The following is a 128,416-nucleotide window of genomic DNA, read 5'->3' as shown; positions in this document are numbered from 1 at the left end:
TGAATTCTAATGATGCGGGGCCAAAGAATCCTAGACAGAGGAGTAAGAGACTTCGTGGATGGTGGTGTGTGTAAGGCTTCACAGAGGGCGTGATACTTTGAAATTTGGCTCAGCAGAGTGATGGGGAAATTGGTATATTGGGTGGCAGGGTGATTTCACCAGCTCAGTCCTTACATTACTGAGTTCCTATTATTTGTTAGACCCAGTTGGGCCCTGGAAGGATCAGGGTGAGGGAAACCCTGTTCTTCCATTATTAGCTTATTTTATGTTAGTTTCATAAGGGCAAGGCCTATGGTTTAACCTCATTGTGGCCACCCCCTACCCCCAACACAAATATACCTTTCCTAGAATATAAATATTTGAAGGACTTGAGTGAGTGAAGAATTCATGAGATTGGGAAGTGGGGACAATATAATCACTTTCAGCATACTGTTGAATGTTCTAGCTTAGTAGGCAACCTACCAGTAATTGTTGAAGGAACATTCAAATGAATGATCAATGATGTCCCAGTTATATTTTACTGCATAACAACCATCCCCAAAGCTTAGTGACTTAAAATAATAAAGACATACATTCGTCATTAATTGTGTAGTCCAGGCTCGGCTGTGTTGGAAGGTCCTTATGCTCCTTGTGTTGTCTCCTGGGGCTGAAATGTTTGAGGTGACTTTTCCACCCTCATGGCTGGCACCTGAGCTGAGGCCTGGTACAGCATCTCTCCCCATGTAGCCTGTCCAGGGTGGCTGGGACCTCTTTATCTGATAGCGTGTGTCTCCAAAGCAGTGTCCAAAAGAACAAGTCCCAATTGACAAGTGCTTTTCATGCCTCTGCTTGTACCACAAGTCAGAACCAGCCACATGTTCAAGTCCAGAGTCCATGTGGAGGGGCCCAACCAAGATGTGAAAACATGCAGGCATGGTTCAGCGGGGCTTCCAGAGTAATAGTCTGCCACACGTGGAGCCAAGACAATCTTAGTCCATCATAGCTCTGCTGCTGACATGCACAGAGATCCACAGCACAAGGAGATGAGGCTGATTTCAGAGTGTATAGAGCATTTTGGAGCAAGCTGAAGATTTACACTTTATCCTGGAAGGCAGAAGCAGCCACAGGCTGTTTTGAGAAAGGAGTGACAACATCAGAATCGAAAGGGGAGACATGAGGTCAGGAAGCCCGGGAGAATTCTGGTCTAAGTGAGAGGAGTTTTGAGCTGGAGCAGGTAACATGGAGTAGAGGGAGGTGGTGGGTAAGAAGAGAAACAGAAGAAAAAGATTCCCAGGGAGACAGATTAAGACTCAGTGACACCTGGATTAGGGGAGTTAAGGGAAGTATGCAGTTACCTTGGTAACCAGAATTCAAGTCTTCCCAGACTCACCATTTACTCCTTCCTAAAAAAAATCCTTGGTTCCTGTAAACCCACATGCTTCAACATCTCAACCTTTTGGTTGTAACATGAACTTCTGCCTGCAAAGTTTTCCCTCCCTACTCTTAAAAGAAGTAATCTCGTACAGAGAGTGGAGTAAGTGAGAAATGGTGTGGTACATGTGGGCATGGAGAAGGTTGTAGGGTCCAGAACCCAAAGAGCCTCTAAATATCTGGGTGATGTGCTGAAACTTGGCCATGAGGGACAGGGCCCAGTAAGACTTGGGAAGATCATTCTGGGGTCAGACAAGGTCAGGAGACCAATGAGGTAGCTTGGGCTGTGGCCAAAAGTGGCCAAGGAAAGAGGACAGAGAGATTGAAGTGGTGGACTTAATACTACTTCTCCTTTTCAGTCCCACAAGAATGACCGGAAGGAAGGCCCTGCCCTTCCTCTCCTCACATCTAATCAAAGCATCTGAAGCCTCAGCACATGCCCTGTCCTTCCCCTCCTCTCTCAAGGAAGTCCTCGCTCCAAGCACTCCCTTTAGTCCCTGTGCAGCTGTGTTTCTAGATAGAGGAACAGACCCAGAGTGTTCTGGGTGTGTAATACGGGCTCTTACAGACCAGTTCAAACCCCTACAAATCCAGAAGAAAAAATATTTTGGTAGCTTCAGATCTTCCTAGGGACCAGCCAACCAGGAAGCTGCCCGAAACAGCTAGGTGAGGGAAAGCAGGGCATGGTGGGCTTAGTAGCACTACAGGAAATACAGGTCCCGATCTCTTACCCTTAATGAAAAATGTAGGAATCCCTGGTGGGTTTTTTTTTTTTTTTAACCTCACCCGAGGATATTTTTCCATTTTTTGTACAGATAGAGTGGGAGGGAGAGAGAGGAAGAGAGAGAGAGTGAGAGAAACATCGACGTGAAGGGACACATCGAGTGGCTGCACCCGCACGACCAACCAGGGCCGGGGACAAACTGCAACCGAAGTACGTGCCCTTAGCAGGAACCGAACCCGGGTCTCTCCAGACCGCAGGCCGACGCTCTAACCGCTGAGCCAAACCGGCCAGGGCCCTGGTGGGCTTTTTAATGAGTCACTGGCAACAACACCTGATCTGACCTGAGCTGCTATAGTGACAATACCTGATGTAGATTGCTGTTGAGAGTTTCGCCCTCTTTTTTTTTTAATCCTCACCCAAGGACATTTCTTCATTTTTTGTTCAGATAGAATGGGAGGGAAGAAAGGAGGGGAGGGAGGGAGGGAGGGATGGAGAGAGAGAGAGAGAGAGAGAGAGAGAGAGAAACATCAACGTGAAAGGGACACATTGAGTGGCTGCCACCCGCACGACCCAACCAGGGCTGGGGACAAACTGAGAGAGAGAGAGAGAGAGAGAGAGAGAGAGAGAGAGAGAGAGAGAAACATCAACGTGAAAGGGACACATTGAGTGGCTGCCACCCGCACGACCCAACCAGGGCTGGGGACAAACTGCAACCCAGGTACATGCCCTTAGCGGGAACTGAACCTGGGTCTCTGGACCACAGGCCGATGTGCTAACCACTGAGAAAAACTGGCCAGGGTGAGAGTTTTGCCCTCTTATGTGGAATATAAATCACAGCAGAAATAGTTACGTGCTAAGAATACATTGATTTAGTTATAAAAAAGCTATGCACAGCAAAAATTCCAGGCCCAGATGACTTCACTGAATTCTGCCAAAACATTTAAGGAATACTAATTCTTCACAAACTCTTCCAAGTAAAAGTGGGGGGGGGGCGTGTATACTTCCCAACTGATTCCGAGGTCAGCATTACCCTGATACTAAGACCAGACAAAAACAAATGAAAGCAGTCTGTAGACCATTATCTCATGAACACATCATGACCAAGTGGAATTTATCCCGAGCATTCAAGGTTAGTTTAACATCAGAAAAAGCAAATGTAATACACTATATCCATAGAATAAAAAACAAAACCCACGTGACCATCTCAACTGGTGCAGAAAAAGCATTTGAAAAAATCTAACACCCTTTGGTGATAAATACACTCAACAAAGAGCACCAGAGGGAACTTTTTTAACCTGATAAAAGGCATCTGCAAAAATTCCCTGCAGGTAACACCATACCTAATGATGAAAGACTGGGGACTTTCCAGTTAAGATCAGGAACAAGACAAAGATGTTTACTCCTGACATTTCTATTCAACATCCTACTGGAGTTAGGCCGGTGTGGCTCTGGTTGAGCTGCGATCCATGCACCAACATTGTACTGGAAGTTCCTGCCAGACTAATTAGACAAAAAGAAAAGGCATGCAGACTGGAAGAAAAAACAAACTATTTGCAGATGACATGATCTTGTATATAGGAAATCCACTGAAAAGAAATTGAGCTAGTGCCCTGGCCGGTTTGGCTCAGCAGTTAGAGCATCCGCTTGCAGTCCAGAGAGACCCGGGTTCGGTTCCCGCTAAAGGCACGTACCTCTGTTGCAGTTTGTCCCCGGCCCTGGTTGGTCATGCAGGTGGCAGCCACTCGATGTGTCCCTTTCACGTCGATGTTTCTCTCTTTCCCTCTCTCTCCCTCCCGCTCTATCTGAACAAAGAATGGAAAAATGTCCTCCGGTCAGGATAAAAAAAAAAGAAATTGAACTATTAAGTTCAGCAAGATTGCAGGATACAAGGTCAATATACAACAATCATTTGTATTGCAGAGAGAAACTGTTGGTGAGGATGTGGAGATACTGGAATCCTCACAATGCTGATGTGATGGGAATGTAAAACAATGTACTCCATTTGGAAACAATTCTGGCAGTCCCACTGAGTTACCATTTTGCACAGCAGTTCCACTCCTAGGTATATACCCAAGAGATTTGAAAACATGGGGACACAGAACTTGTGCAAATATTCGTAACAACATTGTTCATAATAACCAAATATCCATCAACCGATGAATCAAAATATAGAATGTAGTGTATGCATATAATGAATATTAACTATAAAAATGAGTGAAGCTCTGGCCAGTTTGGCTCAGCGGTTAGAGCATTGGCCCACAGACAAGAGTCCCCAGTTCGGTTCCCGCTAAGGGCATGTATATTGGTTGCAGTTCGTCCCCGGCCCTAGTTGGGGTTGTGTGGGTGGCAGCCAGTCGATGTGTCTCTTTCATATCGATGTTTCTCTCTCTCTTCCTCCCTTTCTCCCTCTTGCTCTATTGAAGATAAATGCAAAAAAAAAGTCCTCGAGTGAGGATTTAAAAAAAAATGAGTTGGGTGGCAGCCAGTCGATGTGTCTCTTTCATATCGATGTTTCTCTCTCTCTTCCTCCCTTTCTCCCTCTTGCTTTATCTGAAGATAAATGCAAAAAAAAAGTCCTCGAGTGCGGATTAAAAAAAAAAATGAGTGAAGTATTGTTACATGCTATAACATGGATGAACTTGGAAGACATTATGTTTGAGAAGCCAGACACAAAAGGCTACGTATTATAGGACTCCATTTATGTGAAATGTCCAGAACAGGCAAATCTGTAGAGATGGTGTAGATTAGAGGCTGGGGCAGGATGGGGCAATGGTAAGTGACTGCTTAATGGATATTGGTTTCCTTTTGGGATGATGATATATCCTGGAATTGGTGGAGATGTTTGCACAACTTTTAAATATACTAAAAGCCACTGAATTCTATGCTACAAACTTTATTGTGTGTGAATTATGTCTCAGTGAAAAACCACCACCACCAAGCACCATCGCTCCAAACCACCTAGAAAAGCTGATGAATATTTATTTATCCTCCCCTAAACTCTCAGACTTTAAAACCCTCAAGATGGCCCGGCTGGTGTGGCTCAGTGGTTGAGCGTCAACGCATGCTCCAGGAGGTTGCCGGTTCAATTCCCAGTCAGGGTACATGCCCAGGTTGTGGGCTGAATCCCCAGTGCGGGGCATGCAGGAGGTGGCCAGTTCATGTTTTTTCTCACTGATGTTTCCATCTCTCTCTCCCTATCCCTTCCTCTCTCAAATCAATAAAAACAAATTTATAAACCCTCAAGATGAAGGATGCATCGTGCGCTCTCCCTCCCCCTTTTCCTTTTCCCTCTTCTTCCCCCACTAGCACACATCTCTTTTTTTTTCATAAGTTTTTTTTCCTTAATTGATTTTAGAGAAAGAGGAAGTGAGAGGGAGATAGAGATAGAAACATCGATGAGAGAGAACATCAATTGGCCGCCTCCTGCATGTTCCCCACTGTTTATTGGGCCCACAACCTGGGCAGGTGTCCCGACCTGGAATCAAACTGGGGACCTCTTGATGCATGCAGTGGTCGATGCTCAACCACTGAGGCACACCAGCCAGACACTGGCACACATTTCTTAAACTCTAAGAGACCCCATGAGACTTCCAACCAGGGGAGCAATTGGTAGTGGCAGCTCCTCCTGGGTTTACCCCTGAACCTGTCTCCAAGGCCCCATTTTCTCTGGCTTTCCAGTGAGCAGACAGCAGCCCTGCCTAGACTCATTTCTTTCCTATAACATTTCTAAAGAGCGAAAGCAGCCCTGCCTAGTCTTTCTCTTGTTGCTGCTTCTATCATAAGCCCACCCATGTTTCCTCTATCCACAGCTTTAATAAACATACTCTCAAAATTACCTGGAATTGCATTGTAAAATCTTTCCTGCATGAAATCAACTACCCACACTCTACGGCCTGCCAGAGGCAGACCTGCTCTGGGCTGTTTTCTGTTTGGTGACGTTATTAAATATCTGGAAATAAATTCCAAAGAGAAATTTAAAAAGTATAGTGTAGCTGGGCCAGTATGGCTCAGTGGTGGAGCCTCAATCCATGCACGAAGAGGTTGCCAGTTCGATTCCCGGTCAGGCACATGCCTAGGTTGTGGGCCCAGTCCCTGGTGTGGGGCATGCAGGAGGCGGCCAGTCAATGTTCTCTCTCATCAATGTTTCTATCACTCTCTCTCAAATCAATAAAGAAAAACCTCAAAAGTTATTGCGTTGCTTTATAAACAAAATGGTGACCCTAAATTATTACGTCTTAGGCTAATTTGATTTTCACATGAAAGTTTGCACCCCTGCACAACTGCACACTTGCTTAATGAAACTCTTCTTACTTATTTTATTATTTTTTATGAAACTTTTAAAATGGAACTTATTGGGGTGACATTAGTTAATAAAATTATATAGGTTTCAAGTGTAAAATTCTCTAATACAGTGGTTCTCAACCTTCCTAATGCCACAACCCTTTAATACAGTTCCTCATGTTGTATGTGGGCGTATCTGCATGTGGGCGGACGAGCCTGGAGAAGGATAGAGGAGCAGTGTCTTGGTTCCTAAGACCATCAGAAATATGCGTTTTCCGATGGTCTTAGGCGACCCCTGTGAAAGGGTCATTTATCACCCCAAGTCAAGTCTGTCCTTTTATCACCATTAATCCCCTCTTTACCCTCTCCTACCTACCTCCACCCTACTTTTCCTCTGGAAATCATACTGTTGTCAATAGGGTGTTTTTTGTTTCTTGGTTGGTTGTTTTTGGTTGATCCCTTCACCTTTTTCATCCAGCCCTTTCAACCCCTCCCCTCTGACAGCTGTCAGACTGTTCTTTGTATCTGTGAGTCTGTTTCTATTTTGTTGGTTAGTTTATTTTATTTATTAGATTCTACATCTACATATAAGTGAAATCATATGGCATTTGTCTTTCTCTCATTGACCTATTTCACTTAGCATAACATTCTGCAGGTCCCTCCATGCTGTCACAAAGGGTAAGACAGTATTCCATTGTGTAAATGTACCACAGCATTTTCTTTAAATGTCTTTATTGATGTTTTTTAGAGAGAGGAAAATACAGAAATATTGATGTGAGAAAGAAATATCAATCAGCTGCTTCCTGCAAGCTCCCTACTGGAGATCGAGCCCTCAACCCGGGTTGTGCCCAGACCTGGAATCAAACATGGACCTCTCAGTCCATGGGAGGAGGCTCAGTCCACTGAACCACACCTGCTGGGCTGTACCAGAGCTTTTTTATCCAGTCATCCTCTCATGCTCAGTTGGGCTTCTACCACATCTTGACTATTGTAAATAATGCTGCAATGGCCCAGGCCGGTTTGGCTCAGTGGTTGGATCATCCGCCTGCGGACCAGAAAGTTCTGGGTTCGTTCCCGCTAGGGGCATATACCAAAAAATAATAATAAAAAAATAATGCTGCAATGAATTGAATTCTAACTGCAGGTGAGGCATTGTCCTGGGTTGAACCTTCTCCCATTTTAGCGAAAACAGTCTTCACCAGTTAAAACGGAGACATCTAGCTTTCAATTTAGGGGGCGCACACAACTCTAAGCATTTACTTCAAACTGTCGGAAACATCAATTTAAAATAGGCGGGAAGGCGCCTTGCTCCACGGGACGCAAGGGAAATACAACAGGTTCCATAACTGTGAAAATAGACACGCGGTGAGAAGCAGCAGCCTGGCCCCGCCCACGAGTCGCCGCCACACCTCCCATCCTGCTTCCCATAGGCTGACGCCCTCGGACTGACGCCACGCCCACTGCTGGAGGCACGCGGCCTGCTACGCCTCTACTCCCGCCTTCCAGGCAGCGCGCCTGCGCAGTTTCTTACAGACCCGGAAGCGGCTTTGGCTGTGGAAGGGCTACACAGGCCCCCGAATTTCAGTCTTTATGTTTTAGACTTGTCCACATTCCCACACACGTGAAGCCTAAGGGTCACTATCGGCGTGGAAATCTCCGCACCTGCTCCTCCAGCGGTGAGGCCGGAGTCCCCACCAGAAGTGTCTACGCCCTTCGCCGTGACCGCGTGGCTCCCTGCGCGCTTCGCGGCCCGTGGAGGGTCCGGGGTGGTTGGTGTCCGGGGAAACACTGAGGTCTGTCCCGCCCATGGTCTGTCCGCCTTCGGGCCTTTGGAAGCCGCCTGCTGGGTGGTTTTCCTGCTTAGAGCCCTTCCCAGGGCAGGGCTCCCTCCCCGCTCCGGCACTGCCCCGGGGATGGAGTCCTAACATGCGCGCCCCTCCCCCGCGTCTGCACTCTTGTCCGGGAGAGTCTGGACCGCCCCCCGCGTGGGCATTTGCAGGGTCTCCCCCCACCCCTCTCCCACCGTCTAATTTCAGTCAGAGACCCGAATATTCTGACAGCGCGGGCGCCCTGGGGGGACTGAGCCGGGAGACGCGGCCCCCGGAGAGGACCCGCCGCGGGGAGCGCGCTGTGGCGGCGGCGGCTGCGGAGGGGCGGGAGCCGGACGGACAGACGGCACGTGGGGGACGGTCCTGAGGCCGAGAGCGGACGGGGTGGGAGAGGCCTCGGGGAGGAGCGGGGGACAGTGAGACTCTCCGGGAGAGGGCACCCTGAGGGGAGCCCAGGGCTGTCGGGAGCGGCCTGGGGAGCCGAAGTGGGGGCGACAGGACGGGCCCCGAGGACGGAGAGCGTGGTCCTGAGGGGAAGAGTTGGGGAGCGAGTGCAGGGGCGGAAAGGGGTTCAGGGGTGACGGGCCGAGGGAGACACAGCGCTGAGAGGCAGCCCGCTGTGGGGACGGGCAGGACGGGCACAGGGCACGGGCCGGGCAGGGGTCTCAGAAAGAGGCGGGGAGCCCCTGACGGCGGGGAGGTTTCCAGAGTGTGCGGGGCAGGCGCTGGGACAGGAATAGAGAAAAGGGGAGAAGGAGCCGGGGACGGGGAGGGAAACAGGAAAGGACAGCAGTGCAGAGAGGGGAACAGGGAGGCAGACAGATCTGCAGACAGAAACACACAGGAGCTGGGAGCCCGGGACTGGATCTGGGTGACTGCTGAGCTGCTGGGGTCTGGGTGAGGAAGTTGGAACATATCTGCTCATGGCTTTATAATCTGTTTAGTTTAACATTTGCTGAATTGTTTCAGTTTAACAGAGTTGAATTCGAATTACAAATCTTCTGTTCATAAGGTTTGTGCATAATTATTTGCATTACCAGAAAGCTTCTGTTTACCGCCCCTATTCTTTCAGAGGGGAAAGACTTGTTTGTCAGCCATGTGTCCCTTTTCATTTCCTGGGACAGTAAAAGAGAGGTGACCTGCAACAAGAAATGACTGAGTTTGTCACCACATGATGCTTTTTCAAGGAATATCAAAAGTGTTGAGTCATCTTTTTTTTTTGCTCCATTGGGTTCACTTTTTCCTATCACATTTAATTATTAAAAAATATATATAATGAGATAAATCTTAGTCTGTTAAATATCTGCTTTTTTCTAAATAGTCGTTAACTTTTAAAATAAGATTTGGTGCCCTGGCTGGTTTGGCTCAGCGGTTAGAACGTTGGCCTGTGGTCCAGAGAGACCCGGGTTGGGTTCCGCTAAGGGCATGTGCCTTGGTTGTGGTTTGTCTTAGGCCTTGGTTGGGTTGGGTGGGTGGCAGCCAATCAAGGTATCCCTTTCACGTTGATGTTTCTCTCTCTCCCTCCCGCTCTATCTGAATAAAAAAATAAAATAAGATTTGGTGCTATCTGATATATGAGGTGCTCCTAACTTGTTAAAACTTTGACCTTGAAAGTCACTACATAAAAAAAATCCCCAATCATTTTCCATGTTAAACATGGCTAGTTTAGATTCTGAGCCCTGCATCCTTTTAACTGTTTATTATATATCAAAATATCCACTGGTATTTAGTCAGTAACATTAGGCTATTTCCATGTGCACTTGGTAAGGATGTCAATGATCTTAAGTCAGAACCTAGTTCTGTGAGTTGGTCTAATGTTCAGCAGCTTCTTTATATAATTTCTTTCTTTCTTTTTTTTTTTAATCCTCACCCGAGGACTTTTTTCCATTTTTTGTACAGATAGAGTGGGAGGGAGAGAGAGGAAGAGAGAGAGAGAGAAACATCGATGTGAAAGGGACACATCGAGTGGCTGCCACCCACACGACCAACCAGGGCCGGGGACAAACTGCAACCGAGGTACATGCCCTTACGGGAACCGAACCCAGGTCTCTCCAGACTGCAGGCCAATGCTCTTAACCGCTGAGCCAAACTGGCCAGGGCTTTATATGATTTCTTGAATTAGTGACTTTGAGCCACAGAGGAGGTGTTACCCTCTTGTCCATTTTCTGTAAAAAAAAAAAAAAAAAAATGTATATATATGCGCGCACACATATATATTTTTTTAATTAAAAGTTTGTTTTTTTTTCAATTGATTTTAGAGAAAGAGGAAGGGAGGCTGCCTCCTGCATGCCCCCCACTGGGGATTGGACCCACAACCTGGGCGTGTGTCCTGACCAGGAATCGAACCAGTGACTGAATGGGTCGACGCTTAACCATTGAACAGCAGCAACCGGGCTATATTATTAAAGTTTATTACTTTTTTTTTTTCTTACCCGAGGTCATTTTTCTATTTTTTGTTCAGATAGAGTGGGAGGGAGGGAGAGGAAGAGAAAGAGAGAGAAAGAGAGAGAAAGATCGACATGAAAGGGACACATTGAGTGGCTGCTACCCGCACAACCAACCAGGGCCGGGGACAAACTGCACCCGAGGTATGCGCAGCCAGCGGGAACCGAATCCGGGTCTCTCTGGCCAACGCTCTAACCGGCCGGGGCAATTTTATTACTTTTATAATTAATTACTTTTTTTTGTTAATTCTCACCAGAGGGTTTTTGTCCATCGATTTTTTAGAGAAAGGGGGAGGGAGGGAGAGAAAAAGAGAAACATCAATGTGAGAGACATACATCGATTGGTTGTGCAGATTGGTTGCCTCCTGCATGACCCTGACTGGGCTGGGGATCAAACCCCAGGTAAGTGCCCTTGACCAGGAATCACACCTGCAACCCTTCAGTCTGCAGGCTGATGCTCTAACCACTGAGCGAACCAGCCAGGGTTTAAATATATTTTTAAAAATATTTTTATTGATTTTAAGAGAGAGAAACATCTGTGTGAGATGTTTCAAAGGCTTCTGTTCCTTCCTAGCACAAATGGTTAATCTCTGCCCATTTCTCTCATTGGTTCATCCTCAGTGGATACAGACCTGGCCACACCCATTCCAGGACAACTTCTGCCCCTAGGAATCTGCCCTGGTATTCTACCCTCCTGGAAGTTCCCACCACAAGCCCTCACAGTACCCAGAGGTCTGAGGTGTGCTGGGTTTGATGTCTGTCACTCAGTGCTACTGAACACAGCTCTGGGGCAGCAGCATAGCCACCAGGAGGGAACTCATTAAAGATGCCAGATCAGCCCTGGCTGGTTTGGCTCAGTGGTTAGAGCGTCAGCCTACGGTCCAGAGAGACCCGGGTTTGGTTCCCGCTAAGGACACGTACCTCGGTTGCAGTTTGTCCCCGGCCCTGGGTGGTCGTGCGGGTGGCAGCCACTAGATGTGTCCCTTTCACGTTAATGTTTCTCTCTCTCTCTCTCTCCCTCCCACTCTACCTGAACAAAAAATGTAAAAATGTCCTCAGGTAAGGATTAAAAAAAAAAAAAAAGATACCAGATCATGGGTCCCACTGCACACCTGCAGATCCATAAGTTAGAGTGGGGTCCTGACCCCAAGGATCTACATGCTTATTAAATCTAAATTGTTCCCCTCCGGGTTCCTATTACGTCCTGGGAGGACATCCACTGTGCCCTCCCCATTACAGTTGGACAGCTGCTCTTGGTGGGACATTATTGTTTACTGAGGTGTTGCAAGTGACTGTAAGGTGAACCCTAGGATTACCTGGAGGGCTTCAGGATGTATTTATGAGAGAGGGGAACAGGCTTTGTTCAGGGAGGGGTAACTGGGTGCTCTGTTAGATTTGGGCATTCAGGAAAACAGTGCATGTTGTCATTTCTGTAGGAGTTTTTGGGCATCTTTGGAAGGACAGACATATGAAGAGAGGAAAAGCAACAATCTCTCAGCTTGGTGTACATGGAGGAGCTCATTGTTCCTGACTCTCCTGTGACAAGGGACAGCAGAAGGTGGTCTTTTCAGTATTTCCAGGTCCTTCTGACCGTGAGTGTGGTGTGAACTGATTAAGGGGCTGTGTGGACACATTTAAAGGCATATTCTATAACTCCTCAACATAGTACCTGAGAAAATAACTTCAGGCAGGAACACGACCAGGAAAAAAATGGCTGCTTCTCAGGTAAGTGTTCTGTGGTCACAGGCGAAGTCTGCCTTTTTCTTCTCTAACAAATGTGGATTTAAAACCTGCAACCATTCATTCTCTGCATTGCTGCCTAGAAAGTTGTTTCAGCTGCTTATTATTATTATTTTTTTATCCTCACCCAAGGACATTTTTTCATTTTTGTTCAGATAGAGTGGGAGGGAAAGAGAAGACGAGAGAGAGAGAGAAACATTGACGTGAAAGGGACATATCAAGTGGCTGACACCCGCATGACCCAACCAGGGCCGGGGACAAACTGCAACCAAGGAACGTGCCCTTAGCGGGAATCGAACTCGGGTCTCTCTGGACCGCAGGCCGATGCTCTAACCGCTGAACCAAACCGGCCAGGGCATTCTTTTCTTTTTAATATTGTCAAAGTCAGCTCTTTTTTATTTTTTCTTTATTGATTTTCTCTTTTTTTTTTTTGGTATGTGCCCCTAGCGGAAACCGAACCCAGGACTCTGGTCCACAGGCCGACGCTCCAACCACTGAGCCAAACCTGCCAGGGCTTTTTCTTTATTGATTTTAGAGAGAGGAAGGGAGAGGAAAAGAGAAACATCGATGAGAGAGAACACTGATTGGCTGCCTCCTGCATGCCCCTCACTGGGGATCAGGCCCACAACCTGGGCATGTGCCCTGATAGGGAATCGAACTGGTGACATCTTGGTGCATGGGTTGACTCTCAACCAGTGAGCCACACTGGCTGGACTACTTTTTTCTTTATTAGTTTTATTCATTTTAGAGAGAGACAGAAATGTCGATTTGTTGTTCCACTTATTTATGCATTTGGTTGAGTCTTGTATGTGCCTTGACTGAAAGTTGAACCCAAAACCTTGGTGTATTGGGTCAACGCTCTAACCAACTGAGCTACCTGGCCATGGCTGAAGGCCCTAGTTTTTGTTTTTTGTTTTTAGGGAGAGAGAGATAGAAACATCAATGTGAAAAAGAAACATCAATCAGCTGCCTCCTGCACGCCCCCTACCAGGAATCGAGCCCCTAACCCGGAATGTGCCCTGACCTAGAATCAAACTGGACCTCTCAGTCCATGGGACAATGCTCACACTAGCAACTGAGTTACACTAGCAGAGGATGGAGACATTTTTAAGGTGAAAAACATGAGTCATGAAGAGAGACAGATATTATAGGATACCTCCTAGGTAAGTAATCTCATAGAAAAGAAAAAAAGAGTGGTAGTTGCCAGAAGTTTGGTTTTGAGGGAAAAGAAGAAAAGAGGGCGTGGTCATTTAATGGACACAGACATTTCCACAGATGCAAGTTTCCAGAGATCAGATGCAACAAAGTGAGCAGCTCACCATAACTGGTACTCAAAAATTTTTTAATCAATGAAAGACTAAGAAACAATAGCTCTAATTTATTCTGTTATTGTGTGTGTGTCCTCCATATTGTGTTTATAAAACACGGACTATCATGCACAAAAACATTGGTGAGATTAACAGAATCACAAAATAATCTTGATGTCAGTGATGTGAAAATTGTATTACCTATCGTTGTCATTGTGCACATAGTTCCCACATGTGTATCTGTCTGCCTGTAGAAATGTTAACAGCATTTGAGCTATTCTTTCTCTTGCTTAAGATGTTTCCATTATTCTCAGTTTCAAAAACTACCATCAACGTTCCTAACAGTTCTTTATGTGTATTGATCTGTGCTGAACTTAAAAATGGCAATAACTGTCCTAGCCGGTTTTGCTCAGTGGTTAGAGCGTCAGTCCGCGGACCAGCGAGACCCGAATTCGGTTCCCGCTAAGGGCACGTACCTGGGTTACAGTTCGGCCCGTCCACTCTGGGGCTGTGCGGGTGGCAACCAATCAATGTGTCTCTCTCACTTCGATATTTTTCTCTCTTCCCTTCACTTCCTTCTACTCTAAAAAATAAAAATAAAAATCAATGGAAAAATATCTTCAGGTGACAATTAACAACAACAAAAACAAATTCTAGAGTTGAAGTAAAATTCAAGATCTATACTTAACTGGAAGTTTTACAAAATATTCTCAAAAGAGAGGAAGAAAAATCTTCCCAGATTACTTGTGTGTATTATAAATTAATAAATACAAAACTCTTAGAATTATATCTAGTATATACTAAATTTTCAAAAAGGATTTTGTTTGTTATGTTTTCCTGTTTTATGAGAACTGTAAATTCCATAAAACTCTTTCAATTTATAGTTATGTATGAATTTTCTCCTGTGTTTTCTGTCTCTGCTATTTGGAAGGATGGCATGTGGACTCGAAACATTGGCATCACAAGTAAAAGCTGAGCTTGTTACACATGTGGAAACACAGGCGCCAGCTCCGAACTCCTGCATCAGAACCTGTATTTTTAGAAGAGTGCAGTTCTTTGTTGTCCATGTTAAAATTGAAGAAGTACTTGCATCTCCAACTCACCATGACTTCTCCAGCTGAGAAATAGACTAGTGGATGTGTGGGCATGTGTCAGCCTTATTTCTCAGTGTTAGAAAATACTTTGGAGTCTTGGCTGGTGTGGCTTGGTTGGGCGTCATCGTGTACCAAAAGGTTGCCGGTTTGATTCCCTGTCAGGACACATACCCCAGTTGCAGGCTCTATCCTCAGTAGAGGGAATGAAGGAGGCAGCCATAGGTTGCTAGGTCCACATGGATGTTTCTCTCTTTCCCACCCTCTTCCTTCCTCTCTACAAAATCAAATTATTCTTTGGAAAATAAGAAAAAATAAAACACATCAGAGAATATTACTGGTTCATATGATCTTAATGGATAATTCAGGATAATCTTTTAGGTCATAACCACTTCTAACACTATTTCCATGTTGGGTGACATTATGAACTCTGCTTGCTGTCCCTTGGTCAATGTGTCTGTCCTTTCAGGGACCATTGACCTTCAGGGATGTGGCTGTAGACTTCTCTCAGGAGGAGTGGGAATGCCTGGATCCAGCTCAGCGGACATTGTACCAGGATGTGATGTTGGAGAACTACAGGAACCTGGTCTCCCTGGGTGAGGATGACTTCCTTCCAGAGCTCCTCCTCCAGCTGCAGAGTTTTATTTCCTTTATTTAACATCGGCTTCTGCTTTGTAAGGTAGACTTTCAGGTCCCTGCTCTCAAAGAACAAATTGGGGCTTTGTTGGTATAGAAAAGAAAGGCTTTGTGATGTATGTGAAATAGGAACCCTGGGTCTGAAAACTTGACATGTTATCTAGAATAATTACGGTGCTGTCAAAAAACAGTATTTTGGAAAATAATTTTGTAGAATATTATATTCTACCACGTGTTTTCACCTGAACACTAACTGGATTGGAAATGGGAGGATATCAAACCTCATGTTCTTTTTTTCTGATAAACAGGTCTTGCTGTGTCTAAGTCAGTCCTGGTCCCCTTTATGGAGCAATTGAAGGAGCCCTGGGATGTGAATGGCAAAAGGACAATATCCATCCTCTCAGGTAGGTGTGAATGGGAAAGCAGGTGACACAGGTGAGGTTCAGGGGTCATGGAAGGAGCCAGACGTTCAGTGTGGTCGGGAAGCTGTGCTTCAGTGGATGCATTTTGAGAGCCCAGGTCTATGTCTGCTGCTGTTGTAGAGGGACAGCTCATCTCCAACAGGTCTCATGCACCTGCACCTGTCAGGACTCTGCTTCTGCTCCAGTGACTGCCCTCATCACATTGTCAGTGGGGCCACAGTCCTCTCCTTTTACTGTGAGGGCTCCTCTTTCTGGGAATCTCTGTGCATGTTGCTGAGAAATTGTATGTTAAGCCTTTTTTTTTTGTTTATAATACTCGCCCAAGGTTATTTTTCTATTTATATTCAATTAGAGTAGAAGGGAGGGAGGGAGGGAGGAAGGGAGGGAGGGAAGGAGGAAGGGAGGAAGGGGAGAGAGAGAGAGAGAGAAACATCGATGTGAGAGGGATACATCAGTTGGTTGCCTCCCCCATGACCCCACCTGGGGCCAAGGATGAACTGCCACTGAGGTACGTGCCCTTGGCTGGAATTGAACCCAAGACTCATTGGTCTGCGAGCCGATACTCTACCGCTGAGCCAAACCGGCCAGGGCAAGCCTTTATTTTTTAAGTTTTGTTTTTCTCTCATATAAGGAGTTTATGAATGAAGTGGTTGTAATCCTAGAATTTGGTGCAGAAGTTCCAGGAACCCTGGGGACACGTGTTATGTTTTCAGGCTTATAGTTTTTTTGAGGATTATTTTTTGTTGACTTTTAGAGAGGGAGGAAGGGAGGAGGGGAAAGACAGAGAGAGATCACTATCAATTGGTTGCCTCCTGCACATGCCCTGACTGGAGCCAGGGATCGATCCTCCAACCCAGGTACATGCCCTTGACCGGGAATCTAACCCAAAACGCTTTGTTCTGAGGGATGACACTCTCACCACTGAACCAAACGGTTCAGGGCAGGTTTTTAATTTCTAATCCTATGGAGACTTCAGGTAAGACCCTACCTACAAAGTTCAGGCTCAGTGATTTCATCACAGGACAGTGCACCTCCTCGAAATGAAAAAATCGAATTCTCTGTGTCACTTCAAGATGTCCTTTTGCTTTGTATGAACGAACATAAGCAGTTTCTATGGGCGTGAGGGGGTGGGTGGAGGTGGAAGAGAGCATCAAGAGGATAAATGGAAAAGTTAAATTAAAAAAAAATAAATTTCAAATCTGTATTCTCCAATGCATCTGTGGTATAATAGTTTTAATATACATGTTAACTTCACAGAGTTCTTCAGTATGTTACCACCATAGGTAGTTACCTTCAAACATCGCCCATCTGCAGGAAAATCTCCATTGTTACCTGATTTCCCTCACCATTTTTATTTATTTATTTTTTATTTTATGTTTTTAAAATATATGTTCACACAGTCATTGTGGCTCAGTGGTTGAGCATTGATCCGTGTACCAAGAGGTCACTGGTTCAATTCTCGGTCAGGGCACATGCCCAGGTTGTGGGCCCGATCCCCAATTGGGGGCATGCAGGAGGCGGCCAGTTGATATTCTCTTTCATCTGTGTGTGTCTCTCCCTCTCCTTTCCTCTTGCTCTAAAATCAATAAAGAAAAAAAAAATTTAAAAAAAAGACAACAGCCTTGGTCGGTTTGGCTCAGTGGTTAGAGTGTCAGCCTGAGGACTGGAGAGTCCCAGGTTTGGTTCCCGCTAAGGGCACGTACCTTGGTTGCGGTTTGTCCCGGCCCCGGTTGGGTGGCAACCACTCAATATGTCTCTCTCACGTCGATGTTTCTTTCTCTCTCTATTCCCACTCTCTCCGCCTCACTCTATCTGAAGATAAATGCAAAAAAAAAAAAGACAACAAAAATACCTCCATCTTGGTTTTTTTAGTGGCTGCACCAATTTATTTTTTTATTTTTATGTTTTTTATTGATTTTTTTTAGGGATAGAGGAAGGGGGAGAGAGAGAAACATAAATGTCACAGAGACAGATACATTGGTCTGTTGCCTCCTGCACGCCCCCTAGTGGGGATCAAGCCCCACAACCCAGGCATGTGCCCTGACCCAGAATCAAATGGGGACCTCTCAGTCCATAGGACCATGCTCAATCCACCAAGACACGCTGGCCAGGCTGCACCCAATTATGTTTAATCTCTGCCAGTGAGGGTTCTGATTTCTCCACATCATTGCTAATACTTGTTTGTTAATTTATTGATGATTACCATCCTGATAGGTGTGTGGTAGTATTTCATTGTGGTCTCAATTTGTATATCTCTGATGAATGATGTTTGAAAATCATTTCATATGTCTATTGGTCATATGTATGTACTGTTTGAAGAAATGTCTTTTCAGGTCCTCTGCACATTTTTCAGTTGGATTGTTTGTTTTTGGTGTTAACTTGTATGTGAGTTCCTTATATATATTCAATATTTAGCTTTTGAGAATGTATCATTGTTGGATATCCTCCACTATTTTGTAGTTGCTTTTTAGTTAGTCTGTTTGTTTTTGATGATTTCCTTTGCTATGCAAGAACTTATTTTATTGTAGTCTTATTTATTTTTTCAATGGTTTGTTATGCCTAGGGACACAAAGAGAAAACAATATTTCTAAGAATGATGGTAGAGTTATTGACTATCCTTCTAGTTTTTTCATGGTTTCAGATCATATATTTTAGTTTTTAATACATTTTGAATTTTGAGTATTTTTTTCAGGTAGTTAATATATTTCCATTTATTTAGTACCAACTTATGTAGATTTGCTTTTTTTTTAAAATTGGACCTTGATTTTTTAAAAATATGCATTTATTGATTTTGTAGGGAGAGAAAAATAGAAATATTGATGTGAGCATGAAACATCAATTAGCTGCCTCCTACTGAGGATGGAGCCTGAAATTTGGGCATGTGCCCTGACCAGGAATCAAACTAGGACCTCTCTGTTCATGGAGCGATTCTCAGTGCACTGAGCCACACCATCTGAACCCTGTGTTTTTTGTTTCTCTTTATGTTTTGTTATCTTTTATTGAGGTTCAGGAATTGTAAACAGCCAAGCTTTATGAACATGCTTTCTGTAGGAAATAAATAATAATCCCCTGTGGTAGAAATGCTAATTTCTGTCAAAACTGTTTTGTGGCCCTGGCTGAGTGGCTCCATTGGTTGGAGCATCGTCCTACAAAGCAAAAAGTTTCAGGTTCCATTTCCAGTTAGAGCACATATGAAGGCTGCAGGTTCAACCTGTGGTCAGGGCAGGTATGGGAGACAACTGATGGATGTTTCTCACATTGATGTCTCTCCCTTCCTCTCTCTCTCTCCAGTGCATTCGCCATGTTCTGCCATTCTTTTAGCACTCTGTCGTGCACAACAGAAACAAGTTTTTCAAGATGCTGCAAAACAGCAATATCATTAAACACACAGTACCTTCATGTCTGTCTCTCTAGAGAAGAAACTGGTAATCAGGAATGTTCTTACATTGCTATTATGTTCCAGGGGGTTTGAGCAGCTATTGTTAGCAAATATTACCACTTTTTCATGTGTCTTTGATGTAACTTTTAGTCGCTGTACTTTTCTTGGACTTGCTTTGAACTCTTAACTTGCTTTGGGAGTACTCAAAAATGTAATTTGGTCAATAATTCCCAGTAAGTTCAAAGTGTCGTAACTGTGACAATGTATTTTGTGTCTTTCAGCCATGTCATTTGAAGACAACTGGGCCTTGTTGCAAAAGCCAGGAATAGAAGATTTATTCTCTCAAAGAGTACTGGTAAGATGTAGATGTTGTGGCTTTGATAATGTACACATAGTGAAAGCCTTGGAATTTGATAAAAGTGTGACAATAGGAAAAGATGTTAATGTGGACAGAACTAATCTGTGACAATTATAATTAAATTACTGTTAACATAAAGAGATGAGAGATGTTGAACGTTTGGGAAAACTCTCACTGTAAGTCAGTTCCATTTGCAGGTCAGAGTGCTTCTAAATATGAAGACCGCCCTGGCCGGTTTGGCTCAGCGGTTAGAGCGTCGGCCTGCGGTCCGGAGAGACCCGGGTTCGGTTCCCGCTAAGGGCGCGTACTTCGGTTGCAGTTAGTCCCCGGCCCTGGTTGGTCGTGCGGGTGGCAGCCACTCGATGTGTCCCTTTCACGTCAATGTTTCTCTCTCTCTCTCTCCCCACTTCCACTCTATCTGTACAAAAATTGGAAAAATGTCCTCGGATGAGGATAAAAAAATAAATAAATAAATAAATAAATAAATAAGTATGAAGACCAAAACCACTTTTTTAATGTTATAAATTTTTGGAAAGAAATCTAGGAACTCATATGATCTATAGTGTGAATAATCATTTGCATTGTTTAAAATGTAGGGTGGTATTAAACATTCCATCAATCATGTCTAAAATTTAGAAATTTAGAATGCACATATAAAATTTAAATATGATCAAATTGACAATCTCTTTAACAAGGAGTCATTATTCTTCCACTGTGAAATAATGTTTTTGTATTTCAATATGTATAATTTTTATAAATGTGGAAGAGTTTTTTTTTTCCTACGACCATCATGGTTTAATAGGTATCAAAGAATAGTTATTTGAGAATAAGTGTACCTGTTTAATTAAATTATAGTTGTTACTAAAAGTCTTTCTATTTTCAATGATTATCAGAGTACATATGATGGAGACAGAAGTTACCAATGGAATGAACATAAGAAATTTAAGCAAGAGTCAAATCCTAATAATCATCAGAGAATACAGCTTCGAGAGAACCATTATAAACATGGAAAAGTCTTTGGTGAAATGTCAAATCTAAATATACATCAGGTCATTTATATTGTGGAGAAGACAAACAAACGAAGTAAATGTGTCACATCTTTTAAGCAACCTTCAAATTACACTGAAGAAGAGAATATTCGTCTCGAGGTAGAAGCTTACAAATGTAATCAGGGTGGGAGTATCTTCAGTCAAAAATTCAATCTAAATAAATATAAGAAAAGACATACTTGTGAAAGACCTTACAAATGTAAAGAATGTGGTAAAACATTTCATCGGTCTTCATGTCTTGCTATACATCAAATAATTCATACTGGCGAGAAGCCTTACAAATGTAGAGAATGTGGCAGAGTCTTTAGCCAGTCCTCAAATCTTACTGAACATCAACGAATTCATACTGGAGAGAAGCCCTATAAATGTAGAGACTGTGGCAAAGCCTTTAGCCAGCGCTCAGGACTTACTCAACATCAGAGAATTTATACTAGAGAAAATCTTTACAAATGTGGGCAATGTTGTAAAGCCTTTAATCGCTCCTCAAAACTTATGCATCATCAGATCACTCACAGTGGAGAGAAACCTTACAGATGTAAGGAGTGTGGGAAAGCCTTTCCTTGGCATTCATACCTTACTAAACATCAAATAACTCATTCTGGAGAGAAGCCTTACAAGTGTGGAGAATGTGGGAAAGCCTTCAAAACGCTTTCATATCTTACTGATCATGAGAAAAGAATTCATGCTGGGGAGAAACGTTACACATGTAGAGAATGTGGTAGAGCCTTTATATATCGCTCAACACTTACTCACCATCAGAAAATTCATACTGGAGAGAAGCCTTATAAATGTAGTACATGTGCCAAAGCCTTCACTCAGCAGTGGTGTCTTACTCGACATGAGAGAGTTCATACTGGAGAGAAACCATACAAATGTAGAGAATGTGGCAAAGCTTTTAGTGCTTCCTCAGCCCTTACTGAACATCAGAGAATTCATACAGGAGAGAAGCCTTATAAATGTAGAAAATGTTCCAAAGCCTTTAAACAGCAGTGGTGTTTTACCCGACATAAGAGAATTCATACTGGGGAGAAACCTTACAAATGCAGACAGTGTGGCAAAGCCTTTAGCGCGTCCTCAAACCTAACTGACCATCAGAGAATCCATACTGGAGAGAAGCCTTATAAATGTAGACAATGTGACAAAGCTTTTACCCAGCGTTCAAAATTTACTGTGCATCAGAGAGTTCATACTGGAGAGAATCTTTACAGTTGTAAGGAGTATGGTAAAGCCTTTGCGTGAGAGGGAATCTTGCTAAACATCAGATAATTTGTTCTCAAGAGAAGCCTTACAGATATGGAGAATGTTGCAAAGCCTTTATTGTTGGCATCTTACTCATCACAAGAGAATTCATACTGCAGAGAAGCTTATGAATATAGTGTACGTACCTAAGCCTTTAGTCATGTGGCGACATCTTAAGCAACATGAAAGAATTCATACTGAAGCGAAACCATTAATATGTAGAGAAAGTGGCATAGCCTTTAACCTGTGCTCTGAACTTGCTCAACACTGGGGAAGTCATGCTGGAGTGTAATGATAAAACTGTAAATAATTTGGCAAAACATTTGACCATTGTTTAAGCCTCATTGAGCATCAGAATTAAGCCTTATAAATGTATCCATGGCCCTGGCTGGTTTGGCTTAGCTGTTAGAGCGTTGGCCCGAGGACCAAAGAGTCTCAGGTTCAATTCTGGTCAAGGGCACATACCTCAGTTGCAATTCGGTCATGCAGGAGTCACCCAATTGATGTGCCTTTTTTGCATCAATCTCTCTTTCCCCCTTCCCACTCTGTTTGAAGATAAATGGAAAAATACTTCAGGTGAGGATTAAAAAATAACCATGTTCCAAAGTCTTTATCCTCATTTATGTCTTACTCAACATCTGGTAATTAATACTGGATAGAAGACTAACAAATATAAAAAAGGGCAAAGCTTTCCTGAGCACGCAAACCTTAGTTGATATCAGAATTCATATGAAAGAAAACAATACAAATGTAAAGAATGTAGAAAAACTTTATTCAGCATTCATAGCTTATTCAACACATGAGAATTTATACTAGAAGGACAACCTTAAAGGAGAAGTAGGTGGGACACTACCGCTGGACCAGTGTCCTCACTGAATATCGGGGTTTGCACACTGAAGAGGGATTCTACTTTCATAATAAGGGATGAAAGACTTTTGTCCAAATTAATACACTTTACAAAACCAAAACAATTTATGTCTTAAACTGACTTTATAGATATAAAAATATGCAAAAGTATGTCATTGAATAATTACATTGTGTTCTATTTTATTTTATTTTATTTTATTTTTTTTTGTATCCTCACCCGAGGACATTTTTCCATTTTTTGTTCAGATAGAGCGGGAGGGAGAGAGAGGAAGAGAGAGAGAGAGAAACATCGATGTGAAGGGACACATCGAGTGGCTGCCACCCGCACGACCAACCAGGGCTGGGGACAAACTGCAACTGAGGTACGTGCCCTTAGCGGGAACCGAACCCGGGTCTCTCTGGACCGCAGGCCGACGCTCCAACCGCTGAGCCAAACTGGCCAGGGCCAGTGTGTTCTATTTTATATTGATAAACTATTTGAGATATTTTGAGAAGGAAATTATAAATTTGATTCCACTCTCATATAAGTTGATGCTCGAATGTTATTCCTAGTGTGTGTATGAAGTCGTGAGGTTGAATGTTGCTTTTTTAAAAGATCTGTGAGCTCTTCTATATTAGGTGGGTTTCACTCATGCACTTTTCCATGGAAAATGGAGTATATTTTAATGTACAGTGTATGAAGAAAATCTAAATGGAGATGCTGTTTGTGGTTGACTTAAAACATTATTGTATGTTACCATGAAGAGCATCTGTTGTTGCATTAGTGTAAGATAGTAGAATATTACGAATTTTAAGTATTTTTACCAGTTACTATTTAAGGAACATGAGAGAAGTTTATTAAAATCCTGATGTATCTTCATAGTAGTTATAGACAGATGTGGTGAACATTAGTTGATGAATTTAAATAAAAAGTGATCAGGCCCTGGCTGGTTTGGCTCAGTGGTTAGATTGTCAGCCTGTGGACCAAAGAGTCCCAGGTTTGATTCTAACCAAGGGCACATACCTCAGTTGCAGTTCGTTCCTGACCCCTCTGGGCTGTGTGGGTGGCGACCAGTTGATGTGTCTCTCTTACATTGATGTTTCTCCCTCCCTTTCTTCCACTCGATCTGAAGATAAATGTAAAAATATCCTCGGGTAAGGATTAAAGAAAAGTGATCAGGGCCCTGGCTGGTTTGCTCAGTGGCTAGAGCCCTGGCCTGTGGGCTGAAGGGTCTTGGGTTTGATTCCTGGTCAAGGGGACATACCTGGGTTGCAGGTTCCCTCCCTGACCACAGTTGGGTGGGGGAAGCAACCAATCGATGTGTCTCTATCTCGCTCCCTCAGTCCCACAGTCTGAAAATCAATGGAAAAATAACCTTGGGTGAGGATTAACAACAAAGAAAAGTGGTCTGGGATATGTGAGAAAGTATAGGCACTCTTTTCTAAAAGAGTATTAAATTATTGTACACCCATGTTGACTAAATAATTAACCTCCATTCTGAACAACTAAAAAAAGCACAGCTCTCAGATCATGATGTCAGAAGAACAGGAACCAATTTTGAAAGTTTGTCATGTGAATTTTCACAAGTAGTCACAGAGTCCTATTTTATTTAGACTTTGTGAACGTAATAGTATGTTCATTAATAAGCTGAATGAATTTGGATGTGTTCACATCCAACCTTATTTAAGGTGGTAGGTAACAATACACTGGTAATGCAGTGCAATTACTTCATCAGCAATCCATATGCCCAGTGGCCTATAAAGGATGTGAACAGATTTCTCCATAATTTTTATATTTTTCTTATTGTTGTCCCTACTGGGACATTATGATAGTTACAGTAAATGTGACACTAGTATTTTTGACAGTCCAACTTAAGTACATCATGGTATTGCTGCCATGACATTTATTTTCTGTAGATAGAAGCCTTGAAGTGACACTGCCTGCTCCCTCAATGTTGCACTAGGCAACAGGTCACAGAGTTGGAGGTGAGTGTAAATTTCTGACATGACTCTCCAGCAGCCCCTGTGAGCAAGTATCTCCCGTTCGCCATGTATGACCCTAAGATAAGATCTCTGCATATCTTTCCAAAACTGCTCTTTTTGGTTTATTTTGAAAAATCCAAACTTACCACAATAACTCCAGAGAACTCTACATCGAGACCCTAACAAAGGATCAGCCCTGGGTTCTCCTCTCTCCCTGCATCCTACCTTGGCCTCCATGTGTAGCCCTTCCAGTCCGGCTGTGTACTTGCTTGAGGGCCTGTGAGTTAGAAACTTGTCTGTTTCAATTTCCCTTTTGGCCTTTTGTGTAACTGTGGCTCACCATCCAATACCAGGTGCTCTGCTTAACAAATGCTAATTTAACAAAGCCCAAACTAGGATAATTAGGAAGTTCTTTTTAACTTTGGACCTAGGTATTTTTTGACATATTCTTTTCCTGAGCTTACATAAACAAGGTTCCATGGTTTGATACACAGAAGTGAAATATGTAGCCCAGCTAGTGTGGCTTAGTGGATTGAGTGTTGTCCCATGGACAGAGGTCCTGGTTCAACTCCCAGTCAGGGTACAGGCCTGGGTTGCGGAATCGGTCCCCAGTACGGAGTATGCAGAAGGCAGTCAATAGATGTTCCTCAAGTTGATGTTTTGACCTCTCTTCCTCTCTGTATAAAAAATCAATAAAACCATTTTTTAAAAGCCCTGTCCTGTTTCTCAGTGGTTAGAGCATCAGCCCGCAGACCAGAGTCCCAGGTTGGTTCCCGCTAAGGGCAAGTACCTCCGTTGCGGTTCATCCTTGGCCCCAGTTGGGGTCGTGTGGGTGGCAACCAGTTGATGTGTCTCTCTTACATCTGTTTCTCTCTCTCCCTTCACCCCTCTCTCCCTCCTGCTCTATCTGAAAACAAAACAAAAAAAATGTACAGCCCAGTGTGGCTCAGTGGTTGAGCATTCACTCATACACCAAGAGGTCGTTGGTTCAGTTCCCGGTCAGGGCACATGTCCAGGTTGTGAACCTGATCCCTGGTGAGGGGGAGTGGTGTGCAGGAGGTGGCCAATCAATGTTCTCTCTCATCAATGTTTATATCTTTCTCCCTCTCTCTTCTTCTCTCTCAAAAAATTAAAAAAAATAAAAAATTTTCTTGCCTGGCCAGTGTGGCCAAATTGTTGAGTGTCGACCCATGCACCATGCCGGTTCGATTCCTGGTCAGGGCACATGCCCAGTTGGGGGCATGCAGGAGGTGGCCAATTCATGTTCTCTCTCATTGATGTTTCTCTCTCTCCCTCTCCCTTCTTGTCTCTCTAAAATAAAGACCAAAAAAAAAAATTTTTTTTTAAATGTACATATAGTAACCCAAAGATGTGGGAATAAGGATATTGAGGAAGAAAAGGTGTGTGTGTGTGTGTGTGTGTGCACATTTTCAGAAGCATAGGGACATAATGGATCAAAATAGGTAACTTAAACATTTAGAATATGAATGATTTTCTGTACATTGCATTTCTGTACATTTACTTTTTTCAAAACTCATGGTTCTCTGTTTAAGAAACTCATGTTGCAGTTGTCGTCTTTAATTTCTTGTGTTTAATATAAAACCTACCATAGTGTTTCCTTGTTTTATAGGTCATGAAATACTGCTTTTATATGCTTTTTTTTCTTTTTAACTATTTTTCTTTATTGATTTCTAGAGAGAGAGGAAGTGAGAGGGAGAGAGAGATAGAAACATTGATGAGAGAGAACATTGACCTGCCGCCTCCTGCATGCCCCCCACTGGGGATCTGGCCCACAACCCGGGCATGTGCCCAGGATTGAATCAGTGACCTCCTGGTGCATAAGCAGGGTGGATGCTCAGCCACTGAGCCACACCGCTGGCCTGCTTATATATTCTGGTCAGTGATTTTAAAAATGTTTCTCACAGAATTTAGTGGTATAGAGAAGACACCTGGATAGTAGAAGTAGTTTCACAGAGAGCATGTGAAGATTAATTTTGTTTTAATATATTTCATTTTGTCTTCAAGTAGACAATAACCCTGTTATATCAGTGTTTTAAAATTATTCTTTTTATTTTTTAATTTTTTCTTTTTATCCTCACCCGAGCACATTTTTCGACATTTGGTTCAGATAGAGTGGGAGGGAGAGAGAGAGAAACATCCACGTGAAAGGGACACATCCAATGGTCACCACCCACACGACCAACCATGGCCGGGGACAAACTACAACCCAGGTAGGAGGTATGTGCCCTTAGCGGGAACTTAACCTGGGACTGTGGTCCGCAGGCCAACGCTCTAATCGCCCCGCCCAGCGCAGGCAGCTCGCCCCGCCCAGCGCAGGCAGCTCGCCCCGCCCAGCGCAGGCAGCTCGCCCCGCCCAGCGCAGGCAGCCTGCCCCGCCCATTGTTAGAAGCGCTTGGCCCCTAAAGCACCTCAGCACAGGTTTCAGCCAGCGCGCAGGCGCAGTTTCTCCCAGACCCGGGAAGGGCTCTGGATCGTGCAAGGTTGGGCTGCTCTTCCTGGTTTCCGTGTTCCTCATCCCGATCTTCTTCGTCCTGATTCCTCACACAAGTGAGGCCTGAGGGGCAGTACGGGCGTGGAAGTCCCCGCACCAGCGCCTCCTGCAGCGGTGAGTCCCGTGTGTCCGTGAGATTCCCTGAGCGCTTCGCGGCCGGGCGGAGAGTTAGTTCCCTTTTGTTTTCCTTCGGTCCCTTGGAAGCCGCCTTCCCAGGGCAGGGCTCCCTCCCCGCTCCGGCACTGCCCCGGGGGATGGAGTCCTAACCTGCGCGCCCCTCCCCCGCGTCTCACTCTTGTCCGGGAGAGTCTGGACCGCCCCCCGCGTGGGCATTTGCAGGGTCTCCCCCCACCCCTCTCCCACCGTCTAATTTCAGTCAGAGACCCGAATACTCTGACAGCGCGGGCGCCCTGGGGGGACTGAGCCGGGAGCCGCGGCCCCCGGAGAGGACCCGCCGCGGGGAGCGCGCTGTGGCGGCGGCGGCTGCGGAGGGGCGGGAGCCGGACGGACAGACGGCACGTGGGGGACGGTCCTGAGGCCGAGAGCGGACGGGGTGGGAGAGGCCTCGGGGAGGAGCGGGGGACAGGGAGACTCTCCGGGAGAGGGCACCCCGAGGGGAGCACAGGGCTGTCGGGAGCGGCCTGGGGAGCCGAAGTGGGGGCGACAGGACGGGCCCCGAGGACGGAGAGCGTGGTCCTGAGGGGAAGAGTTGGGGAGCGAGTGCAGGGGCGGAAAGGGGTTCAGGGGTGACGGGCCGAGGGAGACACAGCGCTGAGAGGCAGCCCGCTGTGGGGACGGGCAGGACGGGCACAGGGCACGGGCCGGGCAGGGGTCTCAGAAAGAGGCGGGGAGCCCCTGACGGCGGGGAGGTTTCCAGAGTGTGCGGGGCAGGTGCAGGGACAGGAATAGAGAAAAGGGGAGAAGGAGCCGGGGACGGGGAGGGGAACAGGAAAGGACAGCAGTGCAGAGAGGGGAACAGGGAGGCAGGCAGATCTGCAGACAGAAACACACAGGAGCTGGGAGCCCGGGACTGGATCTGGGTGACTGCTGAGCTGCTGGGGTGTGTGGGTGCTGAAATTGGGATATATTGCCTGGAGACTTTATGTATTTAGTTCAACATTATCGGAAGTATTTAGTAAAAAGGTTGGGATGAGAATTACAAATCTTTAGCTTATAAGGCTTGTAAAATTCATAATGGTTTGCTTCCAATGAAAACACTATTCAGACAGAGGGCAGAGATCTGTCTGTTGGTCCTGGGTCCTTTTCATTTCCTGGGATGGCGGGAAGGAGGTGACTTGGGCAAGTAATGACTGAATCTGTCAGTACATGATGCTATTTCAAGGAATATCAGAATCCTTAGGTCATTTTTTCCCTCCCCTTTGGATTCACTTTTTTTTTCTTAACCTTTTTTTTTTTTTTAATTCTCATCCGAGGACATTTGTTTATATTTTGTTCAGATAGAGTGGGAGAGAAAGAGAGAGAGAAACATGGACGTGAAAGGGACACATCGAGTGGTTGCCACTCACAGGACCCAACCAGGGCCGGGGACAAACTGCAGCCGAGGTATGTGCCCTTAGCAGGAACCGAACCCGGGTCTCTCCAGACCGCAGGCCGACGCTCTAACTGCTGAGCCAAACCGGCCAGGGCTAACCTCTGAGTTTTAATTCAGTTTTAAAAAACACCCTGATATATGTTTGTTAAATATTTTGTTTTTTAAAATAGTCACTAACTCCTTAAATAAGCATTTTTGATTGCCCATAACCACCTCTTATCTTCTTTCTAAATATAAGTTAGTCTCAACCTTTTTTCAACTTTTTTTTTTTTTAATCCTCACTCGAGGACATTTTTCCATTTTTTGTTCAGGTAAGTGGGAGGGAGAGAGAGGAACAGAGAGAGAGAGAAACATCGATGTGAAAGGAACACATCGAGTGGCTGCCACTTGCACAACCGACCAGGGCCGGGGACAAACTGCAACCGAGGTACGCTCCCTTAGCGGGAACCGAACCCGGGTCTCTCAGGACCGCAGGCCGACGCTCTAACCGCTGAACCAAACCGGCCAGGGCTTTTTTCAACTTTAAACCTAGAAATCATTACGTAGAAAAACAACCATTGCCCAGGCCGGTTTGGCTCATCAGTTAGAGATTCTGCTTGTGGGCCTAAGGGACAAGGGTTCGATTCCCAGTCAAGGCCAAGTACCTGGGTTATAGGTTGGATCACCGGCCTCTGATGGGGTCCTGCTGGAGGCAGCCAATCCATGTGTCTCTCTCACATCCTTGTTTCTCTCTCTCTCCTTTCCTTCCTTCCAGTCTATCTAAAAATTGATGGAAAAATATCCTCGGTTGAGGAATAACAACAACAAAACAACCAAAATTTTTGTTCATTTTAAATATGTTGTATCCAACCCTGGCCGGTTTGGGTCAGCAATTGGAGGGTCGACCTGCAGACCAGAGAGTCTCAGGTTAGGTTCCCACTAAGGACACATACCAAAAGAAAAACGAGAGAGAGAGAGAGAAGTAAATATGTTGTGTCCAGTTTTGATCCTGAGTCATGTAATGTATCCTTTCTACTGTTTATCATTTGTCAAACGCCCATTGGTAACTAGTTGATAACATGAGGACATTTCCCTGTGCCTTTCATAAAGATGTCAGTGATCTTAGCAGTCAGAACTTAGTTGTGTGAGTTGGTCTAATGTTCAGCAGCTTTTTCCTTCTCTTTATGTGATTTGTTGTATTAGTGACTGTGAGCCACAGCGGAGCTGTTCTCCTCAAGTCTCTTTTGTCCATTCTCTGAAAATAGTGAAGGGTAGACAGGATTGACCTGAATCGTCCTTCCTACTGAGCCCATCTGTTGAGACTGAAGTCATTTGATTAGTATATTTCAATAGCTAAATTTTAATAAAGGATTTAGCATTAACATGTATTCTCTGTTATTTCCTGGGAAACGAGGAAGGAAATGTACCTGGGAACCCTGGACTTCTCTTAGTTCCTGCTTGAACCCCTCACACTGTCCAGAGGTCTCAGGTGTGCTGGGTCTGATGTCTGTCACCCAGTGCTACTGAACACAGCTGTCAGGGAGCAGCGCAAGCTCCAGGAGGGAACTAGTTAAAGATGGTATATCATGGCTCATGCTGCACACCTGCAGATCCATCACTTAGATTTTAAGGGGTCTGCATGCTTCTTAAAGTTCTGTTCCCTTCTGGGTTCCTCTCAGGTGGCCTGAGAAACTTTAAGAAATGACATCAGCCCTAGCCACTTTGGTTCAGCGGTTAGAGCATCTGCCCAGGGACCAAAGTGTCCCTGGTCCCTGGTCCCTGGTTCGATTCCTGGTGAAGGGCATGTACCTGGATTGCAAGTTCGATACCTCTTCCTGGTTGGGGTCGTGGGGGAGGCGACCATCTATGTGGGTGTCTCTCTCTCTCTAAAAGAAAAAAAAGTAATGCCATCAGGTGCGTTTTCCCCCATAGAGTTGTTCCACTGCTCTTGGTGGGGCCTCATTGTTTACTGAGGTGCTGTAAGGTGAGCCCCGAGATTAGCAGGAGGGCTGCTGGATACCTTTGTAAGAATGTGCATCAGGCTTTGTTCAGGAAGGGTAACAGGGTGCTCTATTGGGTTTGCGGGCTCAGGACAGCCGTGCATGTTCTCACTGCTGTAGGAGTTTATGGACGTCTCTGGAAGGAGAGACACATGAAGACAGAAAAACAGCTTGCTCTCTGTGTCGGAGCTCATTGTTCCTGACTCCCCAGTGACAAAGGACAGCAGAGGGTGGCCTTTTCAGCAGTTCCAGGTCCTTCTGGCTGTGAGTGTGGTGGGAGCTGATTAAGGGCCTGTGCGGACACATTTGAAGGCACATTTTGTGACTCCAACTTAACTTCACCTGAGAAAACAACCCTGAGCAGGACCAGGACCAGGACAAAATGGCTGCTTCTCAGGTAAAAGACGTGTCGTGGGTCAGAGGCGGTGTCTGCTTCTCCTTTCACATGGGTGGATTTAGAACCTGCAACTTTTATTTCTCTACTTCTGATATTCTTGCCTAGTGAGGTTGTTTTCCTTGACTTATTTCATTTATTTTTTCCTTATGATGGTTAAGGTCAGGTTGTATACTCCTCTCCTTTGTCCCAGAGCCTGTTCTGCATTCACTTTCTGCAGCCTCCCCCAGGTCAGGAAGCATACCTGCCTTTATTTCATGATTTTCCACTCTTGAAAACATCCCTTTCCTGACAGACCAAGCAGGGAAGGCTCCCATGTCTGACATCCCTATTGGGATGAGGTCAGAGGCTCGCGTGTCAGTGAAGAAGGGAGACCTAGATTTTAGGTAACGTGTCTGCAGCATCAGGGTTAAGAAAATGCACTTTTTACCGCTCAGAATAGTTCAGAAAGTTCTGAAAAGAAGAGTGACGAGAAGAGACTTGCTCACTCAGTCGGTACAGAAGAACTTCCTGTTTGAATGTGCTATTAGTGTGCAGCCCTGGCCAGCGTGGTTCAGTGGTTAGAGGGTCAGCGGGTACACTGGAGATTGGAGGATCGATTCCCGTTCAAGGGCAAGTACCATGGTTACAGATTCGATCTCCAACCCCAGTCAGGCATGTGTATGAGGTAACCAACCGATGTGTCTCTATCACATTGATGTTTCTCTCCCCCTATCTCCTCTTCCTCTCTCCCTCTCTCTCTGTCCCTCCCTTCTACTGTTTCTAAAAATCTATGGAAAAAAATATCCCTGGGTGAGGATTAAAGAAAAAATTAGAAAAGTGTAATTGGGTATTGTCTGCATTACACTTGAAGAAATACTTACACTTCCAACTCACCGTGACATTTACAGTTGAGAAGTATACACAACTGACCTTCACAGATACAAATACAGCGCTCAAAATCCATATGCATGTGTTGGTGCCTTAATTTTAAATTTTATTTTCCTGAAAAGTAACGTGTCTGCAGTGGATTTGTGGACATGTGTCATCTCCGTTTCTCAATGTTAGAAAATACACTAGACACTATTACTGGTTCAAAATGATCTTATTAGATAGTTTCGAATACTCTCCTAGGTCAAAACCAGTTCTCCTAACACTGTTTCCGTGTTGGGTGACATGAACTCCGCTTGCTGTTTCTTGGTGAATGTGTCTTTCCTTTCAGGGCCCGCTGACCTTCAGGGATGTGGCCGTAGACTTCTCTCAGGAGGAGTGGGATTGCCTGGACCCAGCTCAGCGGACATTGTACCTGGATGTGATGTTGGAGAACTACAGGAACCTGGTCTCCCTGGGTGAGGATGACTTCCTTCCAGAGCTCCTCCTCCAGCCGCAGGGTTTTGCTTCCTTTATTACTTTAACATTCTTTGGGGGCTTCTGCTTTCTATGGTAGCCTGTCAGAGTCTTGGTCTCAAGGAACTAATTTGAGGTTTTCTTTGTTGAAAAGAAAAGCTTTGTGATGTATGTGAATTAGGAACTCATTGTCTGAAAACTTTACATGTTGTGCAGAAAAATTAAGGTGCTATCAGGAAACAGTGTTTTAGAAAAGTGTTTTCTAGAGTATTCCAATATTCTACCATGTCTTCTCCACTGAGCACAAACTCACCTGGAAATAGGAGAATCCTTTGAAAACTCACATTACTTTTTCCAATAGGTAGGTCTTGCTGTCTGTAAGCCAGTCCTGGTCATCTTTTCTGAGCAAATGAAGGAGCACGGGGGCCATGGCCGGGTTACTCAGTCAGAGTGTCATCCCGATAAGCCAGAGTTTTGGGTTTGCTACAAAGTTCTCACTCGGTGATTTCATGACAGCACAGTGCACCTCCCTGAAATGAGAAAATCTTATTTTCTCTTTCACTTCAAAACTTCTTTTTGCTTCATATAAACTAACGAAGGACATGTCTGGTCTGTATTCCCCAGTTTCTCCGTGTTACAATAGTTTAATGTATGTTTCCCTCATAGAGTTTTCAATCCTTTACCGCCATAGGAGACCTCAGAGCATCGGCCTTCTGCAGGAAAGTCTCCAGTGTTGTCCGATTTCGTCATCACTCTCATCTCCTAATTCTGTCTTGTTCAGGCCAAAGCTGCCTGGGCTGTGGACTGTGTCTTTACACTTTCTGATCAGATCTTTTCCACATGTGTGGTTGCATATTCACTAGTGCTGATACAACATGCTGCAATGTGCTCTGCTTTGGTAAGAAGTAAGTTACAGAATAATCAGGCACTTCATATCTAGGAACGTGTTTAGTTCCTCAATTTAAGTTTACTACAGGCGAAAGCAATGATGAGGTTTTCATTTGCTTTCCTCAGCATGTCTCTTAATTATGGTATATTTAACAGAATTGTTTAATTTTTAATTTGTATTCTTTTTTTTTTTGCATTTATCTTTTGATAGAGCGGTAGGGAGAAAGGAGGGAAGAGGGAGAGAGAGAAACATCCATGTGAGAGAGACACATGGACTGGTTGCCACCCACACAACCCCAACGGGAGTGAGGAAAACTGCAACCGACTTACATGTCCTTAGCAGGAACTGAACCTGGGACTCTCTTGTCCACAGGCTGGCGCTCTGATCGCTGAGTGAAACTGGCCAGGGCTAATTTGTTTCCTTTTTAAATCCTCACACGGGGATATTTTTTTCATCTGTCTTCTGATAGAAAGAGAGAGAAACATTGATGTGAGAGAGTTATGTCGAGTGGTTTCCTCCAGCACGACCCCAACCAGGGCTGGTTACTGAACCACAACTGAGGTACGTGCCCTTGACCAGAATTGAACCTGCAACACATTGGTCCCCAGGCCGACACTCTACCACTGAGCCAAACCGGCCAAGGTTATTGGTTGATTTTTTTTTTTTAATCCTCACCTGAGGACATTTTCCCATTTTTTGTTCAGATAGAGTGAGAGGGAGAGAGAGGAAGAGAGAGAAACATCAATGTGAAAGGGACACATCGAGTGGTTGCCCAACCAGGGCTGGGAACAAACTGCAACCAAGGTACGTGCAACTTAACGGGAACCAAACCCAGGTCTCTCTGGACCGCAAGCCTAAGCTCTAACTGCTGAGCCAAACCAGCCAGGAATGGCTGATTCTTATATGTGTCTTAAATGAAGAGGAACCCACAACTTTGGTATATTGGAATGATGCTCAAAGCAACTAAGACCCAGTTAGGGCTGAAATGTTCATTTTAAAAAGCAGTCATTCTCTGTACAATTTACAAGTTTCTTTTTTTTTTTAATAAATTACATGCATTTTTTGTGTCTGTGTCTTGTTTTCCTTAGGGTGGGTTACCCCCTACACATTTTGTATAATAACAGCAGAAATATATTAATATTGAAAATATTTCTCACATCATTTAAATGCTTTTTTTATTGTTGTTGTTGTTTTTTTTTAAACATAGAAGGAGGGGAATAGAGAGAGAAACATTGATTTTTGTTTTTCACTTATTTATGCATTTGTTCTTTGAATTTTTTGTGTGCCCTGACCAAGGACTGAACCACAAACTATCCCTTTGTGGTTGACGCTGTAACCAACTGAACTACCTGCCCAGGGCTGCCAACTGCTTCTTTATGAAAATCCCTTTTCATAGGTATTTTTAAATGATTTGAATTCACTTCCTGTGACATTTTCCTACCATATTATGTATGTCGTCATGCAAAATGTTTGCTGTTCATAGAAGCACACTTGCAGTTAGAATTCATGGTGATATAGAAGGATTCTTTTCCAATAGTACATGTATATAGTAGTCAGAATTTTGGGGAGACCTATTCTAATCTAGGTCTGAGGTGTCTGTTTTTCATTCTATACTATTCTGTGTTAGTCTCAGGTGTACAGAAGAGTAGTTGGACAGTCGTCTACTTTACACAGTGTTTCCCCAGTATTTCCAGTACCCAGCCAGCACTGTACATAGTCGTTACTACATCATTTACTATATTTCCTTTGCTGTACTTCACATCCAGTGACTGTCTGTGACTACCACCTGTACTCGTCAGTTCCTTCCCTGTTGTCACCCAGTCCTTCAACAGGCATCAGGTCTTACAACTATAAGACTCTTCTGTGTATCTATGAGTTTGTTTATTGTTTTTTTATCCTCACCTGAGGACATTTTCCCATTTTTTATTAGAGTGGGAGGGAGGAAGAGAGAGAGAGATAGAAAGAAAGAGAAACATTGACACGAAAGGTACACATTGAGTGGCCCCCTCCCACACAACCCAACCATCGCCGGGGACAAAATGCAACCGAGATACGTGCCGTTAGTGAGAACTGAACCCAGGTCTCTGAACTGTAGGCCAACACTCTAATCACTGAGCCAAATTGGCCAGGGAATTATATGTCCTTTTTTGATTGACTTATTTCACTCTAGGTAGCATAATACACTCTAGGTAGATCTGTGCTGTAAACAAATGATAAGATTTTTTTTATTTTTTTATTTTTTTTATTTTTTATCCTCACCCGAGGACATTTTTCCATTTTTTGTACAGATAGAGTGGGAGGGAGAGAGAGGAAGGGAGAGAGAGAGAGAAACATTGACGTGAAGGGACACATCGAGTGGCTGCCACCCGCACGACCAACCAGGGCCGGGGACAAAATGCAACCGAAGTACGTGCCCTTAGCGGGAACCGAACCCGGGTCTCCGGACCGCAGGCCGACGCTCTAACCGCTGAGCCAAATCGACCAGGGCCGATTTTGATTAGTATAATAGTTTTTTGTTTGTTTTTTTTTATCCTCACCCGAGGACATTTTTCCATTTTTTGTACAGATAGAGTGGGAGGGAAAGAAGGGAAGAGAGAGTGAGAGAGAAATATCGACATGAAAGGGTCACATTGAGTGGCTGCCACCCGCATGACCAACCAGGGCCGGGGACAAACTGCAACCGAGGTATGCGCCCTTAGCGGGAACCGAACCTGGGTCTCTCTGGACCGCAGGCTGATGCTCTAACCACTGAGCCAAACCGGCCAGGGCAGTATAATAATTTTTATTGATAATTTTAGAGAGAAAGGAAGGAAGAGAGAGATAGAAATATTGATGTGAGAGAGAAACATTGATCAGCCTCCTCCTGCACGCCACCCAAGTGGGAATCGAACCTGAAACCACGGGGCCCCTGCCCTAATCAGGAATTGAATGGGACCTCTCAGTTCTTGGGTTGACACTCAATCCACTAAGCCATACTGGCTGGGGAGACTTCAGGGTTTTTTATAGCCATTTGTTATTCAAAATTGTTATTTCTTTTTCAAAAATATTTTTTATTGCCCTGGTGGGTTTTGCTCAGTGGTTAGAGCGTTGGCCCCTGGACCAGAGAGTCCCAGGTTTGGTTCCTGCTAAGGGCACGTACCTCAGTTACAGTTTGTCCCTGGCCCCAGTTGGGGTTGTGTGAGTGGCAACCACTCGATGTGTCTCTCTCACGTTGATGTTTCTCTCTCTCTCTCTTCCTTCCTCTCTCCCTCCTACTCTATCTGAAGATAAATGCAAAAATGCCCTCTGTCAAGGACAAAAGACAAAAAATTTTACTGATTTTAGAGAGAGAGAGAGAGATTGAGAGAGGGAGATATAAACATCCAGGAGGGATAAATATGAACATCGATCAGATCGAACCCCCAACCTGGGCATGTGCCCTGACGGGAATTGAATTGGTGACCTCTTGGTCTATTGGTCAATACTCGACTATTGAGTGTAAAACCAGCTGGGCCTTTAAAAAAAAAAATGTTTACTGATATTTAGTGCAAGGGGAAGGGAGAGAGAGAGAAACAGAGATAGAGAGCACAACATCATTTGGTGCCTTCTTCAGGTTGCTGCTGGTGAATGTGGCCCTGACAAAGAATCAAACTGGCACCCTTCTGATAGATAGGATGACGCTCAACCAGCTGAGCACCACTAGCCAAGGCTTTTTTTTCTTTTTAAAGAAGACTAACCTTTAACATTTCTTGTACTGATTTGGTGATGAACTTCTTTAGCTCTTTTTTGTATGGGAACCTGTTTACCTGTCCTTTTATTTTATCCTTATCTTTTTAGTATTACTTTTAATTTTTAATGATTTTTGAGAGAGCAAGGAAGAGAGAAGGAGAAAGAGAGAAACAAATTAGAGAGAGAAGCATCAACATCGATTGGCTGCCTCCTGCACGCCCCCTTCTGGAGATTGAGTCCACAAACTGGGCATGTTCCCTGACCTGGAATGGAATCAGTGACCTCTTGGCGCATAGGTTGAGCCTCATCCACTGAGCCACACCATCTGGGCTGTCGTTTGATTTTAAATATTAGCTGTTATGGGTAGTGTAATGTTGGGTGTACTTACTTGTTTTTCACTACTTTGAATATTTTGTGGCAGTCTTTTCTGTCCTGGAGTTTCAGTTGTGAAGTCAACTGATGGTCTTAGGGGAACTTTATTGTAGATAACTGCTTTTCTATTGCTGGTTTAAGTTTTTTGTTTTTGTTTTTGTCATGTTTTCCAGCGCTTTGCTTTGTCTCTCCCACCTGCCTAATCTATTACCCATGGATTTCATGTAACCCACTGAGGTTTCCTCTTTTCCTGGTAATGTACCGATCGAGAGACAAAACTGCTATTCTCAGGAACATTATCTCAACCTTTGAGATTTGCCTTTCTGTCAGTTGTCGACAGTGTGGCCTAAATAGACTCAAAAGAGTTCTTCACCAAAAAAAGGATTCTCTGTCTTTTACCTTTAAAAATATATATGTGTGTGTGTGTGTGTTTTGATTTTTTTTTTTTTTTTTTCAGAGAAAGGAAGGGAGAGAGAGTTAGAAACATTGATGTGAGAGAGAAACATCACTCGGCTGCCTCCTGCATACCCTCTGCTGGGGATCAAGCTAACAACTGGGGCATGTGCCCTGACTAGGAATTGAACTAGGACCTCTCAGTCCATGGGATGATGCTCAATCCACTGAGCCACACCAGATCACTCACCTTTGACATTTTAATTATGTGTTTTGAGGTGGGTCTCTTTTTTTTAATCCTCACCCAAGGACATTTTTTCCATACTTTGTTCAGATAGAGTGGGAGGAAGAGAGAGAGACAAAAACATCGATGTGAAAGGGACACATCGAGTGGTTGCCACCTGCACAACCCAACCAGGGCCAGGGACAAACTGCAACCAAGGTAAGTGCCCTTAGCGGGGACCGAACCCAGGTTTCTCTGGACCGCGGGACGATGCTCTGCCAAACCAGCTGAGCCAAACAAGCCAGGGTGAGGTGGGTCTCTTGTTTCCTCTTTTAGGGACTCTTTGTGCTGCCTGCAGTAGTATGTTTATGTCTTTCACCAGGTTTGGGAACTTTTCTCTTTTGTTTTTTTTAATTCTCACTCGAGGACATTTTTGCATTCTTCTTCAGATAGAGCAGGAGGGAACAGGATGGAAGAGAGAGAGAGAGAGATATCAGTGTGAGAGAGACACATCGACCGGTTGCCACCCACATGACCTCACCTGGGACTGGGGACAACCTGCAACCGAGGTACATGCCCCTAGCAGGAACTGATCCCGGGACTCTCTGGTCCAAGGGCTGCCGCTCTCACGGCTGAGGCAAACCGACCAGGCCGAGCCATGGTATCTTTTCATGCTTAATATATGTCTGAAGTACTGCAGTCTTTGTAGAGTTTGAACTGTTTCTCATTGTTTCTTTGTAGTAACCACTACAGTGCATTCACTGTACTGCCATTCCTTTACCACTCTGTCATATACAGTAGAAACATAGCCCTAGAGACATTTCCAAACAGCGAGATCACTGAACATATGTGCCTTCGCCTCTACTTTTCCAGAGAAGAAACTGGGAATTAGGAGTATTCTTGTATTTCCATTGTGTGTGTGCCAGGGGGGTTGAGCAGGTATCCTTGGCAAATGTAAGCATCATTTTTCCCTCTTAGATGTGACTTTTTCTCATTGTACCTGTCTTGGAACTATTCACTTGCTTTTGGAGTACAAAAAACTGTAATTTGGTCAAGTAATTTATGGTAAGTTCATAGTACATTCAAGTAAGTGCCAAACCTGTGAAAATTTATTTTCTTTCAGCCATGTCATCTGGATACAACCAGGCCTTTTTGCGAAAACCTGGACTACGAGACTTATTCTCAGAAATAAGACTGGTAAGATATGGATGGTGCGGCTTTGATAATGAACACTTAATGAAATGGTTTGCTTTTGAGGAAGACTGTGATGCGAAGAAAGATGTTAATATAAACAGAACTAACATAGGATAAATTATTTATAATAAAATTCTTGTTATTTAAGGAGGTCAAGGATGTAATAGATTTGGGAAGACTATCACTTTAAAGTCAGTTACATTTTCAGTTTACTGTGTTCCTACATGTAAAGATTGAAAACCATTTTTTACTCATATATTCTTGGAAAGTAATTCTAGAAATATTGGAACTCACATAATCTGTGGTGTGAATAATCATTCAAATTGTTTAAAATGTAGGTGGGATTAAACTTTCAGTTGATTATTTAAAAAATGCAGAGATTTATAATATACCTATAAAAATTTTAATGTTATCAATTTGACAATGTTTTTATAAGGAATCATATTTCTTGCTCTGAGAATTAATGTGTTTTTAAAAATTTATCTACAATTTTCATAAACTTGGGAGAGTTTTTTTATACAAACATCATGGTTTAAAAAGTATCACAAAATAGATTTTATGGAACAATACATGTTTAATGAAATTACAGCTGTGACTAAATACCTTTCTATCTTTAATGATTACCAGAGAACATATAATGGCGACAGAGGTTATCAATTGAATGAACATTGGAAGAACTTTAAGCAGGAGTCAAACTCGAATATTCCTCAGAGAAGTCAGCTTCCAGAGAATGATTATAAAGGTGGGAAAGTCTTTGACCAAATGTCAAGTCACAGTATACATCAGGTTATTCATATTGTGGAGAAGACAAACAAACCAAGTAAATGTGTCAAATCTTTGAAGCAGTCATCAAACCACACTGAACAAGAGAGTATTCATACTGGTAAGGAGGATTACAAATGGAATCCATGTGACAGAGTCTCCAGTAAAACATTCAGTATAAATAGACTTAAAAGAATCCATATTGGAGAAAAACCTCATCAATGTAAAGATGGTGGTAAAACATCTAATAGTCTTTCAGTTTTTACTCTCAATCAGAGAATTCTTACTGGAGAGAAGCCTTACAAATGTAAAACATGTGGCAAAGCCTTTAGATTTCATTCATGTCTTACTGTACATGAGCAGAGAATTCTTACTTGGGGAAAACTGTACAAATGTAGGGAATGTGGAAAAGGATTTAGTCAGTGCTCAAAACATACTCAACATCAAACAATTTCTGCAGGAGAGAAGTCTTATAATTGTTCAGAATGTGGCAAAGCCTTTAACTGCCATTCAGAATTTACTCCACATCAGAGAGTTCATCCTGGAGAAGAACCATCGAAATGTAGAGAATGTGGCAAAGGCTTCAGTAAGGCCTCTAGCGTTACTGTACATCATAGATTTCATATTAGAGCGAAGCTTTATAAATGTAGAGAATGTGGCAAAGCCTTCAGCCACTACGGAGCTCGTATTCACCATCAAAGGCTTCACTCTGGAAAGGACATTTATGAATGTAGACAATGTGGCAAAGCATTTAGACATTCCTCAGGCCTTACTAAACATCAGAGAATTCATCGTGGAAAGAAGTCTTATAAATGTAGACAATGTGGCATAGCCTTCAACCAGTATTCCTACCTTAGTAAACATCTGAGAGTTCATACTGGAGAAAAGCCATATAAATGTAGAGAATGTGGCAAAGCCTTCAACCGGTCACAAAGACTTACTGTCCATCAGAGAATTCACACTGGGGAGAGACCTTACAAATGTAGACAATGTGGGAGAGCCTTCATCCAGTCCTCACATCTTACTGTTCATCAGAGAATTCACACTGGAGAGAAACCTTATAAATGCAGAGAATGTGGCAAAGCCTTCAGGCGGTCCTATAGACTAAAAGAGCATCAGAAAATTCATACTGGAGAGAAACCTTATAAATGTAGAGAATGTGGCAAAGCCTTCAGCCAGTCCTCATACCTTACTGTCCATCAGAGAATACATACAGGAGAGATATCTTACAAATGTATAGTATGTGGCAAAGCCTTTAGTCAGTCCTCAAACCTTATTCGACATCAGAGTGTTCATACTGGAGAGAAGCTCTATAAATGTAGAGAATGTGGCAAAACATTTGTCCACTCCTCAAGCCTTACCCGACATCAGAGAGTTCATACTGGAGAGAAGCCTTATAAATGTAGAGAATGTGGAAAAGCTTTTAGTATGGCCTCAACCCTTACTTATCATCAAAGAGTTCATTCTGGTGAGAAGCCTTATAATTGTAGTCAATGCGGCAAAACCTTCAGGAAGTCCTCAACCCTTACTGACCATCAGAGAACACATACTCGAGAGAGACCTTACAAATGCATAGAATGTGGCAAAGCCTTTGGCCAGTCCTCAGCCCTTACTGCACATCTCAGAGTTCATACAGGAGAGAGGCCTTATAAATGTATAGAATGTGGCAAAGCCTTTAGTCAGTCCTCAAACCTTACTAAGCATCAGAGAATTCATACTGGAGAGAAGCCTTACAAATGTAGAGAATGTGGCAAAGCCTTCAGTGTTGCCTCTACCCTTACTTATCACCAGAGAGTTCATTCTGGAGAGAAGCCTTATAAATGTGGGGAATGTGGGAAAACCTTCAGGAAGACTTCAACCCTTACTGACCATCAGAGAATACATAGAAGGGAGAGACATTAGAAATGCATAGCATGTTGTAACTTCTTTAGCTAGTTCTCAGACTTTACTTAGTATCAAAAATCTCACACTGGAAAGAAACTTGATACTAGTAGAAAATATGACAAACACTTTCACCAGTGTTTCCACCTTACTGTACATCAGAGAGTTAATACTTGAGAGAAGCCCTGGCCGGTTTGGCTCAGTGGTTAGAGCATCAGCCTGCGGTCCCGAGAGACCCGGGTTCAGTTCCCGCTAAGGGCACATACCTCCGTTGCAGTTTGTCCCCGGCCCTGGTTGGGTTGTGTGGGTGGCAGCCACTCGATGTGTCCCTCTCACGTCGATGTTTCTCTCTCTCTCTCCCTCCCACTCTATCTGAACAAAATATCAAAAAATGTCCTCGGGTGTGGATAATAAATAAAATAAAATAAAATCAATAAAGAAAAAAAAAAATACTTGAGAGAAATCCTACAGATGTAAGGAGAGTAGGAATCCTTTACCAGCATGGAGAACTCACTCAACATTTATACTGGGAAGAAGCCCTATGTTTGTGAAAAGTGTGGGAAAGGCTTCAAAAGACATTCATGTCTTAATGTACTTGAGAAGGATCATACTGTAGAGACCTTACAAATACAAAGAAGGTGGTAGAACCGTTATCCTCTTCTCAAAACTTCTGAACATCAGAGAATCCATGGTGGAGGAAAGCTTTACCGTGTAGGAAATGTGACAAAGCCTTTAGCCAGTGTTTCAAACACTGAACATCAGGGAGTTCACACTGAAGAGAAGCCCTGCCCCCATCCGGAGGTCTGAGCTCAGGCTCTGACCGCCCCCATCACTTCCCGTGATCAGCTTGTGCAATTGCCTGCAGATGCTGAAGCAGCCATGGAGCCATTCAGGTCACAGGTTTTGTATTTTTTATTTCTTATCCTCACCCGAGGACATTTTTCCATTTTTTTGTTCAGATAGAGTGGGAAGGAGAGAGAGGAAGAGAGAGAGAGCGAGAAACATCGATGTGAAAGGGACACATCCAGTGGTTGCCACCCGCATGACCAACCAGGGCCAGGGACAAACTGCAACCGAGGTACATGTCCTTAGCGGGAACCGAATTTGTGTCTGTCTGGACCGCAGGTCGATGCTCTAACCACTGAACCAAACCAGCCAGGGAACAGGTTTTTTTTTTAATCCCCCCCAAGGACATTTTTGCATTTATCTTCAGATAGATTGGCAGGAAGAGAGAGAGAGGGAAACATATGTGAGAGGGTTGCCACCTCCACGACCCCAGCCTGGGTCAGACACAATCCACAACCAAGGTACATGCCCTTAGCAGAAACTGAACCCAGGACTCTCTAGTTCGCAGAGCCAAACCAGACAGGGACTTTCTGCTGACAAATGGTTATGCTGTTATTTTTCATAGTTTATTTAGACTATGTGTGAACTCACGATTTTCATTAATAGACCTGAGTGACTTTGGATGTGTTCATGTATCCAACCTTATTCAAGGTCATAGGTAACAATACCTTATTTGGCAATGTTATGTTCACGGCATCTAAAGCTTTTTCTCTCCCACTTCAGCCATGCAAGCCTGTGTAGTTTCTGCTCAGTCGTTTGGAAGATTCCTCTTGCAGTGAGTCTCATCAGAATTTGTCAGATATTTTGCTTTATATTTTCCACGGAGTTGGTAGGCCACCACTCATGGTTTCTGCTGAACCCTCTAGTTTTCAATGTGAATATTAATTATTGGAATATAACCAATTGGCATGTGTGCACATGATCATTGGGATGATCTTTCCTTGCCCAGTTTTCATGGGAATCCTGAAGATTTTCTCCACGCTACCTCATGAACTTCTTTACAGGAGTGGAATCAGCCCATGTTAAAACAGGTTTTATTGTCAGCTAATAGCATGTAGCCAACTGTTGGCCATTTTTTCCTGGAGGAACCCCAGGGGCCATGGCAGCTGTTGGGTTGAAATATTTTTTATGATTGTGGATGCAAACTTATTTTCCATGTTCACAGCATGACCAAAGGTATGTCTATTCATATTATCCCTGGAGTGTTCTCCAAGCCATCGCCAAAATATCCAGGGATTTCACTTAAGCAGAGATTAAAATTAAACCCACAGTTTATGACTTTATTTCTGTTCTGTGCTGGATTTCTTCAAGCTGGTAAATATCAGTTCCTATCATGTGCCCATCCACAAGATCACAATTATTATAGAAAATCGATATTGGAAAATGTACTCAAGCCCAACTGGTGTGTCTCACTGGGTTGAACGTAGGCCCATGGACTGAGTGAGAGGTCCTGGTTCGATTTCTAGTCAGAGTACATTCTGACGTTGCAGGCTCCATCCCCGGTAGGGTGGAGTTTAATGGCATGAAGGAGATAGCCAATTGATGTTTCTCTGTCACATTGATTTTTCTATTTCTCCCTTCTCTCTGAAAAATATCAATGAAAACATTTAAAAAATGAAAATGTTCTACTCTACTTTCTGACATAGGTATGGAGTCACTGTATATAGCATCCATATGTATGTGCATCTGTTGATATTTTCTGACGTGGACCATTGTGTCTGTGATTTTATTGTTACAAGACCAAGTGTTTGTAAGGTATCTCACCGAGGAAGAAAGAGAATCAGAGCCACAGAGGCGGGCAAAAGTTTTATTTAAGCATCCCAGGCGAGGTTCACTGGTCCATGTGGTGGGGGTTAGGGAAGTCGTGCTGCTACTTTCACCAGGGGAAGATTTATAGAGACGTTAGCGACCTGGGTGGGTTGATTAGATGTGGCATCAGGTGACTGACTAGCTGCTTGGGAGATTCGAAGGTGGCCTATGTTGATTGTCTGGGAAGGGTGGTGGGATGTGACCAGGAGTGTCACCTCAGCCACATCCGGGTAAGGGAGAGCCTTCGGAGTTGGGTTTCAATTTCTCCTCTGGCCTTCCATTTCCAGAGGCAGGGTCTAGTCAGGTGTGGAGAACCATAGTCTCCGTCAGGTGGTTTAGAAATAGAGGTGGGTTCTCATCAGGTTCCTGAGTGACTTCTCTTTTTTTTTTATCCTCACCCGAGGACATTTTTCCATTTTTTGTTTAGATAGAGTGGGAGGGAGAGAGAGAGAGAGAGAGACACATCGAATGGTTGCCACCCACATGACCCCAACCAGGGCCAGGGACAAACTGCAACCGAGGTACATGCCCTTAGCGGGAACCGAACCTAGGTCTCTTGGCACCGCAGGCCAACGCTCTAACCACTGAGCAAAACCGGCCAGGGCGAGTGACTTCTCTTGTCTGTCATAGTTAACTACCTTTTGGGCTGCACTCTGCATGCCTGCCAAGAGGCACTGGACATCTGGTTTCATCTTCCTCTACCGTCCTGCCCTGCTTGATAAGTCCAATTGGGATCTGCCTTGGGGACTGCCTGAGTCCCGATGGGCATCTGGTCATCTATAAGATGCATCTGGTCTGCATGGGCTCATGCTGCTGTTCGGATCCAATCGCGTTCATCGGGGGTGAGGGTAGAGGACATAATGACATAGAGATCATGCCAGGTAAGGTCATAAGTCTGAGTGAGATATCTGAACTCTTTGATAAAGGCTGTGGGATTGGTAGAATAAGATCCTAAACGCTTTTTAATAGTGGATAAATCAGAGAGAGAGAACGGGACACGGACCTGCACAAGTCCCTCTGCTCCTGCTACCTCATGGAGAGGGCAGAGGAGGTCAGCTCCTTCCCGTGGATCATGATTTGACCGTGTGTGGGCACTTAACAGGGGAGGGGAGAGTGGGAGTCGAGATGGAGGGCGGAGGAGGGTTAGAGGCCCATGGGTCAGGATAAGGTGGAGGAGAGTTAAGAGAGGGATCAGGCTGAATAGGAGGTAAGGACAATTCCTCTGGGGGGGTCAGCAAACGAGGAGAGGTCAGGAGCGGAGGGTCTGGGGGGGTGTCTTTAGCTAGGAGGACCTGTGCCATATAATAGGAGGCACAGTTAGGATGGGATCGCAAATACCAAAAAGCCTGAATATATATAATTTCCAACCATCTCCCATTTCTTTGGCAAAATTTCCCTAAGTCGGTGAGTATGGTAAAATCGAAAGTCCCTTTTGTAAGAATGAGGCGAAACGAGGCGGTGCAGGGTCTCCAGGAGTGCAGGTTTATTGGGAATCAGCCTGCAGGACTACCTCTAGGGAGAGAGTAGCAACCGGCTCTTACAGACTAGGAATTTTTAAACTCAGGGCTGGGGGGGTGGGTGGTTGTTCAGCTGATCGGGGGCTGGGGTCTCCTGAAACTTGTTTTTCTTGTCAAGCAATTGTTTGCAGTTTTCAGTGGGTTAGGGCGGTTCCATCATTCCATTCCTCCTGACTGGAGTGATGGGTTTTATTTTTTTTAATTTTATTTTAATTTTGTACGTGCTCCTAGCGGGAACCGAATCCGGGACTCTCTGGTCCGCAGGCCAACACTCCAACCGCTGAGCCAAACCGGCCAGGGTGAGTGATGGGTTTTAGTTTTCTGGAATGAGACATTTAGGGCAAGGTTAAACCATAAGAGCGATGGGTTTTGGTTTCTTGGAATGAGAGGTTTGGGACAGTAATATGAAAGTTAAGAGCTAACACCTTGAGGAGGCCATCTGGACTGGTTGTCCAGTGGGTATTGTGGCCAGGCCACAGTGGAGAAGAACAGTTTCTTCTTTAGGGAGGGATCTGTTTTTGAGAGATTTAAAATGAGACACCCTAGAGGTGTTTTTGGTGGAGATTCCTGATTGCCCATGGTCGACCTCAGTCCCAGAGTGATCAGAGATGTGAATTGATGTCTCGCAACTCAATCTCTGGTCACTGGATGGACGGATAGTGTGGGGGGTGTCCGGGCCGTCTCCGCGGAACCCCACGCACTCGGAACGGATAGGAGGTCCCTGATGTAGCTGCTATTATGGACAGAAAGCCTGGGAGGCAGAGGGAACGGAGGAGCGGCCAGAGGCAGGGGGACTTACCACACGGTGCATTGAACTGAGTGGACGGTTGGTGGTTCCTGGTCTTTTTTTGGGAGGGAGGAAGAGGAGCAGCCCAGGCGGGCTCAAGGTCCTCCCAGGTTCCGACAACAGATGTAAGGGATCTTGCCAAGGAAGAAAGAGAAACGGAGCCACAAAGTCAGGTAACGGTTTTATTTAAGCATTCCCAGGCAAGGTTCACTGATCCATGTGGTGGGGGCCAGGAAAATCGCACTGCTACATTAGCCCCGGGAAGATTTATAGGGAAGTTAGGGACCTGGGTGGGGTGATTAGGTGTGGCGACAGGTGACTGGCTAGCAGCTGGGGAGATTCGAATGTGGCCTATGTTGATTGACTGGGAAAGGTGGTGGGACATGAGCAGGAGTGTCACCTCAGGACCCTTCAGAGTTAGGTTTAAATTTCCCCTCTGGCCATCTATTTCCCGGTCAAGAGACTTCCCAGTCATGTGACTCTCCGGAGCTTGCCCGCCTTATACTATTGGATCCAGATTATTCATTGGAATTCAATTTCAGCTAGTTGGTAGTTCTATTTTATGGTCCTGTAGTAAGAGAAATTGAGGTGTATTGATGCAGAATATACTTAAGATTATGTTTATTATTTACATGAACATTAGAAACATAAATGAAGCTGACATTGAGCTAGGGTCATTAGTTAAGGCAACTAAGCGACACCATTTTTATCTAGGCCCCTTGGCTAAGGCGACTAAGCGACCCCATATTTGTCGGCAGTGGACCTTCCTTAGCATTTTTCCATAATAGGTTGATTACCCTTAGAAGTTAAGGAACTTTCCCTAAGGTTGTGGTTGACCTACATAACAGGATGTAACTTTCATAAACTCATCCTGATGGTTTCTGAATACGAACTGAAAATCATGAGCCCAGTGACTAATGCTTATCATAGTTTCTGTAATAATCGCTTTTGCAACCACTATTGTATCAGTTCCCTGAGCTTGAACCAAGAGGGTATGTGGCTTCTGTCTTTAAAATCTGACTAGGGCCCTGGCCTGTTTGACTCAGCGGTTAGAGCATTGGCCTGCCGTCCTGAGAGACCTGGGTTTGGTTGCCACTAAGGGCACATACCTTGGTTGCAATTTGTCCCTAGCCCTGGTTGGTCATGTGGGTGGCAGCCACTCGATGTGTCCCTTTCACATCGATGTTTTTCTATCTCTTTCTGTTCCTCACTCTCCCTCCCACTCTGCCTGAACAAAAAAATGGAAAAATGTCCTGGGGTGAGGATAAAAAAAAAATCTCACTAGGAAGAACAATGGGGGCTGCTGATTTGGAGACTTATGCCCCTGCAGCCCCCGGAGAATAAACCTCTCCTCTCAATTACAATTGGATTGTGCATCTCTGATGGTCTTCCTTGCTTGCTCATCATAACTTTATCCCTGGGTTTAGAGGGCATTCTGTCTTCATTTTTAGAATGCATTTACTCTGCTTTGGTTTGAAAAGTTCTAAATCAGTGATTTTCAGGTTTTTGTTGTTTTGTTTTTTTTATCTTAAGGTGCATGTAAACTACTGAAACTCAAGGGTACATTAAAAAATATTTTTTCAATGGGCCCAGATTTAGTTATAACTTTTATTTTATTTTTATTTTTTTATTTTTAGGGAGAGGGAAACAGAGCTAGAAACATCAATGATGGGACTGTAAGGTAGCCAGGCGCCGCCGGTGGGAGGTGGGAAGAAACAGAAGAGCCAAACAGCCGAGTAAGCAGAAATCAGGCTTTATTGGGTACACTCTGGGCGGGTTCACAGACTCCGGGGGTCGAGTCCAAGAAGTCGTGCCCGATGCTGGGGTTTGTGATTTTTATATCTGCGCCTGTGGCAGCGGGAACTTGTTAGGGTTAAGTCCTAAGGGGCTACGCATGGGGGCCCCTGGAATGTGAGTCTCTTGTCCCAGAGCAAACAGTTCCTGGACTAGGACAGGAGAATGGGACAGGAGTTGATCTATGAGTTCGGGGCAAACAGTTCCTGAAACGGGGTGGGAGTTTAGGTTGGGTAAGCGAGGTAATGGCTGAACAGTTTGCCTGGCGCCAGTTCCCAGGCTCTCAGACAGAGACAACATCAATTAGCTCTCCTGCATGACCCCACTGGGGATTTGGCCCAGAAGTTGAGAATTTCTAATAGAATCCCAGAGGTTTTCTTCTTTGCTTTCTTCCACTGCCCTAATCTATCAGCAATGTAACCCACTTGCACCTTCTCTTTAAATTATAATATATAAATAAGGGGCAAACTGATATTATATAGAAGAGTACATCAATGTGTTAAAATTTTGCTTCCCGTCAATTGCTGTCAGTGAGGTTGAAATAGATGCACAAAAACTTTCTATAGGTTTTGTAAGGAATTGGCGCCGCTGAAAAACAGAGAAGAGACTGTAGAGCCAATCAGCTGAATAAACAGGGATCAGGCTTTATTGGGTACACTCCGGGCGGGTTCACAGACCCCGGGGGGTCGAGTCCTAGAAGCCGCGCCCGAGGCTGGGGTTTGTGCTTTTTTATATCTGCCTGTTGCAGCTGAGATTTGTCTGTTAGGGTTTGCCCTTTCAGGGGCTATGCATGGGAGCCTCTGGAATGTGAGTCGATAAGAGCAGGATGGGAGTTAGTCTACAATCCCGGGGCAGGCCGTTCCCGGAACAGGGTGGGAGGCAAGGCTGAGCAAGCGAGACAATGGTCGCGCAGTTTGCCTGGCGCCAGTTCCCAGGCTATCGGACAGGTTTGAATGGTTCTTACCTTCACAGGAAGATGTTAAAATATAATAAACTGGGTAATGTATTTAAGTGGGAGTTAAACATTTCAAAAGAAGTCAGTCAGTGGGAACAGCAGTCTATATACATCAGCAAAATCTTAAATATGTTAACATTGTAAGGAATCGGGGCGCCGCCAAGAAATAGAGAAGAGACCGGAGAGGTCAGGCTTTATTGGTTGGGTACACTCCGGGCGGGTTCACAGACTCCGGGGGTCGAGTCCTAGAAGCCGCGCTGGATGCTGGGGATTGTGATTTTTATATCAGCCTGTTGCAGCTGGAATTTGTCAGGGTTTGACCTTTCGGGGGCTACACATGGGAGCCTCTGGAATGTGAGTCGATAAGCCCAAGGCAGATAGTTCCTAGAAGGTGGGGGAGGGGGTTTAGGTTGAGTAAGCGAGATAATGGTGGAGCAGTTTGCCTGGCGCCAGTCCCCAGGCTATCGGACAAACGTGTGGCAAACGTCTTCGAACTTGAATCCTTGGAGGGTCCCCATAATTCTATTTTGGAAAGCAGTGTTACAAATTTTGGACTGATGAGGTGGGTAACTCAAGTGAACAGGGAAAGGCCACACCCATGAGAGTCAGGTGGAGGAAACCCCAGGCTTCTGCCCTTTCCCTCCAGTGCTGGTCTCTGCCAGACCCAGGCCATTGTGGCAGCCCCTCCCCCATTCGGGGGATCCCTCAGGTTAGGTTCGGCCCCGCCCATTCCTTGCCGGGATGAGCATGCGCAGTTGCCTGCAGAGGCGGAAGCGGCTGTAGAACCGCGCAGGTCCTTTCGCCGAAGGTCTTTCTGAGGTGAAGCGTCCGATTCCTCCGTCCTCTCCCTGCGCAGAGAAGGCGGGGGCGCTGCCGGCGGGGAGTCCTGGTTGGACCCGCTCCCGAGCCTCTGCCGGCGGATTTCCGAGTCCACGAGGGACGCTGCGCCGTGGAGGCTCCAGTCCGTCTCCGTGGAAACGGAGTCCCGTCCGCGGTGGTGCCTCCGCCTCCGGCCGTTGGGCTCCGCCTGCCCGCGGTTCTCCTGCTGGAAACGTCCCCTGGCCGCCGGGGCCCCGCGGCTCCCGGTCCGGGTGAGCGACCCCCTGCGCCCCTCCCCCGCCTCACCGCTTTCGGCCCCGAGACCCGCACGGCTCCCGGCCTGGGGTCCGCTTCCCGGGTGTCGGTGCCCGGACAGCGCGGGCGCCCTGGGGGGACTGAGCCGGGAGACGCGGCCCCCGGAGAGGTCCCGCCGCGGGGAGCGCGCTGTGGCGGCGGCGGCTGCGGAGGGGCGGGAGCCGGACGGACAGACGGCACGTGGGGGACGGTCCTGAGGCCGAGAGCGGACGGGGTGGGAGAGGCCTCGGGGAGGAGCGGGGGACAGTGAGAGTGTCCGGGGAGAGGGCACCCCGAGGGGAGCCCAGGGCTGTCGGGAGCGGCCTGGGGAGCCGAAGTGGGGGCGACAGGAGGGGCCCCGAGGACGGAGAGCGTGGTCCTGAGGGGAAGAGTTGGGGAGCGAGTGCAGGGACGGAAAGGGGTTCAGGGGTGACGGGCCGAGGGAGACACAGCGCTGAGAGGCAGCCCGCTGTGGGGACGGGCACAGGGCACAGGGCACGGGCCGGGCAGGGGTCTCAGAAAGAGGCGGGGAGCCCCTGACGGCGGGGAGGTTTCCAGAGTGTGCGGGGCAGGTGCAGGGACAGGAATAGAGAAAAGGGGAGAAGGAGCCGGGGACGGGGAGGGGAACAGGAAAGGACAGCAGTGCAGAGAGGGGAACAGGGAGGCAGACAGATCTGCAGACAGAAACACACAGGAGCTGGGAGCCCGGGACTGGATCTGGGTGACTGCTGAGCTGCTGGGGTGTGTGGGTGCTGAGATTGGGATATATTGCCTGGAGACTTTATGTATTTAATTCAGCATTATCTGAATTATTGAGTAAAAGGTTGGGATGAGAATTACAAATCTTTAGCTTATAAGGCTTGTAAAATTCATAATGGTTTGCTTCCAATGAAAACACTATTCAGACAGAGGGCAGAGAGCTGTCTGTCGGTCCTGGTCCTTTTCATTTCCTGGGATGGCAAGAAGGAGGTGACTTGGGGCAAGTAATGACTGAATTTGTCAGTACATGATGCTATTTCAAGGAATATCAGAATCCTTAGGTCATTTTTCTCCCCTTTGGATTCACTTTTTATTTAACCTCTGATATTTAAACCTTTTTTTTTAAATCCTCACCTGAAGACACTTTGCTTTCATAGAGCAAGAGGGAAAGAGGGAGGAAGAGACAGAGAGAGAAAGATCGGGGTGAGAGAAACACATGGAGGGGTTGCCACTCACACACCCCAAACCTGGGTGGGGGAAAAACCAAAATGAGGTACCTGCACCTAATGGGAACCGAAATTGGGTCACTCCAGACCGCGAGCCGATGCTCTTACCGGCCAATGCTATTTAAACCATTTTTATTAAATATTCGATCTTTTAAAAGAGTCACTAAGCCCTGGCCGGTTTGGCTCAGCGGTTAGAGCGTTGGCCTGCGGTACAGAGAGACCCGGTTCGGTTCCCGCTAAGGGCATGTGCCTCGGTTGCAGTTTGTCCCTGGCCCTGGTTGGTCGTGGGGGTGGCAGCCACTCGATGTGTCCCTTCACATCGATGTTTCTCTCTCTCTCTCTTCCTCTCTCTCCCTCCCTCTCTATCTGAACAAAAAATGGAAAAATGTCCTCGGGTGAGGATTAAAAAATAAATAAATAAAAATAAAATCAAATCAAATAGTCACCAAATTTTGAATTAAGCATTTGTTATATCCCATAACCAACTCTTATTGTCTTTTTTAAATATGTTTGTCTCAGCCTTAACTCAACCTGAAACCTAAAAGTAATTACATAAAACAACCACCATTGTCCAGTTTTAGCAGTTAGAGATTCTGCTTGTGGGCTTAAAGGAAAACGGCTCGATTGCCATTCAAGTCCAAGCACCTGGGTTATAGGTTCGATCGCCAGCCTTGGTTGGGGTCCTGCTGTAGGCAACCTAGACATGTATTTCTCTCACTTCCTTGTTTCTCTCTCTCTCCGTCCCTCCTTTCTAATTTATCTAAAATCTCTCTTCTTCCCTCCCTTCTAATTTATCTGAAAATTGATAGAGCCAGTCCTGTGTGGCTCAGTGGTTCAGCACCGACCCATACACCAAGAGGTCGCTGGTTTGATTCCTAGTCAGAGCACATGCCCAGGTCGTGGGCCAAATGCCCAGTGTCAGACATGCAGGAAGTGGCCAATCGATGTTCTCTCTAATTGACATTTTTATATATCTCCCTCTCCCTTCCTCTTTCTCTAAAATCAATAATTATATAATAATAATAAAAAATTGATGGAAAAATATCCTCAGTTGAGGAAAAATAACAAAAAATCAATCCAAATTGTACATTTTAAGTATGTTGTGTCCAGTTGTGATTCTGAGCTTTGTATCCTTTCTACTGCTTATCATATGTTAAAACACCCATTGGCAACTAGTGGATAACATGAGGACATGTCCCTGTGCCTTTGGTAAAGATGTCAGTTATCTTAGCAGTCAGAACCTACGTGTGTGAGTTGGTCTAATGTTCAGCAGCTTTTTCCTTCCCTTTATGTCATTTGTTGAATTAGTGACTGTGAGCCAGAGAGGAGGTGTTCCCCTCAAGTCCCTCTTGTTCATTTTCTGAAAACATCGAAGGATCAGCTGGAATAAATGGACTTGGTGAAGTCATTTGATCAGCATATTTCAATAGCTAACTTTATACAAAAATTTTAGCGTGAAGATCTGTTCTTTTATTTCCTGGAAATTGAGGAAGGAAATGTGCCTCGCAAGCCTCCTCTTCTATACTCTGATACTTCCAACGCCTCACGCCACCCAGGCGTGTCAGGTGTGGCACTTCTGGTGTTTGTCACTCAGTGGTACTGAAACAGCTACTGAACCATGCAGGCACCAGGAGGGAACGCCTTGAAGATGGTATATTGTGAGTCCCACCGCCAGCTTTGTTCAGGGAGGGTACCGGTGTTGTGTTGAGTTTGGGGGTTCAGGAGGTCAGTTTTCCTTCTTAATGCTGTAGGAGTTTCTGGAGGTTTCTATAGGGAGGGACATGTGAAGACAGAAAAAGAAATTCTCATTGTTTGTTCTCCATGTAGGAGCTTGTATTTTTCCTGAGTTTTCGGTGACAAAGGACATCAGAGAGGCCTTTTCAGCAGTTCCTGGTCCTTTTGATTGTGAGTGTTGTGTGTGCTGATTAAGGGCCTGAGCGGAAACATTTGAAGGCACATTCTGTGACTCCACCTGAGAAAACAACCCTGAGCGGGACCAGGACCAGGACAAAATGGCTGCTTCTCAGGTAAAAGATGTGTTGTGGGTCAGAGGCTGTGTCTGCTGTTCCTCTCACATGGATGGAATTAAAACGTGTAACCTTAATTTCTGTACTTTTTTTTTTTTTTTAATCTTTATTGTTGAATGTATTACAGATGTTCCTCATTTTTCCCCCATTGACCCCCTGCTCCCCATTTCCACCCCCCTTCCGCCTTTTCCCACACTGTTGTCTGTGTGCATTGCTTATGCATGTAAGTTCTTTGGTTTATTTCTACCCAACCCCCTTTCCTTTGAAGTTTGTCAGTGTAGCAACCAGTTTGTTCTTCTTAATCCCTTCACCTTTTGCACCCATTACCCCAAACCCCTACCATCTGGCAACCAGCACAATGTTCTCTGTGTTTACGAGAATGTTTCTGTTCTTCCTCTTCATTTTGTTTGTAGATTCCATTGTCGATAGATATGTATTCGTTGCCATTTTGTTTGTTCACATATTTTATCTTTTTCTTCAAAAAGACCCTTCAACATTTCATATAATAACAGTTTGGTGGTGATGAACGCCTTTAACTTTTTCTTGTCTGGGAAACTCTTATATGGCCATTGATTCCAAATGACAGCTTTGCAGAATGGAGTAATCTTGGTTGTAGGTTCTTGCTTTTCATAACTTTTAATATTACTTGCCACTCCCTTCTGGCCTGCAAAGTTTCTTTTTAGAAATCAGCTGACAGTCCTATGGGAACTCCCTTGTAGGTAATGAACTGCTTTTCTTTTGCTGCTTTTAAGATTCTCTCTTTTTCTTGAACCTTTGACATTTTGATGATGTGTCTTGGTGTGGGACTCTTGGGGTTCATCTTGTTTGGGACTCACTGTGCTTCCTGGAATTGTATGTCTGTTTCCTTCAGCAAGTTAGGAAAGTTTTCTGCCATTATTGTTTCAAATAGGTTTTCAATTTCTTGTTCTTCTCTTCTGGCACCCCAAGATGACAATGTTGGAACGCTTGAAGTTATTCCAGAGGCTCCTTATACTATCTTCATTTTTTTGGATTCTATTTTCTTTTTGTTGTTCTGATTGGGTGTTTTTTGCTTCCTCATATTCCAAATCGATAGTTTGCTTCTTGGCTTTACCTACTGTACTATTGAATCTCTGTAAATTACTCTTTATTTCAGTTAGTGCCTCCCTCATTTCTGACTGTGCAACCTTCTTTACTGTCTGGTCCTTTTTTATGCTCTTGAGGCCCTCACTAAGTACATTGAGTATCCTTTTAAGCAGTATTTTGAACTCAGCATCTGTTAGGTTGCTTATCGCCATTTCGCTTAGTTCTTTTCCTGGAGATATTTTCTGTTTCATTTGGGACGTGTTTCTTTGTCTCCTCATTTTCGCTATCTCCCTGTGTTTGTTTCTATGTATTACTTAACGAGAGGTATGGGGCTCGCTGAGACCAGATGCTGCTTGAAAGAATTTAGGAAAACCAGAAGCAGGATCCAAGACGGGCCTATCCTATGTTTAACCAACTGGCAACAGCATGGGTGGGCCTGAAGTTTGGGTGGGGTGGCGCCTCAGGAAATCACCAGGGCGGGGCAACCAGTATGAGCCAGGTTGCTAGGGTCCCAGATATGGTGTCTGTCTGCCGCCTCAGGGAAGGGTCACCAAAGGAACAAAGGCCTCTGACAGCATGTTTGTCCTGGAGAAAGCCCCCTCTCCAGCCCTTGCTACAGTGCCGAACAGCTCAGTTCTTCCCTGTATGTGTCTGGTGCCCCTTGAGCTGCCTCCTCTCCAAGCTTAGAGGGAGTGAGTCCAATAAGTTCGTTCCAGGGCCTTTTAAGGAGCTGCCTAGGGCTCCAGCTGCCTCAGCCTCCCTGAGCCTCAGTTCTCACTGTTTTTTCCAGCCAGAAGTTATGTGGACTTTTCTTCCTGGCACTGGAACCCTGAGTGAGGCACCTGGTGAGGGACGGCGACCCCTCAGTTCTCAGGGATGACCTTCCCATCGGAGGTGTCCTCCTGATTTTTATCCACCACACGTGGGTGTGGGACCAGCCTGTCCTACCAGTCTCCATGTGGCTGCTTCTTTAATTCCGTAGTTATAGGTCTTCCATTCAGCCCAATTTCAGGCGGTTTTGAATGATGTTTGTTCTGTGGTTGTGGGAGGACGCGATACCGCGTTCACCTGTGACGCCATCTTGACCGGAAGTCTAATTTCTCTACTTCTGATATTCTTGCCTAGTGAGGTTGTTTTCCTTGATTTATTTATTTATTTCATTCTTTTTTTTTCCTTACGATGGTCAAGGTTAGCAGGTTGCATACTTCTCTCCTTTGTCCCAGAGCCTGTTCTGCATTCACTTTCTGCAGGCTCCCCTAGGTCATGAAAACATCCCTTTCCTGAAAGACCAAGCACGGAAGGCTCCCATGTCTGATATCCCTATTGGGATGAGGTCAGAGGCTCGCATGTCAGTGAAGAAGGGAGGCGTAGATTTTAGGTAACGTGGCTGCAGCATCAGGGTTAAGGAAATGCACATTTTACCTCTAGGATAATTCAGAAAGTTCTGAAAAGAAGAGTGAAGAGAAGAGACTTGCTCACTGGGTAGGTATAGAAGACTTGCTGTTTGAATGTACTATTAGTGTGCAACCCTGGCCAGCGTGGTTCAGTGGTTAGAGGGTCAGCGGGTGCACTGGAGAGGGGATGATCGATTCCCGTTCAAGGGCAAGTACCATGGTTACAGATTCGATCTCCAACCCCAGTCAGGCATGTGCATGAGGTAACCAACCGATGTGTCTCTATCACATTGATGTTTCTCTCCCCCGATCTCCCCTTCCTCTCTCCCTCTCTCTCTGTCCCTCACTTCTACTATTTCTAAAAATCTATGGAAAAAATATCTCTGGGTGAGGATTAAAGAAAAAATTAGAAAAGTGCAGTTGGGTATTCTCTGTATTATACTTGAAGAAATACTTACACTTCCAACTCACTGTGACATTTATAACTGAGAAGTATACACAACTGACCCTAACAGATACAAATACAGTGCTCAAAATCCATACGCCTGTATTGGTGCCTTAATTTTAAATTTTATTTTCCTGAAAAGTAACGTGTCTGCAATGGATTTGTGGATATGTATCATCTCCATTTCTCAATGTTACAAAATATAGTAGACACTATTACTGGTTCAAAATGATCTTACTAGATAATTTCGGATACTCCTAGGTCAAAACCAGTTCTCTTAACACTGTTTCCATGTTGGGTGACATTATGAACTCTGCTTGCTTTTTCTTGGTGAATGTGTTTTTCCTTTCAGGGCCCGCTGGCCTTCAGGGATGTGGCCGTAGACTTCTCTCAGGAGGAGTGGGAATGCCTGGACCCAGCTCAGCGGACATTGTACCTGGATGTGATGTTGGAGAACTACAGGAACCTGGTCTTCCTGGGTGAGGATGACTTCCTTCCAGAGCTCCTCCTCCAGCCGCAGGGTTTTGCTTCCTTTATTACTTTAACAAAAGGCTTCTGCTTTCTATGATAGCCTGTTAAGAGTCTTGGTCTCCAAGAACAAATTTGAGGTTTTCTTTGTTGAAAAGAAAAGCTTTGTGATGTATGTTAATTAGGAACTCATTGTCTGTAAACTTTACATGTTGCACAGAATAATTAATGTGCTATCTGGAAACAGTGTTTTAGAAAAGTGTTTTCTTGTTTTTTTTAATCCTCACTCGAGGACGTTTTTCCATATTTTGTTCAGATAGAGTGGGACGGAGAGAGAGGAAGAGAGAGAGACATCGATGTGAAAAGGACACATCGAGTGGCTGTCTCCCGTATCACCCAACCAGGGTCGGGAACAAACTGCAACCAAGGTAAATACCCCTTAACGGGAACCGAACCCGGGTCTCTCTGGACGGCAAGCCTAAGTTCTAACCGTTGAGCCAAACACACCAGGAATGGTTGATTCTTGTATGGGTCTTGAATGGGGAAGAACCCACAACTTTGGTATATTGGGACAATGCTCAAACCAACTAAGCTACCCCGCTAGGCCTGAAATTTTCATTTTATTTTTTTATTTTTATTTTTTTTCTTTATCCTCACCTGAGGACATTGGTTTTCCATTTTCTGTACAGATAGAGTGGGAGGGAGAGAGAGGAAGAGAGAGAGAGAGAGAAACATCGACGTGAGAGGGACACATCGAGTGACTGCCCCACCCGCACGACCAACCAGGGCCGGGGACAAAATGCAACCGAAGTACGTGCCCTTTGTGGGAACCGAACCCGGGTCTCTCTGGACCGCAGGCCGACGCTCTAACCGCTGAGCCAAACTGGCCAGGGCTGAAATGTTCATTTTAAACAGCATTCACTCTTTGTAAATTTTACAACTTTTTTATGATTTGTTTGTTTTTTTTTTAAATAAATTAGATGCATATTTTTGGCGTCTGTCTTGTTTTAGTTAGGGTGATTTACACCCTACACATTTTGTGTAATAACCACAGAGAAGATTAATATTGAAAATATATCTCAAATATTTAAATGCTTTTTTTATTCTTTGTTTTTTTTTTTATACGAGAAGTGCGGGAACAGAGAGAGAAATATTGATTTTCGTGTTTCACTTATTTATGCATTTGTTCTTTGAATTTTTTGTGTGCCCTGACCAAGGACCGAACCACAACCTTGCCCTTTGTGGTTGATGCTGTAACCAACTGATCTACCTGGCCAAGGCTGCCAACTGTTTTTTATGAAAATCCCTTTTCATAGGTATTTTTAAATGATTTGAATTCACTTCCTGTGACATTTTCCTACCATATTATATACGTATGTCGTCATGCAAAATGTTTGCTGTTCATAGAAGCACACTTGCAGTTAGAATTCATGGTGATATAGAAGGATTCTTTTCCAATTGTACCTGTATATAATATTCAGGATAAGGGTAAGTCCTATTCTAATCTAGGCCTGAGGTCTCCTTTTTTCATTCTGTACTCTTCTGTGTTAGTCTCAGGTGTACAGAAGAGTAGTTGGACAGTCGTCTACTTTACACAGTGTTTCCCCAGTATTTCCAGTACCCAGACAGCACTGTACATAGTCGTTACTACATCATTTACTATATTTCCTTTGCTGTACTTCACATCCCAGTGACTATCTGTGACTACCACCTATACTCCTCAGTTCCTTCCCTGTTGTCACGAAGTCCTTCAACAGGCATCAGGTCTTACAACTATAAGACTCTTCTGTGTATCTATGAGTTTGTTTATTGTTTTTTTATCCTCACCTGAGGACATTTTCCCATTTTTTGTTAGAGTGGGTGGGAGGGAGGGAGAAAGAGAGAAAGAAAGAGAAACATTGACATTAAAGGTACAGGTAGAGTGGCCCCCTCCCACACAACCCAACCAGGGCCGGGGACAAACTGCAACCGAGATACGTGCCCTTATTGAGAACTGAACCCTGGTCTCTCTGAACTGCAGGCTGATGCTCTAATCACTGAGCCAAAGCAGCCAGGGCATTGTATGTCCTTTTCTGATGGACTTATTTCACTCTGGGTAGCATAATACACTCTAGGTAGATCTGTATTGTAAACAAATGATAAGATTTTGATCAGTATAATATGTTTTTATTGATAATTTTAGAGAGAGAGGAAGGAAGAGAGAGATAGAAATATTGATGTGAGCGAGAAACATTGATCAGCCTCCTCCTGCACTCCACCCAAGTACGAATCGAACCTGAAACCACCGGGCCCCTGCCCTAATCAAAAATTGAATGGGACCTCTCAGTTCTTGGATGGACACTGAATCAACTAAGCCATACTGGCTGGGGAGATTTCACGTTTGTTTTATAGCCATTTATTATTCAAAATTGTTATTGCTTTTTCAAAAATATTTTTTATTGCCCTGTCCAGTTTAGCTCAGAGGTTAATGCATTGACCATAGAGTCCTGGGTGTGCTTCCCACTAAGGGCACGTACCTCAGTTGCAGTTTTTCCCTGGCTCCAGTTGGGGTCGTGTGCGTGGCAACCACTCGATGCGTCTCTCTCACGTTGATGTTTCTCTCTCTCTTCCTCCCTTTCTCCCTCCCACTCTATCTGAAGATAAATTAAAAAATGCCCTTGGGTGAGGACAAAAGAAAAAAATTTTTGCTGATTTTAGAGGGAGCGGGAAATATAAACATCCAGGAGGGATAAATATGAACGTTAATCAGATCGAACTCAAATCCTGAGCATGTGTCATGACGGGATTTGAACTGGTACCCTTTTGGTTTATTGGTCAATGCTGAACCATTGAGCGTGAAAACAGCTGGGCCTTTAAAAAATAGTTTTATTAATTTTTAGTGCAAGTGGAAGGGACAGAAAGAGAAACAGTGATATGAGAGCACAACATCATTTGGTACCTTCTTTAGGTTGCCACTGGTGAATATGACCTTGAGAAAGAATCAAACTGGCATCCTTCTGATAGGATGATGCTCAACCAGGTGAGCAACACTAGCCAAGGCTTTTTTTTTTTTTTTTAAGTAGTCTAAGCTTTAACATTTCTTATCCTGATTTGGTGATTATGAACTTCTTTAGCTCTTTGTTTGTATTGGAAACTACCTGTTTTTCTATTTTATCCTTATCTTTTAAGAATTATTTATTTACTTATTTATTTATCCTCCCTCGAAGACACTCTTCCATTTTTTGTTTATACAGAGTGGGAGGTAGGGAGAGGAAGAGAGAGAGAGAGAAACATCGACGTGAAAGGGACACATCGAGTGGCTGCCACCTGCACGACCAACCAGGGCCAGGGACAAACTGAAACCGAGGGACATGCCCTTAGCGGGAACCGATCCCAGGTCTCTCTGGACCTCAGGCCTGCGCTGTAACCGCTGAGCGAAACCGGCCAGGGGTTTTTAGTATTATTTTTAATTTTTATTAATTTCTGAGAGAGCGAGGACGGGAGAAGGAGAGTGAGAGAGATAGAAACATCAATTTGAGAGAGGAGCATCAACATAGATTGGCTGCCTCCTACACGCCCCCTTCAGGAGGTTGAATCCCTAAACTCGTAATGTTCTGACCTGGAATGGAATCACTCAGTGACTACTTGTTGCATAGGTTGAGCCTCATTCACTGAACCACACCATCTGGGCTATCGTTTGATTTTAAATATTAGCTGTTTTGGGTAGTGTAATCTTGGGTATACTTACTTGTTTTTCACTACTTTAAATATTTTGTCCTGGAGTTTCAGTTGTGAAGTCAGCTGATAGTCTTAGGGGAACGTCCTTGTCGATAACTGCTTTTCTAGTGCTGGTTTAGGTTGTTTTGTATTGTTTTTTAGCGCTTTGCTTTCTCTGTTTCGCCTGCCTAATCTATCACCAATGGATTTCATGTAACCCACTGAGGTTTCCTCTTTTTCTGGTAATGTACAGAACGAGTGGCAAAACATTATCTCAATCTTTGAGATTTTGCTTTCCATCAATTGTTGACAGTGTGGCCTAAATAAACTAAAAAAAGTTCTTCACCAAAAAAAAAAAAAAATATATATATATATATGTCTTTATTGATTTTTTTCTTAGAGAAAGAAGAGAGAGTTAGAAACATTGATGTGAGATAGAAACATCGCTTAGCTGCCTCCTGCGCACCCTCTGCAGGGAATTTAGCCCAAAACCAGGGCATGTGTCCTCACTGGGAATTGAACTAGGACCTCTTAGTCTGTGCGATGATGCTTAATCCATTGAGCCACACCAGATCGCTTACCTTTGACATTTTCATTATTATGTGTCTTGAGGTGTGTCTCTTTTGCTTCTTTTGTTTGGGACTCCTTGTGTTGCCTGGAATAGTATGTTTCTGTCTTTCACCAGGTTTGGGAATTTTTCTCTTTGTTTTTTTTAATTCTCACCCGAGGACATTGTCTGACATTTATCTTCAGATAGAGAAGGAGGGGAAGAGTGAGAGGGAAACATCGATGTGAGAGAGCCACATCAACTGGTTGCCACCACGTGACACCAATGGGGACAGGGCAAAAACAACAACTGTAGTACATGCCCCTTGTGGGAAGTTATTCCAGGGCTTTCTGGTCCTTGGACCACACTCTAACCACTGTGCAAAACCAGCCAGGATGAGCCATGTTATCTCTTCATGCTTAATATATGTCTGAAGTACTGCAGTCTTTGTAGAGTTTGAACCGTTTCTCTTTGTTTCTTTGTAGTAGCCACTACAGTGCATTCACTGTACTGCCATTCCTTTACCACTCTGTCGTACACAATAGAAACAGAGCTCTAGAGACATTTCCAAACAGCGAGATCACTGAACATATAGTACCCTCACCTCTAGTTTTCCCAAGAAGAAACTGGGAATTAGTAGTATTAGGAAATGCAAGTATTTCCATTGTGTGGGTGAAGGGGTTTGAACAGGTATCATTGGCAAATGTAAGCATCTTTTTGTCCCTCGTAGCTGTGACTTTTTCTCGTTATACCTGTCTTCACCTTTCTTGGGAATATTCACTTGCTTTTGGAGTAGAAAAAAATTGTCATTTGGTCAAGTAATTGCTGGTAAGTTCAACGTACATTTAGCTAAATGTCAAACTTGTGAAAATTTATATTCTTTCAGCCATGTCATCTGGATACAACCAGTCCTTTTTGCGAAAACCCGAACTGCGAGACTTATTCTCAGAAATAAGACTGGTAAGATATGGACGGTGTGGCTTTGATACTGAACACTTAATGAAATGGTTTGCATTTGAGGATGAGTGTGACGTGAAGAAAGATGTTAATATGAACAGAACTAACATGGGATTCATTCATAATAACATTTTTGTTACTTAAAGAGTTCGAGGATTTGGGGAGACTCTCACTTTAAAGTCAGTTACATTTTCAGCCCTGGCCGGGCATGTACCTCGGTTGCAGTTTGTCCCCGACCCTGGTTGGTCGTGCGGGTGGCAGCCACTCGATGTGTCCCTTTCACATCGATGTTTCTCTCTCTCCCTCCCTCTGTCCCTCCCACTCTACCTGAACAAAAAATGGAAAAATGTCCTCGGGTGAGGATAAAAAAAGAAAGAAAGAAAGTCACTTGCATTTTCAGATTATTGTGTTGCTATATGTGAAGATTGAAAACCATATTTTATTCATATATTCTTACAAAGTAAATCTAGAAATATTGGAACTCACATAATCTGTGGTGTGAATAATCATTCGAATTGTTTAAAATGGTGGCGGGATTAAACTTTCAGTTAATTATTTCGAAAATCCAGAGATTTATAATATATCTATAAAAATTTTAATGTGAAAATTTATCTACAATTTTCAAAACCTTGGTAGCATATTTTAATAAAAACATCATGGTTTAATAAGTATCACAAAATAGATCTTATGGAACACTACATGTTTAATGAAGTTACAGGTGTGACTAAAGGCCTTTCTATCTTTAATGATTACCAGAAAACATATAATGGCGACAGAGGTTATCAATGGAATGAACATTGGAAGAAGAACTTTTACCAGGAGTCAAACTCCATTACTCCTCAGAGAAGGCAGCTTCCAGAGAACGATTATAAAGGTGGGAAAGTCTTTGACCAAATGTCACGTCACAGTATACATCAGGTTACTCATATTGTGGAGAGGACAAACAAGCCAAGTAAATGTGTCAGATCTTCAAAGCAGTCGTCAAATCACACTGAACAAGAGAGTATTCATACTGGTGAGGAGGATTACAAATGGAATCCATGTGGTAGAGTCTCCAGTCAACCATTCAGTGTAAGTAGACTTAAAAGAATCCATATTGGAGAAAAACCTGGAGAGAAGCCTTACAAATGTAAAACATGTGGCAAAGCCTTTAGATTTTATTCATGTCTTACTGTACATGAGCAGAGAATTCATACTTGGGGAAAACTGTACAAATGTAGGGAACGTGGAAAAGGATTTAGTCGGTACTCAAAACATACTCAACATCAAAGAATTTCTGCAGGAGAGAAGTCTTATAATTTTTCAGAATGTGGCAAAGCCTTTAACTGCCATCAGTATTCCTACCTTAGTAAACATCTGAGAATTCATACTGGAGAAAAGCCATATAAATGTAGAGAATGTGGCAAAGCCTTCAACCGGTCACAAAGACTTACTGTCCATCAGAGAATTCACACTGGGGAGAGACCTTACAAATGTAGACAGTGTGGGAGAGCCTTCATCCAGTCCTCACATCTTACTGTTCATCAGAGAATTCACACTGGAGAGAAGCCTTATAAATGCAGAGAATGTGGCAAAGCCTTCAGGCGGTCCTATAGACTTAAAGAGCATCAGAAAATTCATACTGGAGAGAAACCTTATAAATGTAGAGAATGTGGCAAAGCCTTCAGCCAGTCCTCATACCTTACTGTCCATCAGAGAATACATACAGGAGAGAGATCTTACAAATGCATAGAATGTGGCAAAGCATTTAGGCAGTCCTCAAACCTTATTCGACATCAGAGTGTTCATACTGGAGAGAAGCCTTATAAATGTAGAGAATGTGGAAAAACGTTTGCCCACTCCTCAAGCCTTACCCGACATCAGAGAGTTCATACTGGAGAGAAGCCTTATAAATGTAGAGAATGTGGAAAAGCTTTTAGTATTGCCTCAACCCTTACTTATCATCAAAGAGTTCATTCTGGCGAGAAGCCTTATAATTGTAGTCAATGCGGCAAAACCTTCAGGAAGTCCTCAACCCTTACTGACCATCGGAGAACACATACTCAAGAGAGACCTTACAAATGCATAGAATGTGGTAAAGCCTTTGGCCAGTCCTCAGCCCTTACTGCACATCTCAGAGTTCATACAGGAGAGAGGCCTTATAAATGTATAGAATGTGGCAAAACCTTTATCAAGTCCTCAAACCTTACTAAGCATCAGAGAATTCATACTGGAGAGAAGCCTTACAAATGTGGAGAATGTGGCATAGCCTTTAGTCAGTATTCCTACCTTAATAAACATCTGAGAGTTCATAATGGAGAGAAGCTGTATAAATGTAGAGAATGTGGCAAAGCCTTCAGCCGGTCACAAAGACTTACTGTCCATCAGAGAATTCACACTGGGGAGAGACCTTACAAATGTAGACAATGTGGGAGAACCTTCACCCAGTCCTCACATCTTACTGTTCATCAGAGAATTCACACTGGAGAGAAGCCTTTTAAATGCAGAGAATGTGGCAAAGCCTTCAGGCGGTCCCATAAACTTAAAGAGCATCAGAAAATTCATACTGGAGAGAAACCTTATAAATGTAGAGAATGTGGCAAAGCCTTCAGCCAGTCCTCATACCTTACTGTCCATCAGAGAATACACACTGGAGAGAGATCTTACAAATGTATAGTATGTGGCAAAGCCTTTAGTCAGTCCTCAAACCTTATTCGACATCAGAGTGTTCATACTGTTGAAAAGCCTTATAAATGTGGAGAATGTGGGAAAACCTTCAGGAAGACTTCAACCCTTACTAACCATCAGAGAATACATAGAAGAGAGAGACATTAGAAATGCATAGCATGTTGTAATTTCTTTAGCTAGTTCTCAGACCTTACTTAGTATCAAAAATCTCACACTGGAAAGAAACTTGATACTAGTAGAAAATATGACAAAGCCTTTCACCAGTATTTCCACCTTACTGTACATCAGAGAGTTAATACTTGAGAGAAATTCTACAGATGTAAGGAGAGTAGGAATCCTTTACCAGCATGGAGAACTCACTCAACATTAATACTGGGAAGAAGCCCTATGTTTGTGAAAAGTGTGGGAAAGGCTTCAAAAGACACTCATGTCTTAATGTACCTGAGAGGGATCATACTGTAGAGACCTTACAAATACAAAGAAGGTGGTAGAACCATTATCCTTTTCTCAAAACTTCTGAACATCAGAGAATCCATGCTGGAGGAAAGCCTTACCGTGTAGGAATGTGACAAAGCCTTTAACCAGTGTTTAAAACTTACTATGCATCAGAGAGTTACTGAAGAGATGCCTTTACAGTTATTTTCTTGGCAATGGGATTTTATTTAACATCAGATACTTTATTGTCAAGAGGAGTCTTAGAAATGTGAAGAGTGCGGCAATTCATACTAGAGAGAAGCCCTGTGAATGTAGTGTGTGTCCTAAAACCTTTTATCAGCAGTGGTGTCTTTACAGAAAAAAAATTAGCCCTGGCAGGTGGCCTCAGTGGTTAGAGCATTAGCCTGTGGTCCAGTGAGGCCTCGGATCAGTTCCCACTAGGGGCACATACCTCTGTTGCAGTTTGTCCCCGGCCCTGGTTGGTCATGTGGGTGGCAGCCACTTGATGTGTCCCTTTCACGTCGATGTTTCTCTCTCTCCCCCTCCCTTCCACTCGCTCTATCTGATCAAAAAGTGGAAAATGTCCTCGGGTGAGGGGAAAAAATTATAGTGGACTGAAACCTTTGCAAACTAGAGGATGTGGCAAGGCCTTTAACCTGTTGTCAAACTTCCTCAACATTATAGGAATCAATCTAAAGAAAGAATAAAAAGAAAAAGAATTCGGACAGAAATTGAACCATTGTTGTGGCTTCACTAAACACAATAAAATTAAGATACTGATAAATACCCGTTTCTGGTACATCTGCCTATTTCCTGGAAAACATACATACTGCGAATGCTCAAGGCAACCCTCCTTCCACATCTGTTCACCTTCAACATCGCCCCTTCCCTGACCCAAATATTTGTTTACTCCCTCAAACCCCAATAAAAGAGCAACGTACTCTTTGTTTCCTGCCCTTGTATTGCCAGTCAGTGCATGGGTCTTTCCCTGAATTTAGGGAAAGTAACAAACTTATGCCTTTTCTCTCTCTCTTCTTTTTTTTTTGAGTACTTTCACAAGCCCCCTTCACTGGCTAAAACTTAACAGGGACCTTATCAGGTGCCTAACCACGAATGGACATCTCCCCCTTCTCTCTGACACTCGCCTCCATCTACAGGAGACATAAAAACCTTTTCAAAGATGAAAATCCCGTACATCAAACTTAGTTATCCTGCCCTGTCCGGTTTGACTCAGCGGTTAGAGCGTCGGCCTGCGGTCCAGAGAGACCCGGGTTCGGTTCCCGCTAAGGGCACATCCCTCGGTTGCGGTTCGTCCCCAGCCCTGCTTGGGTTGTGTGAGTAGCAACCAGTCGATGTGTCCCTTTCACGTCGATGTTTCTCTCTTTCTTTCCCTCCTACTCTATCTGAACAAAATATCAAAAAATGTCCTGTGTGAGGATAAAAAAAAAATTAGTTATCCTAAGACAATGACATGTCATCTATACCTACAAATTAATGTTACTGATAACATTAGTAATGATAATATATACTGGTACTTTAGGTGTTTCTTAGTCTATATATAGATAGATATCTATATTTATTTTTCTCAACTATTACTGAAGATGATGTATATTATGTCCTCAAGCATAAGTAAATACTATACTAAATACAAAATACAAAATGACAAAACCTGAATCATAATAACCTATACATTAAAAGTAATCCAATGTTTCTTAATAGAGACTCATAAGACCTGTTTGCCTCACATTTACCTACCTTTCACTTTAGAAAAAATTGGATTTGACTTCCATCCTTTAGAAAAAATTGTATTTAACTTCCATCTGAGGTTCAGTCCTGACCCATCCCCCATGGCCCATTACTAAGGAAGACAAATACTAACACTGAGACTTCATAGAAGTGAGCCTCCCTTGCCCAGTGGAACCTCATTATCTATCCAAGCTAAACACTTTTAAGCACAATCAGTTTATGGTAAGTAGTCACTTCCTGTACTACAATCTTCCATGACAACAGTCAATCTTTATCATAACTAAGTATTTTTACTGGCTTTTGCATCTAAGATAACCTTGAAGTGGAATGTCAGGGTAGTGCCCCTTTTCCAAACCCCTCATTGCATAATGACCACCTGTTAGAACCAATACAATTAGGGACTTAATAAATCTCATTGTCATTATGTGGATTAACTGTTAACTATCCTGTACCCATTTATATAAAAGACAGGTGTACCTATCATTTTATTGTTAATCCAATTCTACAGCATTATCCTCTTTGCTTTCTCCTGCCCTAATCTATTACCAGTGGATTTCATATAGTCCAGTTGTGCTTTTTCTTCTAATTACATAAAAAAGGTGCAAAGCTGTCATTCTCTGGAACATTATCTCAATTCCTTAAAATTTTGCTTCCTAGAAATTGTCCCCAATTTGGCTCAGATAAACTCAGAAAATTTTCTATAGGTTTGAATGTTATGTTGGCAGGAAGATATTAAAATATGGTGAGTTGGCCCTGGCCAGTTTGGCTCAGCGGTTAGAGCGTCGGCCTGCGGTCCCGAGAGACCCGGGTTCAGTTCCCGCTAAGGGCATGTACCTTGGTTGCGGTTTGTCCCCGGCCCTGGTTGGTCATGCGGGTGGCAGCCACTCGATGTGTACCTTTAACATCAATGTTTCCCTCTCTCTCTCTTCCTCTCTCTCCCTCCCACTCTGTCTGTACAAAAAATGGAACAGTGTCCTCGGGTGAGGATAAAAAAATAAATATATATATGGTGAGTTGGGCAATATATTTAACTGAGAGTTAAACATTACAAAACAGCATTAAAGATATCTAATATAACTCTTTTTTAAAAAATTTATTTTTCTTGAATTGTCGACAGTGAGAGAGAGAGACAGAAACATCAATGATCTACCTCCTGCACGCATCCTGGGGATCAAGCCTGCACTCAGGCATGTGCCCTGACTTGGATTCAAACCAAGGCCTCTCAGTCAATGGGATGCTGCTCATTCCAGTGAGTTACACTTGCCACACTTGGTGGGCCATCTGAGAGAAACTTTAAAGACATAATGTTAGCCAGTCCTGTGTGGCTCAGTGATTGAGTATTGACCCATGCACCAAGCAGTTGCTGGTTTGATTCCTGGTTAGGGCATGTGGGGAGGTTTTGGGCCAAATACCCAGTTGGGGGTATGCGGGAGATGGCCAATCAATGTTCTTTCTCATGGATGTTTCCATCCCTCCTTCTACCTCTAAAATCAGTAAAGAGAAAAAAAATCAATTAAAAATGTGACATTAAAGATATGTTTGTGACAAATACAGGAAACTAAATCCGTGCAATGCCTACATATTATTAATTTTGGAAAGCCATGTTACAAATTTCGAAGTGATCACGTGGGTAACACAAATGCACTTAATAAGGAAAGGCCATCAGCCATGACAGTGAGGTGGAGGGAGCCTGTACTGTGCCCAGTCTGCAGCCTCTTCCCTCCAGTCAGGTCTCTGCAAAGCCCTGGCCACTGGTCCAGGCCCCACCCCTATCCATTAGTCCTGAGCTCAGGCTCCGACCCCGCCCATCACTTCCTGTGATCAGCTTGTGCAATTTTTTTTTTTTATGGATTTTTTTTATTTATTTATTTTTTTTATCCTCACCTGAGGACATTTTTCCAGTTTTTGTACAGATAGAGTGGGAGGGAGAGAGAGAGAGAGAGAGAGAAACATCGACGTGAAAGGGACACATCGAGTGGCTGCCACCCACACGACCAAGCAGGGCCGGGGAGAAACTGCAACCGAAGTACGTGTCCTTAGTGGGAACCGAACCCGGGTCTCTCTGGACCGCAGGCCAACGCTCTAACAGCTGAGCCAATCCGGCCAGGGCGAGCTTGTGCAATTGACTGCAGATGCTGAAGCAGCCATGGAGCCATTGTGGTCACAGGTTTTTGTTTTTTTTTTAATCCTCACTGAGGACATATTTACATTTATCTTCATGTAGATAGGATGGAAGAGAGAGAGAGGGAAACATCAATGGGAGAGGGTTGCCACCCCCACAACCTCAGCCTGGGCCGGGGACAATCCACAATCAAGGTACATGTGCTTAGCAGGAACCGAACCCTGGACTCTCCAGTCCACAGAGCCAAACCAGACAGGGACTTTCTGCTGACAAATGGTTACGCTGTTATTTTTCATAGTTTATTTAGACTATGTGTGAACTCACGATTTTCATGAATAAACCTGAGTGAGTTTGGATGTGTTCATGTATCCAACCTTATTCAAGGTCGTAGGTAACAATACCTTATTTGTTTCTCTCCCACGTCAGCCATGCAAGCCTGTGTAGTTTCTGCTCAGTCGTTTGGAAGATTCCTCTTGCAGTGAGTCTCATCAGAATTTGTCAGATATTTTGCTTTATATTTTCCGCAGAGTTTGTAGGCCACCACTCATGGTTTCTGCTGAACCCTCTAGTTTTCAATGTGAATATTAATTATTGGAATATAACCAATTGGCATGTGTGCACATGATCATTGGGATGATCTTTCCTTGCCTAGATTTCATGGGAATCCTGAAGATTTTCTCCACGCTACCTCATGAACTTCTTTACAGGAGTGGCATCAGCCCATTTTAAAACAGGTTGTATTGTCAGCTAATAGCATGTAGCCAACTGTTGGCCATTTTTTCCTAGAGGAACCCCAAGGGCCATGGCAGCTGTTGGGTTGAAATATTTTTTATGATTGTGGATGCAAACTTATTTTCCATGTTCACAGCATGACCAAAGGTATGTCTGTTCATATTACTTGTCCCTGGAGTGTTCTCCAAGCCATCTCCAAAATATCCAGGGATTCCACTTGAGCAGAGATTAAAATTAAACCCACAGTTTATGACTTTATTTCTGTTCTGTGCTGGATTTCTACAACCCGTTAAATATCAGTTCCTATCATGTGCCCATCCACAAGATCACAGTTATTATAGAAAATAGATATTGGAAAATGTACTGAAGCCCAGCTGGTGTGTCTCACTGGGTTGATTGTAGGCCCACGGACTGAGAGGCCCTGGTTTAATTTCTAGTCAGAGTACATGCTGGGGTTGCAGGTTCCATCCTTGGTAGGGTGGAGGTTAATGGCATGCAGGAGACAGCCAATCAGTGTTTTCTCTGTCACATTGATTTTTCTATTTCTCCCTTCTCTCTGAAAAATATCAATGAAAACATTTAAAAAATGAAAATGTTCTACTCTACTTTCTGACATAGGTATGGAGTCACTGTATATAGCATCCATATGTATGTGCATCTGCTGATATTTTCTGACATAGACCAGTGTGTCTATGATTTTATTGTTACAAGACCAAGTGTTTGTAAGGTATCTCACCGAGGAAGAAAGAGAATCAGAGCCACAGAGGCGGGCAAAAGTTTTATTTAAGCATCCCAGGCGAGGTTCACTGGTCCATGTGGTGGGGGTTAGGGAAGTCATGCTGCTACTTTCACCAGGTTTCAATTTCTCCTCTGGCCTTCCATTTCCAGGTCGTGTTGGCCAGCGACTCAGTTGGGAATCGCATGTAGGGATGAAGTAACATCTGGTTCACAGCCACTCGCGAAACCTCTCGGATGTGGTTCTGCAAAAGTCCAGTCCGGTGTGGTTTAGGTTTTCAGTCCCTTGGTATATCAGGGCCAACCAGGAGAACGGATTAGAGTGCACATCCTGCTGGGGCCGTAGGTGGCTGTCCAGAGCAGCCTCATTGCGGAGCATGACGCTGGACACCTGGCCCACTTGTTCCATGGCCTCTGAGATGACGCAGGTATAGGTCTGAAAAATCTTCAGGGTGCCTGATGGGTAAGCATCTGAGTGCCACTTATAGACTTTTCCCTCTACCCCCTTTACCCATCTCTCATCCCAGGGGTCCTTGATAATGAGTTCAAAATCACTTGGCCCCAAGTAATTTCTTTTACATGCGCGGTAGGGACATTCTTCATATGTCTCAGGCCACCATCCGTGGTGTGGCTGTGACAGTTATCGCTGCTGATGGCCGCCGGGCTGGCAGTCCGCCGTTGCTATGACATGAGTGGAAGTTACCCAATATTGTGTCCAGCTTTCTTGCATATAGAACTGCCAGACATAGGCATTGATCTGGTTAGTTGTGGTGAGGTTTCCCCGAGGGAGGGTCAGGTGGAGGAGGATCCATAGGGCCCAGGTTCTGGATAATCCGGAGGCAGGTGGGGCTCCAGGGCTCAGACTGCCAGTGATCCTGGTGTGGAGCCAGTTTGAGGCGGGAAACATGGTACCAGGATGCCTGTCCTAGGAGCTTGGCTGCTGTGTGGGTGGTTAATATTACCGTATGAGGTCCTGTCCACCTCGGTTGGAAGGAGCCAAGCTGCAGTTCCCGTAGGAGGACACTGTCTGCTGGTTGGAGGGGAACTGTGGGCTGAGTGTTGTCAGGCTCCCAACAGGCGGAGAGGTCAGGTCTGCGTGTTTTCTTAAGAGATGTCGGAGCAACGATAGGAAAGGGAGATAGGATGCAAGAGGTGGAAGGTTAAAGGTAAATTGTGGTTAATAAGAAATGTTCTGCCGTACACCAGTTTGAAGGGGCCGAGTCTGGTGGGGCCCCATGGGGTAGACCTAATCCTGGTGAGGGCTAAGGGAAGAAGGACCACCGGGAGAGTCTGGCCTCGATAGAGAGTTTGGTGAAGTGGTTTTCTAGGATACCATGGTCCCGTTCAACTTTACCAGATGATTGGGGACTGTATGGTATGTGGAGTTTCCAGGTGATGTTGAGGGAGTTCACCACCTGCTGAAACACCTGTGCAGTGAAGGCCAGCCTGTTGTCTGATTGGATGGTGGTAGGCAGCCCAAATTGTGGGATGATCTGTTCGATGAGAATAGAGCCGACAGTGTCGGCTGTTTCCTGGGGGGTAGGAAAAGCCTCAATCCACCCTGAAAAGGTATCAACAAAGGTTAGGAGGTAATGGGGTTTCTTGTGAGGAGCCATGTGAGTGAAGAGGTTTTGGAACAGATGGCACGGGCCGTGTGTATCTTTTCAATCGTCTGTTGGAGGCCTGGAAAGAAAAAGAGTGGCTGCACAAACCGGTGAAGGGTTTTAGGCCCCACATGTAGGGAACTGTGGATGTCAGAGAGGAGGGCTGTAGCCTCTTTTCCCGGCAGAGCAATTTTGTCTCCAAGAAATATCCATCTTTAATCAGATATTTTTCCTCCTGTCTGAAGAAGGGTTTCTTCTTCCTGAGGAGTATATGAGGACCTGATGGGGGTGGAGAGAAACATGACAGGGGCAGGGGAAGTGTCCGCAGTTGTGGGAGACATTTTGCATGGCGTCAATTTTGTTATAATCTGCTCTGCCATCACCTGCCCCAAGGCAGGATATCTCTGCATTCTGCATTTCTTTATCTCTGTATTTTGCATTTCTTTAAGTAACCATTTACTCATCAGCCAGTCTTTACTGACCTTTTGTTCCTTTTGTAGTATTTCCTAGAATTGCTTCGGGCAAGCCTGGTGCTTGGCAACAGGTGCTTCTTGCCCTATATATTGTGTGAATTACCCCTGAATAAATGAGACTTGATCAGAATCCTGTCTTGTGTCCATTTCTCGTGTCTCTTGTCCCTCCTCATCCTCACTCCCCCTCTAGAGTCCTCGTTGCTCGAGCTGCGGGACCGAGCTGCGGGACGGGTTAAGTGGCGCCCAATGTGGGGCTCCAGCACGGGGGATCCAGTGAAGGACGCCGTTCGGAGTGGCCAGCAAAGGAAAGCAAAGGAAAATAAAAGAAAAGAAAAGAGGGAACGACGTGGGAACCTGCTCCGTCTGTACCCCTCGGGCAAGTGAACGGCGATTATGGGTCAAGCATTGAGCCAAGATAAGATGTTCATTGAAGGACTAAAAAAGGCTATCAAGGCACGAGGAGTAAAGGTGAAAATTAAGCATTTGTGTCAGTATTTTGATTATATTAAAGAAGTTTGTCCTTGGTTTGGTACAGAGGGAATTATAGATCAAAAACGATGGAAAATAGTTGGTGATGCTCTTAGAAATTATAATAAGACTTATGGACCAGAGAAGGTCCCGGTAACTGCTGTTTCTTATTGGTATTTAATAGATGAGATTTTATCTCAGAGACATTCTCATCCTCTCGTTGCCAATGTAGTAGAATATGGCGAGGGTATATTACAGAAAGAAAAAAAGGGGAATGAAAATGAAAGTAAAGAATGTGAGGACTTCATGTCATTCGATAGTGATAATGAGGAAGAAGAAACTGAGCCCACTCGGAATAAAATTATGCCTAAAAGCTCTATTTATCCCAACCTATCAGAATATTTTGACGGAGGGGAGGTTAATTGGTATGAATTGGTGGATGAAGCTGCCAGATCTGAGTGGCCTCTTGTTTCTCAACGCCCCCCACCTTATAATAATAATCCCAGTGCTCCCCCCGCTGGCCTGTCCAGTCCTTGACCCTAGAAAAGAACTTAGAGATAAAATTGAACACCTCAACGAACAAATAAAACTGGAAAAAGAGCACCAAGATCTCATAGCCCAATTAGAAGGACTAAAAGTAGGAAAATCTAAAAAGGAGAGTGAAGTAAGATCAGAAGTCCTCAGTAATCAAAAGCCACCCATGAGGGGAGCTGTCCCTAAGATCCCTTGCAACTTGCACCAGAGCTAGATGATATAGAGGCTTTTCCAGTAACAGAAACCGTGGACGCGCAAGGACAGGCTTGGTGTCATCATAGTGGGTTTGATTTTAAATTAATAAAGGAGTTAAAAACTGCTGTAGCACAATACGGAGCCACAGCCCCGTATACTACGGCAATTTTAGAATCAGTAGCCGAGAATTGGCTTACGCCTGGGGATTGGCAAACATTAGCCTGAGCGACTCTTGCTGGAGGAGACTATCTCCTATGGAAATCAGAATATGTAGAGAACTGCAGGGACATTGCTAAACGCAATGTGCAGGCTGGTAATGGATGGAATTTCGATATGCTAATAGGAGAAGGAAATTATGCTAATAGTGATGCCCAAATGCAATATGATGCAGGTCTTTTTGCCCAAGTTCAGGCTGCAGGCACTAGAGCATGGAGGAAACTGCCCACCGAAGGCGACATGAGCTCCTCCCTTACTCAGATTTTGTTCTGGATTGCCTATAAATCTTTGGGGTAGAGACCTCTTATCCCAATTAGGATTAATAATGGGAAGCCCGAATGCTGTTATTACTACCCAAATGTTGAAAACCGGATATCTACCAGGCCAAGGGCTGGGAAAAAATAATATGGGTGTAATAGAACCTATAGAGCCCTCCCCAAAAACTGATAGGGCAGGATTAGGCCATTTTCCATAGGGGCCATTGACACTCCTGTGACCCATGCAGAAAAGATCACATGGCTATCTGAGGAGCCGGTGTGGGTTGATCAATGGCCTCTAACAGCAGAAAAACGGATGGCTGCACAACAGCTGGTACAGGAGCAGCTTGATGCTGCCCACATTGTCCCTAGTAACTCCCCTTGGAATACGCCTATTTTTGTCATTAAAAAGAAATCTGGTAAATGGCGGCTATTGCAAGACTTAAGAGCTGTAAATAAGACTATGGCACTAATGGGAGCCTTACAGCCAGGACTTCCCTCACCTGTTGCCATACCTTTGGGTTGTTTCAAAGTCATTGTTGATCTAAAGGATTGTTTTTTCACGATTCCTCTGCATCCAGATGATCAGAGGCGATTTGCATTCAGCTTACCAGCTATAAATTTCAAAGCGCCTATGAAAAGATTCCGATGGCGTGTTCTGCCACAGGGAATGGCTAATAGCCCTACCCTATGCCAATCCTTTGTGGCTTCAGCCTTACAATCAGTTAGAGACAATTGGCCAAATATGTATATTATACATTACGTGGATGATATCCTCATAGCCGGAAAAGAGGGGAGCGAGGTGAGATGATGCGCGTTGCCTTACGAGACAAAGGCCTGGAAATAGCCCCTGACAAGGTCCAACTCGCAGACCCTTATACATATCTTGGTTTTCAAATGTGAGGGTCCCTAATTTCCTGTCAAAAATTAGAACTAAAATTAGACAAGCTTAAAACCCTAAATGATTTCCAAAAATTCTAGGGGACATTAATTGGCTTTTGCCCTATTTAAAAATCAGTAAAGGAGAACTTAAACCCCTGTATGATATACTGCAGGGAGATGCCAACCCTACATCTCCCCGTGAACTTACCTTGGAAGGAAAACAGGCTATATGCAAAGTTGAACAGGCTATCCATTCTCAAGCAACCACCTTTATGGATTACACTAAACCTTTAAAGTTTATTATTTGTAAGACTGCTCTCTCCCCTACCGCTGTTTTCTGGCAGACAGCGCCCTTAATGTGGATTCACTTGCCTGCCACACCTAAAAGGGTCATTGAGCCATATTATCAGGCAGTTTCCAATCTCATTATGATGGGCAGGAAACAAGGGAAATGTTATTTTGGTAAGGAGCCAGATATTATTATACAACCCTATACCGTGGACCAAATTAGCTGGCTCATGCAAACTACTGAATTTTGGCCCATTTCCCTAGCCTCTTATGCGGGGATTCTAGACAATCATTATCCACCAGACAAACTTATTGATTTTGCCAACAAGCATGAGTTTACCTTTCCTATACTCACATCATCTAAGCCTCTGAGAAATGCTTTACTAGTATTTACTGATGGGTCCTTGATGGGTAGAGCTGCTTACACTTATCTGGACCAAACAGTGTCATTTATGACCAGCAGCACATCTGCTCAACTAACGGAACTGCAAGCCATTGTTGCTGTTTTTTCTGCCTTCCCAGATCAATCTCTCAATATTTACACAGATAGTGCATACATCGCACATTCTATACCTCTATTAGAAACAGCTGGACAGGTAAAAAACATATCCAATGCAGGAAATTTGTTTAGGCAGTTACAGAAGCTAATTACAAAAAGAGTTCACCCATTTTACGTAGGCCACTTACGCGCCCATTCTGGGCTGCCAGGACCTCTTGCTGAGGGAAACCAAAAAGCTGACCTAGCTACTCGCCTCCAGGATTCTAATCAAGTGTTTACAGCCATTGATAACAGCTCTGATAAAATTACCCTAGCGCAGAACAGTCATCGATTACATCATCTCAATGCTAAAACGCTTCGCCTCATGCATCAGATTACTAGGGAACAAGCTAGGCAAATTGTTAAAAACTGCCCCTCATGTGCCACTCATTTTCTGGTCCCCCACCTTGGAGTACACCCAAGGGGACTAATTCCTAATGCATTATGGCAAATGGATGTTACATCTCTGAATTTGGAAATCTTAAATATGTACATGTTATCATAGATACCTTTAGTGGATTCATTTATGCCTCCCTCCAAACTGGTGAAGCCACAAAACATGTGATCAGTCACATGCTAACCACATTTACAGTTTTGGGATGCCCACAGCAATTGAAAACCGATAACGGCCCAGGCTATACAAGTTCAGCCTTCTCCCAATTTTGCAAATGCCTCAATATTCAACACATAACAGGTATACCTTACAACCCTCAGGGCCAAGGGATTGTAGAGAGAGCACATCTGTCTTTAAAGATCACCATTGATAAAATAAAAAAGGGGGGCCCAGAAATATTCTCTCTCATGCCTTATTTATCCTCAATTTTTTAAATTTGGACACTGATGGGCAATCTGCTGGGCCCCTTACTTGGCCTTTTACTGATTGTGTCACTAGGACCCTTCCTCTTCAATAAGGTGATGGCTTTCATCAAGCAACAGATAGATGCCATTAAGATGCAATCTATACAGGTCCACCACTATCATAGACTTGAAATGGCCAACAGAGAAGCTCACTCTAGCTGTGAGTCAATAAGCTCAAAAACCTCCTCACCTTGGTGCGCTGGGCTGGATAGCCAGAGACGGGCAACTGGAACTCACACGCATTGCCAACCACCACCTAAGAGAGGAACAAGGCCTTATGCTGCCTTGCTTTCCAATGACGGGTAAGGACAGGTTGGCACCGTGTGCAAGTTTCCTGAACTAAGACAGGCACAGTCCCCTCAAGGTATTATTTCGGCCTTAAAAAATTAAAGAAAAGGGGGGCCTGTGGGAGACATTTTGCATGGCGTCAATTTTGTTATAATCTGCTCTGCCATCACCTGCCCCAAGGCAGGATATCTCTGCATTCTGCATTTCTTTATCTCTGTATTTTGCATTTCTTTAAGTAACCATTTACTCATCAGCCAGTCTTTACTGACCTTTTGTTCCTTTTGTAGTATTTCCTAGAATTGCTTCGGGCAAGCCTGGTGCTTGGCAACAGGTGCTTCTTGCCCTATATATTGTGTGAATTACCCCTGAATAAATGAGACTTGATCCGAATCCTGTTTTGTCTCCATTTCTCCTGTCTCTTGTCCCTCCTCATCCTCACTCCCCCTCTAGAGTGCTCCTTGCTCGACCTGCGGGACGGGTCACGCAGTGCGGCCTGAGCCATCGCATCTGCCCAGGCATTCCCTAGGGCAACAGGGTCTTGTGAGGTTTGATGTCCCCTGCAATGTGCCACAGCCACCTCAGCGGGTAACAGGAGAGCCTCCAGGAGCTTAGAGATAAGGGTAGCATTTATTATGGGGGAGCCCTTGGTCGTGGAGAATCCCCATTCTTTCCAGAGTGCAGAATGGCTGTGGGTGATAAGAAAGGCATATTTAGCCCTGGCCGGTTTGGCTCAGCGGTTAGAGCGTCGGCCTGCGTTCCAGAGAGACCTGGGTTCGGTTCCCGCTAAGGGCATGTATCTTGGTAGCAGTTTGTCCCCGGCCCTGGTTGGGTTGTGTGGGTGGCAGCCAATCAATGTGTCCCTTTCATGTAGATATTTCTCTCTCTCTCTTCCTCTTTCTCCCTCCCACTCTATGTGAACAAAAAATGAGAAAATGTCCTCTGGTGAGGATAAAAAAAAAAAAGAAAGGCATATTTAGAGTCGGTGTAAATGGTGACCCATTTCCCTTGGGCTAGAGTGAGTGCCCGTGTAAGGGCATTGAGTTCTGCCTTTTAGGAAGTGATGCCATCTGGTAGGCGTTGGGCCTCTAGGGTGGAGGAGATGGTGACCACCGCGTAGGCCGCCTGCCGCAGTCCGTTGGGCCGCAGTGTTGAACTCCCGTCCACAAAGGACAAGGTCTGGATCCTCTAGAGGGGAATCTGACAGTTCCTCGCGAGGCCTGCTGAGAAAGTCTGTTCGTTTCATACAGGAGTGAGAAGGTTCTGGTAGCACAGAATTGGAAGTAAAGTGGCTGATTTGAGCCGGGGGTGGAGGGTGGGAGAGAGGTGAAAGAGTGATGGAAGGTTTTCTATGAATAAGAGATGAAGTTCCTGTATCCGGGAGGGACCTAGTAGGGAAAGATTTATGTGAGAGAAGGTCAGGGAGCCTATGTGATGAGAAAACAGATATAGGTTGGCATAGGGTCAGTTTAGTTGCTTCTTTTGCGAGTCCAGCTGTGGTGCCTAACGCTCGAAGGCAGGGCTGCCACCCGGACAGTGGTGTCCAGCTGTTGGGAGAGGTACGCCACCGGGCGGTAGGTAGGCCCTATCGGGTGGGCCAGGACTCCCACCGCATTCCCGTGTTTCTCATCTGTGAAAAGGTGAAAAGGGCGTCTGGGATCAGGCAGAGTGAGAGGAGGGGAAGAGATTAGAGTGTCCCGGAGGGTGGAGAAGGCCCTTTTCACGGCGCTGGGTGAAGTGAGAGGTCCTGCAGGGGCCTCTCTGGCTGCTGCGTAGAGGGGCTTGGCTAGGAGGGCAAAATTAGGTGTCCAGTGCCTAAAGTAACCAATCAAGCCAAGGAAGGAGGAGATCTGTTCTGCAGTCTCAGGTGGCTGGAGGTTGCGGAGGGCTTGGGTCCAGTCTAGAGTAAGGCCTCTGGTGGTAGGGGTTAGAGAAACACCCAGGTAAGTGACAGACTTGTGTGAAGATGGGCATTAGCGGGAGGAGACACGGTATCCCCTAGAGCCGAGGGAGTTAAGGAGAGTAGCAGTGTGCTGGCTCAGCCGACAGCGGAGGGCTGCAAAGGAGGAGGTCATCTACGTATTGAAGGAGGGCACTGGGCTCGAGTGAACAGGAAGTGAGATCCCGCGCCAGAGCCTGTCCAAACAGGTGTGGGCTGTCTCGAAACCCCTGTGGCAAGACAGTCCAGGTGAGTTGCTGAACTATGTTGGTGCCTGGGTCGGTCCAGGTAAAGGCAAATAGGAAGTAAGCAAGGTGAAGAGGAACAGTAAAGAAAGCATCTTTAAGGTCGAGGACAGTAAAGTGGGTGGTACCAGGGGGGATGTGTGAAAGTAAGGTGTCAGGGTTGGGGACCACCAGATGGAAGGGGACAATTGCCTCATTTATCAAACGTAGGTCCTGGACGAGGCGGTAAGCCGCTGAGGGTTTTCGAACAGGAAGGATAGGGGTGTTGCAAGGTGAGTTGGTGGGGATCAGCAGACCCTGACTTAAGAGACGGGTAATTATAGGTTTCAGGCCCGGGCGGTGAGCTGCTGAAATGGGGAACTGGGGCCTCGATGGGTATTGTGAAGGGTCCTGCAGTCGAATTTGAATGGGAGTGCGGTGGGTGGCTATTATCAGGGTAGAGGTGTCCCAGACTCGAGGTTTGACAACATCTGGGGAGATAGGGGGTTCAAGACAAGGAGGGTGGTTGGTGCTGGTGGGAGAGTCTTCGGTGAGGAGGGGTAAGAGAAGATGAGAGGAAGCCGTTCGGAGTGATGTCATTTGGATAGTAGCCCCAAGACTTTGTAATATGTCTTGGCCCAGAAGGGGCACGGGGCAAGAGGGCATAACTAGGAAGGAGTGTGAAAAGGGGTATCCGTCTAGACTGCATGACAGAGGCTGTGCGCGAAGGGGAAAGGAGGGTGTCCCATCAATTCCCATAACCGAAACCTGAGAAGGGACTAGAGGCTGGAGTGAGATGGCAGAACAGAGAAGGTAGCCCCGTGTCCACCAGGAATGAGATGGACTTACCCGCTACCTGTAGCTTTACCCTGGGCTCGGAAAGGGTGATTGGGGTCCGCGAGTCCGGGTCGCATCAGTTGTTCATGAGGGCAAGGAGCTCAAGTGATGGGCCCGTTTGGCTGGCCTGTCCTCCACGTAGAGGCGTGGAGGATGAGCCTGTCGCCCAGGAAGGGCAATTGCTCCGCCAGTGACCAGGCTGTTTACAGCCTGGGCGTGGTTTTGTAGGTGGCCATGGACATGGGCATCGATGGGTCCAGTGGCCTTTCTTGCCACATTTGAAGCAGGCCCTTGGTGGGGTTCCCTTTGGCGGCCCGGAGACATTAAGTCCCTTAGGTTGGGCGCCCCCTGTACCCTGCCCGTGCTGGGCTGCCGGCCTCAGGGCTGCCACTAGAACCTGGGTTTGGAGGTTTACCTTCTGCTGCATTCGGGCCTGAGGAGTGGCCTCAGCCTTGTCCTCCTGGGCATTAAAGACTTCAAATGCCCTGTTCAGCAGGTCTCGGATAGAGGTCTGAGGGCCTCTTCTGCCTTTTTAAGTTTCTTTCTAATGTCTGGAGCTGACTGGGAGATAAAATGAGTAGCTAAGACTGTGGCCCCCACTACTGAGGCAGGGTCCAGTCAAGTGTGGAGAACCATAGTCTCCGTCAGGTGGTTTAGAAATAGAGGTGGGTTCTCATCAGGTTCCTGAGTGACTTCTCTTTTTTTTTTATCCTCACTCGAGGACATTTTTCCATATTTTTGTTTAGATAGAGTGGGAGGGAGAGAGAGACACACACATTGAGTGGTTGCCACCCTCACAACCCCAACCAGGGCCAGGGCCAAACTGCAACCGAGGTACATGCCCTTAGCGGGAACCGAACCTGGGTCTCTCGGCACCGCAGGCCAGTGCTCTAACCACTGAGCAAAACCGGCCAGGGTGAGTGGCTTCTCTTAGTCTGTCATAGTTAACTACCTTTTGGGCTGCACTCTGCATGCCTGCCAAGAGGCACTGGACATCTGGTTTCGTCTTCCTCTACCGTCCCGCCCTGCTTGATAAGTCCAATTGGGATCTGCCTTGGGGACTGCCTGAGTCCCGATGGGCATCTGGTCATCTATAAGATGCATCTGGTCTGCATGGGCTCATGCTGCTGTTCGGATCCAATCGCGTTCATCGGGGGTGAGGGTAGAGGACATAATGACATAGAGATCATGCCAGGTAAGGTCATAAGTCTGAGTGAGATATCTGAACTCTTTGATAAAGGCTGTGGGATTGGTAGAATAAGATCCTAAACGCTTTTTAATAGTGGATAAATCGGAGAGAGAGAGAACGGGACATGGACCCGCACAGGTCCCTCTGCTCCTGCTACCTCACGGAGAGGGCAGAGGAGGTCAGCTCCTTCCCATGGATCATGATTTGACCGCGTGTGGGCACTAACGGGAGGGAGGGGAGAGTGGGAGTCGAGATGGAGGGTGGAGGAGGGTTAGAGGCCCATGGGTCAGGATAAGGTGGAGGAGAGTTAAGAGAGGGATCAGGCTGAATAGGAGGTAAGGACAATTCCTCTGGGGGGGTCAGCAAACGAGGAGAGGTCAGGAGCGGAGGGTCTGGGGGGGGTGTCTTTAGCTAGGAGGACCTGTGCCATATAATAGGAGGTACAGTTAGGATGGGATCGCAAATACCAAAAAGCCTGAATATATATAATTTCCAACCATCTCCCATTTCTTTGGCAAAATTTCCCTAAGTCGGTGAGTATGGTAAAATCGAAAGTCCCTTTTGTAAGAATGAGGCGAAACGAGGTGGTGCAGGGTCTCCAGGAGTGCAGGTTTATTGGGAATCAGCCTGCAGGACTACCTCTAGGGAGAGAGTAGCAACCGGCTCTTACAGACTAGGAATTTTTTTTTTTTTTTTTTTTTATCCTCACCCGAGGACATTTTTCCATTTTTTACTCAGAGCGGGAAGGAGAGAGAGGAAGAGAGAGAAACATCGATGTGAAAGGGACACATCGAGTGGCCGCCACCCACACGACCCAACCAGGGCCAGGGACAAACTGCAGCCAAGGTACATGCCCTTAGCGGGAACCGAACCCGGGTCTCTGTGGACCGCAGGCTGACGCTCTAACCGCTGAGCCAAACCGGCCAGGGCCAGACTAGGAATTTTTAAACTCAGGGCTGGGGGGGGGGGGGTTGTCCAGCTGATCGGGGGCTGGGGTCTCATGAAACTTGTTTTTCTTGTCAAGCAATTGTTTGCAGTTTTCAGTGGGTTAGGGCGGTTCCATCATTCCACTCCTCCTGACTGGAGTGATGGGTTTTATTTTTTTTAATTTAATTTTATTTTTGTACGTGCCCCTAGCGGGAACCGAATCCAGGACTCTCTGGTCCGCAGGCCAACTCTCCAACCGCTGAGCCAAACCGGCCAGGGCGAGTGATGGGTTTTAGTTTTCTGGAATGAAAGGTTTAGGGCAAGGTTAAACCATAAGAGCGATGGGTTTTGGTTTCTTGGAATGAGAGGTTTGGGACAGTAATATGAAAGTTAAGAGCTAACACCTTGAGGAGGCCATCTGGACTGGTTGTCCAGTGGGTATTGTGGCCAGGCCACAGTGGAGAAGAACAGTTTCTTCTTTAGGGAGGGATCTGTTTTTGAGAGATTTAAAATGAGACACCCTAGAGGTGTTTTTGGTGGAGATTCCTGATTGCCCATGGTCGACCTCAGTCCCAGAGTGATCAGAGATGTGAATTGATGTCTCGCAACTCAATCTCTGGTCACTGGATGGACGGATAGTGTGGGGGGTGTCCGGGCCGTCTCCGCGGAACCCCACGCACTCGGAACGGATAGGAGGTCCCTGATGTAGCTGCTATTATGCACAGAAAGCCCGGGAGGCAGAGGGAACGGAGGAGCGGCCAGAGGCAGGGGGACTTACCACACGGTGCATTGAACTGAGTGGACGGTTGGTGGTTCCTGGTCTTTTTTTGGGAGGGAGGAAGAGGAGCAGCCCAGGCAGGCTCAAGGTCCTCCCAGGTTCCGACAACAGATGTAAGGGATCTTGCCAAGGAAGAAAGAGAAACGGAGCCACAAAGTCACGTAACAGTTTTCTTTAAGCATTCCCAGGCAAGGTTCACTGATCCATGTGGTGGGGGCCAGGAAAATCGCACTGCTACATTAGCCCCGGGAAGATTTATAGGGAAGTTAGGGACCTGGGTGGGGTGATTAGGTGTGGCGACAGGTGACTGTCTAGCAGCTGGGGAGATTCGAATGTGGCCTATGTTGATTGACTGGGAAGGGTGGTGGGACATGAGCAGGAGTGTCACCTCAGCCACATCCCTGTAAGGCGGACCCTTCAGAGTTAGGTTTAAATTTCTCCTCTGGCCATCTATTTCCCGGTCAAGAGACTTCCCAGTCATGTGACTCTCCGGAGCTTGCCCACCTTATACTATTGGATCCAGATTAATCATTGGAATTAAATCTCAGTTAGTTGGTAGTTCTATTTTCTGGTCCTGTAGTAAGAGAAATTGAGGTGTATTGATGCAAAATATACTTAAGATTATGTTTATTATTTACATGAACATTAGAAACATAAATGAAGCTGACATTGAGCTAGGGTCATTAGTTAAGGCAACTAAGCGACACCATTTTTATCTAGGCCCCTTGGCTAAGGCGACCAGTGACTAATGCTTATCATGGTTTCTGTAATAATCGCTTTTGCAACCACTATTGTATCAGTTCCCTGAGCTTGAGCCAAGAGGGTATGTGGCTTCTGTCTTTAAAATCTGACTAGGGCCCTGGCCGGTTTGACTCAGTGGTTAGAGTATTGGCCTGCGGTCCTGAGAGACCTGGGTTTGGTTGCCACTAAGGGCACATATCTTGGTTGCAATTTGTCCCTAGCCCTGGTTGGTCATGTGGGTGGCAGCCACTCGATGTGTCCCTTTCACATCGATGTTTTTCTATCTCTTTCTGTTCCTCACTCTCCCTCCCACTCTGCCTGAACAAAAAAATGGAAAAATGTCCTGGAGTGAGGATAAAAAAAAAAAATCTGACTAGGAAGAACAATGGGGGCTGCTGATTTGGGAGACTTATGCCCCTGCATCCCCCTGGAGAATAAAGCTCTCCTCTCAATTACAATTTGATTGTGCATCTCTGATGGTCTTCCTTGCTCATCATAACTTTATCCCTGGGTTTAGAGGGCATTCTGTCTTCATTTTTAGAATGCATTTATTCTGCTTTGGTTTGAAAAGATCTAAATAAGTTATTTTCAGGTTTTTGTTTTTGTTTTTTTGTTTTTTATCTCAAGGTGCATGTAAACTACTGAAATGCAAGGGTACATTAAAAAATATTTTTTCAATGGGCCCAGATTTAGTTATAACTTTTATTTTTTTTAATTTATTTTTAGGGAGAGGGAGACAGAGCTAGAAACATCAATGATGAGACTGTAAGATAGCCAGGCGCCGCCGGTGGGAGGTGGGAAGAAACAGAAGAGCCAAACAGCCGAGTAAGCAGAAATCAGGCTTTATTGGGTACACTCTGGGCGGGTTCACAGACTCCGGGGGTCGAGTCTGAGAAGTAGTGCCCGATGCTGGGGTTTGTGATTTTTATATCTGCGCCTGTGGCAGCGGGAACTTGTTTTAGGGTTAGGTCCTGAGGGGCTACGCATGGGGGCCCCTGGAATATGAGTCTATTGTCCCAGAGCAAACAGTTCCTGGACTAGGACAGGAGAATGGGACAGGAGTTGATCTATGAGTTCGGGGCAAACAGTTCCTGAAACAGGGTGGGAGTCTAGGTTGGGTAAGTGACGTAATGGCTGAACAGTTTGCCTGGCGCCAGTTCCCAGGCTCTCAGACAGAGACAACATCAATTAGCTCTCCTGCATGACCCCACTGGGGGTTTGGCCCAGAACTTGAGAATTTCTAATAGAATCCCAGAAGTTTCCTTCTTTGCTTTCTTCCACTGCCCTAATCTATCAGCAATGTAACCCACTTGCACCTTCTCTTTAAATTATAATATATAAATAACGGGCAAACTGATATTCTCTAGAAGAGTACATCAATGTGTTAAAATTTTGCTTCCCGTCAATTGCTGTCAGTGAGGTTGAAATAGATGCACAAAAACTTTCTATAGGTTTTGTAAGGAATTGGCGCCCCTGAAAAACAGAGAAGCAACTGTAGAGCCAATCAGCTGAATAAACAGGGATCAGGCTTTATTGGGTACACTCCGGGCGGGTTCACAGACCCTGGGGGGTCGAGTCCTAGAAGCCGCGCCGAGGCTGGGGTTTGTGCTTTTTTATATCTGCCTGTTGCAGCTGAGATTTGTCTGTTAGGGTTTGCCCTTTCAGGGGCTATGCATGGGAGCCTCTGGAATGTGAGTCGATAAGAGCAGGATGGGAGTTAGTCTACAATCCCGGGGCAGGCCGTTCCCGGAACAGGGTGGGAGGCAAGGCTGAGCAAGCGAGACAATGGTCGCGCAGTTTGCCTGGCGCCAGTTCCCAGGCTATCGGACAGGTTTGAATGGTTCTTACCTTCACAGGAAGATGCTAAAATATAATAAACTGGGTAATGTATTTAAGTGGGAGTTAAACATTTCAAAAGAAGTCAGTCAGTGGGAACAGCAGTCTATATACATCAGCAAAATCTTAAATATGTTAACATTGTAAGGAATCGGGGCGCCGTCGAGAAATAGAGAAGAGACCGGAGAGGTCAGGCTTTATTGGTTGGGTACACTCCGGGCGGGTTCACAGACTCCGGGGGTCGAGTCCTAGAAGCCGCGCTGGATGCTGGGGATTGTGATTTTTATATCAGCCCGTTGCAGCTGGAATTTGTCAGGGTTTGACCTTGCGGGGGCTACACTTGGGAGCCTCTGGAATTGGAGTCCATAAGCCCAAGGCAGATAGTTCCTAGAAGGTGGGGGAGGGGGTTTAGGTTGAGTAAGCGAGATAATGGTGGAGCAGTTTGCCTGGCGCCAGTCCCCAGGCTATCGGAAAAATGTGTGGCAAACGTCTTCGAACTTGAATCCTTGGAGGGTCCCCATAATTCTATTTTGGAAAGCAGTGTTACAAATTTTGGACTGATGAGGAGGTGGGTAACTCAAGGCAGTGAACAGGGAAAGGCCACACCCACGAGAGTCAGGTGGAGGGAACCCCAGGCTTCTGCCCTTTCCCTCCAGTGCCGCTCTCTGCCAGACCCAGGCCATAGTGGCAGCCCCTCCCCCATTCGGGGATCCCTCAGGTAAGGTTCGGCCCCGCCCATTCCTTGCCCGGATGAGCATGCGCAGTTGCCTGCAGAGGCGGAAGCGGCTGTAGAACCGCGCAGGTCCTTTCTCCGAGGGTCTTTCTGAGGTGAGTCCGATTCCTCCGTCCTCTCCCTGCGCGGGGACGGCGGGGGCGCTGCCGGCGGGGAGTCCTGGTTGGACCCGCTCCCGAGCCTCTGCCGGCGGGGGTTCGAGTCCACGAGGGACGCTGCGCCGTGGAGGCTCCAGTCCGTCTCCGTGGAAACGGAGTCGCGTCGGAGCCTCCGGCCGTTGGGCTCCGCCTGCCCGCGGTTCTCCTGTTGGAAACGTCCCCTGGCCGCCGGGGCCCCGCGGCTCCCGGTCCTGGTGAGCGACCCCCTGCGCCCCTCCCCCGCCTCACCGCTTTCATCCCCGAGACCCGCACGGCTCCCGGCCTGGGATCCGCTTGCCGCCGCACGAGGGGTGTCGGTGCCCGGACAGCGCGGGCGCCCTGGGGGGACTGAGCCGGGAGACGCGGCCCCCGGAGAGGTCCCGCCGCGGGGAGCGCGCTGTGGCGGCGGCTGCGGAGGGGCGGCAGCCGGACGGACAGACGGCACGTGGGGGACGGTCCTGAGGCCGAGAGCGGACGGGGTGGGAGAGGCCTCGGGGAGGAGCCGGGGACCGTGAGACTCTCCGGGGAGAGGGCGCCCCGAGGGGAGCCCAGGGCTGTCGGGAGCGGCTTGGGGAGCCCAAGTGGGGGCGACAGGACGGAGAGCGTGGTCCTGAGGGGAAGAGTTGGGGAGCGAGTGCAGGGACGGAACGGGGTTCAGGGGTGACGGGCCGAGGGAGACACAGCGCTGAGAGGCAGCCCGCTGTGGGGACGGGCAGGACGGGCACAGGGCACGGGCCGGGCAGGGGTCTCAGAAAGAGGCGGGGAGCCCCTGACGGCGGGGAGGTTTCCAGAGTGTGCGGGGCAGGTGCAGGGACAGGAATAGAGAAAAGGGGAGAAGGAGCCGGGGACGGGGAGGGGAACAGGAAAGGACAGCAGTGCAGAGAGGGGAACAGGGAAGCAGACAGATCTGCAGACAGAAACACACAGGAGCTGGGAGCCCGGGACTGGATCTGGGTGACTGCTGAGCTGCTGGGGTGTGTGGGTGCTGAAATTGGGATATATTGCTTTGAGACTTTATGTATTTAATTCAGCATTATCTGAATTATTGAGTAAAAGGTTGGGATGAGAATTACAAATCTTTAGCCTATAAGGCTTGTAAAATTCATAATGGTTTGCTTCCAATGAAAACACTATTCAGACAGTGGGCAGAGAGCTGTCTGTCGGTCCTGGTCCTTTTCATTTCCTGGGATGGCAAGAAGGAGGTGACTTGGGGCAAGTAATGACTGAATTTGTCAGTACATTATGCTATTTCAAGGAATATCAGAATCCTTAGGTCATTTTTTCCCTCCCCTTTGGATTCACTATTTATTTAACCTCTGATATTTAAACCTTTTTTTTTTTTTTTAAATCCTCACCTGCAGACACTTTGCTTTCATAGAGCAAGAGGGAAAGAGGGAGGAAGAGACAGAGAGAGAAACATCGGGGTGAGAGAAACACATGGAGGGGTTGCCACTCACACACCCCAAACCGGGGTGGGGGAAAAACCAAAATGAGGTACCTGCACCTAATGTCACTCCAGACCGCGAGCTGATGCTCTTACCGGCCAATGCTATTTAAACCATTTTTAAAAAACATGCTGATATATTAGTTTATTAAATATTCGGTCTTTTAAAAGAGTCACTAAGCCCTGGGCGGTTTGGCTCAGCGTTTAGAGCGTCGGCCTGCGGTACAGAGAGACCCGGGTTCGGTTCCCGCTAAGGGGATGTGCCTCGGTTGCAGTTTGTCCCCGGCCCTGGTTGGTCGTGCGGGTGGCAGCCACTCGATGTGTCCCTTCACATCGATGTTCCTTTCTCTCTCTCTTCCTCTTTCTCCCTCCCGCTCTATCTGAACAAAAAATGGAAAAATGTCCTCGGGTGAGGATTAAAAAATAAATAAATAAAAAATAAAAATAAAATAGTCACGAAATTTTGAATTAAGCATTTGTTATATCCCATAACCAACTCTTACTGTCTTTTTAAAATATGTTTGTCTCAGCCTTAACTCAACCTGAAACCTAAAAGTAATTACATAAAACAACCACCATTGGTTCGATCGACAGCCTTGGTTGGGGTCCTGCTGTGGGCAACCAAGACATGTATTTCTCTCACTTCCTTGTTTCTCTCTCTCTCCTTCCCTCCCTTCTAATTTATCTGAAAATTGATAGAGCCAGGCGTGTGTGGTTCAGTGGTTCAGCACCGACCCATACACCAAGAGGTCGCTGGTTTGATTCCTCTTCAGAGCACATGCCCAGGTTGTGGGCCAAATGCCCAGTGTCGAACATGCAGGAAGTGGCCAATTGATGTTCTCTCTAATTGACATTTTTATATCTCTCCCTCTCCCTTCCTCTTTCTCTAAAATCAATAATTATATAATAATAATAAAAAATTGATGGAAAAATATCCTCAGTTGAGGAATAGTAACAAAAAATCAATCCAAATTGTGCATTTTAAATATGTTGTGTCCAGTTTTGATTCTGAGCTTTGTATCCTTTCTACTGCTTATCATATGTTAAAACACCCATTGGCAACTAGTGGATAACATGAGGACATGTCCCTGTGCCTTTCGTAAAGATGTCAGTTATCTTAGCAGTCAGAACCTACGTGTGTGAGTTGGTCTAATGTTCAGCAGCTTTTTCCTTCCCTTTATGTCATTTGTTGAATTAGTGACTGTGAGCCAGAGAGGAGGTGTTCCCCTCAAGTCCCTCTTGTTCATTTTCTGAAAACATCGAAGGATCAGCTGGAATAAATGGACTTGGTGAAGTCATTTGATCAGCATATTTCAATAGCTAACTTTATACAAAAATTTTAGCATGAAGATCTGTTCTTTTATTTCCTGGAAATTGAGGAAGGAAATGTGCCCCGCAAGCCTCCTCTTCTATACTCTGATACTTCCAACGCCTCACGCCACCCAGGCGTGTCAGGTGTGGCACTTCTGGTGTTTGTCACTCAGTGGTACTGAAACAGCTACTGAACCATGCAGGCACCAGGAGGGAACGCCTTGAAGATGGTATATTGTGGGTCCCACCGCCAGCTTTGTTCAGGGAGGGTACCGGTGTTGTGTTGAGTTTGGGGGTTCAGGAGGTCAGTTTTCCTTCTCAATGCTGTAGGAGTTTGTGGAGGTCTCTGTAGGGAGGGACATGTGAAGACAGAAAAAGAAACTCTCATTGTTTGTTCTCCATGTAGGAGCTTGTATTTTTCCTGACTTTTCGGTGACAAAGGACATCAGAGAGGCCTTTTCAGCAGTTCCTGGTCCTTTTGATTGTGAGTGTTGTGTGTGCTGATTAAGGGCCTGAGCGGAAACATTTGAAGGCACATTCTGTGACTCCAGTATAACGTCACCTCAGAAAACAACCCTGAGCGGGACCAGGACCAGGACAAAATGGCTGCTTCTCAGGTAAAAGATGTGTCGTGGGTCAGAGGCTGTGTCTGCTGTTCCTCTCACATGGGTGGAATTAAAACGTGTAACCTTAATTTCTCTACTTTTTTTTTTTAATCGTTATTGTTGGATGTATTACAGATGTTCCTCATTTCCCCCCATTGACTCCCTCCTCCCCATTCGCACCCCCCTCCCGCTTTTTCCCACACTGTTGTCTGTGTGCATTGCTTATGCATGTAAGTTCTTTGGTTTATTTCTACCCAACCCCCTTTCCCTTGAAGTTTGTCAGTGTAGCAACCAGTTTGTTCTTTTTAATCCCTTCACCTTTGGCACCCATTGCCCCAAACCCCTTCCATCTGGCAACCAGCACAATGTTCTCTGTGTCTACGAGATTGTTTCTGTTCTTCCTCTTCATTTTGTTTGTAGATTCCATTGTCGATAGATATGTATTCATTGCCATTTTGTTTGTTCACATATTTTATCTTTTTCTTCAAAAAGACCCTTCAACATTTCATATAACAACGGTTTGGTGGTGATGAACTCCTTTAACTTTTTCTTGTCTGGGAAACTCTTTATATGGCCATTGATTCTAAATGACAGCTTTGCAGAATGCAGTAATCTTGGTGGTAGGTTCTTGCTTTTCATAACTTTTAATATTTCTTGCCACTCCCTTCTGGCTTGCAAAGTTTATTTTGAGAAACCAGCTGACAGTGCTATGGGAACTCCCTTGTAGGTAATGAACTGCTTTTCTTTTGCTGCTTTTAAGATTCTCTCTTTTTCTTGAACCTTTGACATTTTGATGATGTGTCTTGGTGTGGGACTCTTTTTTTTTTTTTTTAATCCACACCCGAGGACATTTTTCCATTTTTTGTTCAGGTAGAGTGGGAGGGAGAGAGAGGAACAGAGAGAAAGAGAAACATCAATGTGAAAGGAACACATCGAGTGGCTGCCACCCGCACCACCGACCTGGGCCGGGGACAAACTGCAACCAAGGTATGCGCCCTTAGCGGGAACCGAATCCGGGCCTCTCAGGGCGCCCTTAGCGGGAACCGAATCCGGGTCTCTCAGGACCGCAGGACGACGCTCTAACCGCTGAACCGAACCGACCAGGGCGGTGTGGGATTCTTGGTGTTCATCTTGTTTGGGACTCTCTCTGCTTCCTGGATTTGTATGTCTGTTTCCTTCACCAAGTTAGGAAGGTTTTCTGCCATTATTGTTTCAAATAGGTTTTTAATTTCTTGTTCTTGTTCTTCTCTTTCTGGCACCCCCAAGATGCGAATGTTGGCACACTTGACGTTGTCCCAGAGGCTCCTTATACTATCTTCATTTTTTTGGATTCTATTTTCTTTTTGTTGTTCTGATTGGGTGTTTTTTGCTTCCTCATATTCCAAATCGATGGTTTGCTTTTTGGCTTTATCTACTGTACTATTGAATCTCTGTAAATTACTCTTTATTTCAGTTAGTGCCTCCCTCATTTCTGACTGTGCAACCTTCTTTACTGTCTGGTCCTTTTTTATGCTCTTGAGGCCCTCACTAAGTTCATTGAGTATCCTTTTAAGGAGTATTTTGAACTCAGCATCTGTTAGGTTGCTTATTGCCATTTCGCTTAGTTCTTTTCCTGGAGATATTTTCTGTTTCATTTGGGACCTGTTTCTTTGTCTCCTCATTTTCGCTATCTCCCTGTGTTTGTTTCTATGTATTACTTAACGAGAGGTATGGGGCTCGCTGAGACCAGATGCTGCTTGAAAGAATTTAGGAAAACCAGAAGCAGGATCCAAGACGGGCCTATCCTATGGTTAACCAACTGGCAACAGCTTGGGTGGGCCTGAAGTTTGGGTGGGGTGGCGCCTCAGGAAATCACCAGGGCGGGGCAACCAGTATGAGCCAGGTTGCTAGGGTCCCAGATATGGTGGCTGTGTGCCGCCTCAGGGAAGGGTCACCAAAGGAACAAAGGCCTCTGACAGCATGTTTGTCCTGGAGAAAGCCCCCTCTCCAGCCCTTGCTACAGTGCCGAACAGCTCAGTTCTTCCCTGTATGTGTCTGGTGCCCCTTGAGCTGCCTCCTCTCCAAGCTTAGGGGGAGTGAGTCCAATAAGTTCGTTGGAGGGCCCTTTAAGGAGCTGCCTAGGGCTCCAGCTGCCTCAGCCTTCCTCAGCCTCAGTTCCCACTGTTTTTTCCATCCAGAAGTTATGTGGACTTTTCTTCCTGGCACTGGAACCCTGAGTGAGGCACCTGGTGTGGGACGGGGACCCCTCAGTTTTCAGGGATGACCTCCCATCGGAGGTGTCCTCCTGATTTTTATCCACCACACGTGGGTGTGGGATTAGCCTGTCCTATCAGTCTCCATGTGGCTGCTTCTTTAATTCCGTAGTTGTAGGACTTCCATTTAGCTGAATTTGAGGCAGTTTTGAATGATGTTTGTTCTGTGGTTATGGGAGGACGCGATACCGCGTTCACCTGTGCCGCCATCTTGACCGGAAGTCTAATTTTTCTACTTCTAATATTCTTGCCTAGTGAGGTTGTTTTCCTTGGTTTACTTCATTCTTTTTTTTCCTTACGATGGTCAAGGTTAGCAGGTTGTATACTTCTCTCCTTTGTCCCAGAGCCTGTTCTGCATTCACTTTCTGCAGGGTCCCCCAGGTCAGGAAGCATTCCTTCCTTTAATTCATTATTTGCCACTCTTGAAAACATCCCTTTCCGGACAGACCAAGCAGGGAAGGCTCCCATGTCTGACATCCCTATTGGGATGAGGTCAGAGGCTCGCATGTCAGTGAAGAAGGGAGGCGTAGATTTTAGGTAACGTGGCTGCAGCATCAGGGTTAAGAAAATGCACATTTTACCGCTAGAATAATTCAGAAAGTTCTGAAAAGAATAGTGAAGAGAAGAGACTTGCTCACTCGGTCGGTACAGAATTCACACTAATTGTGTGAATGTACTATTAGTGTGCAGCCCTGGCCAGCGTGGTTCAGTGGTTAGAGGGTCAGCGGATGCACTGGAGATGGGGAGGATCGATTCCCGTTCAAGGGCAAGTACCATGGTTACAGATTCGATCTCCAACCCCAGTCAGGCATGTGCATGAGGTAACCAACCGATGTGTCTCTATCACATTGATGATTCTCTCCCCCTATCTCCCCTTCCTCTTTCCCTCTCTCTCTGTCCCTCCCTTCTACTGTTTCTAAAAATCTATGGAAAACATAACTCGGGGTGAGGATTAAAGAAAAAATTAGAAAAGTGCAGTTGGGTATTCTCTGTATTATACTTGAAGAAATACTTACACTTCCAACTCACTGTGACATTTATAACTGAGAAGTATACACAACTGACCCTCACAGATAGAAATACAGTGCTCAAAATCCATACGCCTGTATTGGTGCCTTAATTTTAAATTTTATTTTCCTGAAAAGTAACGTGTCTGCAATGGATTTGTGGATATGTATCATCTCCGTTTCTCAATGTTACAAAATATAGTAGACACTATTACTGTTTACAAATGATCTTACTAGATAATTTCGGATACTCCTAGGTCAAAACCAGTTCTCCTAACACTGTTTCCATGTTGGGTGACATTATGAACTCTGCTTGCTGTCTCTTGGTGAATGTGTCTTTCTTTTCAGGGCCCGCTGACCTTCAGGGATGTGGCCGTAGACTTCTCTCAGGAGGAGTGGGAATGCCTGGACCCAGCTCAGCGGACATTGTACCTGGATGTGATGTTGGAGAACTACAGGAACCTGGTCTCTCTGGGTGAGGATGACTTCCTTCCAGAGCTCCTCTTCCAGCCGCAGGGTTTTGCTTCCTTTATTACTTAAACAAAAGGCTTCTGCTTTCTATGTTAGCCTGTTAAGAGTCTTGGTCTCCAAGAACAAATTTGAGGTTTTCTTTGTTGAAAAGAAAAGCTTTGTGGTGTGTGTTAATTAGGAACTCATTGTCTGAAAACTTTACATGTTGTGTAGAATAATTAATGTGCTGTCTGGAAACAGTGTTTTAGAAAAGTGTTTTCTTTTTTTTAATCCTCACTCGAGGATGTTTTTCAGATAGAGTGGGACGGAGAGAGAGGAAGAGAGAGAGACATCGATGTGAATGAACACATCGAGTTGGCTGCCTCCCGTATCACCCAACCTGGGCCGGGAACAAACTGCAACCAAGGTAAATGCCCCTTAACGGGAACCGAACCCGGGTCTTTCTGGACTGCAAGCCTAAGTTCTAACCATTGAGCCAAACAGACCAGGAATGGTTGATTCTTGTATGGGTCTTGAATGGGGAGGAACCCACAACTTTGGTATATTGGGACAATGCTCAAACCAACTAAGCTACCCAGCTAGGCCTGAAATGTTCATTTTAAAGAGCATTTATTCTCTGTAAATTTTATAACTTTTTTATGATTTGTTTGTTTTTTTTAAAATAAATTAGATGCATTTTTTTTGGTGTCTGTCTTGTTTTAGTTAGGGTGAATTACACCCTACACATTTTGTATAATAACCACAGAGAAGATTAATGAAAATATATCTCACATATTTAAATGCTTTGTTTATTGTTTGTTTGTTTTTTATAGGAGACGTGCGGGAACAGAGAGAGAAACATTGATTTTTGTGTTTCACTTATTTATCCATTTGTTCTTTGAATTTTTTGTGTGCCCTGACCAAGGACCGAACCGCAACCTTGCCCTTTGTGGTTGACGCTGTAACCAACTGAGCTACCTGGCCAGGGCTGCCAACTGCTTCTTTGTGAAAATCCCTTTTCATAGGTATTTTCAAATGATTTGAATTCACTTCCTGTGACATTTTCCTACCATATTATGTATGTCGTCATGCAAAATGTTTGCTGTTCATAGAAGCACACTCGCAGTTAGAATTCATGGTGATACGGAAAGTTTCTTTTCCCATAGGACCTGTATATAATATTCAGGATTTGGGGAAGACCTATTCTAATCTAGGTCTGAGATGTCCTTTTTTCATTCTATACTATTCTGTGTTAGTCTCAGGTGTACAGAAGAGTAGTTGGACAGTCGTCTACTTTACACAGTGTTTCCCCAGTATTTCCAGTACCCAGCCAGCACTGTACATAGTCGTTACTACATCATTTACTATATTTCCTTTGCTGTACTTCACATCCCAGTGAATGTCTCTGACTACCACCTATACTCCTCAGTTCCTTCCCTGTTGTCACGAAGTCCTTCAACAGGCATCAGGTCTTACAACTATAAGACTCTTCTGTGTATCTATGAGTTTGTTTATTGTTTTTTTATCCTCACCTGAGGACATTTTCCCATTTTTTGTTAGAGTGGGTGGGAGGGAGGGAGAAAGAGAGAAAGAAAGAGAAACATTGACATTAAAGGTACACGTTGAGTGGCCCCCTCCCACACAACCCAACCAGGGCCGGGGACAAACTGCAACCGAGATACGTGCCCTTATTGAGAACTGAACCCTGGTCTCTCTGAACTCCAGGCTGATGCTCTAATCACTGAGCCAAATCAGCCAGGGCATTGTATGTCCTTTTTTTGATGGACTTATTTCACTCTAGGTAGCATAATGCACTCTAGGTAGATCTGTACTGTAAACAAATTATACGATTTTGATTATTATAATATGTTTTTGATAATTTTAGAGAGAGAGGAAGGGAGTGAGAGATAGAAATATTGATGTGAGCGAGAAACATTGATCAGCTACCTCCTGCTCACCACCCAAGTAGGAATCGAACCTGAAACCACCGGGCCCCTGCCCTAATCAGGAATTGAATGGGACCTCTCAGTTCTTGGGTTGACAATGAATCCACTGAGCCATACGGGCTGGGGAGATTTCAGGTTTTTTTTATAGCCATTTATTATTCAAAATTGTTATTTCTTTTTCAAAAATATTTTTTATTGCCCTGTCCAGTTTAACTCAGCAATTAATGCATTTACCATAGAGTCCTGGGTGTGGTTCCCACTAAGGGCACGTACCTCGGTTGCAGTTTTTCCCTGGCCCCAGTTGGGGTCGTGGGGGTGGCAACCACTTGATGCGTCTCTCTCACGTTGATGTTTCTCTCTCTCTTCCTCCCTTTCTCCCTCCCACTGTATCTGAAGATAAATTTAAAAATGCCCTTGGGTGAGGACAAAAGAAAAAAATTTTTGCTGATTTTTGAGGGAGCGGGAAATATAAACATCCAGGAGGGATAAATATGAACATTAATCAGATCGAACTCAAAACCTGGGCATGTGCCATGACGGGAATTAAACTGGTTCCCTCTTGGTTTATGGGTCAATGCTGAACCATTGAGCGTGAAACCAGCTGGGCCTTTAAAAAATATTTTTATTAATTTGTAGTGCAAGTGGAAGGGACAAAGAGAGAAACAGTGATATGAGAGCACAACATCATGGTACCTTCTTTAGGTTGCCACTGGTGAATATGACCTTGAGAAAGAATCAAACTGGCATCCTTCTGATAGGATGATGCTCAACCAGGTGAGCAACACTAGCCAAGGCTTTTTTTTTTTTTAAAGTAGTCTAAGCTTTAACGTTTCTTGTCCTGATTTGGTGATTATGAACTTCTTTAGCTCTTTGTTTGTATGGGAAACTACCTGTTTTTTTATTTTATCCTTATCTTTTTAGAATTATTTATTTACTTATTTATTTATCCTCCCTCGAGGACACTCTTCCATTTTTTGTTTAGACAGAGTGGGACGGAGGGGAGAGGAAGAGAGAGAGAGAGAAACATGGACGTGAACAGGACACATCGAGTGGCTGCCACCTGCACGACCAACCAGGGCCAGGGACAGACTCAAACCGAGGTACATGCCCTTATTGGGAACCGAACCCAGGTCTCTCTGGACCTCAGGATGACGGTCTAACCGGTGAGTGAAACCGGCCAGGGCTTTTTAGTATTATTTTTAATTTTTATTAATTTCTGAGAGAGCGAGGACGGGAGAAGGAGAGTGAGAGAGATAGAAACATCAATTTGAGAGAGAAGCATCAACATAGATTGGCTGCCTCCTACACGCCCCCTTCAGGAGGTTGAGTCCCTAAACTCGTAATGTTCTGACCTGGAATGGAATCACTCAGTGACTACTTGTTGCATAGGTTGAGCCTCATTCACTGAGCCACACCATCTGGGCTATCGTTTGATTTTAAATATTAGCTGTTTTGGGTAGTGTAATCTTGGGTATACTTACTTGTTTTTCACTACTTTAAATATTTTGTCCTGGAGTTTCAGTTGTGAAGTCAGCTGATAGTCTTAGGGGAACGTCCTTGTCGATAACTGCTTTTCTAGTGCTGGTTTAGGTTTTTTTGTAATGTTTTTTAGCGCTTTGCTTTCTCTCTTTCGCCTGCCTAATCTATCACCAATGGATTTCATGTAACCCACTGAGGTTTCCTCTTTTTCTGGTAATGTACAGAACGAGTGGCAAAACATTATCTCAATCTTTGAGATTTTGCTTTCCATCAATTGTTGACAGTGTGGCCTAAATAAACTAAAAAAAGTTCTTCACCAAAAAAACATATATATATATATATATATATATATATATATGTTTTTATTGATTTTTTTCTTAGAGAAAGAAGAGAGAGTTAGAAACATTGATGTGAGATAGAAACATCGCTTAGCTGCCTCCTGCGCACCCTCTGCAGGGAATTTAGCCCAAAACCAGGGCATGTGTCCTCACTGGGAATTGAACTAGGACCTCTTAGTCTATGTGATGATGCTTAATCCATTGAGCCACACCAGATCGCTTATCTTTGATATTTTAATTATTATGTGTCTTGAGGTGTGTCTCTTTTGCTTCTTTTGTTTTGGGACTCCTTGTGTTGCCTGGAATAGTATGTTTATGTCTTTCACCAGGTTTGGGAATTTTTCTCTTTGTTTTTTTTTTTTTTAATTCTCACCCGAGGACATTGCATTTATCTTCAGATAGAGAAGGAGGGGAAGAGTGAGAGAGAATCATCGATGTGAGAGAGACACATCAACTGTTTGCCACCACGTGACTCCAACGGGGACAGGGGAAAAACAACAACTGTAGTACATGCCCCTAGTGGGAAGTTATTCCAGGGCTCTCTGGTCTTTGGACCACACTCTAACCACTGTGTAAAACCAGCCAGGATGAGCCATGGTATCTCTTCATGCTTAATATATGTCTGAAGTACAGCAGTCTTTGTAGAGTTTGAACCGTTTCTCTTTGTTTCTTTGTAGTAGCCACTACAGTGCATTCACTGTACTGCCATTCCTTTACCACTCTGTCGTACACAATAGAAACAGAGCTCTAGAGACATTTCCAAACAGCGAGATCACTGAACATATAGTACCCTCACCTCTAGTTTTCCACGAAGAAACTGGGAATTAGTAGTATGAGGAAATGCAAGTATTTCCATTGTGTGGGTGAAGGGGTTTGAGCAGGTATCATTGGCAAATGTAAGCATCTTTTTGTCCCTCGTAGCTCTGACTTTTTCTCGTTATACCTGTCTTCACCTTTCTTGGAAATATTCACTTGCTTTTGGAGTAGAAAAAAATTGTCATTTGGTCAAGTAATTGCTGGTAAGTTCAACGTACATTTAGCTGTGTCAAACTTGTGAAAATTTATATTCTTTCAGCCATGTCATCTGGATACAACCAGTCCTTTTTGCGAAAACCCGAACTGCGAGACTTATTCTCAGAAATAAGACTGGTAAGATATGGACGGTGTGGCTTTCATACTGAACACTTAACGAAATGGTTTGCATTTGAGGATGAGTGTGACGTGAAGAAAGATGTTAATATAAACAGAACTAAATGGGATTCATTCATAATAAAATTTTTGTTACTTAAAGAGGTCGAGGATTTGGGGAGACTCTCACTTTAAAGGCAGTTACATTTTCAGCCCTGGCCGGTTTGGCTCAGCGGTTAGAGAGTCGGCCTGTAGTCCAGAGAGACCCAGGATCAGTTCTCGCTAATGGCATGTACCTCGGTTGCAGTTTGTCCCCTGGTTGGTCGTGCGGGTGGCAGCCACTCGATGTGTCCCTTTCATATCGATGTTTCTCTCTCTCTTTCCCTCTGTCCCTCCCACTCTACCTGAACAAAATTTGGAAAAATGTCCTCGGGTGAGGATAAAAAAAGAAAGAAAGAAAGAAAGTCAGTTACATTTTCAGATTATTGTGTTGCTATATGTGAAGATTGAAAACCATTTTTTACTCATATATTCTTGCAAAGTAAATCTATAAATATTGGAACTCACATAATCTGTGGTGTGAATAATCATTCGAATTGTTTAAAATGGTGGTGGGATTAAAATTTCAGTTATTTATTTCGAAAATCCAGAGATTTATAATATATCTATAAAAATTTTAATGTGATCAATCTGGCAATGATTTAAAGGAATCACTCTTCCTCTGAGAATTAATGTGTTTGAAAATTTATCTACAATTTTCAAAACCTTGGTAGCATATTTTAATAAAAACATCATGGTTTAATAAGTATCACAAAATAGATCTTATGGAACAGTACATGTTTAATGAAATTACAGCTGTGACTAAAGGCCTTTCTATCTTTAATGATTACCAGAAAACATATAATGGCGACAGAGGTCATCAATGGAATGAACATTGGAAGAAGAACTTTAACCAGGAGTCAAACTCTAATACTCCTCAGAGAAGGCAGCTTCCAGAGAACGATTATAAAGGTGGGAAAGTCTTTGACCAAATGTCAAGTCACAGTATACATCAGGTTACTCATATTGTGGAGAGGACAAACAAGCCAAGTAAATGTGTCAGATCTTCAAAGCAGTCGTCAATTCACACTGAACAAGAGAATATTCATACTGGTGAGGAGGATTACAAATGGAATCCATGTGGTAGAGTCTCCAGTCAACCATTCAGTGTAAGTAGACTTAAAAGAGTCCATATTGGAGAAAAACCTCATCAATGTAAAGATGGTGGTAAAACATCTAATAGTCCTTCAGTTTTTACTCTCAATCAGAGAATTCTTACTGGAGAGAAGCCTTATAAATGTAAAACCTGTGGCAAAGCCTTTAGATTTCATTCATGTCTTACTGTACATGAGCAGAGAATTCATACTTGGGGAAAACTGTACAAATGTAGGGAATGTGGAAAAGGATTTAGTCAGTACTCAAAGCATACTCAACATCAAAGAATTTCTGCAGGAGAGAAGTCTTATAATTGTTCAGAATGTGGCAAAGCCTTTAACTGCCATCCAGAATTTACTCCACATCAGAGAGTTCATCCTGGAGAAGAACCATCGAATTGTAGAGAATGTGGCAAAGGCTTCAGTAAGGCCTCTAGCCTTACTGTACATCATAGATTTCATATTGGAGCGAAGCTTTATAAATGTAGAGAATGTGGCAAAGCCTTCAGCCACTACGGAGCCCGTATTCACCATCAAAGGCTTCACTCTGGAAAGGACATTTATGAATGCAGACAATGTGGCAAAGCATTTAGACATTCCTCAGGCCTTACTAAACATCAGAGAATTCATCGTGGAAAGAAGTCTTATAAATGTAGACAATGTGGCATAGCCTTCAACCAGTATTCCTACCTTAGTAAACATCTGAGAGTTCATACTGGAGAAAAGCAATATAAATGTAGAGAATGTGGCAAAGCCTTCAACCGGTCACAAAGACTTCCTGTCCATCAGACAATTCACACTGGGGAGAGACCTTACAAATGTAGACAATGTGGGAGAGCCTTCATCCAGTCTTCACATCTTGCTGTTCATCAGAGAATTGACACTGGAGAGAAACCTTATAAATGTAGACAATGTGGCAAAGCCTTCAGCCAGTCCTCATACCTTACTGTCCATCAGAGAATACATACAGGAGAGAGATCTTACAAATGCATAGAATGTGGCAAAGCATTTAGGCAGTCCTCAAACCTTATTCGACATCAGAGTGTTCATACTGGAGAGAAGCCTTATAAATGTAGAGAATGTGGCAAAACGTTTGCCCACTCCTCAAGCCTTACCCGACATCAGAGAGTTCATACTGGAGAGAAGCCTTATAAATGTAGAGAATGTGGAAAAGCTTTTAGTATGGCCTCAAGCCTTACTTATCATCAAAGAGTTCATTCTGGCGAGAAGCCTTATAATTGTAGTCATTGCGGCAAAACCTTCAGGAACTCCTCAACCCTTACTGGCCATCGGAGAACACATACTCAAGAGAGACCTTACAAATGCATAGAATGTGGCAAAGCCTTTGGCCAATCCTCAGGCCTTACTGCACATCACAGAGTTCATACAGGAGAGAGGCCTTATAAATGTATAGAATGTGGCAAAGCCTTTAACCAGCCCTCAATCCTTACTAAGCATCAGAGAATTCATACTGGAGAGAAGCCTTACAAATGTAGAGAATGTGGCATAGCCTTTAGCCAGTATGCCTACCTTAGTACACATCTGAGAATTCATACTGGAGAAAAGCCGTATAAATGTAGAGAATGTGGCAAAGCCTTCAGCCGGTCAGAAAGACTTCCTGTGCATCAGAGAATTCACACTGGGGAGAGACCTTACAAATGTAGACAATGTGGGAGAACCTTCAACCAGTCCTCACATCTTACTGATCATCAGAGAATTCACACTGGAGAGAAGCCTTATAAATGCAGAGAATGTGGCAAAGCCTTCAGGCGGTCCCATAAACGTAGAGAGCATCAGAAAATTCATACTGGCGAGAAACCTTATAAATGTATAGAATGTGGCAAAGCCTTTAGTCAGTCCTCACACCTTATTCGACATCAGAGTGTTCATACTGGAGAGAAGCCTTATAAATGTGGAGAATGTGGGAAAACCTTCAGGAGGACTTCAACCCTTACTGACCATCAGAGAATACATAGAAGGGAGAGACATTAGAAATGCATTGCATGTTGTAATTTCTGTAGCTAGTTCTCAGACCTTACTTAGTATTAAAAATCTCACTTTGGAAAGAAACTTGATACTAGTAGAAAATATGACAAAGCCTTTCTCTAGTGTTTCCACCTTACTGTACATCAGAGAGTTAATACTTGAGAGAAATCCTACAGATGTAAGGAGAGTAGGAATCCTTTACCAGCATGGAGAACTGACTCAACATTAATACTAGGAAGAAGCCCTATGTTTCTGAAAAGTGTGGGAAAGGCTTCAAAAGACACTCTTGTCTTAATGTACCTGAGTGGGATCATACTGTAGAGACCTTACAAATACAAAGAAGGTGGTAGAACCGTTATCCTCTTCTCAAAACTTCTGAGCATTAGAGAATTCATGGTGGTGGAGGAAAGCTTTACCGTGTGGGAAATGTGACAAATCCTTTATCCAGTGTTTAAAAGTTACTGTACATCAGAGAGTTACTGAAGAGATACCTTTACAGTTATTTTCTCGGCAATGGGATTTTATTTAACATCAGATACTTTATTGTCAAGAGGAGTCTTATGAAATGTGAAGAGTCCGGCAAAACCTTCAGTTACCATTGGTGTCTTATGGTACAGGAGACTATTCATACTGGAGAGAAGCCCTGTGAATGTAGTGTGTGTCCTAAAACCTTTTATCAGCAGTGGTGTCTTAACAGAAAAATAATTAGCCCTGTCTGGTTCCCTCAGTGGTTAGAGCATTAGCCTGTGGTCCAGTGAGGCCTCGGATCAGTTCCCACTAGGGGCACATACCTCTGTTGCAATTTGTCCCCGGCCCTGGTTGGTCATGTGGGTGCCAGCCTCTTGATGTGTCCCTTTCACGTCGATGTTTCTCTCTCTCCCCCTCTCCCTTCCTCTCGCTCTATCTGATCAAAAAGTGGAAAATGTCCTCGGGTGAGGGGAAAAAATTATAGTGGACTGAAACCTTTGCAAACTAGAGGATGTGGCAAGGCCTTTAACCTGTTGTCAAACTTCCTCAACATTATAGGAATCGATCTAAAGAAAGAATAAAAAGAAAAAGAATTCGGACAGAAATTGAACCATTGTTCTGACTTCACTAAACACAATAAAATTAAGATACTGATAAATACCCGTTTCTGGTACATCTGCCTATTTCCTCGAAAACATACATACTGCGAATGCTCAAGGCAACCCTCCTTCCACATCTGTTCACCTTCAACATCGCCCCTTCCCTGACCCAAATATTTGTTTACTCCCTCAAACCCCAATAAAAGAGCAACGTACTCTTTGTTTCCTGCCCTTGTATTGCCAGTCAGTTCATGGGTCCTTTCCCTGAATTTAGGGAAAGTAATAAACTTATGCCTTTTCTCTCTCTCTTCTTTTTTTTGAGTACTTTCTCAAGCCCCCTTCTCTGGCTAAAACTTAACAGGGACCTTATCAGGTGCCTAACCACGAATGGACATCTCCCCCTTCTCTCTGACACTCGCCTCCATCTACAGGAGAAATAAAAACCTTTTCAAAGATGAAAATCCCGTACATCAAACTTAGTTATCCTGCCCTGGCCGGTTTGGCTCAGCGGTTAGAGCGTCGGCCTGCGGTCCAGAGAGACCCGGGTTCGGTTCCCGTTAAGGGCACGTCCCGCGGTTGCGGTTTGTCCCCAGCCCTGGTTGGGTTGTGTGGGTGGCAACCACTCGATGTGTCTCTTTCACGTCGATATTTCTCTCTCTCTCTCCCTCCTACTCTATCTGAACAAAAATATCAAAAAATGTCCTGCGTGAGGGTAAAAAAAAAAATTAGTTATCCTGAGAGAATGACATGTCATCTATACCTGCAAATTAATGTTACTGATAACAGTAGTAATGATAATATATACTGGTACTTTAGGTGTTTCTTAGTCTATAGATAGATAGATATCTATATTTATTTTTCTCAACTATTCCTGAAGATGATGTATATTATTCCCTCAAGCATAAGTAAACACTATACTAAATACAAAATACAAAATGACAAAACCTGAATCATAATAACCTATACATTAAAAGTAATCCAGTGTTTCTTAATAGAGACTCATAAGACCTGTTTGCCTCACATTTACCTACTTTTCACTTTAGAAAAAATTGGATTTAACTTTCATCTGAGGTTACAGTCCTGACCCATCCCCCATGGCCCATTAGTAGGCAAGACAAATACTAACACTGAGACTTCATAGAAGTGAGCCTCCCTTGCACAGTGGAACCTCATTATCTATCCAAGCTAAACACTTTTCAGCAAAGTCAGTTTATGGTAAGTAGTCACTTCCTGTACTACAATCTTCCAGGACAACAGTCAATCTTTACCGTAACTAAGTATTTTTACTGGCTTTTGCATCTAAGATAACCTTGAAGTGGAATGTCAGGGTAGTGCCCCTTTTCCAAACCCCTCATTGCATAATGACCACCTGGTAGAACCAATACAATTGGGGACTTCATAAATCTTCTCATTGTCATTATGTGGATTAACTGTTAACTATCCTGTACCCATTTATATAAAAGACGTGTGTACCTATCATTTTATTGTTAATCCAATTCTACAGCATTATCCTCTTTGCTTTCTCCTGCCCTAATTTATTACCAGTGTATTTCATACAGTCCCGTTGTGCTTTTTCTTCTAATTACATAAAAAAGGTGCAAAGCTGTCATTCTCTGGAACATTATCTCAATTCCTTAAAATTTTGCTTCCTAGCAATTGTCCCCAATTTGGTTCAGATAAACTCAGAAAAATTTTCTGTAGGTTTGAATGTTATGTTGGCAGGAAGATATTAAAATATGGTGAGTTGGGCAATATATTTAACTGAGAGTTAAACATTACAAACAGCAGTAAAGGTATATCTAATATAACTCTTTTTTAAAGAAATATATTTTTCTTGAATTGTAGACAGTGAGAGAGAGAGACAGAAACATCAATGTGACAGAAACATCAATCATCTACCTCCTGCACGCATCCTGGGGATCAATCCTGCACTCAGGCATGTGCCCTGACTTGGATTCAAACCAAGACCTCTCAGTCAATGGGATGCTGCTCATTCCAGTGAGTTACACTTGCCACACTTGGTGGGCCATCTGAGAGAAATTTTAAAGACATAATGTTAGCCAGTCCTGTGTGGCTCAGTGATTGAGTATTGACCCATGCACCAAGCAGTTGCTGGTTTGATTCCTGGTTAGGGCATATGGGGAGGTTTTGGGCCAAATACCCAGCTGGGGGTTGGGGGTATGCGGGAGATGGCCAATCAATGTTCTTTCTCATGGATGTTTCCATCCCTCCTTCTACCTCTAAAATCAGTAAAGCGAAAAAAAATCATTTAAAAATATAACATTAAAGATATGTTTGTGACAAATACAGGAAACTAAATCCATGCAATGTCTACATATTATTTTTTTTTTCTTTTCATTTTTCTTTTTGTTCAGATAGAGCGGGAGGGAGAGAGAGGAAGAGAGAGAGAGAGAAACATCGATGCGAAGGGACACATTGAATGGCTGCCACCCACCCGACCAACCCAGGCCGGGGAGAAACTGCAACCGAGGTATGTGCCCTTAGTGGGAAACGAACCCGGGTCTCTCTGTACCGCAGGCCGATGCTCCAACCGCTGAGCCAAACCGGCCAGGGCTGCCTACGTATTATTAATTTTGGAAAGCAATGTTACAAATTTAGAAGTGATCACGTGGGTAACACAAATGCACTTAATAAGGAAAGGCCATCACCCATGACAGTGAAGTGGAGGGAGCCTGTACTGTGCCCAGTCTGCAGCCTCTTCTCTCCAGTCAGGTCTCTGCAAAGCCCTGGCCACTGGTCCAGATCCCACCCCTATCCATTAGTCCTGAGCTTAGGCTCTGACCCCGCCCATCACTTCCTGTGATCAGCTTGTGCAATTGACTGTAGATGCTGAAGCAGCCATGGAGCCATTGAGGTCACAGGTTTGTTTGTTTTTTTTTAATCCTCACTGAGGACATATTTACATTTATCTTCAGATAGATAAGAAGGAAGAGAGAGAGAGGGAAACATCAATGGGATAGGGTTGCCACCCCCACAACCTCAACCTGGGCTGGGGACAGTCCACAACCAAGGTACATGCGCTTAGCAGGAACCGAACCCTGGACTCTCCAGTCCACAGAGCCAAACCAGACAGGGACTTTGCTGACAAATGGTTACGCTGTTGTTTTTCATAGTTTATTTAGACTATGTGTGAACTCACGATTTTCATGAATAAACCTGAGCGAGTTTGGATGTCTTCATGTATCCAACCTTATTCAAGGTCGTAGGTAAAAATACCTTATTTGGCAATGTTATGTTCACGGCATCTAATGCTTTTTCTCTCCCACTTCAGCCATGCAAGCCTGTGTAGTTTCTGCTCAGTCGTTTGGAAGATTCCTCTTGCAGTGAGTCTCATCAGAATTTGTCAGATATTTTGCTTTATATTTTCCACGGAGTTGGTAGACCACCACTCATGGTTTCTGCTGAACCCTCTAGTTTTCAATGTGAATATTAATTATTGGAATATAACCAATTGGCATGTGTGCACATGATCATTGGGATGATCTTTCCTTGCCCAGTTTTCATGGGAATCCTGAAGATTTTCTCCACGCTACCTCATGAACTTCTTTACAGGAGTGGAATCAGCCCATGTTAAAACAGGTTGTATTGTCAGCTAATAGCATGTAGCCAACTGTTGGTCATTTTTTCCTAGAGGAACCCCAGGGGCCATGGCAGCTGTTGGGTTGAAATATTTTTTATGATTGTGGATGCAAACTTATTTTCCATGTTCACAGCATGACCAAAGGTATGTCTGTTCATATTACTTGTCCCTGGAGTGTTCTCCAAGCCATCGCCAAAATATCCAGGGATTCCACTTGAGCAGAGATTAAAGTTATACCCACAGTTTATGACTTTATTTCTGTTCTGTGCTGGATTTCTACAAGCTGGTAAATATCAGTTCCTATCATGTGCCCATCCACAAGATCACAATTATTATAGAAAATCGATATTGGAAAATGTACTCAAGCCCAGCTGGTGTGTCTCACTGGGTTGAACGTAGGCCCATGGACTGAGTGAGAGGTCCTGGTTCGATTTCTAGTCAGAGTACATGCTGACGTTGCAGGCTCCATCCCTGGTAGGGTGGAGTTTAATGGCCTGAAGGAGATAGCCAATTGATGTTTCTCTGTCACATTGATTTTTCTATTTCTCCCTTCTCTCTGAAAAATATCAATGAAAACATTTAAAAAATGAAAATGTTCTAATCTACTTTCTTTCTTTTTTTTATTTTTGTGGTGACCGAATGTGGGACTCTCTGGTCCTCAGGCTGATGCTCAACCATTGAGCCAAACTGGCCAGGGCTACTCTACTTTCTGACATAGGTATGGAGTCACTGTATGTAGCATCCATATGTATATGCATATGCTGATATTTTTTGACATGGACCAGTGTGTCTATGATTTTATTGTTATAAGAACAAGTATTTGATCCAGATTATTCATAGGAATTCAATCTCACCTAGTTGATAGTTCCATTTTCTGGTCCTTTAGTAAGAGAAATCGAGGTGTATTGATGCTAAATATACTTAAGATTATTTTTGTTATTTATGTGAACATTAGGGATATAAATGAAGCTGATGTTAAGTTAGGATCCTTAGCTAAGGCAACTAAGCGACTTCATTTTTATCTAGGCACCTTGGCTAAGGTTACTGCGCGACCCCATATTGGTTGGCAGCGGACCTTCCTCAGCATTTTCCTATAATAGGTTGATTACCCTTAGAAGTAAAGGAACTTTCCCTAAGGTTATGGTTGACCTACATAACAGGATGTAACTTGAATAAACTCATCCTGATAGTTTCTGAATAACAAGAACTGAAAATCAGGAGCCCAGTGACTAATGCTTATTTTGGTTTCTGTAATAATCACTTTTGCAACCACTATTGTATCAATTCCCTGTCCTTGAGCCAAGAGGGTATGTGGCTTCTGTCTTTAAAATCTGACTAGGGCCCTGGCCGGTTTGACGCAGCGGTTAGAGCATTGGCCTGCGGTCCCTAGAGACCCGGGTTTGGTTCCCACTAAGGTCACATACCTCAGTTGGTTGCAATTTGTCCCCTGCCCTGGTTGGTCTTATGGGTGGCAGCCACTGGATGTGTCCCTTTCACGTCGATGTTTCTCTCTCTCTCTCTCTGTTCCTCTTTTCCCCTCCCACTCTACCTGAACAAAAAATGGGAAAATGTCCTGGGGTGAGGATAAATAAAAAATCTGACTAGGATTAACAAATGGGGGCTGCTTATTTGGGAGACTTATGCCCCTGCAGCCCCCGGGAGAATAAAGCTCTGCTCTCAATTACAATTCGATTTCATCTGTGATGGTCTTCCTTGGTCATCATAACATTATCCCTGGTTTTAGAGGGCATTCTGTCTTCATTTTGTCTAGAATGCATTTATTCTGCTTTGGGTTGAAAAGCTCTGAACCAGTCATTTTCAGGGTTTTTTTTTTGTTTTTTGTTTTAATCTCAAGGTGCATGTAAACTACTAAAATTCAAGGGCACATTAAGAAATATTTTCCCAGTGGGCCAAGAGTTAGTTATAATTTTTATTTTTAATTCATTTTTAGGGAGAGGGACACAGAGCTAGAAACATCAATGAAATGACAGACAACATCAATTAGGTCTCCTGCATGACCCCACTGGGGGTTTGGCCCAGAACTTGAGAATTTCTGATAGAATCCCAGAGGTTTTCTTCTTTGCTTTCTTCCACTGCCCTAATCTATCAGCAATGTAACCCACTTACACCCTCTCTTTAAATTATAATATATAAATAAGGGGCAAAACTGGTATTCTCTGGAAGATTATGTCAATTTGTTAAAATTTTGCTTCCCGTCATTTGCTATCAGTGAAGTTGAAATAAACTCACAAAAACTTTCTATAGGTTTGAATGCTTCTTACCTTCACAGGAAGATGTTAAAGTATAATAAAATTGGGTAATGTATTTAACTGGGAGTTAAACATTTCAAAAGAAGTCAGTCAGTAGGAACAACAGTCTATATACATCAGCAAAATCTTAAATATGTTAAAGTGTGTGGAAAAGGTCTTCGAACTTGAATCCTTGGAGGGTCCACCATAATACTGATTTTGGAAAACAATGTTACAAATTTTGGACTGATGACTTGGGTAACTCAAGGTAATGAACAGGGAAAGGCCACACCCATGAGAGTCAGGTGGAGGGAACCCCAGGCTTCAGCCCCTTCCCTCTAGTGCTGGTCTCTGCCAGACCCAGGCCATTGTGGCAGCCCCTCCCCCATTCGGGGATCCCTCAGGTTAGGTTCGGCCCCGCCCATTCCTTGCCGGGATGAGCATGCGCAGTTGCCTACAGAGACGGAAGCGGCTTTGTGGTCACAAAGGTCACTGGTCCTTTTCTCCTGCGGGTCTTTCTACCGTGAGGCCGATTCCGTCCTCGCCCTGCGCAGGGACGGCGGGTGCGCTGCAGACGGGGAGTCCTGGTTGGACCCACTTCCGAGCCTCTCCCGGGGGCGTCCAAGTTCCCACGGCACCGTGGAGGCTCCACGTGCGTCTCCGAGGAAGCCACATCTACGGTGGTGCCTCCGCCTCCGGCCGCTGGGCGCCGCCTGCCCGCGGTTCTCCTGCTGGAAACGTCCCCTCGCCGCCGGGGAGCCGCCCCGGTCCCGGTGAGCGACCCCCTGCGCCCCTCCCCCGCCTCATCGCTTTCGGCCTCGAGACCTGCAGGGATCCCGGCCTGGGGTCCGCACCCCGCCTTCCCGAGCCCGCTTCCCGCCGCACGAGGGGTGTCGGTGCCCGGACAGCGCGGGCGCCCTGGGGGGACTGAGCCGGGAGCCGCGGCCCCCGGAGAGGTCCCGCCGCGGGGAGCGCGCTGTGGCGGCGGCGGCTGCGGAGGGGCGGGAGCCGGACGGACAGACGGCACGTGGGGGACGGTCCTGAGGCCGAGAGCGGACGGGGTGGGAGAGGCCCCGGGGAGGAGCGGGGGACAGTGAGACTCTCCGGGGAGAGGGCACCCCGAGGGGAGCACAGGGCTGTCGGGAGCGGCCTGGGGAGCCGAAGTGGGGGCGACAGGACGGGCCCCGAGGACGGAGAGCGTGGTCCTGAGGGGAAGAGTTGGGGAGCGAGTGCAGGGGCGGAAAGGGGTTCAGGGGTGACGGGCCGAGGGAGACACAGCGCTGAGAGGCAGCCCGCTGTGGGGACGGGCAGGACGGGCACAGGGCACGGCCGGGCAGGGGTCTCAGAAAGAGGCGGGGAGCCCCTGACGGCGGGGAGGTTTGCAGAGTGTGCGGGGCAGGTGCAGGGACAGGAATAGAGAAAAGGGGAGAAGGAGCCGGGGACGGGGAGGGGAACAGGAAAGGACAGCAGTGCAGAGAGGGGATCAGGGAGGCAGGCAGATCTGCAGACAGAAACACACAGGAGCTGGGAGCCCGGGACTGGATCTGGGTGACTGCTGAGCTGCTGGGGTCTGGGTGATGAAGTTGGGATATATGGCTGGAGTCTTGATGTACTTAATTCAACATTATCGGAATTATTTCAGTAAACAGATTGGGATGAGAATTACAGATCTGTATTTTATAAGGCTTGTAAAATTTATAATGGTTTGCTTCCCATGTAAACACTATTCAGACAGGGCAGAGAGAGCTGTCTGTTGGTCCTAGGTCCTTATCATTTCCTGGGATGGCAAAAAAGGAAGTGACTTGGGCAAGTAATGACTGAGTCTGTCAGCACATGAAGCTATTTCAAGGAATATTAGAATCCTTAGGTCATTTTTTCCTCCCCTTTGGATTCCCTTTCTATTTAACCTGATATTTAAACCTTTTTTTTTTTTTAAATCCTCACCTGAGGACATTCTTTGCATTTATAGAGCGAGAGGGAGAGAGGGAGAAAGAGAGAGAAACATGGTGTGTTCGCCACCCACACAACCTGAACCGACACCAGGGACAAACTGCAACCCAGGTACGTGGCCCTAGCAGGAACCGAACCCGGGTCTCTCCAGATCGTGAGCCGATGCTCCAACCAAACTGGCCAGGGCTATTTAAACCTTTTTTTTTTTTCAATCCTCACCTGAGGACATTTTTCCACTTTTTGTTCAGATAGAGTGGAAGGGAGAGATAGAGTGAAACATGGAAGTGAAAGGGACACATCGAGTGGCTGCCACACCCACATAACCAACCAGGGCTGGGGCAAACTGCAACCAAGGTACGTGTCCTTAGCGGGAACTGAACCTGGGCTTCTCTGGACCGCAGGCCGAGGCTCTAACAGCTGAGCAAAACTGGCCTGGGCTTTAAACTATTTTTAGAAAACATGCAGATATATTAGTTTATTTAATATTTGGTCTTTCAAAATAGTAACCAACTTCTGAAATAAGGATTTGTGATGTCCCATAATCAACTCTTATTGTCTTTTCTAAATATGTTAGTCTTAGCATTAATTCATCTTTAAACCTAAAAATAATTACATAAAACAACAACCATTGTCCAGGCTCATCAGTTAGAGATTCTGCTTATGGGCCTAAGGGACAACTGTTCAATTCCCAGTAAGTTCAAGTACCTGGGTTATAGGTTGGCTCGCCAGCCTTTGTTGGGGTCCTGCGGGCTACTGTAGGCAACCATTCCATGTGTTTCTCTCACGTCCTTGTTTCTCTCTCTCTCCTTCCCTCCCTTGTAATTTATCTAAAAATTGATGGAAAAATATTCTCGGTTGAGGAATAACAACAAACGATCAAAATTGTTCTACATTTTAAATATGTTGTGTCCAGTTTTGATTCTGAGCCTCGTATCCTTTCTAATGTTTATCATATGTTAAAACACCCATTGGCAACTAGTGGATAACATGAGGACATGTCCCTGTGCCTTTCGTAAAGATGTCAGTTATCTTAGCAGTCAGAACCTACGTGTGTGAGTTGGTCTAATGTTCAGCAGCTTTTTCCTTCCCTTTATGTCATTTGTTGAATTAGTGACTGTGAGCCAGAGAGGAGGTGTTCCCCTCAAGTCCCTCTTGTTCATTTTCTGAAAACATCGAAGGATCAACTGGATTAACCTGACTTAGTTAAGTCATTTGATCAGCATATTTCAGTAGCTAAATTTCTACAAAAATTTTAGCATGAAGATCTATTCTGTTATTTCCTGGAAATCGAGGAAGGAAATGTGTCTCACACGCCACCTTTTCTAGACTCTGATACTTCCAGTGCCTCACACCACCCAGAGGTCTGTTACTCAGTGGTACTGCAACAGCTACTGAACCATGCAGGCACCAGGAGGGAACGCCTTGAAGATGGTATATCATGGGTCCCACTGCCAGCTTTGTTCAGGGAGGGTACTGGTGTTGTGTTAAGTTTGGGGGTTCAGGAGGTCAGTTGTACTTCTCATTGCTATAAAAGTTTGTGGAGGTCTCTGTAGGGAGGGACACGTGAAGACAGATAAAGAAACTCTCATTGTTTGTTCTCCATGTAGGAGCTTGTATTTTTCCTGACTTTTCGGTGACAAAGGACATCAGAGAGGCCTTTTCAGCAGTTCCTGGTCCTTTTGATTGTGAGTGTTGTGTGTGCTGATTAAGGGCCTGTGCGGATACATTTGAAGGCACATTCTGTGACTCAAACATATCGTCACCTGAGAAAACAACCCTGAGCAGGACCAGGACCAGGACAAAATGGCTGCTTCTCAGGTAAAAGCTGTGTCATGGGTCAGAGGCTGTGTCTGCTGTTCCTCTCACATGGGTGGATTTAGAAGCTGTAACCTTAATTTCTCTACTTCTGATATTCTTGCCCAGGGAGGTTTTCTTTGTCTTATTTCATTTCTTTTTTTCTTATGAGGTCAAAGTCATCAGGTTGTGTACTTCTCTCCTTTGTCCCAGAGCCTGTTGTGCATTCACTTTCTGTGGGCTCCCCCAGCTCAGGAAGCATACCTGCCTCCTGTGACTTTCCATTCTTGAAAACATCCCTTTCCTGACAGACCAAGCAGGGAAGGCACCCATGTCTAACATCCCTGTTGGAATGGGATCAGAGGCTCCAGTAGCAGTGAGGAAGGAAAATGTTTCCGGGGGAAAGCAGGGGCCACATCAGGTCTGAACATCCTGGAAGAAAATGTACATTTACTGCTCAGAGTATCTCAGGAAGTTCTAACACGAATAAATACAACACACTTGCTCAGCAGTTTGGTAGACAGACTTACTTTTTTTATTTTTTTTATTTTTATTTTTTATCCTCACCCGAGGATATTTTTCCATTTTTTGTACAGATAGAATGGGAGGGAGAGAGAGGAAGGGAAAGAGAGAGAGAAATATCGACGTGAAGGGACACATCCAGTGGCTGCCACCCGCACGACCAACCAGGTCCGGGGACAGACTGCAACCGAAGTACGTGCCCTTAGCGGGAACCGAACCCGGGTCTCTCCGGACCGCAGGCCGATGCTCTAACCGCTGAGCCAAACTGGCCAGGGCCAGACTTACTTTTTTAAAACAATGTTTTTCTTATCTTCACCGGAGGAAATTTTTGCATTTCAATAGAGCAGGAATGAGAGAGTGAGAAAAACATCAATGTGAGAGAGACACATCAATTGGTTGCGAACCGCAGCACGTGCCCTTAGCAGGAACTGAACCCAGGACTCTCTGGCTTGCAGGCCGATGCCCTTACCGCTTTGCTAAACTGGGCAGGGCAAAACTTGCTTTTTAAATGTACTGTTAATGGCATATGCTCCTGGCCTGTGTGGTTCAGTGGTTCGAGCGTTAGCCTGTTCACTGAAGAGTAATGGGTTTAATTCCTGGTGAAGGTCAGGTACATGGGTTGCAGGTTCATTCCCCAGCACTAGTAGGAGCACATGGGAGATACAACCAATCAGTGTGTCTCTCTCTCTCATAGATGTTTTTCTCTTTCTCTCTCTTTCTACCCCCTACTTTAACGCCTTAGAAAAATTAGTGATGAAAAGATCCTCTAGTGAAAATTAACGAAATATAATTAAATAAATAAATAAAAGCAAATGTACCATTAGCATACAGCACATGAAAGGTAAATGTGGATTGACGTCTTACAAAATTAATGTTTTCTTGTGACTATTTTTTTTTAATTAAAAAACGTATTTTGTTGTTGAATGTATTACAGATATTCGTCTTTTCCCCTATTAACCCCTTCCTCCCCACTCCCGCCCTCCTCTTGCCTTTCCCCACACTGTTGTCTGTGGCCATTAGTTATGCATATATGCATATAAGTTCTTTGGTTTATTTCTTCCCAACCCCACTCCCACCCTCCTTCCTTTGAGGTTTGTTAGTCCAACAACCAGTTTGTACTTCTTAATCCCTTCACCTTTATCACCCATTCCCCCAACCCGTGTACCATCTGTCTGCTAACAAAATGTTCTCTATATCTATGCGAGTGTCTCAGTTCTCTCTGTTCATTTTGTTTTTAGATTCAATTGTCGATAGATATGTATTTATTGCCATTTTGTTTGTTCGTATTTTTTGTCTTCTTTTTCTTGAAGAATATCCTCAACATTTCATATAACAATGGTTTGGTAGTGATGAACTCCTTTAGCTTTTTCTCATCTGGGAAACTTTTTTTTTTTTTCTGGTACGTGCCCCTAGCAGTACCGAAACTGGGACTCTCTGGCCTGCAGGCCTGCGCTCTACCGCTGAGCCAAACCTGCTAGGGCAGTGGGATATTCTTTATATGTCCATTGATTCTAAATCTTCTGATTATTTTTACAATGTGAAATCTTTATTGATGTATTTTTGCCAGTGATGTCAAGCAGTGAGGACATGTCCTTCCCTGGGTCGCAGTCACCTGATACTCACTTGGCGGGGGTTGCTCTCAGCCCTACAGAGCTAGTCGTTTCTCTTTATCAGTACAGAGTTTCTGGTAGGAATTGAATGAAAGAGGTGAAAACCCATCACATCTCATCTGGAAATTCCCTTCTTCTTAGTTTCTGTTTCCTTTGGAAAATGACACCCTCCTTTTATTTTCTACAGATCATTGGCTTTTTCATGGTTTTTACATAATCAGTCCTTGTTCCTGTAAATTTTCATTATCTTCCACGTTCATGTCATGGACATACTCTACATAATTTTTTTTTAAATTTTCTAGAATGTTTACAAGAATTGCTCGGCCGGTGTGGTTCACTGGTTGAGCTTCGACCCATGCACCAAGAGGTCACCAGTTTGATTCCTGGGCAGGGCAAATGCCTAGGCTGTGGGCCGTGATCCCAGTGGGGGGGCATGCAGGAGGCAGCCAGTCAATGTTCTCTCTCATCGATGTTTCTATCTCTTTCCCTCTCCCTCTCCTTTCCTCTCTCTTATAGGAAACAAAATATCAATATAGAACTGCTTTTTTTTAAAAAAAGGGAAGTTTAGAAGTATATTATTAATGTATGTTCATTTTGTTCAGTTAAATTTCTACATTACAGCTTTCCACTAACGATAACCAAAATTGTCAAATAAATGAACGATGCACAATAGCTCAAACTCGTTTTCTATCATAAGGTGAGTTCCTCTCTTTACTGTGTTTATAAAACATAAAGGGGCCCGGCTGGTGTGACTGAGGGTTTGAGTGTCGACTCATGCACCAAGTGGTTGCCAGTTCGATTCCCAGTTGGGGCACATGCCCAGGTGTGGGATAAATCCCCAGTGGGGGTCATGTGGGAGGCAGCCAGTGGATATTCTCTCATTGATGTATTTATCTCTCTCCTTCTCCCTTCTGCTCCCTCTAAAATCAATGAAGAAAGAAAAAAAAAAAGGGTATCATTCACTTTCAGATTCAAGAGATTCATGGAATCACAAAATAGTCTTGATTTCAGTGACAGGAAAATTTGGGTTCTTTTCCCTTTTATATTGTACTTAGTTCTCATGTCTGTCTGTCTGTCTGTCTGTGTGCATAAAATTTAAATATTAGCCCTGGCCAGTTTGGCTCAGCGGTTAGAGCGTCGGCCTGCGGTCCATAGACCCGGGTTCAGTTCCCGCTAAGGGCACGTGCTTCGGTTGCAGTTTGTCCCCGGCCCTGGTTGGGTCGTGCGCATGGCAACCACTCAATGGGTCCCTTTCACGTCAATGTCTCTCTCTCTCTCTCTCTCTCTCCCTTTCCCTCCCTCCCTCCCTTTCCCTCCCTCCCTCCCTCTCTCTCTCTCTCTGTCTCTTCCTTTCTCTCACTCCCACTCTTTCTGAACAAAAAATGAAAAAATTTTTGGGGGGAGGATAAAAAAAAATTTAATATTACTTGACACTTCTGACTCACCATGAAATCTCAAGCTGAGAAATAGACACAACTGACACTCAATGGTTCAGATACAGTACTCAAAATACGTATGCCTGTGTCGATGCTGTCATTTTTTTTTTTTTTTTATCCTCACCTGAGGATATTTTCCCATTTTTTGTACAGATAGAGTGGGAGGGAGAGAGAGTGAGAAACATCGACGTGAAGGGACACATCGAGTGGCTGCCACCCACACGACCAACCAGGGCCGGGGACAAACTGCAACCGAAGTACGTGCCCTTAGCGGGAACCGAACCCGGGTCTCTCCGGACCGCAGGCTGACGCTCTAACCGCTGAGCCAAACTGGCCAGGGCGATGCTGTCATTTTTAAAGTTTGTTTTCTGCAAAGTAGCATCTCTGCAGTGGATTTGTAGAAATGTGTCATCCTCTTTTCCCAGTGTTAGAAAATACACTAGACTCTATTACTGGGTCTAAATGATCTTGTGTGATACAGTATACTCTCCTCGGGCAAAACACTTCTAACACTGTTTCCATGTTGGGTGACATGAACTCTGCTTGCTGTCCCTTGGTGAATATGTCTTTCTTTTCAGGGCCCGCTGACCTTCAGGGATGTGGCCGTAGACTTCTCTCAGGAGGAGTGGGAATGCCTGGACCCCGCTCAGCAGACATTGTACCTGGATGTGATGTTGGAGAACTACAGGAACCTAGTCTCCCTGGGTGAAGATGACTTCCTTCCAGAGCTCCTCCTCCAGCAGCTGGGTTTGTTTTCTTTATGACTTTATTTCTTTATTAATTTATTTTTGTTACAGATGTTTCTCCTCCTTTATTACTTTAACATTTTTGGGGGTATTCTGCTTTGTATGATAGACTTTCAGAGTCTTGCTCTCAGGGAACAAATTGGTGGTTTTCTGGTATAGAAAGAAGCTTTGTGATGTATATGAATTAGAAATTTGCTGTCTGAAAATTTTTAAATTTTTTTGTGGTTCTTTTATTAATGAGGGGCGTTGTTTTGTTGTTATTTTCTTTGTTTTGACACTAGGGTAGATGATACCCTGTATATTTTGTGTCAGAATAGCAGAGATGTAATTATCATGAAAAAATTTCTCACATCATTTAAACACATATTTTTGTTTTGTTTTATCCTCTGAGGACATTTTTTCATTTTTTTGTTCATAGTGGGAGAGGGAGGGAAGGAGGGAGGGAGGGAGGGGAGAGAGAGAGAGAGCGAGAGAGAGAGAGAAACATCGACGTGAAAGGGACACACAGAGTGGTTGCTACCCTCACGACCCAACCAGGGCCAGGAACAAAATGCAACTGAGATACACGCCCTGAGCAGGAACCAAACTGCAGTCTGTCTATACCACAGGCCAAACACTCTAACCGCTGAGCCAAACCGGCCAGGGCTAAACGTATTTTTTAAATTGATTTTTATTTCAGAGAGCAGAGAAGGGGGAAGTGGGAGACAGAGACAAGTGTGGATTTTTGTTTCACTTATTCATGCAGTCATTGCTTCTTGTTGTTGTTTTTTGAGCCATGACTCAGGATCGAACCTGCAATCTTGGCATATGGCGATGATGCTCTCACCCACTGAGCTACCTGACCATGGTTCCTAAATGCTTCTTTTGTAAAATTACACTTCACAGCTATTTTTAAATGATTTGAATTCATTTCCTGTGAAGCTTTCCTGCCATATAAAGTAAGTCGAGGTATAAAATGTTTGCTCTTCATGGAGGCACATTCACAGTTAGAATTTTTAGTGATGTAGAGGGATCTTTTTCAATAACGTGTGTATTCAGATTTTGTAGGTGAAATGTTCTATTCTTTTCCTGCTGTTTCTTCTTCATTTTTTGTTTTCATTCAATATTCTGTGTTAGTTTCAGGTGTACAGATGAGCAGTTGCACAATCATCTGCTTTACACAGGATTCCCCCTGATATTTCCAGTACCCAGCCGGCACCGTACATAGTCATCACTACATCATTTACTGTATTTCCTGTGCTGTACTTCATATCCCAGTGACTATCTGTGACTGCCACCTGTGCTCCTTCATTCCTCCACTATTGTCAGCCAGTCCTTCAACAGGCCTCAGGCCTGGGAACTCCAAGTTTCTTCTCTACATCTGTGAGTCTGTTTCTGTTTTGTTTGTTCATCTCTGTTATTCTCTACATTCCATGTATAAGTGAAATCCCCTGGTATTTGTATTCTTGTGAGTGACTTATTTAATGTAGCATAATTCAGTTTCGCTGTATCCAAGCTTTTGCAGTGATAAGATTTGTATTTGTTTTATAACCAATTATTATATTTTTGGTATATATATTTTTTCCTCTTTTTTTAAAAAAGAATAGTTTATTGCCCTGGTCAGTTTTGCTCAATGGTTAGAGCATTGGCCTGCGGACCATTGAGTCGCAGGTTCGATTTTGGTGATGGGCGTGTACCTCAGTTCCGGTTCGTCCCGGCCCTGGTGGATCACACTGGAGTCAGCCAGTTGATGTGGCTCTATCACAGTGATGTTTCCCTCTGTCTCTCTTTTCTTTCCTCTTCATCCCTCCTTCTGTTGCTAATGATAAATAGAGAAATATTCTCGGATGAGGAATCAAACAAAAAGAAAAACAGGGAAAGAATGGTTTATTTTCTGAAGGACGAAGGAAAAAAGAGTAACGTTGATGTGATAGAGCAACATGTATCAGCTACCACCTTCATGCCCCAAACTGGTGAATACAGTCTTGACCAGGAATCAAAGTGGCCACCTTCCCATGCATAGGACTACGCTGAACCAGGTGACTCACACTGGCCAGGGTTTTTTGGTTCGTTTGTTTGTTTTTTAATAGAAGAACCTGTATCATTTCTTGTGATACTGATATGGTATTAATGAACTTCTTTAGTTGTCTTATGTATGGGAAGCTTTGATTTTAGATATTAGATTTTATTGTGTATTGTAATCTTGGTTGTAGTTTCTTTCTTTTCATTGCTTACAATATTTCTCCCAATCTTTTCTAGCCTGCACAGTTTCTGTTCTGAAGTCAGTTCATAGTCTTATGGGAGCTCCCTTGTAGATAACTGCTTTTGTATTGCTGCTTTAAAGATTCTCTTTGACCTTCACTTTTGACATTTTAATTGTTCTGTGTCTTGGATTGGGCCTCTTTGATTATTTTGTTTATAGAACTTGTACTTCATGGAGTTGTATGTTTATTTCCTTCTGTAGGTTTTGGAAGTTTTTTGTCATTTTTGTTCAAACGGGTTTTCAGTGTTTTGCTGTCCCTTTTCTATTTCTAGCACCAATCTGATGTGAACATTGTTTCACTTGAAGTTGTCTCTGAGGTTCCTTACAATATCCTCATTTTTTTAATTCTTTCATTTTTTTACTGTTGTGTTTGGAAGTTTTATGCTTCCTTATAATCCGAATCGCTGATTTGATTCTCTGCTTCATCTACTCTACTTTAGATTCCCTGTAATATTTTTATTTCTTTCAATTAGTGTAGCCTTTATATATGACTCACTTTTCATATGGTTTCCATGTCCTTATGCTGTGGAAGTTGTCACTAAGTTCCTTGAGCGTCCTTTGAACCATTGTGAACTTGGTCTCTAGTAGTTTGTTAGCCTCCATTACATTCAGTTCCTTTCTGGCAATTTTTTGTTTCTTGCATTTGGGACCTGCATTTTTGTCTTGTCGTTTGGCTGCTTTCTTGTGTTTTCTTTTATGTAGTAGGTAAGAGCAGCTCCATCTGCTGGACTTGATAGAGCTGCCTTTTGCATGAGGTGTTTTGTAGAGCCCAGGGGCGCTGCCTCCACAGTCCCTCGAGCTGGGTGCTTAGGGGTGTCCTGTGAAGGTTTATTGATAATAACCTAGAAGTAGGACGGCCGCATCATAGGATTATTCTACTTTAATTTTTTGAAAAGCGCTATTCAGGTTTTCATATTATTTATACCAGTTCATCTTTTATTCAACTGTGCATAGGGTATAATTTCTCCACATTTTTGGAAGCACTTGACGTGTTTTATTTATTTGATACCAATCATCCTAATTGTGAGGTGATATATGGTGTTTTATTTATTTTTTTAATGAAGGATAAAATTTTTATTCATTGTGTATTCATAAAAATACAATGGACACCCCTGGGTGGTTTGGCTCAGAGTCTTAAGGGTCGCAGGTTTGATGTCTGGTCAAGGGTACGTACCTGAGTTCAGGTAGCTGACGTGTCTCTCTCACATCATTGTTTTTCTCTCTCTCCTATATATATATTTATAAATATATATATATTTAATTTCCTTTATTGATGTTAAGAGTGACAGAGAGAGGAAGGGAAAGGGACAGAGAGAAGCATCGATGAGAGAGAACATCAATTGGCTACCTCCTGCATGCCTCCCACTGGGAATCAGGTCCACAACCTGGGCATATGCCCTGACCTGAACTCTAACTGGCGACCTCTTGGTGCATGGGTTAATGCTCAAGCAGTGAGCCATACCAGCCGGGCTGGAAAGATATTTTTAGGTAAGGAGAACCAAAAAAAATTTTTTTGGATCACTCTGGCTTCTACTGACATCTGATACATACCAGCGTTCTATTTAAGATCATGGCATGTGTAGTTTCTTTTTCGAGTTCTCCTTTAATTACCGCCAACAATATTTTATACTTTCTTGATTTTAGAGAAAGAGCATCATGGAGAGAAGGAGAGGGGGAGAGAGAGAGAGAGAGAGAGATGGAGATATAAAGGGTTTGTTTGGTTAATTATGTGTGCATTCATTGGTTATTTATTTCTTTTTTGTTGTTTTTGTTTGTTTTGTTAATTCTCCCTGAGCATATTTTTGTCATTAATTTTTTTATAGAGAGTGGAAGGGAGAAAAGGAAGAAGGAGGAGAGAAAGGTAGACAAATGTCTATGTGAGAGGACAAATCAATTGGTTGCAGCCTAAAAATACATGCCCTTGACTGGGAATCGAACCCCAAATCCTTCCTTTCAAGGTCTAGCAATCTACCCACTGAGCCACACCAGCCAAGGCTCTTTATTTACTTTTTTAATGTGCCCTGACCAAAGACCAAATGTGCAACCTTGTCAGGATGACACTGTAAAGAACTTAGGCACCCAGGCAAGGCGCACATATCCTTTTTATTTTATAGTGTAGGTACCCCTTTGGTGATCTTTCGAACTTATCCAGAAGAAGTTGTATGTAGACCTTTTACTTTCCTGATTGCTTACCCTATTGCTTTGTTTTCTTTCGTTGCACAGAAGTCATAGTGATTTGTGTTATTAGAGCACTACATATTTTTATATTTGTCTGTTTTTACACGTACACAAAATCTTTATATGTTATATGTGTTAATGTTGGTTAGAATTTGTAAGTGATCTCTAGAAGGATTTTTCTAATCTTTTTTTTTTTAATCCTCACTTGAGATTTTTCCACTTATCTTCAGGTAGAGTAGGGGAGAGAGAGACGGGGGGAACATTGACGTGAGAAGGACATATTGACTGGTTGCCTCCCGCACAACCCTGAGCAGGGCCAGGGACAAACAGCAACCAAGGTACATGCCCTTGACCGAAATCAAATCTGCACCTCATTGGTCTTCAGGCCGACACTCTAACCTCTGAGCCAAACTGGCCAGGGCCCCATCCATGTCCTTCAAAAATTTTATACAGAGATAAATAACATGATCTTTTTTTCTGCAAACCCAGGAAAAATGGACCTGTATTTTATTAAAAACAAGCAATTAAACTTAAATTACCTATATGATTCTTGGTGATTACCAGATTTTTTTAGTGTGCTCAACATGAGATATTTATTGCCGTGGCTGGTTTTCTCGGTGGTTAGAGTGTCTGCCCTGGGCCCCAAGAGTCCTGGGTTCGATTTCTTTCGAGAGCACCTATCTCGGTTCCAGTTTGGTCCTGACCCTGGTTGGGGATCGGTCCTGACCCTGGGTGGTGTTGAGTGGAATGCAACCGATCAATGTCTCTCTTTCTCTCTTTCCCTCCCTCTCACTCTGTCTGAAGATAAATGGAAAAAAAAATAACTTCTGGTAAGGTTGGGAAAAAAGGTGAGCTATTTACTTATTTAGCATCTCTGACTGATTTTGGGAGGCTGGAGAAGATGCAGGGGTAGGGGACATAACAGCTCCAAGGCTTGTTCCAAGGGCTGCAGCAGCTCCCAGGCCTCTTCGGGCTTGAATTTAAAAGTACTATTTATTCCGGTCACATTGAGGTTGGGGCAGTGGCCCCTGCTGCTTGCACAGCCTGCACAGGGTTTCTGGGTGGTGGTAATCTCCCCATTGTTCCCAGGACCACTGTGGCTCCTGGGCCTCCAGGAGGAGGATCTAGAGTGTTGAAAAGACTTATTATTTGTATTTTTCTTTAATCTCTGGGAGGGAAGTGTGTGTGGTCTTTTCTCTTCTTTGAACCATCAATTTAGATATTTTCAAATAGAATACCTACGATGTTACAACATGAAATCTTGCACATGAGAAGACATCCGATCCTATCTCAAAACAGAAACAAACAACAAGTAAAATAAACAAATGAGTGCTCTCAAAAGGAAAGACTGGGAAACTAGCTTCAGACTCTCATCTCACACCAACTGGCACAGCACAGTGGCCCTCTCAGGGCCTGATTGGCACAACCTCCAAACAGCAGAGGCGGAGGATTCCGTGTTCACATAACAGCAGAGAGCAAACCAAGTCACTAACTATAGGAGAGCAAGCAAGGGACATCTGGAACCAAAGTTCCATCATAGATGGACAGAGACTGCGAGAGGTTCTGAGAGAACAGATCATACATACAAATGGGAGCTCTCATCCCTGCTTTTTCATTAATTAAGCCTTTGAGCAGATGATCCCATGACAGGCACAGCAGGGATTTTCCTCGAGATAAAAACTCTAGGCAGCTGCTGGGACCTTCCTGCAATCCCTGCCACAGGGTCAGCCCTCCAGAAGCAGCTGGGTTCCCAGCTAAGTGAGATTAGCCCCTATTTTAAAACAAATTAAGCAATATTATACAAAACAGAAACCAAAGCCATTTTCCAACTATGGCTAGTGCCCAACTATGATTAGTTTCCTTGGTCTTCTAATATTTTCTTTTAATTCTTATAATCTTTATTGCCCCTTTCATATTTACTGAGCCAAACCAGTCACAGCTAAACTAGTAATTTTTTTTATAAGCTATCTCTTCTTTTTCACTATATATTTGTTAATGTAGTCCACTTACTGTGCAAACTGGTCAGTTTGTTAGAGTGTTGAGTGCTTTAGGTCCTATTCAGTTTTCCACTTTAAGTTGACTTTCCGATACCGAAATTTTTAATGTACTATGTACAAGTTTTTTTTTATTTTTAAACTTGGTCACATCTTGCATTGATGATTCCCATTCTCATATAATTTCATTCTGTTTGCATTTTTATTTTGGTCATTAAAAGTTTTCTTGACATTGTATAGTTGTCTTTGTGTTATACTGTTTTATTTTGTAATTTTCCATATATATATATAATATATATATATATATATTTTTTTTTTGCCTGGCCCATGTGGCTCAGTGGTTAAGTTGACCCATGCACCAAAAGGTCACCGGTTCAATTCTCAGTCAGGGAACATGCCCAGGTTGTGGACCCAATCCCCTGTGCGGGGGATGCAAGAGGCAAGCAATCGATGTTCTCTCTCATCAGTGTTTCTATCTTTCTCTCCTTCTCCCTTCCTCTCTCTCTCTCTCTCTCTAAAGTCCAGAAAGAAAAAAAAGTGATATATATATATTTGCTTTTTATTCCTCGCCCTAGGATACTTTTTTATTTATGTAAAGTTAGAGTGGGCAAACCAGTGACGTCTTGCTCAATGTGTTGATGCTCAACCACTGTGGCACACCACCCAGTTTAAACTTCTGTTTCTTTCTCAGAGCCATGGTATCATTTCCTCCTGAACACATCTGCAGTCTGCAGTGTTTGAACAGTTTCTCATTGTTTCTTTGTAGCAGCCACTACAGTACATTCACTCTACTGCCATTCCTTTAGCACTCTGTGCACAACAGAAACACGTTGTCATCGCGCTTCTAAACAGCGAGATCATGGAACATACAGTACCCTCATCTCTATGTCTCCAGAGGAGACACTGGGAATTAGGAGTTGTGTTATAAGATTGCCATTCTGTCCCAGGGCTCTCAGCAGGCATTGTTGGCAAATGTAAGCACCTGTTGTCCCTCTTGGATGAGCACCTGTTGTCCCTCTTGGATGTTGCTTTTTCTCATTGCAGCTCTCTCAAGCTTTCTTTGAACTATTCACTTGCTTTTGCAGTCGGAAAAAATGTTATTTTGTCATTCATTGCTCGTAAGTTCAAGGAACTTCCACCTGAGTGCCAGACTTGTGAACTTTTATTTTCTTTCAGCCATGTCATCTGAAGACAACCAGGCCTTGTGGGAAAAGCCGGGAATACAAGATAAATTGTCTGAGATAATACTGGTAAGTTATGGACGGTGTGGTTTTGGCAATGCATACTGAATGAAAGCCTTGGAGTTTTAGGTAGACTGGCATGAGAAGAAAGGATGTAAATATACACAGAACTGACCTGGAACAGTCATTCATAATTAAACTCTTTCATCCCAAAGAGGTCAAAGATATTATACATTTGGGGAAACTCACTTTAAAGTCCGTTACGTTTGTAAATCAGTGTGCTATACATGTGAAGATGAAAAACAATTTTTTGCTGTTATACATTCTTATAAAGAAAATGTGGAAAACCAGTAACTCACATAATCTGTGAAGTGAATAGTTATTTGAGTTGTTTAAAATGTTGAGTGGGACTACACTTTCATTCAGTTACTTTTAAAATTTAGAAATTTAGCCGTGGCTGGTTTGGCTCAGCGGTTAGTGTCGGCCTGCGTCCAGAGAGACCCGGGTTTAGTTCCTGCTAAGGGCATGTATCTTGGTTGCAGTTTGTCCCCTGCCCTGGTTGGGTCATATAGGTGACAGCCACACGATGTGTCCCTTTTACATCGATGTTTCTCTTCCTCTCTCTCCCTCCCACTCTATCTCAACAAAAAATGGGGGGGGGGGGGAATAAATAAATAAAATTTAGAGATTTATAATATACTTATATAATTTAAACATGATCAATTTGGCAGTATTTTTAATACATAATCATTAATTTCCCTTTTAAAATTAACGTTTTTTAAAAATTATGTCTATAAAACAGGATCGTTTTTATATACAAATATTATAGTTTAATAAGTATCAAAATGGATGTTATGAAATAAGTGTGTGTTTAATGAAAGTATAGCTGACACTAAAATCCTTTCTCTCTTCCATAATTACTAGAGTACATGTAATGGAGACAGACCTTATCAATTCAATGAACTTTGGAAAAACTTCAACCAGAAGACAAGTTCTACTAAATGTGAGAAAACGTACGTTGTAGAGAACCCTTATAGATATGGAAAAGTCTTTGACCAAATATCAGATCACAATATATATCAGGTTATCTGTATTGTGGAGAAAACAAAAAAACAAAGTCAGTGTATCAAACCATTTAATTTATCTTTAAATAACACTTTACAAGAGGATATTCATTCCAGGGAGGAGGCTTACAAATGGAATTTCTGTGGGAGAGTTATCAGTGAAATATTTAGTCCAAACAGACTGAAAATTTTTGATACTGGAAAAAAACGACATGAATGTAAATCTGGTGGGAAAACATCTAATTGGCTTTTGGATTTTATGCTAAATCAGACAGTTCAGACTGCAGAATCGCCTTATAAGTGTGAAGCATGTGGCAAAGCCTTTAAGTGGCATTCAGATCTCACTGCACATGAGAGAAGAATCCATACTAGGGCAATACTTGACAAGTGCAAGGAATGTGCAAAAGACATTAGTCAGTGTTCAAAACATATTCACCATGAGAAGATTCTTAATGCAGAGAAGTCTTATAAATGTTCAGAATGTGACAAAGTCTTTGTCTCACATTCAAATCTTGGTCATCATCAGAGAGTTCATACTGGAGAGAAACCATACAAATGTAGGAGATGTGGGAAAGCCTTTGGGCACTCCTCAGCCCTTACTGTACATGAGAGAATTCATACTGGAGATAAGCCTTTTCAATGTAGAGAGTGTGGCAAAGCATTTATTCAGTCTTCAAAGCTTATTAAGCATCAGAGATTTCATACTGGAGAGAAACCTTATAAATGTGGAGAATGTGGAAAAGCCTTTAACCAACTCTCAGAACTTACTTTCCATGAGAAAATTCATTCTGGAAGGACACCTTACAAATGTATGGAATGCGAGAAAGCATTCAGTGCGCCCTCAGCCCTTACTTTTCACAGGGTTCATACTGGAGAAAAGCTTTACAAATGTACAGAATGTGGCAAATCATTTGGCCAGTCCTCAGGTCTTACTCAACATCACACAATTCATACTAAAGAGAAGCCTTATAAATGTAGAGAATGTGGCAAAGCCTTTACTCAGTCTTCATACCTTATTAGGCATCAGAGAGTTCATACTGAAGAAAAACCTTATAAATGTACAGAATGTTGTAAAGCCTTTAGGTACACATCAGGCCTTAGTGTACATCAGAGAATTCATACTGGAGAGAAGCCTTATAAATGTGGAGAATGTGGCCAAGCATTTATCCAGTCCTCAGCCCTTATTTATCACCACAGGGTTCATACTGGAGAAAAGCCTTATAAATGTACAGAATGTTGTAAAGCCTTTAGGCAGGGCTCACAACTTATTGTGCATCAGAGAATTCATACTGGAGAGCAGCCTTATAAATGTAGAGAATGTGGCAAAGCCTTTAGCCATTCCTCAAGTCTTACTCAACATCAGACAATTCATACTAAAGAGAAGCCTTATAAATGTAGAGAATGTGGGAAAGCATTTAGTCAGGCATCAACCCTTGCTGTACACGAGAGACTTCATACTGGAGAGAAGCCGTATAAATGTGGAGAATGTGGCAAAGCATTTATTCAGTCTTCAAAGCTTATTAAGCATCAGAGAATTCATACTAAAGAAAAACCTTATAAATGTACAGACTGTTACAAAGCCTTTAGGCAGAATTCGCATCTTATTGTGCATCAGAGAATTCATACTGGAGAGCAGCCTTATAAATGTACGGAATGTGGCAAAGCCTTTAGCCATTCCTCAAGTCTTACTCAACATCAGACAATTCATTCTAAAGAGAAGCCTTATAAATGTAGAGAATGTGGCAAAGTATTTAGTCGGTCCTCAGCCCTTACTGGACATGAAAGAATTCACACTGGAAAGAATCCTCATTAATGTGGAGAATGTGGAAGAACCTTTAACTTGCCCTCAAAACTTAATATCCATCATAAAATTCTTACTGGAAAAATAGCTTACAAATGTATATAATGTGTAAAAACTTTTAATAGGTCGTCAGCTATTACTTATCAGACAGTTCATACTGGAGAGAAGCCTTATTAATGTAGAGAATGTGGGAAAGCATTTAGTTAGGCCTCATCCCTTACTGGACATGAGAGAATTCCTACTGGAGAGAAGGCTTATAAAGGTTCAGAATGTGGCAAAGCCTTCAACTTCCATTCAAATCTCACTCGACGTTAGAGAGTGCATACTGGAGAGAAACCATACAAATGTAGAGAATGTGGGAAAGCCTTTTGCCAGTCCTCGGGTTTTACTCAACATCAGAGAATTCATACTCAAGAGAAGTCTTATCACTGTTTACAGTGTGTCAAATCCTTTATCTACCTTTCAAATCTTACTCAACATCCAAGAGTTCATACTGGAGAGAACCCATACAAATGTAGAGAACATGGCAAAGTATTTACATAGTCCACAAGCCTTACTCTGCATGAGATAATGCATACTGGAGTGAAGCCTCATAGAAGTGGAGAATGTGGCAAAACCTTCAGCATGTCCTTTGGTCACAGTCCATCAGAGAATTCATGATGGAAAAAAGGCTTCTAAATGTAGCAGCTGACCCTCAAACTTTACAGTCCATCATAGTGATTATACTCTTAGACACCTTACAGATCTGTAAAATGTGGCAAAGGCTTCCAGGACGCCTTAGGAGTTCCTTATCATTAGAGAATTTGTACTGGGGAGAAACCTTATATCTGTAGATAATTCGGCAAAGCCTTCATCTGGTCTGCAAAACTACTGCCTATCAAATAATTTCTTTCCCAGAACTGAGATCTTACTCATCAT

General features: G+C 44.2%; 5 protein-coding genes and 1 long non-coding RNA gene across 6 annotated transcripts; all 6 read left to right on the top strand.

Annotated features, from left to right (window-relative positions):
- The first annotated feature begins 7,975 nt into the window (after positions 1 to 7,975).
- LOC118638831 (zinc finger protein 665-like) lies at positions 7,976 to 21,909 on the top strand. The gene is made up of 7 exons (XM_036274961.1): positions 7,976 to 8,208; positions 12,125 to 12,413; positions 15,296 to 15,422; positions 15,771 to 15,866; positions 19,545 to 19,618; positions 20,515 to 21,084; positions 21,424 to 21,909. The coding sequence occupies exons 2-7, from the start codon at positions 12,399 to 12,401 to the stop codon at positions 21,907 to 21,909; spliced, it is 1,368 nt and encodes a 455-aa protein (XP_036130854.1). The 5' UTR covers positions 7,976 to 8,208; positions 12,125 to 12,398.
- Positions 21,910 to 27,228: 5,319 nt separating this feature from the next.
- Positions 27,229 to 102,074, top strand: LOC118638829 (zinc finger protein 345-like). Its single transcript, XM_036274959.1, has 9 exons — positions 27,229 to 27,364; positions 30,902 to 31,178; positions 32,377 to 32,503; positions 39,210 to 39,283; positions 39,908 to 40,022; positions 53,777 to 53,976; positions 93,892 to 94,018; positions 98,832 to 98,905; positions 99,778 to 102,074. Exons 6-9 carry the CDS (start codon positions 53,962 to 53,964, stop codon positions 102,067 to 102,069), a joined length of 2,508 nt encoding a protein of 835 aa, XP_036130852.1. The 5' UTR covers positions 27,229 to 27,364; positions 30,902 to 31,178; positions 32,377 to 32,503; positions 39,210 to 39,283; positions 39,908 to 40,022; positions 53,777 to 53,961; the 3' UTR covers positions 102,070 to 102,074.
- Positions 31,164 to 41,944, top strand: LOC118638830 (zinc finger protein 879-like). The gene is given in 6 exon segments (XM_036274960.1): positions 31,164 to 31,178; positions 32,377 to 32,503; positions 39,210 to 39,283; positions 40,557 to 40,856; positions 41,154 to 41,330; positions 41,333 to 41,944. Coding segments are annotated over 6 exon segments (1,305 nt in total).
- Positions 58,652 to 62,552, top strand: LOC118638377. The gene is made up of 3 exons (XR_004961085.1): positions 58,652 to 58,664; positions 60,296 to 60,367; positions 62,478 to 62,552. It is a non-coding gene; the product is annotated as an uncharacterized LOC118638377 (long non-coding RNA).
- LOC118638732 (zinc finger protein 501-like) lies at positions 63,248 to 64,796 on the top strand. Its single transcript, XM_036274869.1, is given in 2 exon segments — positions 63,248 to 64,698; positions 64,700 to 64,796. Coding segments are annotated over 2 exon segments (1,548 nt in total).
- On the top strand, positions 90,213 to 127,592 carry LOC118638289 (zinc finger protein 420-like). Its single transcript, XM_036273998.1, has 5 exons — positions 90,213 to 90,296; positions 112,538 to 112,748; positions 116,871 to 117,039; positions 124,629 to 124,702; positions 125,558 to 127,592. The coding sequence occupies exons 2-5, from the start codon at positions 112,734 to 112,736 to the stop codon at positions 127,508 to 127,510; spliced, it is 2,211 nt and encodes a 736-aa protein (XP_036129891.1). The 5' UTR covers positions 90,213 to 90,296; positions 112,538 to 112,733; the 3' UTR covers positions 127,511 to 127,592.
- The last annotated feature ends 824 nt before the right edge of the window (positions 127,593 to 128,416 follow it).

The sequence above is a fragment of the Molossus molossus genome, unplaced genomic scaffold (genome assembly GCF_014108415.1).
Source record: "Molossus molossus isolate mMolMol1 unplaced genomic scaffold, mMolMol1.p scaffold_m16_p_21, whole genome shotgun sequence".
Taxonomy (NCBI): Eukaryota; Metazoa; Chordata; class Mammalia; order Chiroptera; family Molossidae; genus Molossus; species Molossus molossus.
The sequence above is the reverse complement of the archived record's forward strand: the minus strand, read 5'-3'. Positions and strand labels throughout refer to the sequence as shown.

Bases quoted from the DNA above. Each gene is read 5' to 3' on its own strand.
- LOC118638831 (XM_036274961.1), top strand. The intron at 15,867-19,544 runs GTAGGTGTGAAT...TGTGTCTTTCAG, and splicing joins GACAATATCCATCCTCTCAG to CCATGTCATTTGAAGACAAC. The intron at 19,619-20,514 runs GTAAGATGTAGA...AATGATTATCAG, and splicing joins TATTCTCTCAAAGAGTACTG to AGTACATATGATGGAGACAG.
- LOC118638829 (XM_036274959.1), top strand. The intron at 94,019-98,831 runs GTGAGGATGACT...ATATTCTTTCAG, and splicing joins CAGGAACCTGGTCTCTCTGG to CCATGTCATCTGGATACAAC. The intron at 98,906-99,777 runs GTAAGATATGGA...AATGATTACCAG, and splicing joins TATTCTCAGAAATAAGACTG to AAAACATATAATGGCGACAG.
- LOC118638289 (XM_036273998.1), top strand. The intron at 117,040-124,628 runs GTTTGTTTTCTT...ATTTTCTTTCAG, and splicing joins GCTCCTCCTCCAGCAGCTGG to CCATGTCATCTGAAGACAAC. The intron at 124,703-125,557 runs GTAAGTTATGGA...CATAATTACTAG, and splicing joins AATTGTCTGAGATAATACTG to AGTACATGTAATGGAGACAG.